This window comes from Camelus ferus, chromosome 1, assembly GCF_009834535.1.
Source record: "Camelus ferus isolate YT-003-E chromosome 1, BCGSAC_Cfer_1.0, whole genome shotgun sequence".
NCBI lineage: Eukaryota > Metazoa > Chordata > Mammalia > Artiodactyla > Camelidae > Camelus > Camelus ferus.
This window is the reverse complement of record NC_045696.1, coordinates 1,248,385-1,387,843: the sequence shown is the minus strand read 5'-3', so window position 1 is coordinate 1,387,843 and position 139,459 is coordinate 1,248,385. Positions and strand designations below refer to the sequence as shown.

At 56.5% G+C, this 139,459-nt stretch overlaps 1 protein-coding gene and 1 long non-coding RNA gene across 10 annotated transcripts; one reads left to right on the top strand and one right to left on the bottom strand.

Annotated features, from left to right (window-relative positions):
* Window positions 1–22,188: 22,188 nt before the first annotated feature.
* Window positions 22,189–135,940, top strand: ADARB1 (adenosine deaminase RNA specific B1). Of its 9 annotated transcripts, none has more exons than XR_004323788.1 (10): window positions 22,189–22,321; window positions 95,756–95,875; window positions 99,155–100,095; window positions 103,448–103,562; window positions 105,404–105,572; window positions 106,274–106,422; window positions 107,453–107,621; window positions 113,939–114,120; window positions 114,587–114,679; window positions 130,608–130,744. XR_004323788.1 is itself a non-coding variant. In XM_032490640.1 (10 exons), the coding sequence occupies exons 2-10, from the start codon at window positions 95,803–95,805 to the stop codon at window positions 131,811–131,813; spliced, it is 2,112 nt and encodes a 703-aa protein (XP_032346531.1). In that variant the 5' UTR covers window positions 22,189–22,321; window positions 95,756–95,802; the 3' UTR covers window positions 131,814–135,940. The 9 variants fall into 9 exon arrangements, 7 of the variants coding, with proteins under 7 accessions (XP_032346531.1, XP_032346421.1, XP_032346649.1 ...); XR_004323798.1 differs by lacking the exon at window positions 130,608–130,744 and adding an exon at window positions 115,215–116,201; XM_032490640.1 differs by lacking the exon at window positions 114,587–114,679 and adding an exon at window positions 131,634–135,940 and having other exon boundaries at window positions 95,756–95,830; window positions 130,608–130,786.
* On the bottom strand, window positions 52,930–74,628 carry LOC116667031. The gene is made up of 3 exons (XR_004323813.1): window positions 74,619–74,628; window positions 61,091–61,097; window positions 52,930–53,014 (listed from the first exon to the last, which is right to left on the bottom strand). It is a non-coding gene; the product is annotated as an uncharacterized LOC116667031 (long non-coding RNA).
* Window positions 135,941–139,459: the final 3,519 nt, after the last annotated feature.

Here is a 139,459-nt window from a genome sequence, read left to right as displayed (position 1 = left end):
TTCTCTTTAAAAACCAAATCTTCAGTTCAACGTTTTTATGGTATTTACATTAATTTTGGTTGAAAAGAACCACATAAAATGCTGTCAGTAAGCTGAGCCTAAATCATTATGTTTCTCCGTATGCTCAGAAAATAACCAGACCACCTATATTTGCTGGGCTATCCGTACTATTTATGTTTAAAGAAAAAAATTGTTCATAAACGCCAGATTTGAGTCCAGAAGTTCGCTTGTTTCCTGCTTGCAGTGGCAGAGTTAAAGTGACCCACTCTGAACGAATTTGCACCTATGTCAAAGGCTGCCGCGTTCAAATTTGTCTTCATCACTCTTATTCTAGAAAGCACTGCAACTTCTCAAGTGTCAAAGTAGTCAGCTACTAATGATCACTGCACGCGATGTGGCCTGCTGCTCTGCAGACCATCTGGTCCTCCTCCCGGCCCGCGGTCTGAGGATGTCTGCCAGCCTCCTGTGGCCAGGGGGCTGCGACCAAGTTCCAGCCACCAGCCCCGAGCGGAAGTGATGCCCCCTTGCAGGAGGCTCACACCTGCCCCCCTCTTCCTCTCAGCAGGTGGGAATGGGAGCCAGCCCTGTGGCCTGGAAAGACAGGGTCTCCAGTCGCCTGGGGCCTGCTCGGTGAGCGGAGGCGGGACCTTCTCCTGCTCAGACCTCCACCCCCACCCTGCCTGCCCTGTTAACTAGGGCCTCGTCCCACTGGTTACTGGAGCAGTAAACACACGTCTACTGTGTTTGTGCCACTGAACATCCTGGGGGCCGCCTGTTTCAGCAGCCAGCCCGCCCCAGCACACCCAGTGAGCAGCAAGGTGTCCTTGCCTTCTCCGGAGACATCGCTCAGCATCTCTGTTTTCCATCCACCTCCTGATATTTGCTTCTGTTTCGTAACTGGAACTGCTTTAGAGACATTCTTCCTGGACGTCGAGTTTTTGTTCCGAAAACCCTGTCATTACGGTCACTTCCCGGCAGCCACGGATCAACCCTGCCTCGCAGGGGCTCAGTCACACTTGCCATGTTCTGCCTCTGTCCTGGGATCTGGACAGTGGGTGTCTGCCAGAGCTCCCGGTCTGACCTGCTGCTGCAGTTCCAGAACATTCCGTCCCCGGGGGCGTCTGAGCACACAACAGGCGCTCACTGGGGCCAATGACCAGCCCAGGCTGCGGTCGGATGTGCTCGGAGGAGAGCCTTTAACCCACCGCAGGCTCTTCCAGGGCAGGGAGCTTGCCAGGCCTGTCTTTCCAGAAGGCTCTGCTTTGAGCCGGTGACGGGCCAGGATTGGGGCTGCAGAAGGCTGGCTGCTCCAGACCACAGTTTCCAGAGAACCAAGGCCGCAGGAAAGAACACGGGGACGCTTTCTATCACTTTCGCTCAATAAGCTACACACAGTCATTGCATAAAAATATACAAGTAGTAAGCAACGAGAAGGAAAAGGCGCGGCCGCTGCGCACAGAAAAGCAGCTGACTGAGCTGGGCCTGCACGACACGCAGGAGCACGCGGCAGTCACGTGTGGCGGCTCCTGCTCGGGTTTTCGGGAGCAATGACACCACCAGCGGTCGTCAAGGCCGACAGTGCAGACCTGCCGGTCGCTGAGATGCTGGTAAGCTGCCATGGCTCTGAGCAAGTAAACCGTGCAGACGGGTCCGTCATCGTCGAGCACTTGTCTGCTGCGACTTCGGCCATCGTGAGAACAGCGTGGAGACACTGCTGGGCCTGCACTGGGGGGCCCGTCTCCTGTCACAGCCTCGGGGTAGATTCTAAGAGTTGCGCACATTGAAGGGCTCGGGCAGGTGTTTGGCGCAGAAGCAAGCAATGCAGCTCCAAGCCCCCAGTCCCCCTCGGCGGCAGATGTGGTGCCCTTGTTACCTGCCAATCGGGTCATCGACACGTAGTAAACTGCTCTTCATTTAACTCGCAGCTCAATCCACGTGTTGCCCTGTTTTCACGTTAACTGACCCCTTGTTGTTCCTCGAGTTAATCGCCTGTTGCACTGCCATCAGTTTTTTCTGTCCGTTTAAGTTGATAATAGCAGGACCCTAAACCCAATGTTTGCTGTTACTTGCTGCAAACACGTCTCCTGGTTTGCCATAAGCCTTTGAACCTTGTTGCCTGGGTTTCTGCTGCTGCTTTGTTTCGGCCACCAGCTTGTCTCCCATCATGATCTGTGCCTTTGCCCTCGCTGGTGCCGTAGGCGCCTGAGTTACTCTGTGCGTGTGGATCCGTGTTTGCCTTCTACGCCCAGCTCTTCCCATCTTGGGCACTTTTCTGGTGTGAGGGGAACTCCCCGCTCACAGGTAATGGGTGGGCGACCCCCGGAAGCTGGTGGACTTCAGGGAGGCCCCACCCCTCCAGCCCCCGCTTGGGGGGCGTGCGGCTGGTGCTGCGGGGATGGGACCGGAGCCTGCTCCCCCGGCTGCAAGACCCCAGGAAAGCCCCCTCCACCTGTAGGTGGGGATTGTGGTAGAAACGCTGCTGTGGAATTTAACCTCAACCTTATGTAGATACATGCTTATTCCATCACATCCAGTCACAAATTAATTCCATTCCTCCGGGCGGGACCCAGCCCAGGCTGCGGGTCGCGTAGTGGGGCAGCTCTGGGCTGCAGGTGCCTGCAGGCCCCAGGGACCTCAGCGTAGGGCAGTGATTGGCAGGGGCAGCGCTCCAGGGAGGGGAACCTAGAAGGAACACTGGAGCCCTCCAGACTGTCTATTAAATACAGAAACGTCCTTCAGACGCCAACTTGGCTCGGCAGCCTGGATAGTAACAGACGACAGCCTCGCGCATCCAACACGCAATCAAACAGGCGGGCGTCCAGGGACTTTCATGCAGCCACAGCTCATCGACCGAGGTGGACCCGGCGGTGCTAGGAGTTATTGGGTCGTAAGGCTTCGCTCCATTTATCATCTTAAAATGATGAGCTCTACTCTCACGCGGAGCTGGCAGGAGCAAGTTCGCGTACCGCCAGATTAAGAATAGACATGTCCTTCCATCCTGCAAACTCGCTTTGGGCAGAGACAGAAGAAGTGGAGTGAGGTCAGCCGTCTGCAGAAGAAGGAGCGGAAACCACGCAGGAACAGTGACCAGGGTCAGGGGTGGGGGGACAGTACCGCCGTGTGCCCACTACGGGGGCCACCGGGTCCCAGCACAGCTCGCCTGCTGGCCACCCTCCTGCCCCTCGGTCTGCCCGACCTCGACAGAGCTCCCCTTCCTCACTTCTGCAGCCTCTTCCCTGGGGAGCCACCTGGGCTGTGGTGATTAACCGACTCTAGATTCACTGCCCACTCGTCTCCCTGGAGCTCCCGGCCAGTGCACCTGTATTCGCCAGGGCTCTCCAGGGAAACAGAAGCAGCAGGATGTGTGTAGAGAGGAAGGGCGCTATTACAGGACTGGCTCACGTGAACACAGAGGCTGACGAGCCCCAAGACCTGTAGTGTGAGTGGAGGGTGAGGATTCAGAAGAGCTGATGGCTTAGTTCAGTTAAGGGCAGAAAAGGGCCAATATCCTGGTTCAAAGGCCATCAGGCAGAGAACTCTTTCTACCTTGGGGGAAGTCAGTCTTGTGGTTTTATTCAGGCCTTCAACTGATGGGTCGATGCCCACCCATGCTGAGGAGGCCAGTCTTTTACTCAGTCCCCAGATTTAAATGTTAATCTCATCCAGAAAGACCCAGAATGTTGGACTGAATACCTGGGCCCCTGGGCAGTCCAGTCAAGTTGACACACAGAATTCACCACTGCAGCCCTTGACTGCCTGTAAGCCTTCTCCATCTGGATGTAACAGGCACCTCAGAGCGAACAAATCCAAAATAAACTCCTGCACCTCCTCCCCAGGCCCACTGCAGGAAGCGGCAAGCCCACTGCCTTTCCCTCAGCAGGAGCCTGGGGCCCACTCTCCACGCCTTTCTTTTTTTTTACCCCCTACTATTTTTTTGTGTGTGTGATGGAGGTGCTGGAGGTTGCACCCAGGACCTCGTGCATGCTAAGCCCGTGCTGCACCACTGAGCTCGACCCTCGCCCTCCATGCCTCTTTCTTGCTCGCCCAGCATCCAAGCCGTCCTTCTTCTTCCCGTTGCTTCTTCCCTGGAAATACACCCAGAATCTGGTCCCTTCTTGGCATCTTCCCCGTCCCACCCCCTCGCCTCATCTCAGCTGCCTCGGGGCACAGATGGTGGGCCCTGTGTTGGAAGCCCGGCTCCCACCACGGCGCCCAGTGGGCTGCAGACGCCCCAGCCAGAGGCCCCGCCTCCCAGGCCCCTGCCCAGGACGGCCCCAAGGGAAGTGGGCAGCAGCGGGATGCCCCTCCAGGCCTGGCTGAGGAGCCCCCCTCCCCCATCTGCCAGTGGAGGCGCCCGGGAGGCCTGGAACTGCAGACCCCCAGCCTGGGACCCGGACTGACTGCATGGAGTGGTGGCCATCCCTCCCCGAGTGGGCCCGCGCAGCCCACAGAGCCAGCCGAATGGGCACACGTACCGCAGAGTAAGCCGGTCCTCTCCCAAACCCCCACCACCCCCAGCATCACAGTTTTGACCTTGACGCCGACCGCCCTCAGGGTCCACTGCCGTCACCGACTCGGCCCGGCCCACTGGGGTTCCTGGCTCCCCTTCCCTGCTCGGGGTGCCCAGGCCCCCACCTGCCTGCCCCGCCGCGGCTCAGATGCTGCCTCCTCCCGGAAGCCTCCATCCGGCCGCCGCTCGTCAACCCAGAAACCTTCCTCAGCTGCTGCTCTTGCTTCCTGCCTCAGGCGTCTGCCCAGGGCCCCTCACCAGTGGCACCCTGCGCATCGCACGCTAGACAGCTTCTCTGTGTCTGGCTCTCCTTGAGGAAAGGACAGACCCTCCTGCTCCCTGCCACCCGCTCTGCGAGCTCAAGAATGTTCTACTGGGTGAAAAACGCAGGGAGGAGCTGTGTGTATAAACCGCAACTACCTCGCACAGGAGAAGGACAGAAGTCCAAACTGCAGTTTTGCGCGTAACGTGAACTCTTGGGGAGGATGAAAAAGCAAAGTGATGCTGGAGGGTCCTGGGGGAGGAGGGGCGGGGCGTGCGAGGGACTTTTGTCCCTTGGTAATATAAGCGGTATATTTGAACCACTTATTCAGAAAATCAAATTCATCTTTTTAATTAAAAAAAATTAGGTGACCCCCCCATTCCAGATGTTTGGAGGAGGCATTTCTCAGAAACGACTCCAAACCCCCGATTCCCTGAGGAGTTTCAGCACAATAAACTGACCAGGACTGCCCCAGAGGCTGACGGGGGTGGGTGGAGGGCACAGCTCCTGGGCGGGGTGGTAATGCATCCTCGCAGGTCACTGGGGAGTGTGGGGCGGTGGTGGGTACGGCCTGGACGGAAGCCATTAGTGACCAAACCGAACGGCAGCCTCTGAACCTGCAGAGCACGGAGCTTCCTCACAGAGGCCAGAGGCAGGGAGTGGAGCCAGGTGCGTGCTGGTCCCGGAGATGCTGGGCTCCGTGCTGAGCACCCGAGGCCACGCCCTGCTTAAGTCAGAGGACACCCCACGGGTACTCACGTGGACACAGGGGAGCCAGGACACCCCTAGACTCAGCTCTTGGAAACTTCCAGTTTGAGAAGATTAAGTCATAATAAGGAATGAGGAGATAGGACAATTCAAACGAGAGAACTCAGTTCTAGCCAAGAAGGAGTGACAGGGACCGAAGTTACCCTCTTGCTTGGAACAACCAAAAACTCCAAGAGAGACGAAATATGTGAAGCAACGGTTGTCAAGGCTGGGCTCAGACCAGGGAGGACAGCAGTCCCCGAGAGCTGGAGATGATGCGGCGGCCCCGTGATGCCCTGGCTGCAGGTGGGGAGGGGTGCTGTGGAGACCTGGGCGCGGGCTGACCTGAGCTGTCTCTGTAAAGCTCTGTGATGAAAACATAGGGTCTCCTCGGAACCAGAGCTGCTCAGGGCTCTGCTGTTTGCCTCCTGGAAACACTTGCTGGTGCGGATCCTGCAGGGAGGGAGGGGTGGGCTCTGGGCAGCACCTTAGAATTCGGTCCCGGAGTGTCCAGGCTCAGGGTGGTCCTCAGGGAAGTTCCTGGCCAAGGGGAGTGGCTGGAAGCCACCTCCTAACTCCTGCCCACTGCTCCTGCCTGTCCGCTGGACAGGGTCCTCCAGGGAGCAGACTGCCACGAGCGGGTGAGCCTGGCTTGTGTGGCGGAACATCTCCCTAGGTGCGTGAACCGTCAGACCTGTGATACAGGGGAAGCCAGAAAAAGGCCCAAGGGCATCAGGAAGTCAGCACTCGACAAAGGAGGCCCCTCAAAGCCCTGGGGCAAAAGTGGGCTTTTATTTACTTATTTACTGAAGTAGAGTCAGCTACAGCGAGTCAGTTTCTGGTGTGCAGTGGAATGTTTCAGTCCCACATACATGCACTTACATTCGTTTTCACAGTCTTTTTCTTTATCGGTTACTACAGGATATTGAATATAGTTCCCTGTGCTCTGCAGTATGAACTTGTTGTTTATCTTTTATATACATTAGTATCTGCAAATCTCAAACTCCCAATTTATCCCTTCCCACCCCCTTTCCCCTCAGTAACCATAAGCTTGTTTTCTTTGTCTGTGAGTCTATTTCTGTTTTGTCAATAAATTCATTTGTGTCTTTTCCTTTTTAGATTCCACGTATCAGCGATCTCACATGCTATTTTCCTTTCTCTTTCTGTCTTACTTCACTTAGAATGATGATCTCCAGGTTCATCCATGTTGCTGCAATTGGCATTATTTCTTTCATTTTTATGGCTGAGTAGTATTCCATTGTATAAATATACCGCATCTTCTTTATCCAGTCATCTGTTGATAGACATTTAGGTTGTTTCCATGTCTTGGCTGTTGTAAATAATGCTGCTATGAACACTGGGGTGCAGGTGTCTTTTTGAATTAGATATATGCCCAGAAGTGGGATTGCTGGATCATAGGGTGAATCTATTTTTAGTTTTTTGAGAAATCTCCATACTATTTTCCATAATGACTGCAGCAAACGACATTCCCACTGACAGTGCAGGAGGGCAAAAGTGCACTTTTAATAAACAGTGGGGCCCATGGGACAATGACTCGCAAAGTGCTGTGTACAGTCTGCTCGGCTTGGCGGGTGTGTGAACCAGGAGGATGCACAGCACCGGCTCGGGGGGCCTTTGTTTTGGGGGTCCCTGTTTGGAGGTCCGTGCTAGGGGCTCCTACCAGCCAGGAAGACCTTGCTTGTGGTTCTAATGCTTTGTGGTGGCCACCTTGAACTTTCATAATTTTATTGTTGAACTTGTGTTGTGAAAATGAAGCTGTGCAGGGCTTGGAGCCTGGACTCGCAGGTGGCCACACCTCATGCCACCCCAGCCCCCTCCCAGTGACCCCGCACCTCCGCTATGTCGGAGGCCCAGGCACAGGTGTGGGAAGGGGTGGAGACAGGCACACGTGCCCCAAATACGAAGCTGCTGGGGGAGGCCCCCGGTGCCTGTGAGGGCCGTGTTTGTCCTGCAGTTTTCCCGTGCCTTGCAGGGCATGGCATTCAACAGCAAATAAAAAGCACAGTGACTAGGAGAGAGACAGTGAGGAGGGGAGAAGGAGGTGAGGGGATACAGACAGAGAGACACAGACTCCGAAAGAAAAGAAAGCCTTTTCCCTGTGTTTTGAACAAGGGCCCCACATTTTCGTTGTTCTCTGGGCCCTGCAAATTACACAGCCCGCCGGGCTCTCAAGCATCACACAGATGTGAGGTGTCCTGCCAGCGTTTCCTCCTGGTGGCTTCCTGGGACCCAAGCCACCTGTGTGTCCCTTTAGATCAGTCACGGGCACGGTGAGCACTGCCTGCCACACGGCATCTCAGCTCCGGCCTGCACAATAAGGCAAGAAAAGGAATGAGAATCAATCTGTGTCGGGAGCTGTATTTGGTGCCTTGCAGTGGCCTGTAATGAAAAAGAGTATGAAAGCAAATATGTGTAAGGATACGTACGACGGAAACCCTGTGCTGCACCAGGAACTGACACACTGCGGCTGACTGTACTTCAGCCAAAAAAATAAAGACTTCATCTGTGTCTCCTTCTAGGAATATGACTTAGAATATGTGCAGGAAATCCTAAAGAACCTTGAAACTACCGGAATCAGCTACTGAGCCCAGCAAGGCCAGAGGACATCAGGGAACACAGTAAATCAGGTGCATTTCTGTACGACAAGAACGAACAGGAAAATCAGAATTAAATGGCATTTACAGCAGCAACAAACCACAAAATACTCAGGAATGAACTTAAGAGAAAGATGTGTGGGGCCTCTATGCTGAAAACCCTCAGACACTGCCAGAGAAAGGGAAGCAGCTGGATGAGCAGAGCCCGAGTCGTGAGGGCGGCTCAAAGACGCGGCACCCACGTGCCCGCTACCCTGGAAGGACCTAAGGAGCCGCACCAGCCGCACCAAATCCCTGCCGGCTTCTTGGTAGAAATGGATGAGCTAGTTAGTCCTCTAGGTGCAACGGACTTTGAGCAGCCCCAGCAGTCCCGACGGGGCCTGAGGGGTGGACAACGGCGGCATCTACGGCGAAGCTGCAGGAATCCAGGCAACTGGTGGCGGTGACACCACACAGATCAATGGACCAGAATCGAGTCTAGAAACAGACCTGCTAAGGTCACCAATGGAGAAATGGCTTGATTTGAAAGGGACTTTCTCGGAGGAGAGTTGCTCTAACGCGATCGCTGAGGCCCTTAACCGCCTGCGAACTCTCAGGGCAGTGGGTTAACCACTGGGGCTCGGCGGGACCCCCGCCAGCCATGCCCGAGAGGCAGAGGGGCTAGCTGTTCTGGTGCACTTGCTGCAGGCTCTTCTGTTGGGGAGTGGGAGGAACCTAGAATCCCTGCTGCTTAAGCAAATGTGTTAACAAGTTTCTGTTACTTTCTGGAGGTGGCGAACAATTAAGCTGAAATCCTCCTGCCAGTTCACCGGCTGTGATGGATGCTGACAGGCTGGTGGGAGTGAGGCAAGCTGGGAACCGTCTCTTCACGCTTACCCATGACGGGGGCTGGGGGCTTCCTGGAAATAGACAGTGAAATGCTCCGGTTCCTTTCACAACAGGAGCTCCTCGGCCCACCACACACGGCATTAGGGCAGGGCAGTGAGAGGCCAGACTGCCCCTCTCCCTCCTCTCCTTCCCTGCCCCCTCTCCCGGTCTCCTACCGCTCCCCTCTCCCGCTCCTAGGGAGCAGGCCTGGGACCCGAGGCCTGGAATCCCCATGGAGAGGCTTCCCTGAGTCCACAGTTGCAGAATGGTGGGCACGGCTGATGCCCCCTCCAAATCCACCTACTGGAATATGTGTTGAAAACCAAAGCATTAATGAGGGGAGGCAGCTCAGAGATAGAGCACACGCTTAGCATGCACGAGGTCCTGGGTTCAATCCCCAGTATATCCATTAAAAAAATAAAATAAGTAAACAAACCTAATTACCACCCCCACCCACAAAACAATGAAAAACCCAAATAAACCCAAAAGCATCAGAAACTGAACTACAGCAGAGTCAGGGCTCAGGAAATCCTCTCCCCTCACTGTGCACACAGCCAGCTCCAGCCCCGGGAGCCGGGCAGGGCGGCGGAGAGCCCATCCAGACTGAAAGCATTTATTTAAGAGCAACGGCCATCGGCAAGACAGTTAAGGAAAAAAAAATGTGTTTTTCCACTTTAGGAAATAGTCAAAGCTTTTTTCTATTCCACCAAAAATAGAAGTGGAATTCTAGAAAGTAAAAATAGGTGGGCTTCTCCATGTATGCAATTCAGACGGATCTGCACGGACTCCGATGTGCTCATCTTTCTGGAATGTGTGCCTGCGTCTCCCCAAGGCTGGGGACCGGCAGGAGCAGCCTGGGACCTGCCCTGGGGCTGCAGCAGCTGGGCCACCCTGGGCCCTCTCCAGGCCCTCGTTTCTCCCCTACCCGGACCCCTGCTCTGACGGCCTGGTCGGGGCCACGTGGGGCCACAGGGGCCCTCACCACTGTCGGGCCTGCATTACTGACCCGGAACAGAGTCACAGGTCCCCTTGGTGGCTGGCAGTGGACAGGTAGCGACATCTTCCCCCCTTGGGACCCTAGTGGATTTAAGATGCTTAGCACCGCATCCCTGTGGGGGGGTCCCTGTGCGGGGAATCCCTGTGGGGGGAGGCGGGTGTTTGCACACACCCCCCAACCCCGCACGCAGAAGCAACGACTTATGTCCGAGCGTGTGCTTTACTGAATGTTTTGTATGTTTGGATTACATTTTGTTTCTACATACTTGGTTATAACATACCATCTCCTACCTGCTTTGATGACGTGTGATTTAGGAGATCCTCTCTGAGGAGGACGGTGAGGCCCAGAGAGGCCAGCAGCTTGCCCATGGAGTGACCATCCTCCACTGGGCTTGGCTGTCTCAGGCTCTTGATAAGGAGAGGCCAGAGAGCACCCTCCACCTCCAGGCCCAGTCCAGGCCTAGGGTACAGCTCCCGGCCAGGCAGGGCAGGCAGGGCGGGCAGGGCCGGCTGGAGGCTGGGAGGCCCGAGCTTCCCCACGCACTCCACTTCTGCTTCGGCGCCTGCAGCGAGACTGGGGGTGAGGGGCAGAGCACAGGGGCTCCTGGAAGGATGCTGGGCATTGCGGGAAGCCTGGGAAGTTCTGGGCACACCTGCTGCAGATGCATAGGGAGCAGGAGGTGCCAGGCCCTCAGGCAGTGGTCAGGCGACATCTCTCTGGGGGCTCTGCCCTCGGAAGTCATGCTTCCATCTGGGCAGGGTCCTTGACAGGTCCAGCCCGAGCCAGCAAACAACACATCCTCAGTGACACTTGGCCCTCCAATGGTTCCCGCTGAAATGGGGCTCTGGGCCTGGCTGTGGGGTCTGGCCTGGGGGCCCAGGGTGTGCACCTGTGAGGTGCAGCCCAGGTGACTGTGAGATGGCCAGTCGGGAGGCCATACCTGAAGGAAAGCTTACCTAACTCACCCAATCATAACCTTCACATTGAAACGTGCAGAGCTGCCCCCTTCCACCTATCCGGCCCACAGGCTGAATGCCACCAAGTCGTAGGAACAATCGGGGACAAGACGCACCCAGCTCATCACAACAAAAGGGCAAGACAGAGACTCCCCAAAGAGAAAACACAGATGCCCAGGGCAGCTGGGAGGAGCGGGTTCTGGAGCTTAGGAGAGAGCGGGGCTTCCCCGGGGAGCCAGAGGGGAGGAAGCGCGCTGTGTGTGGGAACGTCCCCCCACCCCCCAGCTCTGGCATTCTCGGATCCACGGGCTTACAGATTTAAGTTGCTTTTTGATTATGTTTGTGTGTGAGACCAGCATTTTTTCCAAAGGCAACATCATGCCAAGGCAAGCAACCCGCTCAAGGGCCGCCTCCACCTCAGCCGTCCCCTGCAGGGCTGTGGAGATCAGGTCTGGCAAGACCGGAGCCTGACTCTTGCCCAAAGGAGAAGAAATAGAAAAATCTGAACAGTCCTATGTCCAGTAAAGAAAAGGCACCCGTAACTATAAACCATCTCGCAAAACTGCCACCGGGCTTGGAGGGCTTCTGAAGTCAACGACGGTTAAGGAAGAGTGAGCACCGGCCTTATGTCAGACTCCTCCAGCGAGGGGCCAAACAGGACACACGTCTTAGCTCATGGCATGGAGTCCAGCGTACACTTTAATGTCCTGATAAGGACATTTCAAGAAAGAAAAATTGTAGCCTATCTCACTCATAAACATAGACACAAATGTCCTAACTGGCATATTATTAGTGAACAAAATCTAGAAATACATGAAAAGGACAAACACACTGTGACCAATGGGGCTGATTCCAGAAACACAAGATTAGTTGAACATCTGAACTTCAATCAACTTAGTTCATCATGTCAACCAAACAAATCAGGAAAGTCACGCTGTCATCTCAACAGGCCCAGAGAAAGCATCAGATAGAACTCAACATGCACTCACAAAAATCAGCTCTTAGCAGAGCAGGGACAGAGGGAATTTCCTTAATCAGACAGACAGCATCTGTATAAACAACGTCCCTACGACAAATGTCGCACTCACTGGTGCAAAGCAGAGTGTTTTCCCTCTGAGGTCAGGAATAAGATAAGGATGTTCATTACTGGCACTTCTAAGCAGCACCAGAAGTGAAGCAAGCCAAGAAACAGAAGCAATGAAGGAAAAATGTCTGGAAAGGAAGAAATTAAAAAGTCAGTGGGGGAGGATATAGCTCAGCGGCAGAGCGCATGCCCAGCATGCACAGAGTCCTGGGTTCAGTCCCCATGCCTCCATTACATACATAAATAGACAAACCTAACTACTACCCCCTCCAAAGAGAAAAACAACAAAAATTTGCCTTAAAAAATAAAATAAAAATAAGAATAAAAAGTCAGCATTCATTCATGGACAAAATTATTGTACGTGTAGGAAACCCAACAGAACCTACAGATAACTTTTTTTTTTTTGAGATATAGTCAGTTTAAAATGTTGTGTCAGGTAACTCTTAAAACTAAGTGACTTCTGGAAAGATGGCTGAATACAAGGTCTATATACAAGGATCACCTGTATTCTATACAAACCAGAAACCAGTGGTTACACAATAAAAATAAAGAGCACTTAGAGATGTCACCCAAAGCAGTAACCCTAACAAAGTGTGTGGAGACAGCTGCACAGAAGACCCTCTGATGATAAGGGCCACTGAGGATCCTTAAACAAATGGGAGGACAGGACAGTATGGAGGTTCCTTAAAAACTAAAACTAGACTCACCGTATGACCCAGCCATCCCACCCACTGCTGGCATATGTCCAGAGAAAACTATAGTTTGAAAAGACACCTGCACCCCGGTGCTCACAGTAGCACTGCATACAACAGCCAGACATGGAAGCACCCACATGTCCATCGACAGATGGCGGGGTAAAGAAGGTGTGATACATATATATAGGAATACATATATAATTATAATATATGTAGGAATACTACTCAGCCATAAAAAAGAATAAAATAATGCCGTTTGCAGCAACATGGAGATCGTCATTCCAAGCGAAGTAAGCCAGAAAGAGAAAGAAAAATACCGTATGATATCACTTACATGTGGAATCTTAAAAAAAAAAAGAGGCACAAATGAGCTTATTTACAAAATAGAAACAGACTCACAGACATAGAGACAAACTTATGGTTACCAGGGGGTGAAGGGGGTGGGAAGGGATAAATCAGGAGCCTGAGATTTGCGCCTCTTGGGGAGGGATGAAAATGTTAGCTGTCTTGATTGTGGTACTGGTTTCATGGGTGTGGACATCTATCAAAATTCATCAATTTGTTACATCTGAAATATGTGTAGTTTACTGTGCAGGAGCTATAGCACAATAAAGTTGTTTTAAAAATGTAGGAATAAACATTAGTGGAGCTCTCAATGCTTAAGAGTATTCAGTCTCATCAAACTGATCTATAGCTTCAGTGCAATTCTAATAATTCTGGCAGGATTTTTGGGGAAATCGAAAAGTCAACTTAGAAAGTTAAACGGAAGTATAAAATAACAAGTATAGCCAGGAAATTCTGAAGAAGGACACAGCTGGAAGATGACTCTACCAGGTCACAAGACTGATAAAGCTTCAGTGTGAAGACGGCGAGTGTTGGTGTGAGGACAGGAGCAGCACCTGACGAGAGTGAGTCCCATTAAAAGCAGCAGCTCAGGCCCACCTGGGCACTGGCCATGTGACAGCGTTGTGCTGAAGAGCAGGAGGGAGAATGGCAATCTTTTCCCTGAATAGCGCTGGGGCAACTGGATACAAAGAACAACGGAATGAGGGCGGACCCCTGCCTCACACCATACAGAAGAGACAGTCCCAGCCAGAACGTTGCTCTAAGGATGAGCATCAGAACGACGAGCCTTGCAGAGGATCACAGAAGCAATCTGCATGACCGGGGAAGTCAGGGTTTCCTAAACAGGGCACAGAAAGCGCCATCCACAGGAAAAAGCTCGATTAATTAAGTCACATTGAAATGAAGAACTCCTGTTTGTTAAAGGACACTGTGAAGTTTCTGGAAAGGCCAGTCGCTGAGTGTGAGAAATGAGGGAGGACACATGAGCAACAGAAGAGTCTGTGTCCAGAAGACATGAACATAAGAAAACATCTGAGCGGCTTCTTCAGCAAAAGGACAGGCACCGGGAATTATCACAGAGCTGCTCAGCCTCATCAGCCACTGGTCAGACCCGCACACCCTCCAGAACGGCCCAGACCGTAAGGACCGCCACCCTGAGCGCCCAGGAGGATGAGGAGCAGTCGGAGCCGTCACAGGTTCTGGCGGGAGTGGAAGAGGGTTCGGCACTTTGGAAAACTGGCATTCCCTACTGAAGTGGGACATGCACGTCACCTGTGATGTGGCCCACGCCCAGCAGAGACATGTACACGCGTGTGCAGAAAGGCATGTTTGAGAATGTTCATTGAAGCATTATTCATACAGCAAAATGTGGGCACAACCCAGATCTCCATCGACAGCAGAATGAATAAATCTGTTGTGGAATGCTAACACTTTGGACTACGATACAGTGATGAAAATGCATTCATGAGAGCTGCTCAGACCCAGCAGGGAGGCTCTCAAGCAAAAGCAGCAGGACCCCAGAGGGCATGTGCTGCAGGATTCCACCTGAGCAGAGTGAAAGGCAGGCGCAACAATTCCATGCTGCTCCAAGTCGGAGCAGAGGTCCCCTGTGGGAGCTGGGAGGGAGTACAGGCAAGAGGCAGGAAAGGGACTCTGGGGGGGGGGGCAGGTTCTGTTTCTTACCCCGGGGGGGGGGGGGTTCACGGTGCGCTCACTTTGAGTTAATTCATCAAGCTGCACACTTACACTGTGGGTACTTTCTGTTCGTATGTCCTCCCTCAACAGAAACGTTTAGAAATACACCTGAGGTGATCCTTCCATGGCCCGGTTCACAGGGACCGGACTCCCAAGTTACCCATATACAGTCAGCTAGAGCCCCTAGAATTCAAGTTTCAAACTGTAAACTGCAAGCTCTGACCACAGTGGTCGTTAAGTCCCCCAGAGAGAAGGCGTTCAAGAACCACAAGAGCCACCTCATTTTTCATTATCCAAACTTTCATCAGGCACACGTTCAGCCTCCAGCGCTTTCTAGAAAAGCCCCTGGAGGGGAGGGAGGGAGCAGGGGTCCCTCCCCCGGCCCCCTTCCGCCTCCCCACCCCTGCCCAGCTTCAGTTCCTAATTGCCTTTCAGCTTCTCAAGAAAGACTGCTAACACAGTAATTAAGAGATAATGCAGCAAGAAAGCCAAGAAAAGAAAAGCTCCTTTTCCTGGTTCCAGTCCATGATCTTAGAATAGTATGTACCAGGAGCCATACTGTTTTTGCATCTGATTTACACAAAAATCATTCAAAAGAAGTGGGTGCAGGTGCTAATTTTGTTTGATTTATGTATTTATTTGCACCATCTTATCCCACAAAGAATTCGAGGCGTTTGACAATACTAATCCCCAACATTTACAGTCCTTTAGCGTTTACTAAGTAGTTTGTGTAGCTAATCCTCACAACCACGTGTTATTACCTCCGTCTCACACTGAGAACCTGCGCTCTCACTAACCGCTCCCACACGCCGTCCTGTAGATCCTAGCGTGACCCCCAGCTTTCGTGGAGAGCATCTCACCTTTGCCACCATTTTGATGCCACAAATCCTGCTGCAGCACGGCTCCTGGGAAACGGGTGCACGCTTCCTCAGGGTGTGTGCTTAGGAGAGGGGCTGCAGGTTCTCAGGGGATGCACGTCTCTTTGTATGAAAATTCCAAATTGTTTTCCAGACAACAGAGTGGCTCATCATGCTGTTCCTGTGCACTGCTGAGTTCTTGCGCCAACTACAGCTTTATCCATCTTGATACCTGGTGGGGGACTTCTCCCTGCCTGATTCTTCTGTCCTCCCCACCCCTCTTCTTCTCTTAAAATGTACACTTTAAAATATTCTTCATATGCTATTTGATTTACCAAAAGATTGTGTGTAGCACATACGAAGTTACAAAGTATGATATATGACCTTCCACTCACCATGCTGCCCAAAACTGCACCATTTCCAGCAACCTGGATCTGGGCGAGAGACCAAGCAGCACTCAGAGTTGGAGAAAACTCAGGTTTTATTACTGCCAGCAGGCCCAGAGGAGTTAACACTCCAAGCTATGGACCCTGTCTGTAGGTTTACACAGGCCTTTATAGGCTGCCAGTTTTACGCTTTGTAACAGCACATGCAAATAAAGTATAACAGAAGTTGACCAACTAGGAACAAGCTTTGTAGAAATGGACCAATCAGGAGTGAGAAAAAATAACCAATCAAGAGTGAGGGGACTGAGCCAATCAGGAGTGAGCTCCATGCAAATGAAGTACTACAAATGGACCAATCAGAAGTTAGGGAAGTGGACCAATCAGAAGTGAGAGTAATAACCAATCAGGAGAGAAGGAAGGAACCAATTAGAAGTGAGCTCAGGGAACCAATAGAATTTTAGGGGTAAGTAAGCCGTTTCAGAAGCAAAAAGTGAGATAGAGCCTCTGGGCCAGGGAACGAGATGGTGCCGGCAGGAGAGTAGTGGCCCTGCCTGCAGGGTCCTGCTAGTCTTTTTATGGGGCTTCCCGCCTCACCAGTAGCCTCCAGCCACACGCCCTTCCCCTAACCTGCTCCCTGTCGTCTCCCTGCTGGAGGTGACCTCCGCCCAAACTCTGTGTACCACTCCCGAGCTGGTCAGTGTATCACGTGTACCTGGTGTGTGCACACGTTACTTACACACAGAGCTATATGCACACGTACACACATACAGTGTGCATGTGCGCACCTGCCCAAGCCCGTTTTCAGGCTTTATAGAATGGCGTGCTTTTCAGTCAACATTTAATCTCCGAGATGCCCCAGGTTGGGTGTTGTGTAGTTGGCTCCCTGGAAAGCTGTCTGGCCACTTCACCACATGTGTACAGTGTGTGGATGAACCCAGTGCATCTCGTCTCGTCCTGCGAAATGGGTAGTTGGATACTGTGAGCACGTCCTGGTGCCGGTGCCCTGACCACATGTGGAAGGATTCTACCCCGGGAGCACTGAGGAGTGAGAACGCTGGCCGGTGGCTTTACTTGGACTCTTTATCATTCCAACGATGTATCTTTTCTTCTTGAAACGCGGTCCTCTGCTGGGTCCTCCTGCCCCTCTGGGTTCTCAGCCCCCTCTGCCCTCCCCCACACCCCACGATGATGGTCGGAGCCCCTCAGGTCCGGCCCAGGCTCTCTCGTCTCTCTTTGGGCGATTGCTTCCACTTCCAAGGCTCTCAGAGGCATGTCCCCAGCTCCGTTCTCGTCCCTGGACGCCAATCTTTCGCTTTCCCTGCCTTCCACACACAGCCGCCGGAGCATCCGGCAGGTGCAGCAAACTCAGCGCAGCCCAGAGGACCTCCTGGCTCTCCCCGCGGCGCTTCCCTTGGTCTTTCCCACCTCATTATAAAGCGCCATCACCCTCCAAACACACAAGCCAGGAACCCCAGCTGTGAGCTGTAATCCTCCCCTACTCACACCCCTCACCCAACCTCCCACCGAGTCTGCCCTCACCAAGAACACCAAGTGTACTTCCCAACACACCCCAACTCTCTCCACTGCCACCGCTACCAGCTGACCCAAGCCATCAGCACGTCCCCCGGGTCCGCGCATTAGCTGCAGCACAGACACCCCGGGTGCCCCACATCATGAGTGGCACCCCGATGGACAGTGGCATCTCTTCCCTTCCCCAGGCAGTCTGTGTACTTTGACCGAGCGGGTCTCGCTCCCAGCTCGAAGAGGAGGCCCTATTTGGCCTAAACCTGGGGGTAGCAAGCTTTTACTTTAAAGGGCCAGATGGTTACTATTTCAGGCTCTCAGGCCGCGTGTATCTCTGACATGCACTCTTCTCCCTCGGGCATTGTGAGTGTGCAACTCATTCTGGGCCCGTGGACGGTACAGAGCAGGCCTCAGGCCTCGTCTGCCCAGCTCTGGTCTGAGCGCCCGGCACGTTCCGTGTTACCGGTGGTTGAGGGAGGTAGAGACCCCATGGGGCCAGATCAGCACCCCCCCCCCGCCCCCGCCCATGGCGTGCTGACCCAGCATCCTCCCTTCTCCAAGTTCATGAGAAGCAGAAATGCTCCGTCGGCCTGGGCACCCTCACCACCAAGGCCTTGTCATCCTCAACGGTCCACTCAAAGCCACGGCTCCAGGGGAAGCTGGTCAGCCCTGAGCATGAGAGCCGCGGCTCCTGTCACCCCCACCCCTGCACTGCAGCCCGGTGCTCTCCACCCTGGGCATCGCCTGCCTGGGAGGAGGGCCCAGAAGGATGGAGACCAGGCTCAGGGTGGGGGACCACGGACAGGCACGTGCTCAGGCTGGGGCGAGCAGGCCTGCCCCTACCCAACCCCGGCGCCTGGCTCCTCACACCAGGCTGCCTCCAGTTAGCGGGAGCGCCACTGCCCCCCGCCCTATCTAACCTGCAGACTATGAACAACTCGAGAGCGAGTTCATTGTGGTAAGCGTGTGCCGCCCTTGCACGTGACGCACTGCCCAAGGCGCTGAAAGGCCAGCAGAATGTTCTCAGTTCCCAGCTCTGCTTGATGCCCTAGATTTCCACTTCAGCCTGGCTTCCCCGGCTGGTGTGCGTGGCCAGCGATGCAGACCTCCCTGGCTGCCTCTGGGTTTAAACTGTTCGAGTCCAGGACCAGGAGAGGCTTAGGACTGAGTCAGTGCCAACCCCAGATCCCCAGTGAAACACACTGAGTCAGAACTCCTCCCCTGGTCCTGGAGTGGGGGTGGGAAGTGTGTACGTGTCCCGAGCACAGACATGGCCACTCCTGGCCCCTCTCGTGACTGAGGGGATTCACTCTGGGGCTGGGGACCCAGAGGAGGAAGTCTGTCATGAGCTGAGCAGACTCCAAGCAAGGTGTCCACTCCCAGGAAGACCTGCCTCAAGGTTTAGTAGCATTTGATCTTTGTCACTCCAGTCTCATGTTTTTTGGTTTTTGTTTTTTTAATTTAGGGCAAAAAAAAATCTGTCTCAGATAAATGTATCACAGTATATTGGTTACCACTCATTAGTAGTTCTAGCTACCTGACTTTTTTAAAAGCCAAGAAATCAATAACCTACTTTCAGACTATGATCTAAAGTCCCAGTGAGTGTCCCTTCTCCAAGACTGGGCAGAATTCAGTAAAACAAGGCGAAGCACATTTTTTCAGATACGTTCCTGGTTGTTCACAGGGACTAAAGTGAAAGGGGCTTCAAAAGAACATGAAAAAGTTTATCCCTGACATTGAACAACTGAAATGCACAGTCAAGGTGCATCCGTCTCAGGCCAGTTAAACCATGACTGTGGCCTGGGCGTGGTCTCTGCAGGACTGGCCACCAAGGTGCTTGCCCTGCAGAGGTGGGGACAGGATCACTCAAGTCACCCTGTGTGGGCACAAGGGTACCGGCCCGGGTCTGGAGTGGAGGTCGGACAGCCAGGCCACGATGGCTGCCCCAGCTCAGGGCTGCATGCCCACCTGGGGGGTCGCTGCACCAGAGTGGCTTCTATACCTGTGAGCCTTGAACCCCCCTTCCATGGAAAGCCTGACAGCCAGGGTGTGAATGCATGCCCAGCAGCTCTGCGGCCAGCGGGCTGGCCCGGTCCCCTCCTTCCAGTAGTCCCCCAGCCGCAGACTGAAATCCTGTTCACGCTGCCTCTCACTAGCCTGCATCTTTGCCCTCAGACCATTACCCATCTTTCTGCACCACTCTGACCCGCAGGCATCTGTGCCTGGAGTAATTTCTAATTCCGCCTCCGGGCTACCCGGTCACGCTGACTGATTCAGCTGGAGGAGAAAAGGGGTGAGGTGGACCGGGTGTTGTGTAACCAGTGTTCCCAGCAGGTGAAGTTCCACACCCTTCTGTCCCTCCAAGACCACGTCCTGGGAGAGATGACCGGCTAGACCCCTAGAGGCGAGCATTTGAGCAACAGCTTTATTTTCCAGGACACCAAAGTGTGATTTCATTTTCACACTTTGCACAAGTGAGGCAAGCAGTGGGCCGGAGGCCTGGGGGCGGGGCGGGGCTCAGGCTGGGGCAATGCTATTTGCACTGAGGGCCTTGCAGGCACAGCTGCCAGCACCCCTGAGGAGACCTAGGGCCCATCCCAGGCACCCACGTGTCTGATGTTGACCGTAATCAGGGGGAAGGACGGGCTTTCCTGAGGAGGTCGTAAGACCCTCATCCTGGACCTTGACCTCTCAGGTGCCCGGCGAGCCCTGGTACTGTGCCGGGTGACTGGAAACTGCTTTCACCCCACATCAGCATAAAGAGACACATCCTGTGGGTGTCACTACAGGTCGGGGAGAACACCACATACACCCATCTCTGGAGAGGATGGTGGCTGAGGAGAGCAGTATGGCAGGCAGGGGCGACCCCAGGCTCCCAGCCGCCTCCGAAGTGGCCAAGAGGCGGGCCAGCCAGCTGGAGCCCCGTGCAGGCCTGGGGCTCTCTGCCTCAGCTGACAGGCTGCATTCACTCCACCAGCTCCGCCTGGAGGGCAGGCACCGCTTCCCCTGTGTACACAGTACTGAGCGCGGGCCTCTCAGACTGGCTCCGGGCTGGGCCTCTGTCTTGCTTTGGCCAACAGGACATTAGGAAACGTGCGGAGGCTGGAAAAGCCCTGGGCACCGAACTCTGCCTCCCCTCTTGCTGCTGATGGGGCCACACCAGCATGAGCAGCAGCGGCGGCCAGCTTTCGGATGGCAGTCCCTGCCCGAGACCCGAGGGAGTGGCCCGTGTGAGTCCCAGCTCATACGAGCCACACCCCACGAAGCAGAGATGAACAGTGCCAGTCGCTCGCCCTCAGGATCGCGAACAAATAAATGATTGCTTCAAGCCACTTAGTTGGGGTGGTTGGTTGCATAGAAATAAAAGTCCTCATGTACATTTTCCTTCTTAAGAATGAATCCCTAGACGTCATCCCAGGAACCCTGGTGTTTCCGTGTTGTCCAGCGCCCCTCTGGACGCTGCACCTGGCAGCGGCCCTCAGGGCAGGTGCTGGGCCTCCTGCTAGCTGGCGGGCCTTCCCGTGAGAGAACAACCTGAAGCAGACAGCTGGCCGCCGCAGCACTCAGGTCACTGCACTCAGGGATACCCCGTTCTGTCCCATGACTTGGGGGTGACCGCAGCTAACCTCTAGAGTGTGGAGGCTGGGCTCTTCCCGGACATGTGTCTTCTTCCCCCTCTTACACCGGAGCAAACCGGCAGAGGTCCGGAGAGATGCCTTAGGCCCCGCAGCTGAGAAGGGGGCAGCAGAACTGGGCCCTGGAGCGCAGCCTCCGCTGGCACCGGCGCTGCCCAGGCTGAGAGGCCCAGGCTGAGAGCCCCAGGCTGGCCCGCCGCCGCCCTCTGCGCCCTGGAGTCCTCCTAGTAGGTGACCAGCCCCCAGAGCGCTCTGGGCACTCGCGTCTAAGGACTGGATTTTTCTTGTCAAACTGTTTTCTGAGTAGAAGTGCAGCCTTGAGTTGGTTATTCTGGTCTTCCAAACGTGGCACTTCCACAAATGCTTACCACTCTGCGTGTAAACACTTCTCGGTATCGCCGTAGAAAATGCAATTATGGTGCCCGGGGGCGTACGCTTACCGCGTGCTCGTGAAACAGCTGTGACAAGCCTTCACCCGCTAACCGACCAAGCCAGCGCCCTGCAGCTGGTCATCTGGCCTTGCTTCTAATCTCGCCGAGGGTCCCACGCAGAAACCGGGGGGCGCCGTCGGCGTCTGGGGGCCGTGACCCCACCTCCTCCAGCACGCCCCTGACTTCGCACCGCGCAGGCCGGGTGCACCTTAACGTCCGGTTCCCGGCGCGCCCTCCAGCGCGCGGACGCTGCGGACCCCGCCCGCCTCGCCGGGGACCCCGCGCCGCCGGCCGCGGGAGGGGCCTCGCGGGGCCGCGCCCCTCCCGCCGCCCTGGGCCCTCTCTCCCGGATCCCTCCGTCCCCTCGCCCCCTCTCGCGCTCCCGGGCCCCGCCGACCGCGGGTAAAACTCGGCGCGGCCTGCGTGCGCGCGCACGTGCGGCGTCGTGGCGTCGCCGCCCCCCCCTCCGCGTGCGCGCGGCCGGCCGCGGGGGCCCCGGGGAGGGCGGAGCCAACGCCGAGGGCGGAGGGCGGAGGCTGAGGCGGCGGCTGAGGCGGCGGCCGGTCGGGCCGCTCTCGGGGCCGCGCTCGGGGGCGCGCTCGGGGCCGCGCCAGGCCACGGCCAGCGCGCCGCAGCCCCCGGCGGCCGATCGGAGCCCCGCGGACTTGCGATCGGAGCCCTTGAGCCGCGCGGAGCGGAGCGGCCCGCGGCTGAGGTGAGGCCGGCGGGGCGGCGGCGCTGCGGGGGCGGCGGGGCTCGGACACCGCGGCCGGACAGCACGGCCGGACCACGCTGCCGGGCCACGCCGCCGGGCAGCGCGGGGCAGCGCCGCGGCTGCGTTTATGTAAGCGCCGCGGGGCAGGTGGTGAGGCCGCGCCGGGCGTGCGGCTGGAGCGGGACCCGAGCGGCCCGGGGCGCTGTCCGGAGACGCTGTCCGGAGCGGCCGCGGGCCGCCCAGGGAGGGGAACTGCGCCCAGAGCGGCCCCACGTCTCCTGCCCCCGGCGCCGCATCTGCGCGGGATGCTCTGCGCCGCGGAAGAGGGAGGCTGCGCCCCGGGATGCAGGAGAGCCTGCGCCCCCGGGACGGAGGGGAGGCTGCGTCCCCGGGATGAAGCTGCGCCCCGGGGCGGGTACACCGAGCCCGCGGGTGAAGGGGAGGCTGCGCCCCCGGGGAGGGACACTGCCCCCAGGGATGAGGCTGCGTCCTGGGGAGTGGAGCCCGCGCCCCCAGGACGGAGGGGAGGCTGCGTCCCCGGGATGAAGCTGCGCCCCTAGGCGGGTACACCGAGCCCAAGGATAAATGGGAGGCTGCACTCCCGGGATGAACCTGGACGGAGGGGAGGCTGCGTCCTAGGGATGTGGATGCGCCCCGGGGCGGGTACGCTGAGCCCGAGGATGAAGGAGAGGCTGCGCCCCCGGGGAGGGACACTCTCCCCAGGGATGAGGCTGCGCCCTGGAGAGTAGAGCCTGGGCCCTCAGGAGGGGAGCCTGCACCGGGGACAGCCCCGTCCCCTCCCCGGGAGTGCCGCTTCTGCTCCGGCTGCGGTGCGCCCTAGGAGGGAGGGCTGCGCCCGGGACAGGGCTGCACCTGGGACGGCCCCGCGTCCCCTTCGGGAGGGCACCGGGTCCGCGCAAGATGCTCTGCGCTGTGTGGAGGGCACAGTGCACCCTCCGGGTGAGGCTGCGCCCCCGGGGAATGGAGGCTGCACCCCCACAGTGAGGCTGCGCCGGGGACGGCCCCGCGTGTCCTCCCGAGGGCGCAGTGTCCGCGTGGGTTGCTCTGCGCCGCGGGCGTCCCGGGGCGGGGAAGTTCCCGCGGATTCCGGGCATCTTGAGCAATCGGAACGATCTGGGGCGACTAGGGGCTCGAGGTGAATTCTGACATGTTCAGATCTGCAGTAGGAAAATTACCGGGACGCGAATGGGTCTGAAGGAAGGGGTCAACGTGGGCTGTGGACGCTGAGACGTGTCGGAGTCTCGTTAACGTACTGGAGAACCTAAAACGTGTCCTAGTCCCGATTTGTACGTGGAGACCCGCAGCGCTGTGTGTGGCTCCCGTTAGTATTTTCAGCCGGCGTGTCTGGGTCGTTGCTTCTGATGAGGGCGTTTTGTTTCCTTGCGCGAGCTGTAATGGTTAGCGTTCAGTTCTGGAAGTACAAGGAAAAGTGGCTTGATGTCAGACTTGCTTCTTTATTCTTAGTGTCGTAATTAAGATGATCGACCAGTTAAGTTTCGAGAACAGAAATATTTATCTACTTCTCTTTGTTCCCTCTTAAATTTACCATGTGTTGTATTCCTTTAAAAGGTGCCGCCTACAAGCTGCATTTCCCCAAACACCGGGTTGTGCTCTGGGCAGTTCCCCGTGCAGTGTCTTTTGATTACCGTCTTTTTTTGAGGCTGAGATTCCTTTACCTTCTGCCTGCTGAGGGTTTCCCTGAAGGGAAAGGAAGAAGAAGAAGAAGGCAAAGATTGGCTGGTACCCCTCCTCCTTGATGTGAGAATCAGCTGCAAGGTCCCTCCAGGGACAGGGTCCCCTCCGCAGGGACACCCACAGCAGCGCTCATGAATACTGGATGAGACTCAGTGAGTTGGGTGTCGCTCCTGCCCTGCCCAGGTGGAGGTGGGGACTCACACTGGCTTTGCAGGGCAGCCGCTGTCTGTGAGTCGTGCCTGTTTGATGTCTGAAGGTTCCTGAGACTGAATTTATTCAGCTACATCTCCAACAAAATTTGAGGCTATAGTTGGAAGGGAAAAAAAGGCCTTTCTGCAGGGGGCAGTGGTGAAGAGAAAATTGGTCCAGCTCTGAGAAATTGATGACACATGCATCCGAGATGCACTGTGCTCATGGTCAGCGCCGGGAGGTGAAGAGAGGACCGTGAGCTAATAACGTCTCCCACAAAAAACTTCTCGGCTCAGAGGCTAATTCAGGACTTTGTGAATTTACATGTTGTAAAGGCATTTCAACTGCTTTTAGACGGGGATAAGAAAATTCCTTAAACTTAAATTTGTCTGATGAATGAATAAAGTAAATGAATTCATTTGGCAAGTACTTACCATGTTGGGCTACGCGGGGCCCTCCCTGTTTTAGGCTCCCCACACACAGTGCCGAGCAAAATACGCAGAGTTCAAAGCAGTGCAAAAGCTGGCGGTTGACTTTATTAAACACTGTTATAGCATTACCTTTTTAAAAATAAAATTCATAATTTTAGTTATGAAAGTTTAAAATGTATACCATTGAAGTTTTTATTTACAGCTTTGAAAGTATAAGCTCTCACACTGCACATTCAAGGGGTGCAGACAGACACACAGCCTCATTCCACTCCATCCCTAGCCACTCGGGCCCCTAACTGCTCTGACCGGGTGACTGTGTGCTGCCTCAGCAGTGGTTGAAATATACATGTGGTTACAGATGTGTTTTAATATAGTTTTTAATATCGAATGTGAGAAACAGTGCTGCAGTGAATTTTTTTGTGCATGGGTTCAAGCAAAACCTACTAATCATTTCTTTAAATCATCAAAATTCCTTGGCTGTAAGGTTTATTTAAGAGCTGGGTTTTATTCCCTTGAATACTGTGATGTGCGATGTATTTATGACCGAGGAAATTATTTAAATAGGTAGGAGATAGAAAGTATACTTTGGAGATTAATAGGTGAAGTTATACATTTACCAGCCTATAAAAAAGTTGTTTAAGAAAAATTGTCAATCTTAGTATGAAACTGAAAAACTTAGGTCCAGTTTTATTGGAAAACTTGATTTTTTTTGTCAGTGTTCTAAAACATGGATTTCCAAATCTACAATTGGTGTGATAGAAATACTACTATTAAAAAAAACTTAGACATATTTTTATAACATGTGACGTAGGAAAGACAGTGAGAACCTCATTCAAAAATTGTATGTTGAGGTCGTTGAGGTTTCCTCGTTCCTTCTCTTCCTGACGTCATGTGTTGTTCGGAACGTGCACAGGAAGCTAGCAGCCGGCAGCGGTGCTCACCTGGCCTTGCGGCGCAGCCTGACGGCCGCGGGGCCCAGGCCCTCAGTACCAGCTCGTCACGTTCTATTGTGGTCTGGGTGACACTGCTGTGTGCCAGGTGTCTAGGGTGTACCAGAGAACGGCTTTCTCTTCGTGGTGGATTTAAACAGAAGACAAGGCTGGGAGGGGATGGAAGCAGCTCGGAGGGGCCTGGTATTTCCATGGGAAGCGCGGTGAAACTCTGCGAGCGTCTAGGGCGGGTTTCTTTCACTCACGTGGTCACCCCCCTCCCCGGACTTAGACCAGATGTCAGTACGGTTCTAGGCCCTGGAGACAGAGGAGTGAACGGCAAGGGTGGTTCCTGCCCCCATGGGGGAGATGAGGATGGTGAACCCCAGCTGAAGTCCTAAGTGCAGGGAGGAGCATGTAAAACTAGCAGAGGGGTCGAGGGGGCTCTCAGAGGCTGGAGGCTGGTGGCTTTGGCAGGCAGAGGGAGCTCTGAAGTCCTGGCCTTGGGCCACAGGGGTCTGAGCTTCCTGTGTGGTGCTGATGCGGTGCTGGTACGGGAGCCCAGGGGGCTGAGAGGAAGGGAGGGCTGCAGCTCATGGGGGTGTGGAATTGAGGTGGTGATCTCAGCCTCGCAGGGTGCCGCCTGCCCGCCTACCTTCCTAGTAGAGAGTTTTGAACAACAGAAGGGCAGGATCTGATTTACCTTTGAAAGGAATCACGCTGGCTGTTCTGCAGCTAATCTTTTTTGGAAGCTTGTGATGTGCCAAGCCATTTAAGTGCTTTACATTTATTCATTAAATTCTTAGGCAGTCTATAGGCAGGCATTATTATAGGTCTTCCATGTTACAGGTGGGTAAAGCTGGGTTCAGAGAGGCCACGGGTAAGTGGCAAAGGGAGGACTTCCCTGAGAGCCCGGGCCGCGGGCAGGAGGGGGCAGCGGGCCTGCCCAGGCAGAGGTGGTGGGAGCAGATCTGGCGTGCTGTCCTCCAGCACGTGTGAAATGTCCTCTGTAAGTAAGTTGCAGTGTTATTTTCTGGTGCTGTTACCAGGGAAATGTTGCCACTTTGACTGTGACACAGACGGCCCCGTCAGTTGGGGGTCACTCGCACTCGGTGGAAGAGCCCTTAGACTTCCCGCATGGGCTTTTCAGACCATGCCGCTCTTGTGCCTTCATGACAAAAGAAAAGGTAAGTGAAATAAAGTAAGGATAACATTTCTTCCCCTTTAGAGTTTGGTCCCTCCAAGTCGGCGCCACGGCAGAGTCCACTGTGCTGTCACCGACGTCACTGCGTGGCCTTCCTGGCTGCCGTCTCTGGGGCGCGTCCACGCCGCGGCTGCAGTCTGCGAGCTTGGACGCTCTCTTGGTCTCACCGGCAGGTGTCGCGGAGGGGCTTCCGGCCCTAAGATGATTTGCTAACGGCCTGACGATGGGTTAGTTGCCCCGTCAGTCATGCCGCCAAGAGGCTCAGCTGAGGCTGAGCGACCCCTCTCACCTCCGGCCTGATTTCACAGTCGTGAAGGTGCAGGAAAGCGCGGGCCTTAGAACTGAGGAACTTGGCGTGTTCCGCAGGCGGACCTGTCGGGATTGCCGGTAGGCTCTGCGGTGGAGCAGCCCCGACGACCCCAGGGCTGCCGGCCGGAGCCATCGACGGGCGCTGCTGTGACGCGGGCCGTCCGGCAGAGCAGCTGTCTGGCCAGAGGTCCGGGGTCCGGGGCTGGAGGCGGCCCTGTGCTGCAGGCTGACCCGCGGGTCGGACCTCCGTTCCGCGGCTACCAGGCGTGTGGTCTTGAGCTCGCCGCTTACTCTTCGCACCCCGGGGTCCTCCTCCATGACGAGGGAGAGGAGCCGCGCCCCGTCTGCTGGGCTGGTGGGTGGGGGAGCTGAGCTGACGTGCAGTGCCTGCAGTTGGACGCCACCAGCAGGACTGCAGAGGGTTTCTTCCGTGTTATTTTGTGATTAGTCATCCCAGTGGAGGTGTTATGATCTGCGTGGAAGTTCAAGGTTGGGTTCAAGAAGAGGTTGGGGCCAATCATGTCCATTTGGCATCATTTGCACATTGCTGATGTCTGAAACCATAGGGGTGGCGGTGAGCAGACACGGAAAGGCTGAAGGGTGAGGATTGAGCCTGGGGGCTTTTGGCGAGGGGCCCACAGGAGGAGGGGTCTGGTGGTGGGGAGGCCTGGGTGAGAGAGAGGAGGTGCCGAGCGTCAGGTACGGGGGGCCCTCTGGAGGGGACTGGGCAGCCAGACAGCAGCTGGACAGCTGCAGGCTTGCAGGGTTTTTATTTGTAAGTGAGAGCGATTATAGTGTGTTTGGGGCCGTCAGGGAGGATCCCGTAGAGGAGGACGGATGTCTGACGCATCGGGAGGCGGGTAGTTGCCGGAGCACCGTCTCTGAGGTGTGGGAGGGGACGGCCGGAGGCGCAGGGCCAGCTCAGCCCCGGGAGCGAGGCGGGACTCCTGCCCACGGGAGCTGCGGTGCACTTCAGACATCCCTAAGCAGCTTGCTGCCCCTTTGAAAGGAGGGCGTAAAATAAAACATTCTGTGCTCAATGTGGGAACCTTGGGAACTGTGCAGCAGACTTCGGATCTACTTTCTTATTAGCTTGTGGTGCTAAACGCGCTTTGGGGCGTCCTCACAGAAAGATACATGTGGAAATGGTGGGTTTTTTAACTTAAAAAAATTCATGTCTCTAAAGGTATCATTAACTTAACTAGAGGTTGGCACCTTTATTCACCAAATTTAGTGCCATTCAGAGGGCTAACCAGACTGGGCCCCTGACCTGGGCTCCAGCGCCGCGTCCGGGCGGCTGCCCCCACCTCCGGCTGGTGGGGCAGGTGGCCATGCTTTGGGCCTCCAGAAGCTGGGGCGCCGCTGGGGCAGCAGCATTTGCTGAAGGTGGCTGTTCAAGTGGTGAAATAGCTTCCACGCATGTCAGCTGGTACTGTTTGTGGTTATTTGATTTTTCTTTGGTTTGGAAGTTTCGAAATACCCATCTTCTCAGTGGTTCAATCAATAGGATGAAACGTAGGGAGGCCAGCCGACCCCTTGCGCTCCGTCTGTCGTGTGTGCAGCGGGATGGCTGGTTTCCGTGGCTCTGGGCCCTGTTCCTGTCCCTCCTGCCCTCAGTGGACGGGTTTTACCCAGGCCTTCTCTGTGTGCGCCCTCGCAGAAGGACGCACAGAGGACGAGGAGGATGAGGAGGAAGACGAGGAGGCCTCTCTGAGCCGACCTCCAGGGGGCAGACGAAGCCAGGCAGGAGGCAGACGGAGGCACAGGCGAGGCTGGGGCATCGAGGTGGCTCCTGGGTGAGGTGTGGTGTTCAGGAAGGCTCTCCGGACCGGATGCTATGCTGAGGCCCAAAGCAGAGAGTGCACCCTTCGTGTCAGGAGAGGGACAGTCACGTTCCAGGGGGAGGGACAGCCTGCCGGAGCCCTGCTCGCTGCAGTAGCCGGGGCAGCAGCCCTGGTCGGGGCGGTGTGTGGGGCAGGGTGCCAGCTGTGCGGCTCTCCGGGCCAGGTCATGGGCCAGGGCTGCAGCAGGGCCGGGGGGCCGGGACCAGGCGGGGGCTGAGAGAGCGGAGAGAGCTCAGGGGTGTCGGCGGAGTCAGCAGGCTTTGGGGACGGATGGGGTTGAGAAGGGCCCTTATAGCTGTGGATCGTCACGGCCTGAGCCCGAGGGTCTGAGGGGACCTTGTTCCATTGTGGACGGCAACTGGCTGTTGGATTCGGCTTAAATCTACAGGTCACTTGTGCCCGGGTGTGTGACGTGCAGGGCATTTACTCTTATGTGCTTACGTGGGATCCGCAAGCCACAGAACGTGTTGTTTCAGGAACCTAGGCACTCCTGTGTTGAAACTCCCTTTAGGTGGAGCTGGCGCTCCCATCAGTTACTGCTCACTGGTCTCACGTAGGGGTGACAGCACCCCTGGTTTTCAGATTGGGAACTGACAGGGTCAGTCGCTTCTTGGGAAGCTGGGTACCATTTAGCTAATACTTACTGAGCTTTTGCTGTGTGTCAGGCATGGAGGAACCAGTTTAATCTAGTTTACTCCTGATAACAAGTTTTGGCGGTCCCCATTATGCAGAACCGTCATCGTCCCCTCTTCCCTGGCTCACCTGAGTAGCCCCCTCCCCTCCCCTCCATCCCCTCCTGTCTGTTCTTGACAGGCTGCCAGAGCCAAGCCTTAAATGGAGGACGGACCAGGCACCTTCCTGCTCTCAGCCCTGTAACTGCCGCATCCCAGAGGCCTCCCGCCTGCCGACCCCTCACTCACCCCTCCAGCTGTCTGGTGGGCTTCACTCCTCCACACACACCCTCCCTTCTGCACCCCTGCGGCCCTGCCGTGTGCGCCGTGGTCTCCCCTGTGCATGGCCCCCGCCCCTCGTCAGCCCGCCAGGCAGACTGGCGCCTCAGGAAGGCAGGGCTCCCGTGCTGTCTCTGTCCTAAGGGCCCAGAGCCATGCCTGGTGGATAGTAGGCACTCACCCATGTTTGTCGTTTGAATGGATAACCTTTCTTACTTTCAATGTAGGTAGTAGAACCCAATTCCACGCTGTTTGCCTGTGAAAATGTGTCTTTTCTGCCTGAGTAGGCTGCACCCCCTACTCCTATTGTGCTTGGTGAATCAGTCATATATTTATGCCCCATATGTCTGTGTTATCTCCAGATTTCTGTGCTTTTCTTTGTAGAACAGAAACATTTACAAAACATTCAGAATTACTCGAAAACCATGGAGTGCAGAGTAGTCAATTAATCTGTTGAAAGTGGGGAGTCCTCGGCTCGCCTGTTAGGTGACACGTGATGAAGTGCATTGTCGTGAGTGGTGGAGCACCCATGACAGGGAAGGCACAGCTGTAAGTGCATCGTGACGACAGTGAGACTGTTTTGAATAACTCTGGGAGGTTTCAGAAAAGCAGCCAAAAAGAAAAAAAATACTTAATTCATTGTGGAGGCTCAGAGGATTTAAAAATTAGAAAGAACGTGGCTTAAAAGCTGTTTGGTGGGGAGCAAGTGGCAGAATTTACCGGAATTTGGGAAACTGGGAACTTAATCCCAGCCCTGCCTCTGACCTGGCGGGCTGCTCACTGCGTCGCCCGGGCAGGTTCCCTCAGGGTGTGTGTGTGTGTAGGGTGGGGGGTGGCGCTGTCCCAGGGTCTCGCTGTTGCTGGAAGACTGCAGGAGGAAGGTAACAGGCCTGAGGGCCTCGAGGGTCTGCAGGCGGCGCTCCGCGCGTGCTGGTCGGGGAAGCCCCTCGTGGGCCCGGTGCCCCTGCGGCTGCAGGGGATCCACACGCAGCCGGCACTCGGCGCGGTGTCCCGTCGTCCCCTCCCTCTGGTCCTGAGAGAGGTGGGTAGGGACGGGACCTGGGGGTGGGGCCTTGGGCTCTGGCTCAGCAAGGAAGCACGAGGGCCCTGTCCCCGCTTGCCTAGGCCTTGGGGACGGGCTTGCTGGCCGCCCTGAACTTCGCGGGCCAGGGCGGCCTTCGCACGTCTGCAGGTCTAGGGCGTGTTGCAGCCGACCAGACAATTCGGCGGGGGCAGGGGTGGGGCTCAGTGGCAGAGCGCGTGCTCAGCATGCACGAGGTCCTCGGTTCTGTCCCCGGTACCTCCGTTAAAGAAAAAAAACCTGTAAGAAAAGGGTAATTCAGTAGTAGGTAATGATTAGTTGGCCCCTCTTCTAACGTTGTGCCCTTAGAAACCGAGTTGTTAACACGTGTATCCGCCGGGGTGGAGAATGAGTTTGAAAGTTGCTTTGCATTCGCGCCTTTACTCATGGGCAGTGAGCCCAAGTCCAGCTTCTTTCCTTGTCCTGGTTGCTAACAGCCCAGGTCCTCTGGCTCCCCGGGTGGTACCTCTCCTTGGCTGAGTGATGTCCTTGAGGAAAGAACTTACTCCCGCAGGCGAGGCAGCATCTCACCACTTGCGTGAGGCCGAGGGATGGCCACCATCCCTAGTTTCTGGGCGGACACTGTCGCCTCCTAACACCCAGCCCTCCTTCCCAGCCTCTTCCCTTTCCAGGGGTTGATTCTGCCAGACACCTGCTCTCAGGCAAGAGGTCTTGTCTGTGTCAGGTCAGGGCGCCCGCGTCTTCCGTGTGCTGTGCTGGGACAGGGCAGGGAATTGGACTCATCCAGGGGCTGTCCCCAGGGAGAGAGGGGAGAGGGTGCTGGGCGGCCGCAGGGCAGCCCCTGACCCCTGCATGGAGGAGGAGGGAAGGTGCAGGTCGTGCAGACGCTTCACGTGGCTTAGGCCTGAGCACAGTTTGAGGTCAGCCCGGTGGAGGGACAGTTCTGGGGACTTCTGTGCCTGGGCCACTGCTTGAATAGCACTGATTTGACGGTTTGTGTCTGTTCTACTCTAGGTATGAATGAAATTAATTCTATCAAATGCGTATTTATTAGCCTCGATCACTCTGAGTTTGATTCCTTTTCTGAGCAGGAATCTCCCCAAAATAATCGTCAGAAGGAACCACCATTCCTGGGCTGGGCGTCTGTGTCTGGTCTCACAATGTGCCTCTTAGGACACAGCGCTCTTGGCGGGTGCTTCAGAGAATTAGCTTTTCTTTCTTAGTGTATTAAAACTTTGTTTTCATTAAAAAGCTGTCAAAACATTTAACGATCCTCATGTGACGAGTTTTTTGAATTAACAGCCCGGGCAAGCGACACAGTAAATGGTGACAAGTCAGGCTGTGGGTAGAAGCGAGGTTAGGAGGTGGGCTTGCGAGTGCTTAATTCAGGGAGAGTGGGGTTCATGGGAGTGAGTCATCGGCTTTCAGAGCTGTGATGGTTTGGGGTCACAGTGCAACTTAGGTTTGACCATCAGTGGGACCCTGTGGAAAAACCCCACTTGTGCCAAGTTCGGCGGCTTTGGAAGTGGTGCGGTGCAGACCTGTGTGTCAGGACTGCTGGCTCGTCCTTTGGAATAGGGGGCGTGTGCCGTGTCAGCCACGTGCGGACCAGGGTCAGTTGCGTCTTCTGACCCCCACCCTGGGGGTTTCCTCTCCGGGTTCTTGGTGTCGTGTGTGGTAGGTCGTTTTCACCCACGTGCACATGAGTGAGTGAGACGCGTTCGATCATTCCACAGTGAAGCTTTCTGTTCTCTAGCTTTGTTCTCTAATAAAACCGAGGATCTTGACGACATCCCCGTTGGAGGAGCAGCCCCGCCCGCTCCCGCCCCGCTCCCCTGGTTCTGCGGGGTGGGTCGGCGCAGGGGCACGGAGGCGCGCTTGCTGAAGGCCAGCCTCTCTCACCGAAAGCCCTTGCTGTGGGGAAGGGAGGGCTTTCCTTTTAGTTAACCAAGACTTTCTGCCTCGATGGAGCATGGGAAGGGGCGTCGGATCCTCGGGACAGAACTCTGCTGTGAGTGGTGCTGGGGGAGGGCCGTGCCGTGTGATGGTGCGGTCAGCGTGGCGCCTGTCGCGGGGAAGAATCACCTGCGTGTCCCCGGGCTTGCTGTGGCTGAAGAAGCTGCAGGTGGCACGTGTGGTCAGCTCGTGGTCTGGGTGTTCATCCTCGAGCGCTCGGGAAGGTGCGGGCGGGTGTGGAAGGCGGGGAGGTACCATGAGGAGGCTCTGTCTTCTCTTGTTTTAAAAGCTGCCGTGAGAGTCACCCTCAGTACGTGGATAGGTCAACGATTTTCATGAATTTCTAAGCTGTGCAGCTATCACCACAGTCCAGTTGTAAAACGTCTCCATTACCCCAAAGCGCTCCTTGTGTTTGCTTGTGGTTAGTCCTCATTCCCACCTGCCGCCGTTGGCGACCGCCGGCTGCTTGCTGTCCTATAGATGTGCCTTTGACAGCACTCTGCTGCGCGGGGTAGCGCATCCTTTTTGTCCCTCCAGTGGGGTGGGCGTCTGGACTGTGTCCCCTTTTTGACTGTGAATAATGCAGCTCTGAACATGAACACACACGTCCTTGTGGCCCAGGCTTGGCCTGGCGCCAGGGTGGCAGCATGTCTGGGTGGTGGCGCCGGACAGCCGCCGTGAGACCCCGGGCTCCTCCTCGGGCCTGTCTCCACGTGTGCATGGGGCTTCTGGGATCACCCGGCCCTGTTACTTCCGGGACGAAGTACCGTGGGCGGAGCGTCCAGCACAGGCTGCTCGGGTGTCTTACCTCACCGCCCTGCGTGCGCTGGACACTGAGCCCCCAGCGGGTGCGCTCTTCCCCGTGTTCCACCTGCAGTCTCCCTCCGCAGAGGAGGTCCGCAAAGGACTGGCAGGCATGTTAAACGCCACAGCCAGCCTGCAGAACCTCGTCCTCTCCATGCCTAGATGCAGCAGTCGCACTTCTAGGAATTGAGCCCCAGGACACGCCTCCAACAAGATGAAAACACACGTGGAAATACCCTAGCCGTCCATTCCGGCACGGGCGAGGCAGCTCTGGCTGGCCACACCACGAAGAGCCATGGGGGGCGGGCGGGGCGCGCTCTGTGAACTGACCTGTGGTGATTCTGAGAACCTGCAGGAAGTGAGCAGGGCAGAGAGCCCGACGGCGCCTGGTGTGCCTCCCTCCACGCGAGAAAACCTGCGTACCTGCGCCTCCGGCCGAAATGGATGCGGGCAGGGTGCACAGAACCAGAGGGCCGGGCCCCGCAGGTCAGGGGCGGCTGGGGGGCCGGGCGCGCCGGGCTTCTCTGGGTGGACCGCTCAGTACAGCCCGGCTCTTGGAACCACAGACCCCAAGACAAAATAAATGAACATTAGCCAGGATGTGGGGGAGCCGGGGTGGAATGCAGACTGACCGAAGCTCAGTGTAGGACAGAGCAGCAGCAGAGCCGCAGCGGGGGTGGGGGCGCAGGAGGAAGGAGTAGCCCGGTTTGGGGATACCATATTTTGACTAGATTCTGTGAGGCTGCAGATGAAAAGGGCTGTACACAGTCCTGTCTGGCTGTTTCTCTCGGGCAAGGTTGGTTGGCCGTGTGAGCATGTTACACGAGGACTGAACAGCAAACGTGTGGTGGGGAGGAGAGCCCGGAGGGAGCTGCAGACCAGGGGAGGGGACCGTAGACCCGCGTGGACAGATGGGTCCAGGGCTGCGGAGGGTGTCAGCGTGCGTGCACAGCTCACTCTGTCCCGAGGACACCCAAATACCCTCTCCGAGCCGACAAGCAGGGCTCGGAACGCCTCGTGGTGCAGAAAGACGTGCTCAGAGAGCATCGGGCGTGTGGGGGGGGGGCGTGGGGACTGCCGGAGTGGGAGAGGCGCCCAGGCTGGCCACCCTGAGCAAAGACCTGGATAAACGGTATTGGTTTGTAATCTGCAGAAAACAGTAAGTACCCGTCAGTCCACGCTGACGTAAATAAGCAACTGAGTAAGTAAGTGGGGGGGGGGCACTGGAGCATTCCAGTTCGTCAACAGACAAGGAGCAAGGAGCAAGACACCGTGGTAGCGAGTGCTTCAGGCAAGACCCAGGACTGAGGCAGAAATTAGCGAGCGAAAGTCTGAGGAGAAACAGGATATGTGCCTGGTGTCAAAGTAGCTCTTCCTCAAGTTATTTACTTATTGAAAAGGGAAAAGTAGTAACTTTAGAGCGGAGAAGGCCAGCAGATACCACCTCAGCCGAGCGATCAAGGCCACATCGCCTGTGGTAAGACAGGGGGCCGTCGCGTCCTCCCTGACACCACGCGGGCACCGCCTCTCGCCGGGGTCCTTGCCACAGGTGTGCAGTCACGGTGTGACCGCCAGGAGACAGCAGGAGGACTCCAGCAGAGGATGTCCCGAGACGCAAGAGGGAGTGAGGGGCCTCAGGGGACACGGCGGGGAGAGGCTGCCTGGGTCTGGAGAGGGCCGAGTAGAGAGGACACAGGGGAAAACCGGCAGAACCTGAGTCCGCTCGGTGGTGGAGCTGATGCCGGTGTTCTGTGTTGAGTTCCTAATTTTGGTGGCTGTCCAGCGATTCTGTCAGATGTGGCCGTCGGGGGAAGCCGGGCGGAGGGCTCGGGCGGGCTGTGTCCGCCTTCCGGCTGCCCCGCGCCCCGCTGACGCTCCTGCGACCTGCCGCTCGGGAGGAGGCGGAGTCCTCGCGCTGAGCGGTCTGGGCGCCTCGAGCCCCGGTGTGCGGCGGTCTGAGGTGTGGTTCCCACGCCGGGGGGGGGGGGACGGGCACAGTTCTGTGAAAGGGGGCCGTCAGCGCTGCCTGGTGCCAGTGGGAAGAGGCGCTGTGCCCCGGGCAGTGACTGCCGGAGGCGCCTCTCACGTGGCTGTGGATGCTCTGCTAGGCTGCCCTTGGCCTTCACGTTGTATTATTTTTGTCCAAAGAGAAACGTTCAGTTTTTATATATTCAGAGGTATCAGGCTTTCCCTTTATGACTTTTGGACTGAGGCCCATCTGAGAACGTTTTCCTACATCAGGAGGCATTCTTCTTTAATCTCTTCCAGCAGGTCTGTGTTCTGTTTTCCACATTTAGCCTATTGATTTATGTGAAATCTGTTTTTACACGATTTGAGGTCAGCACCTGATATTTTTTTCCTGTTGGCTAGCCAGTGGCCTCAGTCATTGCGTGGTCTGCCCTTTGCCCAGCGATGAGAAGTGCCACTCGCATCCTATATTGCGTTCCTTCTTCGGAAGGGTGCGTTCCCAGTTGCCTGTCACTGCTGTATAGGAGGCTGTTGAGTTTTGAATGTGGACTTTGTCCCCACCCATCATTTGTGTCCCATGTTTTCTAGGGAGGATCAGGTTGTGCAGGCGGTGCCTCTTCCTCTCTGATTTTTGCGCTGCCCCCGGCTCCCTGGCCAGGACATGAGGCACCAGGCCGAGCGGGCTGGAGCAGTGGGGGCGGCCGGCAGGCAGGCACTGCTCCGGCTCTGGCGTTCGCGGGGACGCCTCTGATGCTCCCTCTGCAGGAGTGATGCTCACTGCAGTCGTCTTGTTCATGCCCTTCATCTAATTAAGCAAGTAAATGCCCTGCTTTGCTGAGAGTTTTTAAAAAATAAACTTTATCATGTACAGCAGTAGAATTTTGTTTGGTTTTTCTGCATCTGTTGAAATGATCGTGTGGTTTCCCTCCAATCTGTTAATATAGTAAATTTCATTCATAGATTTCCTGATGATAAACTTTTCATTCTCAGGGTAAAACTTACTTTACTTTTAACACACTGAGAATTAAATTTGCTATTTATTTAAATATTTTCTTTTTTTTTTTCCAGAATTTTTCTTCTTTTTTTCTTTTTCTGAGATAGAGTTTACATATCTTAAGGTACCTGCAGTGGTGTGCTGATAAATGTTTAACGAATGGCTTTCTTGAGAGGGGGTTGTAAAAAGCCCTGATTTGTAGCATTTTCCAACTTCTGTGGCATAAATATTCTTGCCGTTACCTATTTCAGGCTCCCAGTGAGCTGTGGCAGGCTGGCCCACAGCATTCCTGAAACCCAGCACCCTCTCTTGAGCTGGTAGGAGCCGGCAGGGCAGCTGTGAGCCTGGTGACTTCGGGCTGTGTGCGACCACATGACCGTCTCCACCATCCTCCCATCCCTCCTCTGCCTGTCTGCATCAGCACCCACCTCCCGGGGTAGCCACCGGTCTGACCTCGGTCGCCTCGTGTTCTCGCCTCCGTCTGGGAGACCTAGCGTTCTGTTCGGTGCATTCACAGCTCCTTATTTTCCCCCGAGGACTGCCTCGGCCACCTAACTTACAGACAGTCAAGTGCTGGGCTCACAGTGAGTTTATTGAAAGGTTGAGCCTGTGACTCATGGTTACTACTGTGGCACTGAACTTTATTTAGAAAACTGTAGCTTCTGTGATAGTCACTTTCCTTAAATCTAAAGGGTTGCTAGCATCTTATATTTGTGTAGCTTTTCATCTTCATTAGTATAAATTTAACGTTTTTTATTCATCTGTTTTTGCAATCATTTGACAGGTGTTTTTTGAGTACCTACTCTGTGTCATTTTAGATGGCAAAGGTGTAGCAGTGAAAAAATAACTCAGCCTCTTTCCTTGTGGCACGTAGGCTCTGATATATCTTCAAGTTGTGAGTTTTTCTCATCTGTCTGTCCTCCCCACTTTTCTCCTTACTCAGACATCTCCTTGTCTTTGCCCCTGGTACTAACTTAAGTCAACCCTGAATTAATTCGATTTCTTCTGCTGCTTTAGCTTTGAAATTCCCTGCTTTGATGCCAGTTGGCGTTTAGCTTAACTACTATATAGTTATTTCTGCTTTTCCCACATCCTCACAATGAAAAGGCAAAGGAATTGCATCTGGTGGTTTTTTTTATTAGGAAAGGCCAATGTTTTAAAAGTGTCGTGACAGTAGACTTAACAGGGCAAGTTTAGTGCAGTGACACCGTTTACAGTGTGGGGACAAGCGTGTGGCCTTCCCCTGCGGCTCTGGGGCTGGCAGACTCGCTCCCCACCAGTGTGGCCTCTGTCTAGCTCCTGAGGGCGCTGGGGTGTGTCGGGCTGCGCCTTCTGGCGGCCGGGTGGCTCCGAAGGCTGGGCGTCTGGTCACCGGTGTCTGCGCGTTTGCTGCACTCTTTGGCATCGGCAGAGTGGGGCGGCTGGGACTCAGGTCCCCATCCCCCTGAGGGCTGCAATCCAGGGAGAGCAGTGGGGGGTCTCCCTGGGGGAGGAGGAGCTGGAGGACCTCCATCCAGGGTAGCCAGCATGGTGGGTGGGCCGGGAAATCCGGATGCAGGCCAGTGGACCTCAGAAACTCACCTGCTCATCCTGTTAAGCTGGTTTGAATTTCTGCCTCTTTAATCCTTTGCAAAGTTAATTTGTCTTTAATTTGAAAGTATTTTATTTTAACAGGAGGAAATGGTTCTAATTCATTTATTCAGACAACTTACAAGGCCTTAGAGATGAACTTCCCTCACTCCCCCAGGAGGGCGCTGAGGAACGGCTGTGTGTGAGAGCGCGGTGTGTGTGGGTCTTGGCTCCCAGCCTGTGAGCGTGTGTCTGCGGACAAGAACCTTTGGAGGAAGGACTGGTCACTCTGCTGCTGGGGCCGTCGGTCCAGAAGGTGTGGCCCGGCCTCAGCCGAGATCCAAAGCCAACACACATTTTCTTCCCGCACCCGCCCTGCGTGGCCCCCTGCTGAGGATGGAGAGAAAGCGCCGGGCTCCCGTCTGTCCGGTGGCTGTGACCTCCCACGCGTGCTGACTGAGCTGGCCTCCTTACTCTTTTGGCCATATTGCAACTGCCTGATGAGGCGGTTTAAAAACGGGTATCGAAGAAACAATTTTTCATGGTAAAAATGTCTTTTTTTTTGTATAGTTAAGCTTTGGAATTTAGTCTTTGAAGGTAGCAAATGCGGATGGAGCATTAATCTGAAGGGCGAGCCCTCTTAGATCACCTTCACATCTTACAAAGTGTCAAAATCACTTCTGACAACAGTGTGGCGCTCCTACTGGGTTTCAAAAAGTGGATTACATCTTAGTTGTATCTGTACTTAAATTTATAAGTCAGCCTGACACTAACAGTGTCCCAGAATAGGAAAGACAAACATCCTTCTGTAAACGTTACCGTGATGAGCAGATTAGGGCTCGCGCCGCAACACAGCAGACGAGGCAGAGGAAGTCGTGGTGATCTTGATCGCTCAAACCTGACTCTTTGCTTGAGTAATTATTTAAAAGACGTTTTAGTAGATTAAGCCTCTCCATCCTATAGAATAGGAGTAATTCATCATCACACAGTTTTGTACTTTTTAGCTTTTTCTTCAGGGTTGGTTCTAGGTCCTAACGATGTCAAAACTAGCATCATGTCTAGTTTTCTAAGAACAGGGAACTCTGTACCCTGCTTCCCAGCGCCAACAGGGCAGTCTGTTAGGAGGCCACTGAAACCCCTTTGGTGAGTCTCAGCCCCCCCCCCCCTTTACACAATAGCGCAGTGAAAACCAGGAAACCGAGGCTCTGAGATAAGCTGGTCTCGGGAGGAAGGAAGCAGCGCGGCTCCTGACAGAGTGCGGGGGCCGCACCCGCCCTCCGTGATCCCGGCCATGGGGGACCCCTCCCCCCGCACGAGGGACAGACTGCGTGTGCACCCAGCGGGGTGGATGCGGGCTCTGCGCGCTTCCCAGGGCCGCGGGGGTCCCTGCAGCTCGCCACGCCACGCCGGCCTGGCTGTCCGCTCCCATCGGCCTGGCTGTCGCTCCCATCGGCCTGGCTGTCGCTCCCATCGGCCTGGTTTCCCGAAGCGCCCACTGGCACCCCCAGCAGCGGAAGAGGGCGGTGGCATCCTGCGGGGCCGAGCCCTCCGAGCGCCACCCTCTTCCTCCGCCGCCCTCACCCTTCGTCTGTGCTTCTGGAAGGAGGTCTCATCCTGGGTGGTAAGGCTGGGGGTGCGCGACCCGGGACCCAGGCAGGAGTCTGTCCCTGGTGTCTCTAGGAGGACTGCCGTCTGCCCCTGGCTCCTGGCCTCCCCGTCCTGAAGAGAAGAGCTCTGTGCTCTTCTCCCGGGAAGGGGCCTTGGACACGGGGCCTGGAGGAGCACGGGTGGCGGCCGGGGGCTGGGGGGTGGGGGCTGGGACTGGTCCACGCCGGGGGACCCCAGGCTGGGTGACGGCCGGCGGCGGGGCTGCCAGCAGGGCCTCCTGGATTTTGCAGTCACGGTCCAGACCCGAACTTCTCGGTGCCCTCCTGGCTCTCCCTTTGGGCGCTGGCTCTTTGCTGCCCCGTTAAGAACCCTAGGGCTAGGCCACCGCACAGCAAGTGCTCAAAGGCTCGGCGAAATCAAGTTAAATAACTTGCCTTTATGGAGTTTAGTTTTTGTGGTGATTTTCTTAGTTGTCTTCTCAGCCTGTGACTCGTCTGGGGATTTGCGTGGCTCTAGGTGATTGTAATCCTTTTATTCACAGGGTTTTAAGAGGTGGCTTCTTGCTTTTAATGTCCTCTATTGTGAGTTTCTGGTGATTTTGTGTATAAAAGTGAGGCTCTTTTCAGAAAGAATAAATCAAGTTATCTGTTGAGAAACAGCAGAAGTAGTCTTCGTAGCCCTGTGAGCAGCTGGGCCCGCAGCACAGCGTTTCATGTGCACTTGGAGCCTCGTCGCAGCTCCGGACGCCAGCTGGTGCCAGGCCGCTCCCTGTCCTTGTGTTAAGGGCTGGGCTTCCCCTGGGCCCCAGGCACCCTCTGAACCCAATGCTAGTTTGTTGTCTAAAATTACCTTTACATCGGGAAATCTTTAAGTAAAATTTGGGAAGTTTTTGATTAATTCCCTGGGGTGCTTTTGAATGACGGATTTGGTGGAGTATGTGTTTTGGACATTTGGGCACCACCCCGAGGCCACTGGCTGCGGTCTGGTGCTGGTGCGGCCTCCTGTTGGAGAAATGGCCCCTGCGCCGTGTCCAGGGCCGTCCACCCCGAGCACGTGTCAGCTCACAGGTCCCTGGGCACCGTCCTCGTGGGCCCTCTGTTCACCCAGCACCTCCACCGCCTGTCCCCACTGTCACGATCTCGTCTGTTCTTGTCAGGTGGCCTCACATCCTTCGGAAATGTCTCTTCCAGTCCCCAGTGACCTGTCTTTGTCAAGGGCAGTGGCCAGTGTCCTGTCCCTGTCTCACTCAGGCCCTCAGCAGGGTCTGACCGAACTAACTGCGCCGGCCTGGTCCCCGCCGCCCGCCCTCAGCCCCAGGGCCCCGCTCCCTCCTGCTCTGGGGGCCGGTGCCTCTCCCTCCGCCTGTCACTCCCGCCCTGTCCCTGGTCCCCAGGGGCATGCAGCCACCCTCAGCCCCCTTTCTCTCACCCTCACTCCGGGTCTTGGCCAGGCTTGCTGGCGTCCTCCCCACTCGAACCCGCTCTGAGCCGCGGGAGCACCTCATTGGCTTTCCCGGCCTGTACTTGCTCTGGTGCATGCACCTTCGTGTGGTCACTGAGGCAGGGAGCCCCTGTGCGACCCCTTTGGTGACTTCCCATCACGGTGGGTGAAGTATGGCCCCTTAAGAAGAAGCTCCCAGTTCCCCTCTGTTTTCCCCATTTGCTGCTCTGTGCAGACCCCGCCCCACCGCAGGGCCCGAGTGTCTGCTCTTCCTCTTGTGGGCGACAGTCGTCCCCCACGTGTTCGCGAGGCTGCCGCTGCTCACTGATCAGCCACCAGCTCGGCTGTTGTCCCACTGGCCCCCTCCATGCCGCTCTTGTCTGTGCCCCTGTTGTGAGGGCCCCGGAGATGCCCTGTTTGTTTGCTGGCACGTGTGCTGTCTGTCCCCTTGCCCTGGTCCGGTAGCTTTTGGAAGCCGGAGGCAGCCCTGGCCACTGGTGGCTTCAGGTCTGCAGCAGGCGTGTCCACAGGCCTGCACCAGGCACTCTCTTTGGCCTGGGTTTGGGTCGGGGAGGCGTTGGCAGCATGTGGCAGACAGCCTGGTGGCTGTGGCTTTCAACTCCTGGGCCTCTCATCTGAGCCTGGGACGTGGCTTCTGGACCTGCCGTCTCTCCTCTCTGCTGTTTGTCCTTGTGATGGGCTCCTTGGTCTCTTGGTGGCTGTTCTGAGGGGAGCAGGTGGGCGAGGTCTCTTTCTGGAAAGCATTTCGGGAGCCCCCGGCTTCCATCTGGTTGGCGGGTAGCGTGTTAACGGGGCAGAGTCTGTGCTGCAGGAAGTCAGGCTCCTGAGGAAGGGGGGCCCAGTACCTGCCCAGCACAGGCTTCGTGTGGGCCTCTGTGCTCAGCACCTACTTCTGACCTTCTTGAGTTCCAGACCAGTGGAGAGAACCCCACACCCCAAAGGCCAGCGGAGGTCAGAGTGGCCCTGTTCACACAGAAATAACTCGAGAGCAGCTCTCTGTGGCCCAGTGGGCTGGCCAGTCTCGTATCTCAAACTAGACAGACTTATCCACCTGGTGCCAAGCATGTCTGGGGACAAGCGCAGCCGCCCTCGGAGGGACCAGCCTCACCTGTAAGGCGACCTGAGTGCACGGCCACTGTGGGTGGCCCTGTGAGGACACGACCGGCCAGGCGGGCCCGGGCCTCCCTCTAGGCGCATCAGTTAGCCCACACTGCCTTCCCTCCTGGGGAGAGTGAGTGTGAGCGGGCAGGGGACCCACGGGGGCACGAGAGGAGTGAGGAATACGGCTCCCTCATCCCCCAGAGGGCTTTGCTCCTCTTATGGGAGAAGTCTGCCCCCGCTGTCTGCCTGAGGGACGGCGGCCCGGCTGGTATTAACCCTGACCTGGCGCTGACCCCAGCCCCCAGAGCCGCTCCTCCCCAGGCCCCGGGTCTGGGGTCCTTGTGGGCCGTCCCCGAAGTAACTGCTGGCCACTCCCCCCCTCCCCAGCTTCTGAGGCTGTTTGTACTCTGCAGAGAAACCCCACCCAGGGTGGCATCCAGAACAGCTTATGAGAGCGGAGGGGGCCTCTGGGAAGCCGTCCGGGACTGGAGTGGATCTTCCCTCCTCTTCGAGCTCGGTTTCTCGCCCCAGGTTGGGAAATCTGGATGCAGGCCAGTGGACCTGTCTGCACAGCGCCCAGGGCCCGGCTAGCACAGGCCCAAGAGAGCCTTTCTCACCACAAGTGAGAGGGAGGTGGTCACAGTGCCTTCTCTTTGTTGACTGATAAAGAGGAGCAGAGTGTTGCTGGGAAAGCTGAGGCGAGCCTTGGAGTTTTGTTCGAGGTCCGCTGTGCGGAAGAGGAGACCAGAGCAGGGTCTGGGGACCGCCGCAAGCACTTGTGTCTGTATTCTGAGCCCTGGCCGAGGCACTGTGGGGGTTTCTGAACTCAGAGCTGTGGTGTGGGGGGCTCTGCGGTGCAGGCGGGAGGCGGGGAGTGGAGACACTCAGGTTGTGCGAATGTCTGGGATGAGAGGCGGTGCCTTTGCCCGGACAGAGCCCGCGGGGGGCCGGCCTTTGGTCTGCTGTGGACACGCGGCGGCTCGGCTCTTGCTTTCCCATCTCCAGCTCCCGCGGGTGCCTGGCCCCCGGGCCCGCAGGCAGCGCCGCCCTCTAGGCTGACATCTCACAGGCTCCCAGCTGAACATTTGGAACCAATCACTTCATTTTCCTAAGTTTTCTCCCCTTTTTCCTCGCGGTGAATGCCATAACACCCCACAGTCGCTAGAAGCCTGGCAGCCATCCTCGACTCCTCGCTTTTCCCTGCTGTCACCTCCAGTCCCCAGCACACTGTGTTCCCACTGTCCCTGCACTAACCCTTCTCCCGAGGTGCCTGTTCTCCACATCTCCCCCGCTGCCCAGTGGCCTACAGGCCACCGCCATCTCTTGTTTGGCCTTGACAGAAGCCTCCTGCCGGGGCCTGAGTCTTCCCTGTGCTCAGGGCCCTCCACCGGCAGCCCGAGGGCGTCATCTTAGCCCTGCGCTTACAGGCCCTTGTGACCTGCCTTTGTATCTGCAATAAAACTGTAACTTACTTAGTTACAAACGCCCGGCTTGACCCGGCTCCCACCTGTCTTCTGCCCCCCTCCGTCTGCCCCCTTTCCCCTCGTCGCGCCGGGCCCACGGCCTCCTGTCTCTGACCTGCGTGGCTCCAGCTCCCAGACTCCTCAGCTTCCCACACGTGCTTCACTTGTTCCCACATGGTGGCCTTCCCCGTGTTCTCCCTACGTCACTGCTGCCGTCTCTGAGGTGGTCCTGACTATCTCCTGGTTTATGGAGGCATTTTCTAGTTTTTATTGAGGGGCAGGTTAGGGAAGTGGTTACCTGCCTGGTCTCTGGAACCAGACTGTTGGGTTGGAGTCACGCTGACCCTGCCTGTCACTCGCTGTGTGACCTTGACATGTTATTTAACCCTCTGGGCCTTAGCTTCCCCGTCTGCAAACTGGGGAGACTGATACCTGCCTCTTTACCACGAGGACTGAATGATTGCGTGAAGCTTCTGTCAGTGTGTGTGGGTAGCAGGTGCTGGGTGAGAACTGGACTGGGCACCGGGCAGAGTGCCCCGTCGAGGGTGCTGGCTCAGGGAGTCAGGAAGGAGGTGTTCACCTTGTGCTTGGGCCGCCCTGCCTCTGCCTGAGAAACGGAGGTGCGGCCAAGTTATTCTTAGTATTTCAGTCTGATGGGCCAGACCGAGCGCCTTCCCTGTGGAGCAGAAATGCAGAGCCTTGGTAAAGGAACCCAGTCCCCCAACAAAATAAATCCCCGAGTTGTGTACTGGCAGGCAGGTGGGGCTGGAAACGGCTTCTCCAAGCTTTGGAGGGGAAATCTAGTAGGTGCTTGGGACTGAAATTAAGCCTTGGATCATCTGAAAGGAACTTCCATGTCTTCTCTTAAGGATTGTTAACTCAGAATTAACTCCTTGAGAAATGGGTGGTAGGACTGGTGACCAAGAAAATGTGATTTCCTGTGGGAGAGCTGTGTGTTCATTGTCATTTTATACCAAATAAAGCCGTAATTGGTCATTCTTTAATGCAGAGTAAAGCCCAGCTGCTAAATTAGGGTCTTTTTCTCTAGATTGCTCTATGAGCTTTAAAAATTGCCATTTGTGTTCAGTGCAGATCAATACTGTATCATTTTATGGAACCCAAAGCATAATTACGATGCGCAGTGTGCAATCCACAACACACACGGTGCTGGTTCTTACGCTGCCCTTGTTCTCAGGATTGCCGAGCCCGGGGTTTCTGGAGTGCTCTCTGAGGCCGGCACGTGCTTGGTGCTGAAGGCCCCGTAGCCTCCGGGTGCTGGACTGTGCCTGTGTGACCGCGGCCCAGCGACTTCAGAGCAGGCGCCTGGGCACTGTTGGCTGTGTGAGGTTTCCCTTCCAGAACCTGAGGCTCCGTCCCAAGTGTGCCTGAAAACACTGGTGGGACGTAGTCCCAATGTGGGTTTACAGAAACACGTGTAAAATAGCATAAAGGTTGTGTGAACTTAGCTCAGGCAAGCTTCTAATCTCCCCTTTCCAGTCCATTTACCTTTTTTTCTCCAAACCTTATGTTCACGATTTAAAAATATATGTTAAAAAAACTCACCTTTAAATTGTAAAAATTATTCAACACATGCAGAAACAAAGTCGCAGCATTTGAGGTCCCCTGGGATCAGCTGAGGGGGGCGTGCGGGAAAGCAGAGGGCACAGGTGGACTTACTGGTGAGGCCTGGGCTTGGAGGTGATCTGCCGTCACCGCGCTGGCCCCTGTCACTTACTGTCCCCGAGTCAAATGCAGCCGCCAGCCCCTAGGAGAACTTCCAGCTCGCAAGGACGGCTCTGGCGGGGCGCGGCCACTGCCCGTCACCTACAGCACAGAGGACAGCTTTGCACTCCCGTCATTTTTTGACTTTATAAATTTAATGAATCAAAGTAAAGGTAAGGTATCTTTTGATTCCCAAGGTAGGGGTGCAGGTACCGAAAGTTCCTAAACCCCGTCTTCAACGTGCTGGGGTGTGGCGTCTCCTTTCAGTCTGTTCCCGGAGGCGCAGGTGGTGTGGCCGTCGCGTCCACGTGCTGCAGAGCCTGGCGGCGGGACTGTTTTCTGGCCCCACTTCTGCCAGTGAAGTCAAGGCTGGAGGCCGCGGGCCGCAGGGGCGCAGCGTCCACGCCGGGCAGGCCCGGAGCGCGGCGCCCCTGCCCGAGGGCCAGCCGCCCGGCCAGCGGGGCCCGGGCCGCGCGCGCTTTGAGCTCGACGCCAGGCAGGGGCCTGCTCTCCGACGCGCCGCCCTCCGGGGCCGGGGGCGGGGGGCGGAGCCGGGGCGGAGGCGGGGGCGGGGCGGGGGCCCGGGGCGGGCCTGAGCGGGCAGCAGCGCGGGCAGCAGCGCTGGCAGCATCGGCGCGGGCGCCGTCTGGGCCGTCGTGGCCGGGCGCTCGGGCGCGTCCCCTGGTCGGTGCTGGCGGGCGCGGCCGGTGCCCGGCGAGTCTGCTTTGCAGGAGCTCTTCGGGGCCCTGTCCAGCGAGGTCTGGGCGGCTGCCCCCCAGCTAACTCCCGCCCGCGGCGGTTACCGGTCGGCTGGGCTCGCGGCCGTCCGTGCGCCCTCGACCCTGCGGCCCCTTGCGGGTGGTGTCGCAGACCTGCTGAGCCGGGTCGGGGGCTTAGCGGGATGTCCGCCGCAAGTCCCTCCCCATTTCCACAGATCTCCAGGTTCCGATATTTTAGGGGACGTCGGAAAACCTTACCTCCTAAAGTGCACACAGTTTTTGTTTTAAAACCCTTGAAATTGACTTCTTTCTTAAGTGTACCCGTGTCCTAATTAAAACATTCTTCAGCTAATGCTTCTCGAGGTTTGCTAACGTGTAACACTTACTTGCTGCGCTGGCGTTGAGGGGGTAACTTATGTCCCGAGTGCATCAGGGACCCTTTTGCTTTGGGGGCTGTGAGGAGCGCTGCCATTTGAGGGCTGTGAAACTTCTCTCCCTCAGCAAAACTCGTGGGAAAATGCCCAAGCGCTGCATACTTGACAGAAACGTTTGAATACTGTAAGTGCTCATTACCTTAGCAAATCAGCCTTTCCTGACTGTCACGTGGGAAAAGGGCTCAACGTGAAGCTGTGTAAAGGAAGGGGCCACGGCGACATGCACTCGGGGTGCACACTCGGCAGACACGCTTCATTCCAAAGTGGGCGCGCGTCGTGCTCGTTTCTATTCTAGATCAGAGTCGTCAGTGTTGTTCTCATTTAGATTTGGTCTCTGCTTGTTAACAACAAAAGGTTTAAAATCTTTTACAGTTTTTAAAACTATGGATGTAATTATGCAAGCAGTTAAAAATGGAGAATTTAGGCTTCTCCGTCTCACTCCTTGCGGGCAGCCCTTTCCACAGGCCCACCCAGTCAGTATCCAGTGGGAGAAACCCATTTCCTTGGAACAAATCTGGGGTGCTGTTGTCAGAAGGAGAAGATGGATTCAAGGTAGACAAAACTCGCCGCTGCAAGTGTATTTTCTGGAGTGTAACCGCGGGCTCCTTCAGCAGTATCTAAGAAATAGGGTCAGGGTTCCTCTCTGAGACTGACAGAAACACCCACGGTGGTCCCGGAGCACCTGGCAGTGCCCGGAAGTAGGGAAGTGCTGGAAAAACAGCCCCACAGGGGAGTCAGAGGGACCGGGGCGACCAAGGGAGCTCCCAGCAGCCAGAGCTGGAGCGGGTGCAGCGACAAAACTCAGTCGGATTGGATCACGGCCCAGAGTATAAAGTAAAAACCCCCAAGTCCACCTGCTGTAAACGAGCGACTGGCGAGCACACCGGGAGACGAGGGAATCTGCTCCCAGGAGAATCCACGCCGGTCCGGCCGCTGCTCCGTCCTCAGGGAGGGGGTGGACCCCCTCCTTCCGGGGGACAGTGGAGGGGCAGCCGTGTGGCAGAGAGACCCCACAGACACCCCTGTGCCGGGTGACCAAGGTCAGCGGCCGTGGTGAAGGTCGTGGGGAAGGTCGTGCTGACGGCTGCCCTGGACGGGCCGTGATGAGAAGGGCCCTCTCCTCTGCGGTCCTCATGGAGGGGCGTCCTGGAAAACGCCTAACTGACCCCTCACAACTGTCAAGGTCGTTGAAAACAAGAAAGTCGGAGGAACCATCACAGCCCAGAGAAGACCCAAGGGAACATGATGACCTGGTGTCACGTGGGATCCTGGGTGAGGTCCCAGAACAGGAAAGGACACCAAGTAAAAACGGAGGAGATCTGAATAAACTATGACTTATTAGTTTCATTAATAAAAATATGTTAATGTTAGCTCGTTAATTGTAACACACATAGCATGCTAACATAAGCTGCTAAGAATGGGGATGTGAAGGGGTGGGTATGTGGGAAATCTCTGTACCGTCGTCTCTGTGTTTCTTTAAAAGTGTTCTCAAAAATAAAGTCTTTTTTAAAAAGTTTTTTAGGCAGCTAATAATTCCACAGAAGCTCCCTTTGTGTTCCCACCCTCTGCCCTAAGTATGGAACATCCTGACTTTTGTGTTATTTGTCCCCTGGGCTTTCTTTGTAGATGTGTCCCCTCTGTCACCCTGAGTGGTGTACCTTGGGGTTTTGCCAGCATGAATGTGGCTCAGCAGGAAGAGGGTCAGATTGCCAGCGAGGGCTCCTAGGCGAGGCCGGGTCCTAGTGACTGTGGATTTCCAGGGACTTCGCCTACAGGGGTCCCTCCCAGCAGTGTCTTCACCAAATCACACAGGTTTACACATTTTTCCAAAGTGAGATCTTTAATTCCATTAGTTGGGACTGCCAGCTCTTTCCACACGCTTCCCCCGCAGCCCTGTCTCCTTCTCCGGAGCTGGGAAGCCTTGGATGGTCTTGGGCATCTTTGCCAACCCGCCCAGAGGAAGCGGCACTGGGGACGCGTTAGTGCGGGTTTGACGGGTAAGTGTAGTAGGAATGGTCGCTTCTGTGAGGAGTGAGGTGCCTCCAGTGTTGGAAGCCCAGATTCTGGAGTTGTGCTGTGCAGCTGGGGCGGAAAGGAGCAGGGCCAGAGGAGGGGGCGGTTGTCCCCTTGCCCTTTGACCTCGGGACCCTAGCGAGAAGAGAGAGGGTGCAGTGGAGGCACAGCTGGGCCGGGGCGGGGACCACCTGACTGCGGCTTGGAGACCAAGGGAGTGTGGGGGTCAGGCTGGGAGTGGAGGTGTCGCAGGAGAGGGTTCTCGAAGGGCTGTGGCAGGAGACTCCGACCTGCTTGCCAGCAGTGAGGTCCAGGGGGCCGTGTCGCCAAGTCGGACAGAGGGCAGGGGGTGCTGTGAGGAGCTGGAGGCGGAGAAAGTGTCTGAAGTGACGGGCGGGGGCTTCGGAGAGCGGGGACCCTGCCTGGCAGCTGTGGGTGCAGATGCCTGGCCCCGCACACGCTCCCGCGGCCTTTCTGGGGTGGCTGCCGGCCGCACGAGGGGTCTCGGCTCCTGTGGCCTTGCTGCGGTCTGCACTTTTCCCCAGCAGGAGCTAGGCCCAGCCCAGGAGCGCAGGTCCCGTGTCGGTCGGGCGAGCTGAGGGCTGAGTGGGAGAAGGCCACCACCTGGCTCAGCGTGGAGGGGCGGTGGCGCTGCCAGCTTGTCGGGCGGCCTCCTCGGCAGTTTTCCTGCTGCGCTCTAGATGCATCAGCGAGCCTTTGTGTTTTCAGTTTCTGTGTCATTGGTGATGTTTTAGGGGAACATTCGGTTGCAGGTGGCCTTTTAAGTGTGACGACAGAGGTAGAAGGCCTGGCTTCTCTGTTTTCTCCAGACGCCCTGGCTGCTCGCCCGTCTGCTCCCTCGAAGCCTCAAGCTGCTCAGATCACACTTAGCTGAATGTATTCTAAGTGAGCTCACTCGCGAGGGCTCACCCTCAGGAAATACTGGATTATTCTGAACACTGTGCAGGGAGGAGCATCCTAACATTGTGCTGTTTCTAGGCTCCCTATTAGGCTTCAAGAAACCGTGTGTCAGTGGGCGTGTCTGCAGAGCGGGGCTGCTCCCGAGAGCGTGTCGGGCGTGTGGGAAGGCGTGAGGCTGATTCGAGAACGGGAGCCGAGTCTCGGGGCTGAGGCGCGCCGCCGCCCGGATCCCCGGGCCTGCCGCACGTGCTCTCGTAGCTCGCCTGCGTCTAGGAGTTCAGTCTTAGTGTTAGTCTGGCAGGTGGCACTGCTGCCTCTGGTCTGTGGAGCAGGTGCGGAGGCCTAGGAACAATCTGGAGCTTCCTCTGGGGAAGCAGCTTCCTTGATGCCATTTGGTGTTTTAAGACTTTTTGCAAAGGAAACCAGAAATAAAACAAGAAGAAAACCTACGGAATGGGAGAAAATTTTTGCAAGTGAAACCGACAAAGGCTTGATCTCCAGAATATATAAGCAGCTCATACGACTCAATAAGAAAAAAATAAACAACCCAATCCAAAAATGGGCAGAAGATCTAAACAAGCAATTCTCCAAGGAAGACATACAAATGATCAAAAAGCACATGAAAAAATGCTCAGTATCACTAATTATCAGAGAAATGCAAATCAGAACTACAATGAGGTATCACCTCACACCAGTCAGAATGGCCGTCATTCAAAAATCCACAAATGACAAATGCTGCAGAGGCTGTGGAGAAAAGAGAACCCTCCTACACTGCTGGTGGGAATGCAGTTTGGTGCAGCCACTATGGAAAACAGTGTGGAGATTCCTCAAAAGACTAGGAATAGACTTACCATATGACCCAGGAATCCCACTCCTGGGCTTGTATCCAGAAGGAAATCTACTTCAGGATGACACCTGCACCCCAATGCTCATAGCAGCACTATTTACAATAGCCAAGACATGGAAACAGCCTAAATGTCCATCAACAGGTGACTGGATAAAGCATTTGTGGTATATATATATACAATGGAATACTATTCAGCCATAAAAACCGACAACATAATGCCATTTGCAGCAACATGGATGCTCCTAGAGACTGTCATTCTAAGTGAAGTAAGCCAGAAAGAGAAAGAAAAGTACCATATGAGATCGCTCATATGTGGAATCTAAAAAACAAAAACAAAAACAAACAAACAAACAAAAACAAAGCGTAAATAAAGGACAGAAATAGACTCACAGACAGAGAATACAGACTTGTGGTTACCAGGGGGGTGGAGGGTGGGAAGGGATAGACTGGGATTTCAAAATTGTAGAATAGACTACACTGTATAGCACAGGGAAATATACACAAAATGTTATGGTAACTCACAGAGAAAAAAATGTGACAATGAGTGTGTATATGTCCATGAATAACTGAAAAATTGTGCTGAACACTGGAATTTGACACAACATTGTAAAATGATTATAAATCAATAAAAAATGTTAAAAAAAAAAAAGACTTTTTGCTTCTCAGCTGGTGGACAGAGTTGTTCTTAGAGTCTCAAGTGTTATCAGTAGGATTTCAAGCTTTCAAAACCGGCTGCTTTTTTTCTGTTTAGCAGCAGTGTTAATTCCTTTCTTTGTCTGTCTTGCAGTTGAAACCTGTGAAAACTGGCCTATTGAATTCCTTGGGAGGTTTTGCAGGCCTCCTCCTCCTCTTGGCCGTGACGCCTGCTGAGGCGGAAGCCCTTCTGTGGCAGGTGACAAAGCGCGCCGTGTCCAGGTGGGGCGTCCGGATTCAGGCGCAGCCTGGACGCGTGTGTGAGCTCCACGTGCAGCCTGCCAGTTAGCTCGTCCCTGCCAGTCTTGTCGTGATCATTTCTCTGCAGCCACCTGACGGCGTGAACTGGAGGCAGAGGGGTGCGCGGACCTGACCGCTGTGTCCCCTGGACGGGTCTCCCCGGTGTGGTCCCGCGCAGACCCACGGCAGCGCTGGCGAGGCCACAGGCCTGTGGTGTGCTTGCTGCCCCTTGGGAACTGGTCAGAACAACATGTTAGTACAGAATGAATTTTCCCAGCAACATACGAAGTTTGGCCTGCTGCGCGTTTGCAGACCACGTTCGCGCTGCCTGCAGTGGACGCGGGTCCTCCCAGCAGGGTGAAGGGGGTCACGTGCTCAGGGAGGCCATGCGTGCGGCTGAACGTGCCATCGGTAAGAACCATGACTGTCGGAGTACTCTAGTAATGAAATGTGTTTCCTGTTTATTTCAGATGCTAATAAAAAGTAACATTTAGAAATCAAAATATCTCCCTTTTAGGGTCCACAAATGTCCTAGATGGAAGTTTTTCATAGAGGAAAACAAACGTCTTATCAAAGGCTTATGCAGGAGCCAGAAAAGTAAAGGCGGCTTTATTGAAAATGAACTGTTGGTGCTAATTTGTCCTTCCCCTGCCACCTGTCCTCCCACAGAGGAGTAGGTGCTGGCCGGCGGGCAGAGGGAGGGCAGGAGCCAGAAGCTGCACAAAACCCATGTGCAGTTTAATTTAAAATTGCAAAGTTATGATCAGCTAGGCTAAGAAAAGAGCAAGAAAACACAGAAACACGGAGTTTGGGATAGAGAAAGTAACCCCCTCCTCACCATTTGCAGCTCCCCCAGAAAACCCCGGGCAGCCTGGCCAGCCGAGCTCTCTGTGGGGGTGGGAGCTGGCCCTGTGCTGTCCGTGCAGAGGCCGCCGTGCGGGAGCGTGCAGCCCAGAGAGCCAGTGGCGAAAACAGCGCAGCTCACAGAAGCATTTGCCACGGTAGTGGAAGTGCAAAGTTAACGTGCAAACATCAGTGGTAACTTTCATGTGCACAAAGTTAACCAATTAGAGAAGACAGCCCTTTACAATAGCAAAATAAAGTACTTAGGAATAAATGTAATAAGAATTGTCCCAAACCTGAGTGCGGAAAATCCCAGAAATTCTTGAGAAAGACGCAGCAGTGCCTTGAGCAGACGAAAGACGTGCCTTATCCTTGGTTTGGCTGTCGCAGCGTCACTGAGATGGATGTTCTAACTAAATCTGCAAACAATGTGATTTCAATAAAAATACAAACTTGAGTCATTTTTCCCTTTGGACTGGACATGTTGATTGTACAATTGGCAGAAAATCAAGCATGCGTGAACACCTAGAAAACGGGAGAAGGGCTAGGGAAAGCAGACAGCCCCCTGGACGTTCACACACCGCAACGCCCTCTGAGCCAGACAAGGTGGTGACGGCGCTCACAGACCAGACAGAAGGTGCCCGGGACCCGGACGCCGGTCCAAGTGCAGACAGAGGTCGGTGTGTGATGATGGCAGTCTCTCAAGCGCTGAGTCAAGACGGACTTTTTAATAAGTGGTCTGGGGACAACTGGACACCTTTTTGTGAAAGACAACATTAGAGTTATGCCTTAGACCACGTACCAGAGGACCACGTAAGCTCCAAATGGATCAGAGCTAAATGTGAAGATAAAACCGTTCGAGCGTCAGAAACATACGTCCACATAACCTGCGTGCTGGGAAAGGCTCTTAAAAGTGTAACTCGGGATTCAGTGTCAACAGAAGGAAAGGTGCAGAGTGTGATTACGCTAGATACTGCGATACTGGACAATGGCCTGGCCCAAACCAACCAATGACAACAAAAACACAACAAGAAAGTTAGAAGACAGAAGAATCAAGTGTGATTCACAACATGTAAATGTTTAAAAATCGTGGGAAGAAAAAGATCAGCACCCTGCAGAACAGGCAGAGCGCAGGAACAGACGGGGCGCGTGCACACACGTTACGGCGGGCCCTCAGCTTCGCCCAGGTGCCATTTCTCACACGGCCGGTTGACAAAACTCCCAGAGCCCTTGGGAAAGCGGTCACTGACGCACACACTCAGTCGGAAGTGACTCCGTGTGCGGCCGTGGTGGCCGGGCCTCTCCAGCCCGGGGAGAGCGCTGTGTGGCGGCGGCTGGTCCCCGAGTGGACCGCGCGGGCTCCCATGTGGGCTCTGTGCTGGAAGCCACGGCAGCGCTGCCCCAGGTTCTTGGTTCGTAGGTGCTGACCACGCGGAGTCTGCGGGCGCTGGGCCCCTGGGTCACGAAGTGCTGAGGCCCTCGGGGCCCCTCGGTGGCCCTGTGGACGGCCCCAGGCTGTTTCTCCGCCCGCCACGCCCGCCTCCTCGTCCCCACACCTGGGCTCGTGAAGGCTACGGGTTTCTGCCCTGCTGCGGATTTCATCCTCTCTCTGGCTGGAAGGTGTCTCAGGTCAGAACCTCGGCTGGGGCTATGCTGGAACCTTCTGCCCTGAACCACAGGCCTGGGCCTCCAGCCGCCATCTCATGACAGACACCCTCTGCTGACAGAGGACTTCGTTCTCTGCTCCCTGGTTCTTGTTAAAGGCCGAACTGTTTTGACTGAAAAACTAATTTCATGTTCCAAACGTGGACCTAAAAGCACATGGCCTTCTCACACGGAGTAGACGGTCCTGCGGCATCTGGTGAAACACAAGGAGCCTTGGTGCTGCTCCGGGTCCTCCTGTGCTCAGGGAGCGGGGAGGGGGTCCCGGGCCAGCCCCTTTCAAGCCAGGAGCTGCACGCTTGCTCCATGCTGGGTGGCAGGCGGGCCCGTGTCAGTCCTGCCAGTGGCCTGTGGACCCGAGGCCTGCTTCTCACTGTGGGTACAGCTCAGCCTCGGGCAGGTTTCAGCTGCGGGCCAGCAGCCGCCCTGCCCTGTGCAGTGGACACGGCCGGATGGTCAGCGATTGGGAGAGAGTGACTGTGCCCGTACGTGCAGGGACCTCGTGCTCCGCTGGCTCTCAGGTGGCCAGAGGCTTGCTCACTTTGACTTCTAGGCTCCCATCCCCCCCCACCCAGTACGGAGCACTCAGCCCCCTCTCCTGACCGCGTGAGCCCCTCCCCTGCTGGTCACCGCCCACCCTGCAGGATGTGCCTGCCTGAGAGGGAACCTGTGATTTGGGCAGATGAGGGGCCTGGCAGGCACCCCCACCCTCCTCCCTCTCCTCCTCGCCCCCTGAGGGGAGCCCCCATCCTTTAGAGACTCGAAGGCGGGTTAGAAGTACCCAGGCCATCGTCTGGCATCTTCCTGCTCTGTGCAGGACCTTCAGGCTTCCTTTGGGCGCCCCGCTGCCGGAGAGTGAACCGGTGGCCGCAGTGGTTCGGCCGGCGGCGCACTTTCTGGTTGTCCCCAGGCTTCCACGCAGACCGGTGTGTCACTCGTCTTAGCGTGCTGTGGGCTGTGCGTGTAGAAGAGCCAACTCAAGCTGATGTTAAGCAAAACCAGTTCATTGACTCCTGAGGCCTCCCGTGCAGCCCTGCGGCAGGCCGCTGCACGCGTGCGGCTGCTTGTCGGGATGCGGTTCGCGCCGCACGGCAGGGACAGTCGTGAGTGTGCCGGCTGAGTGGAGGTCGGGGGGTGGCTGTGCCGGGCGCTCAGCAGTCACGATGCAGCTGGAGTCAGATGTGAGCGAGTATTTATACCCTCAGCCCTTTCTCCAAAAAGCTCAGACCTCCTATTTCTAACTCTAGCTTTCTGCTCTATTAGCGAGCTCAGGGAGAAGGGAAGCTCAGATTAGTCAGTTTGCTTTGCATTTATTTTTATTTGGCCTTTTCACTTCCAGATTTTGAGAAGAAAATGTGAGATCCTTTTCTCTGCATAATTTTCTGCTGTGATGAGAAGCTACTTTCGGCTGCAGACTCTGAAAGCGGTGGAAGTAACCTCGGGGTGGCATGCTCACATTTTCCATTCATGAAACAAACTTTAACATGTTAATCTGTTTGCTCTGTGCGATGATTATTCATTCCTTTTCCAGTAACTTGGAAAACCGTACGGATGTACCCCAAGCAGTGGGGTGTCTTCCAGGCAGCCCCGCAGGAGTCCAGGACTCAGGGACGCGGGATGGCCGCCCCGGGGACCCTCCTGGTGGAGGATGACGCGCGAGGGCAGAGAATTTGTTCACTACTTGGTTTTATTTTTTTCTTCAGGAATCAAATTAAGTATTTGTCCCTGACAGGAGTCTATTTTGGTCCCTAAAGACCGAACTGCTCACCTTCAGCAGTCTGAGGAGTGGCCCTAACGTGTGTCGGTGTGTGCCCTGCCCTCCGAGGCGCTCCTCGCCAGGCAGCTGCTGCGTTTATCTCGCCTGGAATAGGGAATGAATTTTTGGCCATTATTAAAAAGGTAATAAACAAACACATCAAACCGCATCTCACGGCAGGTGTCAGGGAAACAGATTCCTGTTCTGCACCGAAAAAGTGAGCCTTGCGCCCCTTCCAGCTGGTGTCCTCCTGGGAGACACTTGCAGCGCTGGCCGCGCTCTGCGCGCCCCCCCAGCGTTTCCGCCTCCCGCAGCTTGTTGTGCAGCCATGGTCGGACGTCTCCTCGGGAGCCCCGTGCTCTTCCAGCCCATCGGCAGGAACCTTTAGGACAATTAGTGTTTTCCTGTTGTTCAGCAGCGCCGCACACACAGGAAGGTGCAGAGAACGTGAGCAAGCAGCTCGTCGCCGTCCCAGGACCTGTCCCCTGAGCGTGGGACCTGCAGCTCCGGGCCGTGAGCTGCTTGCTGGCCGGCTGCTTCGTTGCATGTAGATGTAGTCAAGGCACGCATCTGTGTCTCTTTTCTTCTGTTGGATGCCGTCTCTGCGAGGCCCCCGGGGTGCAGGAGTTTATTTCATTGCTGTGTGTGAGTCCCACAGTTAGACCGCCTGTCACTCTGCTGACGGTGGATGCGCAGCATTTAGGGCAGTTGTGAGCAGAACTGCTGTCTGTTTTGTGGGAGCCACGCAGGCTTCCCGGCCCGGACATGCCGGCCCCCGGGCGCCTCTCTCGCCGCCTGGCCTCTGCTGCCTTCGTGTTCTGTGAGTCCGAGTCATGGTGGGGGCGCGGGGGTGTTTCTCCTCAGTCCTGACCCTCACCCTCCGACGCCAGGGTGGGGGGGCGGGGCTGGAGCTCTTGTTTCCTTGGAGACTGGCGTCCTCTCCCACATGCCCGGGAAGCGTGGGCTGGGGGACAGTGCTCAGACACAGATCATGTCACACCTTCCTCTTTTCCTTAAAAAAATACATAGAAAACTTTTTTCCCGTGTAATTTGTAGAAATTGGTTCATCATTTTTGAGTTCTGCCTTGGATGTTCTCTCTGAAGTTGCCCGTTTTATGGAGTTTTTACAGTCTCTGTGCAGTCCCCCGCCCCGTCCCCCCAGGACCTGGGACTGTGGGCCGAGGGCCCCCCCGGTCCTCCCTGTGCAGAGCTGCTGGGGCAATGCGGGGCGAGGGGCACAGGGCACCCGCCTTCCTCGTGGCCCATCTGCCTGGTGGGAGGTGGGCAGGTGGGCGGCTGGCCTGCAGCCTCTGCAGACGCCCTCTCTCACCTCCGGTTTGGGGACGTGGCCCTGTGTTAAAGCAGGGGCTGTGTAGTTTCCTGCTTGAATGGGGACACTGGAGGGTGAGAGGCCTGCAGTGAGTCATCCCCCAGAGATGGCACGTGAGCTGGATGTCCCCGGCAGATCGGGCCACGATCTCAGAGGCCGAGGGGGTCACGTGGAGGATGAAGGATGAACTATGAGGGGCCCCGATGTCCCCGGGGCCACGGCTCAGACGGGGTCCTCCCGGGCCGTGGGAGGACCGCTGGGGTCGGAGGCAGGGCGCCTAGTACGCACGCGTCACCTTCCTCTGTTGGCGTCGCTCGTCTGTGGCAGGGGGTCTGCTTGCTTTGCTGCCTCCCCGGGGCTGTTTCGGGGAATAAAATGCGATAATAAAATTTTAGAATATTTTGTAAAATATTGATTAGTTACCTTGCCCTCAACTCTCCTCGTCTATTTTTTAGCGGGTACTGAAAGGAACCGGGGCGGGGCTGGGGGGACAACTGCCCGCCCCGCTCTGCTGGGGCGGGGGTGGGGGCCCACCGGAGAGGCTCTGAGACAGGCAGAGGGTCCTGCTGGAGGCACATCTGAATAGCTCCTTGCGGCTGACCCGCTCGCGTCCCGGGGACCCCTTCCCTGACAAGTGTCGGTTTAGCTGGGCTACTTTATAAACTTTTCATACATTTGGATTGGAAGTCGCAGTTGGCTTTTACTTTCGTACGCAGTCTAATGATTAATCATACATACATGTCATACATATGAAGATTAATATTTAGTTAAAAGTACCTTTAAACACCTGCTGAAGCACCAGAATTCTTTTGTACATTGAGGAAGACCATGTAATCTGCCAGGGCTGGTGGTGCCGAGCCTTCTTTTAGGGAGCACGAGGGCTGGTGGGCGTGTCCTGCGTGTCAACTGGCGGGTCCCGAGCCCAATACAAAACAATTACCGAGCGCGTTCTTGTCAGGCAGTGGCTTGGGCCTGGGAGTGCTTGGAGGTTTTCTTGGTTCCCACGCTTGAAAGGCATCCAGCCTTGAGAGGGCGCCCAGCTAGAACACGAGCAGGCACGCCCGGTGGTACACGGCCACCCCTTGCATGGCCGTCCCCACGGCAGACGTGGGGACCCACGTGATGCTCTCTTCCTCTAGACCCCAGGCGACCCCAGGCTGCGTCTCAGGGCGGGCTCCGGGATGAGGCCTTCTGCCTTCATGGGGGTGCAGGGGTCTGGGAGGTGGGAGGGCTTTGCAATTGCAGGGCCTTCACGGAGGAGGTGGGACTTGAGCCAAACACTCTTTTAAAGTTGGTACCGAATCACACGTTACAAATCTTCAACATCACTTAATTTTTCTTGATTAAAAGTGTATCTGGTTCTCGCCGGCCCAGTAGCCTGCTTATTGACATGGTGGCTGCCCCCCTCCCTGTCTGCAGCCAGCGTTCCGGGAGCACTTCTCCACGCCGGATTGTTTGCCTGTGGGTTCTTTGCCTGGGTTGTTTTATCCCGTCCTTGCTGCAGCCCTGACCCAGGCGTCTAGGAGGAAAGCTAGGGCCCCGAGGCCAGGGAGCCGGATGCTCAAGCAGGCACGCCTCCACCTCCATCCTGAGTCCGAGCAGGCGGGTCCTCCTGGCCTGGACGGAGGCTCCAGGCTGGCTCGCTGGGGAGGGTCCGCGAGCTTGCCCTCAGAGCGGCCGCAGCAGCAGAGCAGGACGGCCTCTGGGGAGTTCACTTCTTCGGCTGTGAGGGCCCAGGCAGGAGCGAGGCGACCTGCCAACAAGCAGCGCTCTGAGCTGAGTTCTGTGCCTGCGTCCCAGACACGCAGAGCTGCGTGGTTTGGTTATTTGGTCTCATCTGTTGGTGGTCAGGGAAGCGGTCCACTCGAGTCCTCTGGCCGGCTGTTGGCCCGGCGTGAGTGACGGGGGGCCGTGAGCAGGTGACGGCTGTGCCGCACTGGTGTCCTCGCTGGAGGTCATGGAGGTCACAGTGGGCGGCTGGCGCTCTCTGCGCGCCGCCCCAGCCCCGTTGGCATTTGGGTGCTGACTTCCTGTGCGTGGACACCAGCCCCCGTCCTGGGTCCTTGGGTTTTGAACTTCACGTGTTCACTCTGAGGTGTAATAGCTGAGACATCTTTTTTAATTTGTGTCAGTTAGCCCGAGGTTTTCTGCAGAAGTCGTGGCCTTGTCTGCTTTGCTCCGTGAAGCAGGCGCGGCATGTTTGCGCCAGAAGTCCCGCATGTGTCCTGCTACCTAACACTCAGCGTCGCGGGACTGAGCCCGGGGGCCGCGACCTCGTCCGGGGCGGCCCGTGCCTCACCTGGAGTCCAGGGCGCGGACGCCCGTCAGCTTGAGCACTCGGGGCGTGACTTGTCCTTTAAGGGAATTTGTTGTTTCCTGCGAGGCTGAAAGCTGCAGAGATGGGCATCTGTTACCGGGATGACTTCGCCTTTGTCGCCTCCCTGCGTGAGGACGGCGTGCCGTGCTTTCACCCTCCGCAAGGGGCGGGCGCCGGGCGCCGGGAGGGCGGCCAGGGATGTCCGCCCACGTCCCTCGGTGTCCCCAGGACAGAGTTCGCGGGTTGAGCACGGGAACAGCTGCCTGTTTGAGCCCATTCTGTCTCACAAACAGGATCGGTCTGGGAGCTGGCTTCGTCCAGGGAGCGGGGCGGGCCGGACCTTTGCCTCCACTGCCGTCTGTGAAGAACATTTCTTGCATTTCTGAGTGTCTTTCAAATAAGATTTTATGTTTTCTTCAAAACCACAGTGTGCTCATCGTGGGCCGTGTGTGCTTTGCAGAGACGCAGCGCCGGGAGAAAGGAGGCCGGCGGCCCCGCGGCCGGGTGGCGGCTGTTGGAGACGCTCTGTATGTTTCCTCTGAGTCTTCTCACACGTGTATGTGTTTTATTTTTTCCCTTAACGTAGCTGATAGGCTGCTGTTTGTGTGTGTCTGCAGGCCTCTGAGGTCTTTGGAACAAGATGTGGTACAAATTAACAACAGCAACTGGGGAAGTGGTTTACATTTTGGTTTTCACCGTGTAATGACATTTAGCAAAGACTTCAGTGACGCTGTTTTCTGTCCACACTCTGATGACGCCATGACGGCAGGCAGCACGGCTGCGCTTCTTGGACTTCTCCCTCCAGGACGGAGGACGCAGGAGAAGGAGGTGGCTCCCGTGCGGCCCTGGTCCCAGCCGCAGTCTCCAGGGGGCGGGAGGCCCGCCGCCCTTTTGCCTTCCCAGGGAGGCTGTCCCCGGACGCCGGGCGCCCGTTCCAGGCGGGCGACACTGCTGTGTGTGGTGCGCGCAGGAGAGCCCCGGAGGGGCTGCTGCCCTGTGGGCGTCTGTCCTGCGCGCGGGCCGCCGGGACAGGCGCGGGATTTCTGGCGTGCGTGTGTCACACACGGGCTCCTGTCACGCGCCTTTTCCACTGCACTGCGGACCGTTGGTGCAGGCACCTCCCTCCTCACGGGACTGACACATTTTATCTTTTCTCCGTCACAGTTAAAAGCAGTTTTAAACCCCTGGTTTTCTGTAAATCATGTAACGTTCTCACCCACTTCACTTGTCATGAGGAGAGCGTGCTGTTCTGTCCTGCGGACACACTGCGGGGGTGTAGTAAGTCCCCACTGACAAGGGTGCCTCTCGAAAGGGCATTAAAAACTTGGCGTGATATCAGCACGTGGTATAAAGCATATTCGGGCCCCTCGATGCGCGAGAATGAAGTTCCAGGTCCCTTCTCTCTCCCCGCTCTCCCCGGAGGCGAGCGCCTAACAGTCTGCGTCTCTCCGTCTGGTGTCGCGCCCTCCTTGGCGGTCCCGTGGTCACGTGGGGGAGTCAGCACGTAGCATCTCTCCTGCCCTTGGCTTTTACGAGTCACGGTTTTAGATTCATATGGACAAGGTTGAAAACACCTGTGGTCTGTTTCTCATCTGTCATTAGGCTTTTTCATGCTCCTCTCTGAAGCTTTAGTCTGAAAGTGTTAACGTGAGGAAAGCGACGTTACGAGAACAGGAGCGCATCTCACTGCGGGACCACGCAGTGCCGCTGGAGAAGGCAGAGCTGCGACTGCACCCGGAAGCTCATGCCAGGAAAGGGAGCGTTCAGACGGAGCCTCCCGAGTTGCCTCCTGGTGTCTGTGCTGCTTCAGCCGCCTGGTTGCTCACCCCCCGCGATGTTCGTTTCTTAAATTCCGCTTTTGTGTTGCGGGAGCACCTCCTAATCCACTTCCTTACGGAGCACGAGGCTGGGAGGCTTCCAGGGCTCCCGCTGCCGTGTTCAAACGTGCTGTCGTCCTGTTGCCCTGCTTGACTGGCGATTGGCTGCGTCTCGAATTCCAGGTTCGTGCAATTTCCCCTAGTATCTAGGTTCACACAACTCGGAAAGTATTTCTGCCCTTTTCCAGAGTCTAGTGCTGCTGACGGGGAGTCGGATGTCAGCCCTCCCTTGTTCTTTGCAAGTGACTCCCCTCCCCCTCCTCCCACCGTGGCCTCCAGCGCTGCCGGCCTGCTCTGGGTCCTCTCGCCCTGGGGCGCGGCTCCAGCCCACATGGCCCTGTTGGAAAAGCTCAGACTGTCTTCCAGAGTGGCTCTCAAGTCACAGTCCCCCCGGCCCCGTCGTCTGTGCCGGGTTCCTCTGCTCCCTCGGTCTGCCCCCTCGCCCCCTGCCCTGACTCCTGGCCTCCCCGTGCTGCCGAGCCCGGGTGACTCTGGTGCTGTTGCAACTCATCCTCTGCCAGAAGGTTCTTCTTCTGACCCGGAACAGGGGCCTCGGGGAGGGAGCAGAGCAGGCGGGCGCTTTACCACCACGCTCGCTTAAGAGCCTTTTCAGGTCACTGTTGGGGTCAGGATTCTGTACCTTGAGCGTTTTTAACGGTGGTTCTTTCTTTCCACTGGAAAAGTTGCTCGACGTTATCAAAGAGTTGGCAAGAAATTAGTGAACCAGCTCCAGTCAGTCTGTCGGCAGCATAAATAAATCCTTTGTCATGTAAGAGCGCCCCCGAGCTTACAGATAGCTGGGTATTTTGTTACACTTACGTTGACAGCCTGCTGCGAGTTAGTTAAATTCCACGTGCTGTGAGTCAGTGCATCGCTAGTTCATGAGCTGTCTCTACCTCATCAAAATTCAGGGTGGTTCTAGTGTCTGTTTTGCAGTAAAGTTGGAGATGACTTATGCTACTGGATAAGTTTAGTTATTGAAAAGTTATGTTTCAAAAAACTGACAAAATTTTCATCCCTGTGTACACAAACAGGCCATAGTTAAACTAATGAGAAATGATAAAACAAAGCTGACATAGAATGATTAAAAGCAGGAACCTGAAATCCACGACACTTGAAAGCCGTCGTTGGTAGCGAGCCCTTCCTTCCTGAGCCGCGGGCACGTGCGCCCTGCGGCTGTGCGCGGGAGCCCTGCTGCTGGGGGAGGGGGGGGATTGGCCTCTGCAGGCTCGGTCACGCCCACAAACTTTAGTGTGCCGTCAGAACTCGCTTTCTCAGTTACCACTGACTAAAAGTTGCATTGGAAAAAGAAAAACGCTGCCGTTTGTTGGTTCATTGCCACGAGGGCCTGAGTGTGGGGTCGGCCCCTCGCTCAAACCTGTGTGCTCTTTTGAGCATCTGAGAACAGCTCTGTCCACTGTGCTAGAAAGATGCGCCTGGACACACAGACACACCCTTTGCTGTGCCCTTCACCGTTTGCATGGGCCTGGGGCCCGCAGGGAGCCCTGCTCTGGCACGAGTGTGGGCGGCCGTTTCCCGGCGTGGCGCCCGGGCAGGGGTCCTCCCGGCGTCGGGGCGGAGAGCGGGGCCTGCACAGCCGGGCACCCACCTCCTGCCCTTTCCTGTGCCTCCTCCCACGACCTCCCGGTGGGCGTACGGGTCTCCTGAGACACCGTCCCTGTGGCTCGGGTGCGCCGTCTGAGCCCTGTCGCCCCCCCGGGGAGGGAGGTGGAGGGACCCTGGGGCACTTGGGCTCTACTTTCCTGAGCGGCCAAAGCATCGCTTTTCCTTCTGTCAGCTTCTCTCCTTCTTGCCCTCGGTTTTCAGTTATTTTCCACCAGTAAGTGTGGTTTTTAGAAAAGTGCACATTAGGAAAGTGCCGATTCGAATGGCCGAGGAGGCTGACTTGAGCCCTGGTGGGCAGTGTCCCCGTGGGGGTGGCCCTGGGTCCCCCGCAGAGCTCCGCCCGCCGCGCCTGCCGACCCGGGCCGAGGGGCGCTGCCCTCTCCGCATGCTGGGTTTGCACTTGCCCGCGTTTCGGCCGTGACGTTTTTGTCTCTGTGTGCGGGAGAGGTTGGCCCCGGGTTTTGACCCCTGTGATGTCCTTGACAGGCTTACTTCCAGGGTCACCAGGGTCACCAGGGTCCTACGCAGCGGGGAGGGCTCCCTGCTGCTCCTGCCTGACCAGCCTGTGGGACCCGCGTCTGTCCCCACGGTCAGCCATCCTCAGGCCGCCCGCTTGTGTCTCCACTGTTTGCTGGTCCTCTGCTCTCTCCCAGGTCCCCGTCCTTCCTCTGAGGGGGATCCCAGCAAGGGTCTGCTGGTGGCAAGCCACGTGAGGCGTCATTTGGAACGTCTGCCTTCTCTGCCTGTGGAAGGGCCTCCGCCCGCCGAGGTCTGGGTCCCCTGCCCCTCCTCACCCCCGCGGGGGTGGGGGTCTCCCCGCGGCCTCCGGCCCGGGCTGCCTGTGCTCTGGGTGTCTGAGTTTACAGCGGCTCTTGTGTCTTCACCTGGGGGTGGGGGGCCGGCCTCCCCGCCCCCCGCCGAGCTGGCCAGGCTCCCCTCCAGGACCCCCTTCCCTCTCTCTGCTCCCCTGACCGCGGGAGCGGAAGAGCACTCTTACCTGAGAGAGCTCGGAGACAGAGTCGAGAAGCTTCTGTCAGAAAGCTGGAAGGTTCTTCCTGTCTAGACCGCTGACCTCCCTGCAGCGGGGATTCTGCTGGAGCGTTTGGTAAATAGCCTTACTGGACGCTTTTTAGATCACGACGTTAACCAAGGAATACAGAGCTCACATTTGCTTAGATTTGGGTGAAGAGCTGCTGGAAGTGTGTCAGTTTGACACGCGTGTGGTCAAAGCAGCTGGCGACGCCACAGGTTTCTGGGACGTGGGGATGTGGCGGTAGAGGCCGGCGGCCGCGTCCGTCCAGGACACGGGTCCTCAGGGAAGTTCGCGCATCAGCGCTGTTCTCAGCCTTTCAGCCCGTCAGCCCCAGGGCCGCGCGGGGGCCCCCGGCCCCACCCCCGCTCCCTTACAGACGCCCCGGCTCGTCCTCTCACCGCTGCCCTTCTTCCTCTCACTCCCCGTCCTCGTTGCCTTTTGCGTGTGGAAGATGCCGGGTTTTGCCTGGCTGTCCTGTTGGGGGGCCGTGGCCGGGGCCCTCACGTCTGCGGGGTTGGGTCCTGTTCGTGGGCAGCGGTGATGGGGGAACCAGGCCTCACTTAGCCGGCTGCACGGCCTCGTGCTCCCCGTGGCAGAGGCACCGCTTCTGCTCCCCTGCTGGCCTCCTGGGTGGTCGGACGTATCTGGCCGGAGGGCACACAGGTGTCCCCAGGGGAACAGCAGCCGAGATCAGGGAGCGCCCCCACGCGCTCTTATCCGCCCCTCCCCACCTGCCGTCCTGAGGCTGGGGCTGTCTCCCTGTGCCCGGGGCTGACACGCTGTTTCTGGGATGGGGTAATGCGGACACTGCCTTCAGTGCCGCGGACCCTTCCAGACCTAAGCGCCAGGCGGGCAGGAGCGGAGCCCTGCTCCTCAGTGCTGGCGGTGACAGCGCCCTGTTTGCTCTGTGCCCTCTCTGTCTCTGCTCCTCTTGTCTCTGTCCCCCCTCTGTCTCTCTGTCTCTGTCTCTGTCCCCCCTGCCTGTTTCACAAGTTGCTGCAATGTTTGCAACAAAACTTTAATTTCCCATGAAGCATTGGACTGTTGAAAGTTTGAAGAAATAACATTTCCTTCAGGTCATAAAAATATTTCTAGTAATATTCACTAATTGACTTCAAAAAATAAGGAGAGGGGTTTTAAAATATGAGATGAAGGAGTGGTTTTAAAAGCAGCTTTCTGAGGTGCGGTAGGCACGTGCCCGGCGCCCGCCCGTGGTGGGGGGCGCCGCCGGGAAGGGGCCCCCGCCCTGCCGTCCTCACGCTCCTGACAGGCGTGTTCATGTCGAATGTCAGGTGGAGCTTCTGGAGGAGCCATCCAGGCGTGGGGCGCTCTTTGTGCCTTGGTTTTGTCTCCTGATTCCGGTTCTTCAGTGTTTGAAGCGCAGCCGGAGTCTCTATTTCTTCCCGCGTCGGCTTGACGAGCTGTATTTTTCTTGGAATTTGCTCATTTTTCCTAAGTTTACAACGTTTTTGGAATAAAATTCCTAGTACCCTCTTACTACATTTTCGGTGCTGTCGGAGTTAGAAGTGGTGACTCTCTCTGTTGGAGCGTCGTTCAGGCCCACGGCTGGGCTCTGCGGTTCTGTCCCCGTCCGCCTGAGGAGGCTTCTTGCGTGGCACGGCAGGCACCCGCCCGGGCCAGCCCAGCATCCTCTCTGCAGAGCTGCTCGGCCTCCCGCACAGCGGGGTCAGGGTCCCGGGGTGGCTGACTGTGTCGGCCGCCCCCCGGGACAGCCTCCCGGGCCGACAGCCTCCGCAGGTGCAGGCCCTCCGGGGACCCATCGCGGGTTCCCAGAGCCCGCCGGGTCTCCCAGGGGTGCCGGGGGCCCGCCGCACCCGATGGCGGGTCACGTCACGGCGACAGCCCAGTCCTCCGCTGACCTTTTCCAGTCCCACGGCTAACTTGGGCCTTCTCCGTGTGTCGGGGGTTGGCCCGCCGTGCTGTGCTTGCTTGCTTGCGCCCTCGTGTGCCTGCTGTTGTGTGTGAGTAATGCAAGGGTAGCTTCTTGTTTTCTTTCTTCCGTTTCCTTTGGGCTTGTCCTCCCCTTTCGCCGACTTACCGCAGGGGCTCGTGGACGTTCTTCTGGTGCGAGCATCAAGGCTGCGCATTTCCCTCTGCGGTGCTGCTTTATCTGCAGGCCACACATTTCAGCACGCAGTCTTTCAGTTTTTAAGGTTTAAATGTTTTTCTCACAGCCCTGCTGACATGCGTCCCAGGGGTGTCTGAGCAAGTCTTAGCCTTGGGGTACAAGAGGGCTCAGCGCCGGGGCTCTCACCCCGAGGACCTGCCACTGTGACGGGGACAGCAGGGAGGTCCCCGGGGACCCGGGGTCTGCGCTCCAGCCTCAGCGTTCTGGGCACCCCGGACCCACTGCTTCCTCCTGCAGACGAGCCAGCGCTCTGCCCCGAGAAACCCAATGCAGACTTTGTGTATCGGTTCATAAAGAAAACACAGCATTTTGTTTCTAGGTTTTGTAGGCGTATTAGTGTGTTGAGGTCGTCCTGCCAGCGGGAGGAAATGACATGAGCGCGTTGTCTCCGTCCCGGCCTCCGGACCCCCAGGGGCCTCTGCCCTCCGCCCTCTGCCCGGTTGGGAAGGGGCAGGGAAGGGGCCGAGGCTGCGCCCTGGATCTGTCCCCACTTGTACACATGCGTGTGCGCAGGCCTGTGCGTGTGCCCTTTTGTTTCTCGGAAGATCGGTACGTTCAGGGTTTTGCCGGAGGTCTCGTCCCCCCGTGAGCGGGCCGGCGCTGGTTTGCGCTCAGGAGTTGGCGAGCAAAGACCTGGTCGTGGTGACACGCCTGCGCCTGCTGTCGCGGTGTGTGAAGGCGTGACTGATTGTCGAGGGTCTGCCTTAAAAATCAGGAGGCTACGCTAAAGGATCGGAACTCACTTAGGAGAGGACTTTTAATTAAGATTATTTATTGTCGGAACTAACTTCTGGAATGGTGAAAGGGCTTTGCTCTTGAGTTGAATTAACGTGAAGTCATTGAGTCTCCCTGTTACAGAGCGAGCCCCTCGCGGGGCGTGGAGGCCGAGCCGGGGCTGGAGGGCCCCGCTGACATCACCGCGGCCCCCGGCGCACGCGAGGCCCGCTTCCAGGTGAGCGTGGAACCCGTGAAGGCGCGCTGGCGCCGGGCTGATGGACACCCTTCCGTCTGGTGTAAGCCGCTAGGTGAGCCTCTCGCTGGCCGAGCCGACTGCCGGCGGAGGCGCTTTGTTACCGTGAGCCGCTCGGCTCGTGGTCTCCGTGGCCTGGGCCCCGCCCGTCCCTGCGGTCCCCCCCACCCTCGGCTGCTGCCCGGGGTCGGTGGGGGGGGGGGGGCGCTGCTCGGGGCGGCGCCGCAGGCCGGGCGCTGTGCTCCACTCGCTGTGAAGCCTCTACCGTTAGTTACTTCCTGGGATGGTTCAAAGGAAGTTTCTTGAGTCTCTTCCTTGGTGACCGTTTCCTGACTGAGCGTCTGCTTTTGGGAGAAGTCGAGGCGAACGTCCCAGTCCCGGTGGTTGGTGTGATGCAGGGCCAGTGTACGGCCCGAGAGTGACTAACTCAGAGACCCGAGCTCTGAGCAGCCTGGGGAGGTTGCCTCGTGGGGAAGCGTGTGAGGAAGTGGCCGCCGGGGCTGCTGCGTGCGGAGGGCGCGGGGGTGTCCCTGTCCGCTCCCCGCGTGGGGCTGACGCGAGCCTGGCCTCCCCGGCCCCTCGGGTGCCGTGCCACCGTGCGTCCTCGGCTTTGAGTTGTGCCCGGAAAGCCCCCTCCTGTCAGTCATTTCTGTGTCTGTAAACATCAGGGATGTCAGGCACCTACCTGGTCCCCGGGAGACCTTTAGAAGAGGTTTTGCTTGATCTTCATCTTTCTTTTCGTTTTTGCACGCAGGCAGCAGGTGTGCGGGAAGGGCTGGGGATCGTCCAGTGTTACAACGTCCAGAATCAGGTCTCCTGCTGCTCGCTGATAGGTGTTAGCTGCAGAATAGAAATTTTGTGTTGATTTCATGAAATGAGAGCGATTTTGGCATCCAGAGTCTGATGCATCAGTCTTTTTTTCAGGGTGATTTGAAAAAAGGAAACTTGAAAGTTTAGGGCTAAAAAAGCCTTTCCTGGTGGAAGCATTCATGGCAGCCGTTTGCCCCCCGGCCCGCAGGCCGCAGGCGCGCTGCAGGGCGGCCCTGTCCTCCCGCATGGCTGCGGCCTTTGCCTCGCTCACCGCTTGCAGAGGTGGAAGCTGTTTGCTGAGTCTTCCACGGGAGCGTGTCTTCTGAGACCGGGCATCTCGGGCTGTGCAGTGGGGTTCCTGCAGCGCCTCCTCAGCTGCTCAGATTTTGAGAGGGACCCAGGGGAGCTCCGCCTGCTGCTCAGGCTCTGAGGCTTTTCCTTAGCGACCCTCGTTGTTGCCCCCTCCCCACCTTCTCTTTATACAAATGTTTGTTAATTCCCTTTTATTCTGAAGCAAAATCGTGGCAGAGACCACCTCATGTAACTGTAACCGTATCGGCAGGCGATAAAGAGAACGTAAGACTGCGGAGGAAGCAGCTCCCTTGTTGGCACGTGGACACTCGGGTCGGTACTCTCAGTGGGCCCTGTGGTGCAGTGGACACGGGGCGCCGAGCGGGTGGCACGAACCACGTGTGTAGGCTGGGTGGGACGTGTTCTGCTCCTGGGTTCGCCCCCAGAGACGCAGGGCCCAGCCCTCTCCCTCAACATGGTCGTCGCATTTCTGAGCGGTGGGTGTGGGGAAGGTTGTGATCATACATGAAACAGGGGGTCTGGGCTTCTGTGAGTGACCGTGAACCTCTCTGTCGGAGTCCTTCAGCAAGACAGATCTTTGTGGGACGGTCCTGCCTGTCCCATGCCCTGCCTTCTCCCCACACGGTGCCGGAGAGCCCTAGCCCTGCAGTGACCAGACCATTTACTTCCCTGTGTGGCCACCCCGGCTGCCCCCTGCGGCCACTGCCTGGGCTGGTCTGGGATGGGCTCCCTGGAAGCCTGAGGGCTTGGCTGACTGGACCCAGTGGCAGGGCGGGGCTGTCGGGGATGGGGTGGTGCGAGGTCCACACGGGGGCCTGCTGGGTGTCCCACGCTGTCCTCCAGCTGAAGGACACCACTCGGGGCCCCGCGGGTGGAGGGCTCCCGGGTGCGCGGACGGCTGCGAGGGGGGGCGTCGCTGCAGGGGCACCAATGGCCTGCGCGGTGGGGCGGCCCTGTGATCGCCGGCCAAAGCGAGCTCTGGGCACAGATGACACTTCAGCTTATGAGCATCCCTGAGGGTCGTAAAACTAAGGCTGAGAAGTGATCCTCAGTGTGTTTTTCTGGCACGAGTCATTGCCCCGAGGAGGTGTCCCTGTGTCACCTGGCCTGGCTCCTCGGCGTCAGTTCGACAAGAGGCGTCCCCTCCCACTTGCTCCCCAGCCAGGCTGCCAGGTGGGCAGTGCCGTGACGACCCTCTGGGGGTCTGACCCCAGGCTGTGGTCTGGCCCTGGCCTCCTCCTCTGCGCCCCTGGTTGGGGACAGCTGAGGATTCTGGCCTCCTGGAATGTTCTGCGTAAACGGGGGCACCTCCCCTTCAACAGTCGGCCCGAACAGCCTTCCTCAGCCCCTAGGCCTAGACTGAGACAGCAGGGAACTCCCCAGGTGAGGCTACAGACGCCTGGTTGGAGGAGGGTGGCGTGGAGCTGGTGAGCAGGGTATGCGGCCATGCGGGCCCCTGAGCTTGGGGCTCATCCCATAGGAATTCTGCTTCTTAGATCCTGCAGCAACTTTCAGGAAAGGTCTGGGTGGCATTCTGGACCCACTCTTTCATTCATGCAACAGACATGTGCTGAGCACTGTGGGGCCTCAGGGACAAGGGTGGGACTGGACAGACGGCGCTGGTGCATTGCAGAGGACCCGGGGGGGGGGGTCCCGCTACAGCAGCCCCTGGGCCTCACTTGCCTCCCCTCCACACCCCTGCTGGGGGCGCTGGCCACGGGGGCCCAGGAAACCAGCAGAAGTGGAACCACAGGAAGCTGGTGATTTCGGATTGTCTGCCGTTCAAAAAATTGAAAAATTATTGGGAGTAAAACTTGGTTTAACAGCATCAAATTTGAAAAGTTTCTAAAAAGTGGTTGTATTCCCAGTTCTCATGTGTTGTGGCTTTAAGTGTCCAAAGGGACAAAATGGTGCACAGTTAACCTCAAAAGTATGACCTGAGTAAATAAAAATTCCATTGCCTGTGCGATGCTCGATGCAAAATTGTGTCTGCTGTTCTTAGAAGTCGGCTGGGAACTTGCTTCCAGCTGCTTTGTGTTCCGGTCGTGACTAAGTACAAGGCAAGGGGGCAGCCGCTGTGAGGCTGGCAGGTGGTTCCTCTGTGGACGCAGGACAAGCCAGTGCCCGCCCCGTTCCCCGTGTGCAGTGTCCCCCGGAGGGGACTGGCCGGGTCGGACAGCAGCGCCCTCTTGTGGGGAGTAGACTGCTTCGTGTCCTGCGGGACAGTGCAGAGCACTGAGTGCTGAGTTTCCCGGAGACCCCTGCCCCTCACTGCAGATGGAGAATTCTGGAACACTGATGACCTCTGACCGCCTATTAACCCACCCTTGCCTGTGCCCAGGGCGCTGTGGACGGGTGCTGGCTATTGGGTGCCTTCCTGATTTTATGGCCCACGATGGCCTTTTGGATGTGGATGGGCATTCGATGGGCCTCTCCGTCACTCCCTGGCACATGTGGGCAATGGCTGGCAGCAGTGATGGGGAGAGCTCTGTGGGTCCTGCTCTGGAAGAATAAAGCCCAGAGCTGCTTGGAGGAAGGGGCCCATCTCTTGGCTCACGGAGGGCTTTGGCCCCTGCAGCACTGCCCAGGCAGGCCTTGGGGAAAAGATGTGGCCTCACTGTGGGAACAGTCTCATGGGCAGGGGAGGGGATGTAAGCAACTGACCACAGCGGTGTCTGCTGGTGCTGTGGTGGACGTGGGGGCGGGGGGCTTGTTCTCCAGGCAGGAGGCCTGGGAAGGTGGGCACGGGGCGGGGGGTCAGGGGCAGGAGATGACCCAGCAGCCTGGTGGGCCCAAGAGGGGCTGCGACCGCGGGAGGGGTGTGGGGGCGGGCCCGAGGCAGGCTGAGGGGTGCGCATGGGGGTGGGGGAGAGAAGACCAGACCTGTTTGGTTTTCATGTGTTTATTTTTTTCCCCGTTTTCATCAGTGATGCCTTCAAGTCAGACAAATCACATACTTTAGAAGGGCTTGGGGACAAGCAGTGGTCCACGGCCCCCACCCTCCTCGGAGGCAGCATTGTTTTTAAAGAGTCATAGGTATTTGTGCTTCTGCCTTGGCCAGTGTGAGGACTGGCTGCAGGTGACAGAGACACAGCGTGGGGGGCTTCACCCAGAGGAAGGGCCCCCCTGCCCTGGCAGCGTCTGCCCGGCAGACAGGGCCTTACTGGCATTCAGCGGTCAAGGCTCAGGCCCTGTCCTGGTGTTGGGCCTGCCGTGGGTGAACTTGCCCGCTGCCGGGCGGGTGCCCGGCATGTGCATGAAGGGCGCCTGTGTGCTGGCTCTTGAGAAGTTTCCCAGAAGCTGCCACGTGGCGCCTCTGTTTCCGTCCCAGTGTCACGTGACCAGGACTGGCGGCAGGGGGCCGGGGTGTCACTCTCCGTGGCTGGCCGCACGGTGCTCTGCTGTTGGCACGGGTAGGCAGTCACTGCTGTGCTTCCTGTTTCTACGTAGCAGACTTGCAGTTTTCTGATTTATACATTTTAGATGTTATCTTTTGGCCTTCAGTTTAGATACAGGAGGATTTAACTCACCCTTCTGCCTTCCCTTCTTTTCCTGTGTCATTTAGGGGTGCTTTTGGCTGAAAGTAGTAGAAAACATGCCCTGTAGTATCTTAAACAACTGAGGATTTATTGATGTATTTATTTCATAATAAGTAATGCAAAGGTAGGTTTCTGCTAGAGTTGGTTCAGAGCACAACCACATCAGGAGTCCAGTTCAGTGTCTCTGCAGTTCTCATCGTTCCTTCATGTTTGCAGTGAGGCTGCTGCAGCTCCAGCCATCACATCTATGTTCAAGGCAGCAATAACCAGGAAGGAAGGGGCAAGCAGTGCAGCCCACTTCTGTTGTTTTCATCCGGGGCATTTCAGAAGCCTCCAGCTGGGGGAGGGTATAGCTTAGTGATAGAGTGAGTGCTTAGCATGCCTGAGTCCTGGGTTCAATCCCCAGTACCTGCATTATAAACAAATAAGCAAACAAACAAACAAACAACTTAAGTATCCCCCCAAAAACCCCCAAAAAAACAAAACCAAACAAAACAATCAAAACAGAAGCCTCCAGCATGCTTTCGTGTGTACCTCACTGGCCAGCTGCAGCCACGAGGAAGACTGAGGAAACTAGTAAATGCAGCAGCGTCCCTGGACAGGGGCAGGGGCGGTCATGGGGAGCGGTGGGCGGCTGGCCGCCTGCATCGGCAGCTGCGCGTCACCAGTTGCTTGGACCCTGGCCCGTTTCCCAGCTCCTCGCCGCGTCGGGTGCACGCGGGCGCCTTCCCTACCCTGCTGTCGCCCCTTCCTCCTCTCTCTTCTGGCAGGTTTGGTTTTCTGTTTGTTTTTCACACGTAGGAAAACTTATTTCTATCTTATGACCATGGTTAATCAGTTTCAAATCCATCCATGGCGTTTATATTACCACGGTTAGCGGGTGGTGCTCATGCCCGAGCCAGGTAAGGTGCACACGGGGCTCCTCCTCCAGTCTGCACGCCATCGCGTTTGTGCGTGAAAAGGGAAACAGGCAGAATGCTTCCTCTTTGAGCGCATCCCACTAGTTGCCGAAAGTCGTGCCGCACTTCAATGTGCTTTATAACTGGGTCACACTTTGTTCAGTTTATCTTCCTGCATTGTTGCGTGGCCTGGGGTGGTAGAGCAGAGGGTGAGGGGCGGCTGCGGCCGCGGGCAGGGCTCAGACCCGCCTTCCCCCGGGCAGCTCTGTCTCTGGGCAGTCTGCTTTCCGTCCCTGCGTGGTCCCCTCAGGCGTCAGCCCCTGTCCCTGAGTGCGGGCCGGAAAAGCCTCTCTGTCCTGTCACGTGTTCTCAGTCTTCCCGCCCGGCTTATTCACTGGTTTTTGAAATCCAGTCATTCGTTCCTCTTGAAATCTGCGTATTTCCTATTCTATATCAAATGGAGGCTATGACTTTCTCATACACTTTGGTTTTTCTCCTGGGATTTTTTTTTAAAGCTGAGTGTATTGAGGTGTAATTTACATGCATTGAAAATCACCCTTTTCAAGTGCTGAGTTTGATGTGTTCTGACAGTGTGTACGGTCGGCATGCCGCCGCCATCGCCACCTCCCGCGTCCCAAAGGCTCCCTCTTGCCCACTCAGGTGTCCTGACCCATCTTGGCCACACACTGGCCTTGTCTGCTGCTGGCACTGTCACCCCGGACAAGGGATGAGGGCTGGCCGGAGCCGCGAGGGGACGACTGCGGACGGTAGGTGGTGCTGTGGGGCCGCCCTGGGCCCGTGTGAAGGCAGCTCCTGGGGAGGAGGCTCCTCTCATCTCCAGTTCAGTGCACGCGCGTCCCCCCGCCAGCCCAGGTGCAGCTCCTCACTGACTTCACTTTAAACGGCTCACGAGGTAATTGTGGGAATACTTAGAGCTGGTTTAGTTCAGTGAGTGACCTGACTTGTAAGCTAAATTTTATCAGATAATTTAAAATTCAACTATAATGAACTGAGTCCGTGGAAGGGCTGCCGGGCTGTGGGATTGGAGGTCACAGGCTCGCACACCTGCCCCAGGCTTCAAACAGTCACTGCTTCGCTGACGTGCGACGTCGTTTTATGGCTCTTCTGTCTTAGCTTGACACTTCAGATAGGTAACAGTTAAAATAAAATGCAAAAAACCCACTCAAATAGCCTGTACCGTCAAGTTCTAAATGTGTGGTGACAGATCGCCAATTTTAATAAGACTAAATTAACCAAAATGTGCATGTGTGTGTTTGATCTTGAGTGAAAAGTTGCCAACATCAAGGGAAGAAATGGTGTAAATATTTAAGGTTTAAAATTTCTCCTCCATAAACCCTCACCTTGCATCTGCTCATCCCCCACGGCACAGGGACAGGGTCCTGGGGGTCTGGGCTGGCCAGAGCTGCCGGGGTCAGTGATGTGATCTAGGGGCTAAAAGCCTCAGCTCAGGCTCTGCCCACAAGGCCCCAGAATGCTGGACTTCTAGACTGAAGGAGGCAGACTTCAGCGAGCAGAGTTCTCTCCTGCTGGGACAGTGCCACCTCTCCTGGGGGCTCAGAGAGGTTACTCCGCCCCCGGGGGTCTCCAGCAGCTTGGGGGTGCAGATCTGGGGTGGGGTGGCCCCTCCAGCACCTGCAGCCCTGGGTCCGTGGAGGTGGGACGTGAGGCCTGCGGGCTGCCCCGCACCGGGTCTCTGGGTTTGGAGGTGCCCACAACACACCAGGATCTATAGCTACCTCCCCGCCCTCTGCAGCTGAGCGACAGGCTGCTGGAACGCAAGGTGAGGGGCACGTGTCCCCTTCGGACGTGGTGATCCAGCCTGGCTGGCTCTCCTCGGCAGTTGGATTGCTTTGGCCCAGACTCCCTTCCAGTTCTTTATCCAAGTGGGTTTTCCTTACATTTTATCACCTTCTCCACGAATACAGTGTCTGTTTAGTGGCAGATTCGGGTCTTTATTCCTGGGAAGTGTTCTTCTACCATAGCTTTGGGCATTTCCCCCCAGATTGTGTCTGGTCCTCAGACCCACTGCGTCGTGTGCCTTTGGGCCCCGACCCTGTGGGTCTGGGCTGTCTTGTCTCTAGTCTGTTCTTAAGTTTTTCCTTTTCCATTTAGTCTTGTTTGAGGTTTTTGTCAGATCTGATCATTTTTGTCCCTTTCGTACATTCCTCGTACATACATACATTCATGTCATTTCTTTCATCAACCCCCAGTTCAAAACCAAACCAAACCAAACAACCCTGGGAGCACTTACAAGCAGAGCAGCTCGGCCAAGGTCTTCCACCCTGGAGTGAGCAGACTTGCTCCGTCTTCTTTCAAGGACCAGCCGGATTTACTTTGTATTCTACTTTGTTTCTAATGACCAGTAAGAAGGCATTTTTTAAAGGATGCTTCAGAAGTATTCTTTCAGGAGGCACCCGTTTAAACCAGGGCTACCATTGTCCACCTAGTTCCGTCCCACGTTTGTGATCCAGCTTGGTAACAGCATCTGCTTCATGCTTCCCTTCATCTGCGACCAGGAGTCAGAACCCTCCCCGCGCAGCCCCAGGCCTCTCGGATTGGGCGTGGCCTCTGTGGCCAGCATTTATCCGTGGGCCGCCGTCAGTGGCTGCCTCTGGCTTTAAGTGGCTTTAGACCATTGGAGCTAATTTTAGGGGCCTTCACTTCCTTCCCCCCCACTTCTTCTTCTTTTTTCTTTTTTCAAATCTAACACCTGCTGTACTGACTTGAACAATGTAGTTTTCATTTTAATCTAAATTCCTTGGTAACGTCGCCTTGGAAGACAATGGAGAAAGCTTAGCTGAGTTCATGATTCTAACTGAGTGGAGGAATGTTGCAAGCAGACCGAAAGCTATACCTGTCCTAACCTGCCTGAAACCGTTTCAACGTAGAATATCGAAGTGCGTTCCTTTAGAGAAGTGTGTGTGTGTTTCTTTGACTTATTACTGGGGGAACTTTAGCTAATTAAACCAACAGACCGAGCAGCCGTGCTCTCGCTGTAGCGGGTGGGCTGCAGGAATGCAGAGAGCTGAGGGCGAGCTTGGAGGGTCCTGGACTCGGAGCCCAGCTGTGACCTTGGACAGGTCACTTTGCCTCCCCACTGGCAGGCCCCTGTCACAGAGCAGCTGAAGCAGAGGTGGCCCCTCCTGTGTCCTGCCCTGTCCCTCACTGGGTCTCCCCATAAGCCTGGGACACTGTCACTGTCACCTGGGAACCGAGAGGGTAGAACTTGCCCTGACTCCCAAGCTAGAGGAGATAGAGCAGGCCTTCCATCAGGGAGACCTGCTCTGGCCTTCGAGCTGATGACCAGTAATCATGGCCACCCTGAACAGTTGTGCAGGTTGTACACTGCACAACTCCACTCAACACTTGAATGGCATCCCTAATGGTTGTAACACAAACGGTGGCTGTGTCCAGGCCACCCCTCGTGCAGTCCTTTCAGTCTCCTTTACTCAGATTTGGTGACATGTAAGTGAGCTAATGCACATGTAGCGACTGCAGGTGGTGGTCAGTTAATGACCTTGTCCTGCGCTGTGCCTCAGGGGCTGCTCCCTCTTCTAAGCTCCCAGGGTGGTGCTTTCCGGCTCAGTCGCGGCCCTCCTCTGGGCCTGTCTCCACCCATTACTTGGGATTCTCCCCAACGCTGGGCAGATGAGTCCTGCAGCTGGACCTCCAGCTCAGACCCGGGTCTGCCCGCTGGGGAGGGATCCCCCCATCTCCAACTTGAGATGGCAGATTATAAACTCCCAACAGCCCTCCCTGCCCCTAGTCCTCCGACCGTGGCGGCCCCGTCTTCCCAACTCTCGGGCCAAAAGCTGGGGCCACCCTCTCTTCCCACTGCACACCCAGCCCTCGAGACCGCCTGCCAGCCGAGCCACAGGACACGCCCTGTGGTCCCCCGACCTGTCTCCCTGGGGCAGCCCCTCCCACGCCCGCTCCTGCCCCCAGGCCGGGACTTCTGGCCACAGCGCCCACCAGTGACCCTCCAGGACCCCAGCCTCTGGCTGTTCCTGGGTCTGCAGCTGTGGCCGCGGCCTCAGGGTCTCCACCCGCCCTTTGCTCAGAACTCGCTTCCCCACGGCCTCCTCGGAGCCTCAGTCTCTGGCTCTTTAGGGGCCTGGTCTTCTCAGGACGGCAGGCGCCCGCTGTGCTCCCACCTGCTCGTCCTCCGCTGACGCAGGGGTCCTTTAGCTGCTGGTGACGCTCCCATGGGTTGGAGTCCTCGTCCTGCTGGGACACGAGGCCCTGCAAGCATGTTGGTGTCCTCCGTTCACCGCCAGAGCCCAGGCCCTGAGGACAGTGCTGGCAGAGGGGGAGCTCGCTGTCCAGCAGCCGAGTGAGGGGACGTTTGCTGGTTTCCCTAGTAACGGACACGTCTGAGGCACTTCAACGCCACAGCAAGGACTCTACCGCTTCCCGGCTGTTGCTCACACGTAAGCAAGCAATGGCTAGCTGGCTCGTTTCGAGAGTTTAGAATTCTGTCTAATGAAATAAACACCTTTTTCTCCTTCCTGTGAGAGTAGAAAGATAGTTTTCAAGAGTTTTACCCCAAGCTGATGTTCTGGGAACGCTAAATGTTGGAGGCTTGACTCTAGGACATAGATAAAAATAAAGTTAATGAGATAGCAGTCATGTCAGATGCTAAATGGCGTGTGGCTATTTAGGACAGTCTTCTCGAGTTCAGTAGTCATTAGCTTGCAAAGATGTGACAGCTGAAGTCCGAGATTGATGTACTTTTAAAATTGGAGAAAGGGCTTTAAAGTATTTTTTCAGATTATGAGCCGTCGATTTAATGGTTATGGAAACCATATCTGATGCAGCAAAATCACTGCCACTCTGCTGTGGATTTCCTGATTCTCATGAGCGCAGATGCTCTGTTTTTATGTTTCTCTTAAATAATTCTAAAAGCAGAAGAAAGAAAGGGGGAGAAAAAGGAGACGGACGCAAAGTGAGGACGTCCCTTGGACGCTGGTCGCGTCAGGTGGGCTGGCCCTAAGACGGGGCGAGAGTGGCGTCTCCCGTCCCCGCACGGACTCGCCTCACTGAGGGCCCGTGTGCCTCGTCGTGCCGGTGGGCTCTCCGCTGCTCTGCCTTTCCAGAAGGCAGAAAACACGGCGTTTGTTGTGTGAGGTGGACTGTGCACGGTCACTTCGTGAGGTGAAGGCAGTGTGTGAACATAGCCGCCGTTTCTACCTGGGTTTTTATAGGAACGCAGAGCAGACGTGACGTAGGGTTGTGCGAGGTGACAGGCAGGGGACCAGCTCGTCCCTGCATTTCATAGACTGTCTTGTGCCCTTTAGGTAAGAGGGGCCCAGGCGGACTTGTCAAACCAGGCGGGTCTCGAGGACGGCACTGTCTCCTGTGCACCACGCGGTGCTCGTGCGCGGGGCTGCCCACCGATTGGGTCAGGAGGCAGAAAGGAGGGGAAGGCCTGTACTGGGAGCCTCTCCAGGTGGGCGGAGTACCAGCTTAGCACTGACCGGTGTGAGTGGTTGCGGCGGGCGCTGGGCTGTGGCAGAGGTGCCGGTGGCCCGGCACCTGGCCCGAGGGATGGAGGGCAGAGGTGACTTTGGCTTGGTGTGGGGGGGACGGAGGCCCAGGGCAGTGTCCGCACTACGCCCGGCCTTTGCTGTCTCTCAGAATCGGCTATCCTGGGGGGGGGGGGGGAAGAGCAGGCCCTCCCTGGGTCTGTAGGTCCCCAAACGCCAGGGCATCGCAGAAAGGAAATGCAGTTAAATGAGTTTGCTGTGTGACGAACGGTACCAAGGAGACAAATACTGCCGAGAGCCCAGGACAGCGCGGCTGGAACGCCCGCCTCCAGCGGCTGCGTGGCCCGCAGACCCCCAGGCGGACACGCAGAGGCCTCCTGAGAGACTCAGCTGTGTCCTTCACAGCCAGACGTGACCCCGAGTTACCTGACAGTGCAGTTCCCGGGTTTGGGGCGAAGGTGCTTCTGCTTCCAGTGGTGTCTTACTTGGCAGCCTCCGGGAAGGCTGTGCCGTTAGGTTCCGCTGCTCCTGACGGGGCCCGCGTGCCCGGGCCGGGCCTCGCCTCATGGGAGCCTTTGAACCTGCCCGCATGGCTCTGCCACCCAGGGTCACCAGGCTTACCGTGTCGGACTGATTCCTGCTACAGGAGTTTAGTTTGGGAGTGTGTGCCCACTTGGCAAGTTGTTCTCTCTATGAATATGCTTCTTATAAATTGTGGTCTGTCTTGGTGTCAACTTTCGCCTCTTCCAGACCAGGGCTGTGAAGGAGACAGAGGACCTGGGGTTTCCTCGCTGTAAGGGAGCGGACAGGCAGCCTGGGGCGGGAAGCCACAGGGCAGCTTGGTCCCTGCCGGTGTGGCCTCGCCCAGGGTTGTGTCTGAGGGGCTGGCGGGCACACAGGGAGCGGCCGGGCCTCTCCCCACCCCCTCCCCCGCTTCTCAGATGGGGTTGGGGTTGGGGTCGGGGAGGGGGGCAGACTGGAGACTGGGCCCCCCACCGCGCCCAGCTTCCTCCCAAACCCCTATGAGAACTGATCAGGGAGAGAAGGCAGAGCAATCTGCTTCTCAAACACGAGTCTGCAGGGGCTGGGGGGTGGTCCTCAGTCCTGGGCGACCTCTTCCAGTGCCATTGCATCGTGAGGAACCCAGAATCCAGACGGCCTGTCCACCCACCTTTTTTAAGCTGTGTTTGCTTTGATCTGGGCTGCTCGGGACTCTGGCCGTCGGAGCTCTCCCTCTTGGATGAGTGAGTGCTGCAAGTTCCAGCTCCACTTCCCAAATTGTCTCTTCTCGTTTCAGGCCCGTTAGGAGGCCCTGGGGCCAGTCCCATTGGCCGCAGCTGCAGCCTGCGTGGGTGCCACCTCGGAGTGGCTGGGGACAGAGTCGCAGGGCTCAGCCCGGCCCAGCAGCCGCGCTCCGGTGTGCCCTTCCAGCCTGGTGACCGCGGTGTGCGGCCGTTTCATGGTTAGGTGCCTAACTTGCTCTGATGTGTGGCAAGGCTATAATTAATAACCCCATGGAAAGCCCCCATTTTCAAATGTAGTAGTGACTTCGTATTATGAAAGAGCTCCAAAGAGATTTTCTTACCTCTTATTTAAAGAGACTGAGGACGATCGTGGCCTCCTTTCCGGTGGTCGCTTCGGGCTCTCTTGGCTCTGAGTCCTGTGGGCTGCTTTCGAGTTCCTCGGTCGGGTTTGTGCTATGCGCCCGAACCTGAGAGAAATCCCCAACTCCCACGGCCCCCTGGACGGCGGCCGGCAGGAATGCTGGCCCAGAGGCGTGCTGTCGGGAAGGACCTGTCATCGGAGCTGCGGAGCGGCTGCGTCAGACTGGAGGGAGAGGGGCTGCGTGACGTTCAGCTGCTTCTTTTGCTAAACAAGGCATCTTGTAGGTCTCAGGCCTGGCCCGGGGGGCACAGCCAGAGCGCAGAACCGTGGGAGAAGGTCATCTCCAGCCCAGCGGCCACAGAGCTGCAGCAGCTCCACCCCACCCAGGGCTTTGGGACCCTCCAGCCAGCCCACCTCCAGGCGAGCAGTGAGCCTGGCAGCGCCGCCCTGAGGGACTTGCCACCAGCCTGTCCCGAGTCCTGGAGAGTCACGTCGAATGTAACCCCCCCACCCCCCCACCCCCCGAATGTAAGTCCCAAGCTTAGACGGCTGGAAGAGGGAGTTCACTGTTTCCTAAAGGAATCTGCCCCAGACGTGGGACAGCTTTTGCCAGAAGCTTCTCTCCCCACCGAACCACAGGGCCACGTCAGCCTAGCTGAGTTTGTCAGCAAGAGACACATGGCCACAAAGTCTGAAACACTTCTTATCTGGCCCTTGATCCAAAAGATTACAAATGAAATATATAATTGAATTAAAGTTACAAAATTTGAATCTATTTCTGTAAAAAACGTGAATTTAAGTAAACAAAGCAAAACAGTATCATGTTTTAACATTTTCAGAAAATATTTTTCCAAAATTATTAAAAATCAGTTTTTAAAAAGTTTAAAAATATAAATTACAGTTAATATCAAATGTTGAAGTTGAAATTATTTTTAAAAGGCTGTTACCTTTAACACTTTGCATGTTAATCACTTTACAAAACTAGGCCTTTTTAGATCCTGGGGTCTGTGGTGCGCCTGGTTGCCTGCGGAGAGCGTGTCCACGCGCCCGCGATCCGGGTGGGGCGGGCGAGGGCGCCGGTGTGCCGGGGCAGCCTGGGCTCCGGGTGCAGCCAGGAGGTCCGCGTCCTGCGCGCCCTTGGAAAGTTAATTGGAAAGGGGATGCCAGGCGTCGCTGGGAAGGGAGCTTTGTGCAAAATACAGTTGGTCGAGTTGAGAGAAAGTTCCAGGATTGACTGGTTTGTCGTTTCTCTCACGGAGGAGCTCGTCCTCCCCGTCACTGCCCCCAGGGCAGCCCACGGTTTCTGGGGCAGTGGGCAGCGCTGTGCTGGCCCTGGTGCCGACCAGCGCCCTGATATGTGCACGCGGGCGCGTATGCGTGAGACGTGGGCCTGCTCAGTGCCCAGCAGCGCCCCAGCTGGGGCGGGAAGGGAAGGGAAGGGAGCCGGGCTGCAGGGCGGGCGGCGGGCATCGAGGAGAGGCGCCCTGGCCCCGCACCCGGCCGCTTGCTCGGCTCCCAGAGCCTCTGCGCTGGGCTGCAGGCCTGTGACTCTGTGCAGCCCCTTTGGCCGACGGGCTGCTCGGTGGTCCTCCTTCACCGTTCTGGGAGCTCCGGGGTTTAGAGGCGACGGGCTTGGGCTGCAGGGCTTCGTGTTTGCTGTGAAGGTTGTGTCTTTCTTCCCTCCTGGTGGAATGTGTCTCTGCCGGAGCTGAAGGGTTACCTGTCCGTGCCCCGGAGTGGGGGCGCCCAGAATCGCCGCTGCTGGCCGCCCAGCACCAGCATCTGTTTGGTGAGCCAGCCGGGCTGGGGGGAGCCGGCTCCCACGTGTTGTGTCACCAGCAGGCCAGTGTGTCGCAGCCCCGGCCGAGGGCATGGGATGGGGCCGGGGCTGGCAGCGCCCGTCCCTGGGGCTCTGGCCACGGGGACCGTCCTCAGCGTCGGGGGCGGCGATGTAAACGGAGGCGCAGGAGCCGCTCTGAGAGGAAAGGTAATTGTCTTCTGTTCTGAGACGGAGATGCTGGGCCCCCCATGCGGTGCAGCGCGTTTGCGGGGGGGGGGGGGCTGCTTTGTGAGGCATCTTGTCCATGCCGGTTACTTTGTGCCTTTCCTTTGAAAGTACCTCTCTTTCCGCTGGCATTTCATAGAGTTGTAGCTTGGCGCTGGCTTAGAAAGGCAGACTTTAAAAACATCTGTGAACATGCGTAGAAGTCATCTTAGCCTCAGAGAGACGTGTAGGACCCTCGGAGCCCGCAGCCCTGAGCCCCAGAGGGCTCTCCCTGGAGGCTTGGTGACGATTTAGCTGCTGCTCCTTTGCTGCTGCTCCGCGTTCCCGCTTCCCTCGCGGTAACACCACTCTTCGTGCTGTAGTAAGACTGTGGCACCGCTGTTGGGTGTTTTCCTTTTAAAAACACTGAGAGCAAATTCCTTATATTCAAAATCCAGGTGATTTCAGTCTTTAATTCAACTGGAGGTTTTAGGGCATGTTTTTTTCTTAATACCAGATTCAGAAGTTGTCCATGAATATAAAACCACAGACTGCTGGCTTTGCGGTGAACTGCTGCTCTGAAGGTGTTGAGCGTTTGTGCGCTGAGAGAGGGCGTCGTGGGAGCAGGGGTGCTTCTGGGAGGGGCATCACTTACTGCTCACCGGCTGACGGGACTGGGACTCTGGCTGCCACCAGCTCGGCACCTTGGGGGTCTTCTGTGCCAGGAGAGCGTTCGTCTCTGCAGGAAGTGAAACGAGCCACGGGTTCCGAGTGTGGCTTCCTGAGAGAGGGCAGGAGCAGTCGGGGCTGGAGTCAGCGACCTCCCGTGGCAGCTCCTGCCAGGTGCCAGGCGCCGTGCTCAGGGAGCTCTGCGTCTCGCACAGGAGGGGCCACCTGACGCGAGGCCTTCCCGGCGCCGAGCCCACTGGTGTGTCCAGGACAGAGGCACGTCCCCAGGGCCCGTTCCCTGCTCTCGACCCACACGCGCATCAGGTGTCGCCGTTGGCCCTCAGCCAGGCATGAACAGCACGGCAGGGTTAAGGTGCGTGACAGAAGAGCAAGCAAGGTGGGAGCCAAGGCCGCAGGAAGCTCCGTCCAGACGCCCCGAGGCTACAGCTGCCCTGCTTTTCCGCGGCCCTTCATCACCCAGCACGAAGGCGGGGAACATCTGAGGGTCTGAGAGGAGTCCTGCCAGCTCCCTGTCGGGACTTGCTGCAGGTCAGGCGGTCTGTCCTGGCCCTGCGGTGTGCAGGCTCAGACGCCTCCGCCACCCGCACTGGAGGCTTCTTCTTCAGTAGGAAAACCATCCCCAGACACGCTGCACTTCTGGAGCAGCGTCTGGAGAACTGGGAGCCACAAGACGCGGCGGTAAAGCTGTGCGCTGAGGGTGTGTGCTGGGCGCCCCGTGTGTGTGGGCTCGCGGTGGGCTCTGCCAGACAGCAGAAGGTGGACATTAGTGCCCGTTTCTGTTTATAATATGCTGTATATTTGAAGCTAACAAAAATGCCTTTAAAAAGTTATGATTCCTATTTATAATATGCCCTATATTTGGAGCTTATAAAAATGCCTTTATGAGTGCTATTAGGACTGGCCATCCCATTTAGGAAACTGGGAGAGTTTTACAGGGTGTGAAGTGAAGCGTTCAGTGCTGTGTAATTGTGAGGTGCTCCGAATCACGTGTGTTAAAACCTCTCCCAAGGCTGGTGTGACACGTGCCTTTGGGAGCTCAGTTACTTGTCGGCACGGGCCAGCCTGCTGCGCTCGGGGGCAGTACACTTCCAGCGGTCTTTCCCTGCTCCTGAGCCACCCACGCGGTCACTGCCTCCCACGGCGCAGGCTGTCGGCTGTTGACGCTGTGTGAGACTCAGGTGCGTTAGCTCAGTCGTCAGAAAACTATGATTGGAAGAGAATAATGTGCAATTTAAACACTGCCCAGGAGCCTCCAGAGCCGAGGCGGCTGCCTTGGCAGGTGCTGCCAGCCCAGGACCCGAGGCGGGCCTGGAGCCCAGGTCACACCACGGGGACAGTTGGACCCGTGCACAAGCCCTCCCCGGGCCCCGCCAGCCCATGGAGGCAGGCTGCTGGGGGATGGGCCCTGAAGACTCTGTGACGTCCTTTCTTCATAAATTGAGCTGATCGTGGACACAGACCGTCCCTGAGGAGCAGGCAGCTGTCATGCCAGGCTTCCTCCCTGGTTCCTCCTTGCTGAGAGAGCGCCTTTTAGTGAAGTGCAGAGCATGTGACAGCGGGGGTATGGGGTGAAGGGCACTTATCCATCCATCCACCCATCCACCCACCCAGCATCCATTCATCCACCCATCTCCCCATCCATCCACCAGTCCATCCATTCATCTGTCTGTCCATCCACCCATCCACCCACCTACCTATCTACCTACCCACTCTGTCCATCCACCCACTCATCTATCCACCCACCCATACACCTATCTATTCATCCATCCACCGACCCATCCCCTCACCTACTCATCCATCCACCAATCCATCCATTCATCTGTCCCTCCACCTACCCACTCTGTCTGTCCATTCCCACCCACCTACTCATGCATCATCCATTCATCCACCCACCCATCTACCATCCATCCGTCCATCTATCCAGCAGGTGGCCATTAAGCCTTCTGTGTGCCAGCACCAGGCATCTGGGTGTGCATGAGACAGGTGTGGGTGACAGGGTGGCAGGGGCAGAGGGACGGCTTCAGCTTTCAGGCTTGGGGTTTGCTCTAGAGTGGGCTATGAAGCGCCGTTTGGCGAGGAGGGTGGATCCGTGTGATGCGCTGCTGCTGTGCTGTGTAGGTCAGGAGCCAGTCTCTGGCCGGAGTGGGAGAGGCGCTCAGGTCCTGAGAGTGGCTGACCCCTGGTGACCAGCAGCGGTCATGGATGGCAGGCCCAGGTGTCCCGGGCACCACTGTGACAGACGCATGGGTGCGTTTCATTTCATTTGTGCGGACAGCGTCCTGTCAGCTCCCCGGTGAGGGCTCCTTCCACAGGGGTGCCTTCCAGGGGAGGGCAGGGCCACCCGAGTCTGACGGCTGAAATTCTAAAGCAAACGTGTGGGGTTAGATTTGTGAAACTGTGCTTGAAATGCTATGGAAACTGGATCACATCTTAGCAGTGCCTATTCTTAGTGCATTATTATTGGTCATATTGAAAATACAGTTCACATTATTGTCTTTTTTCCCTTTGATTCCAGAAAATAAAGTATAATTTTCGAGTAAATGGGATTTTAATTAAGCCATGTTAAACAGAGCAAATGTGGGCTGTATTTCAAATGCATTGGTGCTGTTTATCCATTTCAAAGGACAGAGTATGGTTATAAAAAATAATACTTTATGAAGCTTTTTTCAATTTACTGTAGTCAGCCAAGCTGGTGTGTTATTTTGTTGTTCTGGCGTCTGCAGTTTGTGTTCATTTCTAAGGCTGTTACTGCTCAGAGATGAGCAGGCGATGTGGCGAAGAAGAGAGAGGAGGGGGCGTGTGCGCACACGTGGGTGCGTGTGAGCACGTGGGGCAGGCGGGGTGGTCGAGGGGGCCGTGACTGTGTAAGAAGCAAGCCCAGCGCTCTGGGACACAGCTGGCCCTTGCGGTCCCTGAGGGACCCAGGCTTCTTTTGTTCCACGGCTTCGCTTCTTTAACAGAAGCCTCTGGAGTCACCCTGGGGGTGGCCCCACCCCAGTCCAGCAAGAGGAAGGCGGGAGAGTACAGAGGAGCCTGTTTCCCTTAGGACACGAGCCTGCATCTTCGCCAGTCACCCCACCCAGGCCTCTGTCCAGGGCTCTGGGGTCCTTGCTGTGTGGGTGTGGCGCTGCTCCGGGGGCAGGACCCCTGCGGTAGAGACGCTCGTTCAGCAGGTGGGGTGGCAGGCAGGGTCTCAGCGGTGGGGGCGCCCTGCCCGTTCCCCGGCATCTTGAGCTCTGCCCGGCGCGTGCGTGTTTACAGCCCGGGCTTCCCGGGGGGGGCTCCTGTTCCCCCAACCGTGGGCTCCGTCCCGGGGGTTCTGTCTTGTCCTCCAGAGCCTCGTCCGAGGTGGGTGTCGGGCAGAACGTAGGAAGGGGCATGGGACCGTCAGAAAATTTTCCTGTAGGCTTCATAAATTACAGTTTAACCTCAGGCAAGACTTGTTTCCGCATATTTGCTCGGTGTAAATACACACGTTTAGAAGAGTGTGTGTAATGGTGATGACTGAGGGCAATAAATGACTCAAGTTTGCAGAGCTGTGTCAGAGAGCTTGATGTCTTTGGTGCCCTTTGGTGCCCTTGTGCCAGTGACGCTGGTTTATGGAGACTCGTGGGGAGTCGGGGCCCCCCGGCAGGACTAGCCCAGGGCCGCCTGGCTCTCCCCGTCGGGCCCCCAGGTGCCCTGAGCTCCCAGACCTTCTCAGCGGTCCCGCGTCCCTCAGTGTGTCCTCTACCTGTGAGCATTTAATTCTGTCCCTATTTTGCTTCGTTGCTCTGTCTCTGAGGTCTGACGTTCTGCTAAAACCTACCAGCTCCAGCATTCGCTGACGTCCGTGAGAAGTGTGCGGCCCTTGTGCTCGGCGGTAACTGCGGCGGGGACTGGGCGGGGGCAGGGCCTGCCGGATCACCGTGGCCAGTTTCAGGGAACGGTCTGCCCCTTCTCAGGCTGCTGCGGGGTCCGCACAGCAAGGTGTTTGCGTGTAGAAGGAGGGCTTGGAATAAAGTTTTTTCTCAGTATGGAAGCAGTATTTATTGTAAGAATTAGGAGATGCAGAATAAACTATGGAAAAGCTAAGGTGATAATCCTTGTAGCAAAATCATTGAATGTGAGCAAGTCTGCATAATTTTCTTCCAATTCCTGGAACTGAATTTAGATTTAGGAGTTTAGTGACTGTTTACAGCCTCGGATTTTGGTATTATGGCCAGAAATCCAGTGGTGCCTGACTCCTGCCTGGGGCCACTTGCGGGTCCCCCGGGAGGAGAGCGCCCACGAGGAGAGGAGTGACTGGCCCTGCCCCTCCGCCTTCCGGTGCCCAGTGGGACAAGGGGGACCCAGGGCCCCCAGACGTGCCGGGGTGGCTGGCGGTTTGTCCAGCAGGCTGGCTAAGAGTCACCCAAAGAACGCAGTTTCAGTGCAGCCCTCTGTCGTCCGTCACCTCCAGCCTCACGCGGAGTAGAGCGCAGACGGGGGGCTGAGGACCGGGGCTCCGGCACAGAGTCCAGGGCAGCGTGGCTGTGTTAGCCCCAGAGAAGTTGCTTTTTGTGTTTTCATCACTCACGCTTTGCTGCATCGCTCTGTTCACTTGCTTCTCCCAAATCTTAGTGCTCCCAGCCCCATCACTCCTTCACGGCCGCCCGCACGCCGGGCTGTCCCCGCAGTGCTTGGTCAGCGTTCCCCGCAGCTCAGCTCCGTAGTTCTCTCGGTGCTCAGCACAACTGATCATCGCGTCTGTGCAGAGGCTCTAGCTTTCATGTATCTAGAGCTCTCGTCTGCTGGAAGCTGCCCTGGCTGTGACTTCAACTCGTAGTCTGTGGGCTTTGATCATAAGTGAGGTGGAATTGTGTTTGCTGCCTCACTATTTGGCTGCAGTAGGCGTCCCCCTAGAGAGGAGCTCAGTCTGGGCAGCTTTGCCCCTTTGGTGTTCATCCCCACGCCTTGAGCTCCGTGGTTCATTATCCCATCTGCTGTCGTGGCCCCTGGGTGGTCGAGCAGAAGACCCGGGACGTGTGGCCTGCGAGGCCGTCGGCTGGCGAGCACGTTCTCCCGGCCGTGTTAGCGCTCCCGGGAGCCGAGCGGCCGGTCTCTGGCAGCACCACGGGGCTGAGGCTGCAGGCGGCGCAGCGGTCAGCCAGGCCTCGCTGGCCCCTGAGGGGGCCCGTCCAGTGTTTCCATCAAGGCCCGTTTTCTCTTGTGGCACGTGAGCCTGGAGATCTGATTTACCAAAACAGCCACCCGTGACAAGGGACGTGGACACTGTGAACGCGTGGCCCGCTCCGTGCTGGAGCAGGGGCCATAGGTGACGCCCCGAGACCTTGCGGTGTGCAGGCCCAGCACAGCGCCCCCAGCGCGCGGACCTGCCGGCGCGGCGCTGTGGTGCCGGAGCCCTGAGAGCCGCGCCCCGCCCCGCCGACGCTACAGCCATCCTCGTCCTCCAGGCGGCTCCGGGGGCAGAGGGACCTCCGACAGCGCGGGCGTAACCCCCGAGTGAGCAGGGAGCCGCCTTCATCGCCAGCCGAGCCCAGCAGACCCCTTCACGTCAGTGACCGGGTTACCGCGGCTGCGTTTGCGAGCGCCTCCCACTCAGGCTCGGCAGGTGAGGGTGTGACTTGTCACGCGTAGGCGTGTCTCAGAGGAGCCCACATCGGGACCGGGGTGTTAGTCGAGACGTGATGAGGTAGCCCCGACGTTCCGGGGGGACCGCCCACCACTGTCCTACCAGCGGGTGCCCCACGTGGGAGAGGAGCTCAGGGCCGGGGAGGGAAGGGCGGCGGCGTGGGGAGCATGCAGGGGGGCGGGGAGCACGCAGGAGGGGGCGGGGAGCACGCAGGAGGGGGCGGGGAGCACGCAGGAGGGCGGGGAGCACGCAGGAGGGCGGGGAGCACGCAGGAGGGGGCGGGGAGCACACAGGGGGGCGGGGAGCACGCAGGAGGGCGGGGAGCACGCAGGAGGGGGCGGGGAGCACGCAGGAGGGGGCGGGGAGCACGCAGGGGGGCGGGGAGCACGCAGGAGGGAGGGGAGCACACAGGAGGGGCTGGGAGCACGCAGGAGGGCGGGGAGCACGCAGGAGGGCGGGGAGCACGCAGGAGGGGGCGGGGAGCACACAGGGGGGCGGGGAGCACGCAGGAGGGAGGGGAGCACACAGGAGGGGCTGGGAGCACGCAGGAGGGCGGGGAGCACGCAGGAGGGCGGGGAGCACGCAGGAGGGCGGGGAGCACGCAGGAGGGAGGGGAGCACGCAGGAGGGGCTGGGAGCACGCAGGAGGGCGGGGAGCACGCAGGAGGGCGGGGAGCACGCAGGAGGGCGGGGAGCACGCAGGAGGGGGCGGGGAGCACGCAGGAGGGAGGGGAGCACACAGGAGGGGCTGGGAGCACGCAGGAGGGCGGGGAGCACGCAGGAGGGCGGGGAGCACGCAGGAGGGCTGGGAGCACGCAGGAGGGCGGGGAGCACGCAGGAGGGCGGGGAGCACGCAGGAGGGGCTGGGAGCACGCAGGAGGGCGGGGAGCACGCAGGAGGGCGGGGAGCACGCAGGAGGGGGCGGGGAGCACACAGGGGGGGGGGAGCACGCAGGAGGACCCGCCGTCCCTGGGGAGGAGAAGGCTCTCCCGGCCGTCCCAGGGAAGCCTGCTGCCAGGCGCTGGGGGGCGGCAGTATGAGGGACGCGGGACTCGGGCTCTGGCGTCCGCTGCGGGCTGCCGCCGCTTCTTCCCCAGGGTGCCCGGCGTGCGCGGGGCCGGCTCTTGGCTGCGGCCCCTCCACACTGTGGTGCTGGATCCGCGCCCGCCCGGTTCCCTCGGGACCTTGTGCCGTCTGTCCCCTGAGGTCTGGACGGTAACAGGAGCTCCTCTGCATTCGGACAAGCACGGCGCAGTTGGCATGTTTCAGTAAGAATTACAAGTTAGGAGGCGTTGATGAGGGCCAGCGCCTCTCCTTCCGGCAAAGAGGAGCCCACGGCGCCGCCCGACAGCCAGCGAGGGTTTCGGGGCGCAGGGTGCTTTATTTCTGGGGAAGCAGCTGTAACACCGAGTGAAGACTCTAGGGGGGGTGGGGTGCTGCGGACCAGGATACCTGTTAACCAGCAGCACCTCGTCTAGGAAAGTGAGGGGGACCCTGCGTGTGTGGCTCTGGCTTTGGCTGCAGTGGCCGAGCCTGGGGTCACCTGTTCGCCTGTCCTCACAGGCGTGTGGCAGGAGCGGGGGTTGCAGAGCAAAGGAGCCCGCGCCCCCCGCCCTCACGGCCCGGGGCAGGAGGCTGGCCGCCAGGAAACCCAGACTGCCGGTCACAGACAGCGCCCCCCAGGTCAGGACAGACCCTCCCTGAGCAGGTCCCTGTGCGGAGGCACCGCCCTGGGGGGGCCGTGACGGCCACGGCGGGAAAGAGAGGTCTGTGTCAGGGCACTGACGCCCACAGAATGCCTCGCTGGGGTTTTGACTGGGATGGAGCCTAGTCTGTAGGTCAAGCTGGGAAGAGCCGGTATCGCCAGTAACGTGCAGGGATTGTCTCTCCATTTATTTAGTTCTTGGATTTTGTTATCAGAGTTTTGCACTTTAACTCATATAGAGTCTGTTGTTAAGTTTATACCCAAGAACTTCATTTTGGGAGGGCGGTGTTTATGTAAATGCTGTTGTGTTGTTTATGGCAGATTCCAGCTCGTTGCTCGTAGAGAGGAGAGCAGTTGACTTTGGTGCATTAATCTTGTAGTCTGCGACCTTGCGGTCGTTGCTCACTGGGTCCAGGAGGGTTTTTGTCACTTGCTACACTTATTTTAATTACTCCAAGTTGCATTTCACTAGAAAAAAACATGTTTGCTAAAAGCAGCGCACGGACCTTACTGCCGTACCGCCTGCCGTGTCTTGTCCTGTGTGTGCGGAGTCTCTGGAGGGGGACCAAGTCACATGCTTGGACGGGTTCCTAGAAAGGAAAGTAATTCATTGCAAAGTATTATAAATTGAATGCCTTGAATATTTTAGTGATATTATGTTGTTTAGATAATTTTGGAAGGAAAATGCAACTATGAGTGCATTCCCTAAACATGCATGGTTAAGTTGTTGAATTTCAGATTATTTTCCCTCAAATTATATTAGAATTTTACACTTCATTTACCTTTGTTAAATAATCAAATCGTTATTCGTTTTTTTGCTATAGCTGCAAAAGTCATCTAGCCTTTCGCAAGTTGCTTGATTTACATGAAGAATCAACACAAATAATCTTCATTTCAACACTTCTCTCTTTAAAAATTTGCAGTGTGTCGCTATTAAAACTGAAACACGTAACAGTCATGAAGAACATGTAAAACTTCTCTAAAAACCGTCTTTTTTGGAAAGTAGAATAGATTAAAACCAGTAATAATTGCTAGTAACTTTGTCAGGTTCGCTGTTTATCTGAACATTTTTAATCTATAAACTTCAGTGAATTTTTACAGACAGTGTTTTCCACCAGCACAATAGAGAATTCACGACCTGATGCATCTTTAATACGAATCAGTTGTGTTCTTCCTGTTTTATTCCAGAATCCTTTGTTCTCACCGAGGGGAGGGGAGGAAGCGATGAGGCAAGGACACTGTCGGAAGCTGACAGGAACACTGTCCACAGAACGTGTGTACCTGTTTATACCCCGTCTTACAGCACGGGCGTCTACAAACGTGTGGGGAGTCGCACAGCAGGTGGCTCACCGCCCGCCTAGGGAGTGGCCCGTTGCCAGTCGGGGTGCCCCTGGAAGTCAGAGCTGACCCGCGGGGGACTGGCGCTGACGCCAGCTGAGCGGCACTGGGGGCCCTGCCTCCTCCTCTTGCGTGTGGCCATGCACTGTCCAGTCCCACTTGTTAGAAAGTGGGTTTGCACGCACTGGTCTGGGGCGCCACCTCCCCCCAGCTGTGTGCTTCTGCCTGCACCTGTCCTGCTCCGTCCACTGCTCCTCGTGTCAGCGGAGGCGCCGTCGTTTCCAGGCTGGGGGCCAGTCCCACCTAAATGCTCCTTCAGTTCAGAGTCTTCAAACCTGATGGTTTTCCCACATCACCTTTACTATCAGCTGTCTGGTTCTATTTTAGAAAGAAAAGCTGGAATTACGACTGGAAGCAAAGCAAACCTAAACCCCAAGCCGTTTGGTGCCGAGTTTAAAGGTCTTTTCACGCCTCCCTGCCTCAGGTTCAGCTCCCTTGTTATAAGCCTTAGAGGAGTCCTGGAAAATGAAGAAGTTATTTGAATGTTGCTGTCAAATAAAGCTTTCCTTTCATTGACCATCCCTGGAATTTTGTGAGGGGTTTTGGAAGGAGTTTTAATTCTTCAGTGTTTGTGGTTCAGGCCGTTATGAGGCGCTTTTCAGAGAGAGAGAAAACCGGTCCCGTCGAATGCTCCGAAGGGCTCGCGGCGGCTGCGCGCTCCGCTTGGAGCCCTGGTGCCCAGGCGGCAACTGCCGGCGCCGCGGGCGCCCCGCCTCGCGTTCGCCCCGCGCCCGCCGTGCTCTGCGCGGCCGGCCGGCCGGCTCGTTTTCCGCTGGGAGGCGTGTCCGCGTCCTCTCCCGGAACGTCACTGTGCTAGGGCCGGGGCGCAAGGCGTGCCCTGCGGCGGCGGGCGCTGCAGAGCTGGGCCCCTGCGGCGCTCAGGCCCACCGCCTCGGTCCCGGCAGGGCCCGGACCCGCAGGCTGCCGGCGTCTCGGCACCGTCCCCGATCAGGCACGCGTCGCGGGCGCCTCCCGCCCCGCAGAGACGGGCCTTTTTACTGTGAGAGAGGACAAGTGCCCGTAGCCGTAGGGGTAACACGGGGAGGCCGCGTTCCCTGTCACGCCGGGCGTGGCTGTCGGCACAGCCGGGACCGAGGACGCCCGCCGCCCCCGGGGCCCCGCCCCGCGTTGGGCTTCGTGGCCACGCCCCAGGCCCCGGCCGCCACTCACCTGTTCTCACTTAGTTTTCTCGTTTCAGGAACATCACACAGTTGACCCTTGAACAGTGCAGGGCTCAGGGTGCCGACCTCGGTGCCGTCTGCACCCCGGGGAGCCCACAGTGGGCCCCCGTGTCTGCACCCGTGGGCGCGGCCGGCCTGGGCGCGGGGGGCGGGCTCGGACGTGCCAGTGCTAGAGCCTTCCTCTAGGGGGAGCCTCGCCTTCAGACCCACGTTCACTTGTGAACGGGCTGTGGCGCGTATACGTGGGCGGTTGGCCTTTCCCACTCGGCCTCCTCCCCTGGAGATCCGTCCGGGTCATTGTCAGCAGTTTGTTCCTTTCTCTTGCGTCCAGTCGGTCAGCCACCTGCTGAAGGGCGTGTGGGTGCCCAGTTTGGAGCTGTTATGGATAAAGTGGCTGTAACGTTCCTGCGCACGTTCTTTATATGAATGTGCGTCTTCATTCCTTGGGGACGAGTGCCCATTTTAGTTCTGAGAAGCCACCAGACTGTTCCCTGCCCCACCAGCAGTGTGAGTGACCCAGTGTGCGTCCTCGCCGGCGCTCGGTGTCGCCACCCTGGCCCGGCGGCGTTCTCCCAGGTGTGCGGTGGGGCCTCACGTGGTCGTGGGTCGCAGCCCCCTGCGGGCCGTGGCCCTGGCATCGTGTCACGTGCTGGTTTCCGTCTGTGTGTTCTTTGGGGAAGCGTCTCTCAGTGTCCTTCCCCTACTTTCTGAGGGATGTGTGTTTCCTGTTGAGCTGGAGAATGTCCTGTGTACTCTGTCCGGCTTGTGGCTGTCAGATGTTTGCTCCCGGTCTCTAGCTTCTTAGCAGGGTCACTAGCAGAGCAAAGGTTTCAATTTTCATGAGGTCCAGTTTATCGTTTCTCCTCTTATGGGCTGATCTTTTGGTGTCTAGTCTGCAAACTGCCTAGTCCTGGATTCCCCAGGGTTTTCTCCCGTGATCTTTGTTAAAGTCTCATGGTTCTGTGCCTAACGTGTGAGGCCACGGGCCCCTCCGAGTGGATCTCTGCGCGGGCTGTGAGATCTGATGCCCGGCTGCTCCAGCGGCTTGTGGACAAGAGCGCCCTTCCCTAGTCCGTTGCTCCCGCGCCTCTGTCGCCGTCGGCCGTCTCCGGTCCTCCGCGCTGCTCCGTTGTGGCCTGCTCGTCTGCCCTCCCCGGGCCGCCCGCCTTGGCGACCGAGGCTGTAGAGTGAGTGTTGCCATCAGGGCCCGGCTTCGCCCCTTCTTTCTGTGACACCTGCTCTGGAACCTTACTCAGGCGAAGCTGCCATCTCCAGGTGGGCATCTGTCTTCCTGTTTCATTCGGTTTAAGATCTTCCTGACTCTCAGGATGATGGATGATTTTTGGTGGAAACCTGGACATGTTATTAGAGTCTGAATCTTACTTAAGCCCACTGTTTCGGCTGACTTTCTCAGCAGGCGGAGGCGGGGAGTCTGGGCTCCCCACGTGACTGTGCTTTGTGAGTGGGAGGGAAGAGGTCCTCACAGCCCCGTGGGAGTGAGAGCCAGGGCCCCCACGTCCGTGCTGGGTGGGAGATGGGGTCTGCCGATTCCCTAGCCTGCTGGGAGGTCCCTTCTGACTCCCTGGGACAGAGAGAGCACTTCTGTCAGGGTTTTCTGGTCCATCCGTTGGTGTTTCCGGGTAGCCGGCTTCTTCAGCTCCGAGTCTGGGATGGCGATGCAGAGGGAGGCTGCAGGGGACTCTCCGCCACGCGGCCTCGGTCCCTTCACCGCTCAGCGCCTCCCCGTGTGCGCTGTGCCTGCCACATCGGGGTTCTCAGCTGCACCCAGCAGGCAGGGAAAGGATGCGCTCCGTGCCCCGCCCCCAGCCCCGCCACGAGCCCCTCTCGCCGCCTGTAAGCCCGGCTTCCAGCCGGTACGAGCGGAGGGCTTCGGACCGTTTCGTGTGGCTGCTTCCAGAACCAGTACTTTGTGTTTCCCGGAGCTGCGTCGTGAGTGCCCGTCTCACACAGCCTCTGCGCTTGCCCCACGCCACCCGCTTCTGGTCTTCGCCTCCCACCCGACCTCTCCTCCAGGCTCAGGCTGACCACCACATGCCACGTTCCCCCCCCGACCCTCCAGCCGAGAGGCCCCTCAAGCACCTGCGTCTTCCCGAGGGCGTGCGGTGGCCTGGCACTGTGCCCACGTCCTACCTCCGTTCAGACCTGGAGGAAGCGAGCTTCATGACACCTTCCATAATGGAGACGCCAAAGCACACCAGTACGGGTGGCTCCGTGAGCCCCGCGCACCGTCAGCCGGCGTCAGCAGGTGCCAGCCGGGGCACCTTGGCCGCTCCTCCGCCCTGCAGTCTGTGATGACGAGACCCAAGGACCGTCCCGTCCGCGAGCGTCTCTGTGTGTGTCCCTGCCAGTGTGTGTCCCTGGAAGAGACGTGCTGTCTCCACGCCGGCAAGGACTGAAAACAACCCCTTAGTACAGCCAGTTCCCCGCACAACACTTGAATCTCCCCGAGCCTGTCTGATTCCCTTCAGGTCCCTTGGTAAGCAGTTCTGTGCTTTGTGTAATAGATTTTCAGAAACTACACCTTGGAGTAACTCACAAGTACAAAATGTTAATGCTTTTAAAACGTCTGGAACACTTCCCTGAATAAAGGATTCTAAATAGAAACTCATTAAGCTTTTAGCAACGAGTCTGCCAACTATACAGTGAGAATTAGTGTTACTAACACACGGTTGTCATGAAAACTGTGTCTTAGATGTCCGTTATGTGAGAAAGCTGTTTCAGATACATGCACGTTTTAACACATTCTCGTCACCGTTTATTATAAATCACTGGTTTTTAGTGATTTACAATATAAACCTAGCTTGCGTGCAGAGCAGCATGTGCCTGCAGAACTCGGCAGTCTGATGGGGTCCTGCACCGCAGGTCGCGTGCTAGTGCGGTCCTGCAAAGAACGGCCGGAGTATTTAGAAAGAGGAAACTCTTTAATTTGTTAATAATGAAATAACTGGAATAATTGTTCTCTGAGGGTTTCCTGTGGTTCTCCTGCCAACAAAATAGGTTGTATGTGGCTAAGAAGTTGGATCAGATTTTAAAAATTCTATGCGTTTTAGTTTTGTCCATGAGACGCCGCTGAGGCTGAGAGGCAGAGTGACCACGGTACCTGTTTCTTCCTGCTCAGTAGCTTTACTTTATAACCCACCCCAGTCTCCCCAGCACCCAGGTCGGCAAGTGGCTGGCGGTCTGGGCTCCGTCCTGGGGCGTCTTTCTGAGATGCACAGGGCATCGCCTTCCCCTGGCTCGGAGCTCTGCACGGCCGCCACCCCTGGGGAGCAGGCCGCTCTCTGCAGCGCCCTGAAGTCCTCCCTGCTGCAGCAGGGGCCTGGCCAGGACCCCGGGTCCTGACCACGCACAAGGGGGAGGAGCTACCAGTCGCCCAGTCCGGAGGCCGGACCCACCCGCCCTTGTCTGAGCAGCTTTCCACGGAAGGGGACCTACCTCGTGTCACTCAGGGCTCAGTGCTGTGTTCTTGCTGTCTTTCAGACAGAAACAGCCTCCGCCAGTCAAGAAGCCCTCAGAAGCTCCTTGCCATGGACCTGGAAGATGGAGAGAACATGAGTAAGACCTCGGCCCGCCACGTGGTCCCGAGCGCTGGTCTCCTGGGCAAGTCTCAGTGTGTGAGCGTGTTTAGCAGGGCCAGTGTGACACAGGCTGCTTACAGTGGTGTGTGTCCGCTTCGGGCTGGTGTCTGCTGTGGGCGTTCCCTCACGGCCGCTTGTCGGGGGTACTCGCCCTTGTCATCGGCCGGGGCCACGATGCGCGTGCCTCCCGCTAAGTCACGCGCGGTCCCCACAGTAGCAGCCGGCTTTCTCCCATGTGTGTCTACCATGGCCGTGAGGTTGGGCATGTGGGATAACAGTACGTAAGCATTTCCCTTCAAATACGCTGGGTTGTCCCTGCGTTTTGAGGGAAAGGGCCCACGTGAGTCTGCAGATCTTAAGTTTCTGAAGACTTAATGAGCCTTAGGGCTGGTGTGGCCTGAAACTCCCTGTCCCCCCTGGGGCAGAGCGGACAGAGGGCCTCAGCTTCCCCTCGACATAGCTCTCTGTGGAAAGTTCCGTGGACGGGCTCCCCTGCTCCGCCTCTAGGCCTGGATGGCAGAGCAGTCAGGGAAGGAGTCGGTGCTGCCTCAGGGGCGGGGGCGTTTGGTGGGGGCAGCACGGCAGGGGCACCAGGGCTCTGATTGTGCACGTGCGTGCTGGGCTGTCCCCGGGAAGAGCGTGCGGGTGTGAAGGACAGGTGACATTTTACTGAGCGTGTCCTCGGGGACCAGGACGCAGCTCAGTCCCTTTCCCTGTGGCCTCACCCCAAACACAGCAGCGGAGGCCCTGCAGGCGCTGATCTGCACACATAGCCCACTTCCCCGGGAGAGCGTGCCGCCTGGCGGGCCGCCGCGAGCCATGTGCTGCAGCTGCTGGGCCTTTGTCAGGGGCCCGCACCGTACTGCGCCCTCCGGCCGGAGCCCATCCCTGGGACACGGCGCTGGGAGCCTTGAGCAGGTGCAGCTTCGGGCCTGAGGCCGCGCCCCTGCCAGCATGTGCTGGGCGCCCCCCCAGGGGCAGAGCTCCTCTTGGGCTCTTCAGGACCAGCCCCCCCACCAGTCCCAGTTCACCCAGCACTGCTCCTCCTTTCTGTCAGGCCTGTGGGCTGCTGTCCGTGGTGGGGGTCATGGTCTGGGTGGAAGCTTCACGGTGTGCAGATGGTGTAACCATCTCCAGGGCGACCTGCTGGTAAGTGACCTCGGTAGAGAATCCTTCCGCATGAGGTTTCTGGAAAGGTAAGCTGCTGGTTCCAGGGCTGCAGCTGAAATGCCTGGCCTGTATCTTCTCATTTTGAAAGCAATGAAATATTTTGTCGTGGTTAATATCCGCATCTGTGAAGTAAATTAGCGTGGTCTGTGAGGAGAAGGCTCCTGCTTAAGAAGAGCTGTGATGGTGGGGTGTCTTTGTCCAGTTCTGTATTTTATCTTCCTTGGCATAGAAGCATTTAAATAAGGTAGAATGTGAGCTTCTGGAGCAAATAAGAACTTGGAATTCATGTGAACTGTGCATAATAGAAAGTGTATTTCTCTATAATCTCAAGATCCTTTGTCAGTCAGTGCTGATTATTTTTACTTAAAGGAAAGCATGTGTTTCAGGGATTACAAACATTTGATTAAATGCACGTCAGAACATACTTACAGCGATGCGCTTTCCGCTGCCGATGTTTCAGCGACATCGGGACATGAGCTCTCGTCTAGTGCGTGGTGTTCCTGCTTGTTTGCTAATCTAAATTCTGTCTTGCTCTGCCCTTTTTAACTTTTTGTTTCCTTTGAGCACCGAAAGGAGTAACCTATTGAGCTTTTGCTGGAGGATGTTATAAATGAAAATTTAGTGTCCATTCCATCAGCTTTGTCAACTGGGAGAAGTGGTGTGTGTGTCAGGAGGGCTGGGGAGGAACGAAGTCCGCAGAGAAAGCTTGTCAGTCTCCTAGTCTCTGATGCAGCGTGGACTCAGCTTTCCCATGGTGGGTGCTTGGCCCAGGGTTTTTCTGTGCCTCTCAGCTGAGCAGCGACAGCCCTGGAAGCCAGGGCACTTTAACCAGCCCTGGGCCTGGGCAGCTGATGGCCCTGACAGGCTTCCTGTCGCGTTAAGCCCGCCCTCCCCTGGGTACAGCTGACGAGCATTTTCACCAAAGTGTTCCAGTTTCCTTCACTTGATGAGAGAGAATCTTCTTTTATTTCTGCAGTAGAAGTAGACCCTAGAGCCACCACATGGTGGTGGTAACTTGTAAATTAGTCTACAATTGTAAAAAATATTTTGGTTGATTAAAGATTTACTGCGGATTTTTGAAAGCCAGGTCTTTAAATACTTTCACATCAGCAACATTGTGAGGTCCGGGATCCGTGCCCCCGCGCTCACGGGCAGACGGCCCCCCACGCGGACTAACCAGAGGCAAGGAATTCGTTCCTTTTTTTAAAAGTTTGATAAACTTAAAGGAGTTAAGTTTTTGAAATTAAAATCATACTTATTTTGCCATGAACTTTCAGAGTTCTGAAATTATCTTTATTGATTGTAAAAAACAAATACCCTTCAAAAGACAAAATTGCCAGCTGTAGTCAGAAAGTTAGGAAGTCCTAAACACTCCAGTTTTCGTGTCTTCTGTATTTTTTCTATCGTGGAGTGTATTAACTATTCGGAGGTGAGTCAACCCCCATACATAATGAAAAAATCCTAAGTGAGAAAGTTCACTTCACTAGAAGTGAAGCTAGATCCTTCAAAAGTAGCTTCTAAAAGGCCAGAACACTTTACATAATCACATAAGCAGTTTTCTAAGATTGATCCATGAACTAAATCAAATAACTGCACATGCTGATTGAATATTTTAAACCAGAGAAAGACATTAGCTTGTGAATGCATGTTTTAGATGTTGTTTCTTTTCTGGGGCGTGCTGTAGTGGAAAGCCCCGTGTGAGTACAGTCTGAGAGAAAAGGGCTTCGCAAAGGAGGGAAATGCGAAAGGAAAGCGCACGTGTATCAGCACTGATGCTAGACTTACTAATGCAGGGTTTCGGGATCAATTTATTATCCCACATTTTGATAAACTGGCATAAAGTCTCTAGATGCTTCTGAATATTCTCATAGAAAAAGATCATTTAAAAATCCATCTTTTAATGCAAAAGCAGTTGGCGACACTCAACAGAGCCAGCGTTAGGCACTGTTTAGCAAGACATCAGCTTCCTCCTTTCAGCTTAGCTGGCTTCTGGGGGGAGTGGCCGCCGGGGGGAGTGCATGAGCACACATCACTTGACCAGTTACAAAGACAGATGAAGGAATCTATAAATTTTGCATTTACAAGATCCTGCAACGAAGGCGTTGTAAGTTACTCTTTCTGGGCACCGCAGGTTCGAGCACAGATGTTAAGGAAAACTGCGGTCTGGACGGCGCGCCCCCCGCGGACGGCAGCGCCCCGGGGCCGGGCGAGGGTGCCCCTCTCTCCAACGGGGGCGGCGGGGGCGGCGGGGGCGGCGGCAGGAAGCGGCCCCTGGAGGAGGGCAGCAACGGCCACGCCAAGTTCCGCCTGAAGAAGCGGAGGAGGGCGCCAGGGCCGGCGCTGCCCAAGAACGCGCTGATGCAGCTCAACGAGATCAAGCCCGGCCTGCAGTACACGCTGCTGTCGCAGACGGGGCCCGTGCACGCGCCCCTGTTCGTCATGTCCGTCGAGGTCAACGGACAGGTGTTCGAGGGCTCCGGCCCCACCAAGAAGAAGGCCAAGCTGCACGCGGCCGAGAAGGCGCTGCGGTCCTTTGTGCAGTTCCCCAACGCCTCCGAGGCCCACCTGGCCATGGGCCGGACCCTGTCTGCCAACACGGACTTCACGTCCGACCAGGCCGACTTCCCCGACGCCCTCTTCAACGGCTTCGAGACCCCGGACAGGTCGGACGCGCCCTTCTACCTGGGCTCCAACGGCGACGACTCCTTCAGCTCCAGCGGGGACCTCAGCCTGTCCGCGTCCCCCGTGCCCGCCGGCCTGGCCCAGCCCCCGCTGCCCATACCCCCGCCCTTCCCACCCCCGAGCGGGAAGAACCCCGTGATGATCTTGAACGAGCTGCGCCCGGGACTGAAGTACGACTTCCTGTCGGAGAGCGGGGAGAGCCACGCCAAGAACTTTGTCATGTCCGTGGTGGTGGACGGTCAGTTCTTCGAGGGCTCGGGGAGGAACAAAAAGCTGGCCAAGGCCCGGGCCGCGCAGTCTGCCCTGGCGACTGTCTTTAACTTGCACTTGGACCAGACCCCGTCTCGCCAGCCCATCCCCAGCGAAGGCCTTCAGTTACATTTACCACAGGTGAGGAAAGCCGCTCGCAAACCTGGCGTGTCTCAATAATGCTTTTAGACAGGATCTGACCTCCTTCCTCCTGTGTCCTCAGCACAGGTGCTTCCTGGTAAGTCCAGCTGCCCGGTGGCCTCTCCTTGAGCGCGCCGCTCCTGTGGTCGCTGGGAAGCCCGCCCAAGGCTGCAGGGTACAGCCCGGCCCGGAGGGGCGGTCAGGGCCCTGGCACCTTGCCCAGCTCAGCGGTGCCCTCCCTTGGGGCCTCGTGTGAAGTCCCAGGTGCAGGCTGGGTGAGGCTGGCCAGGCAGCGGCTGAAACCCAACTCTGGGTCAGGGACTGAGCCCAGCAGGACTGAGGCTCCGGAGGCTGTCCAGGCAGAGGCTGGGCCACAGCAGTGGGGAGCACGTGTCAGAAAGGCTAGGGGCACCAGGGCCCTCCACGAGCACCCCGGCGCCCACACCTGGAGCCCCCACGGCAGGTCCCAGCGGGTCCCTGGAGCGGGTGTGGCTGTCCAGGGTGGGCTCGGAGGGAGAGGGAAGGAGAGAGCTTTTCAGCACCCCAGAACTCTCCCACGGCTTGTTGCTTCTCTTCCCCTGAAATCCAGAATTATTCTGGTCTATTGAAGGACTCTGCCTTCAGGGAGACAGTCTGACCCTCCATTCCTTCCTGAGTAATAGCTCAGTCTGAAGATGAGATACACACTGGCCTGGTCGGAAAGTACATGGGACGCCCGGCCGGCAGGAGGGCCGCCTCCCTCAGGAGGGCCCAGAACCTCTCGGGCCTTTGTGTGCAGGGGTCACCTCAGATGGCCCACAGTTCTCAGTTTGAACAGAAGGAAATTGATTTTATTTTGCCTAAAGCAGCCAAATGCAGCATCAGTATAAAGTAACATACTCAAAGTATATTACTGATTTTTTATGAACCAAATAACCGCTTCCCCCGTTAACCTCTTGTTGACATTACCCCCAGAAACTCTTAGTCCGTTTGTAATTTTACAAACGGGTGGCGCTCGTTCCCAAGTGATTTGTTATTCTCGGGTTTACCATTTGCCACATATTTCAACCTGAGTTCAGAATAACGTCCGATGTGACGAGTCTTCCCTCACATCAGCAGTTGTCTGCAAGACAATTGGAGTCACACCAAGTGTCACGAACCCCACGTCTTGGGTGGGGACCGCCGCGCTGGTCTGTGTGTGTGCGTGCATGTGTGCGTGCGCTCACACGTGTGCACGCATGTGTGCTGGCGGCCACTCCCAGGCCTGGCTGTGACTTCCCTGTGGAGCAGCGCCTGGGCTCCTTCCCTGGGGCCGAGTGGAGCTGGCTGGGGAGGGCTCTTCTGAAATCCAGCTGACCGGGAGGGTGTGGGCCAGCAAGGGCTGCCTCCTCCCTGCCCAGCGCCACGTGCCCCTGCTCCACAGGCTGCACTGCAGTTTCTGGAGCTCAGCAGTCCAGGGAACCCCACCCCCCTCTGCTCACAGTGGCCCCCAGGTCCCCCAGGGTCCCCGTGGTAGCTCGGGGTGAGGTTACGTTTTCCCTGGAGGACTCATGGGCGGCCTTCAAAGGATCCGGCCTTGCAGCTTTATTTCTGGGCTCCACTGCCTCCCCACTGGGGATTTCCAAAGGTGCAACCTAGAGTGAGTGAAAGGTCCTCCTGTCTTCCTGGGGGGCCCTTGGAGGACGTGGTTTGCCTGTCCCTGGTCTTAGGATGTTTGCCTTTCTAGTGTTCACTGCGGCTTTAGCAGGTTTAAAAATCAGACGATGTTGCCCGCATGGTGAGCGCAGAGCACTGGGTCAGTGAATTTGATTTGATTGACGTGGCCCGGTGCTCCGTCATGCAGGGTGCAGCCTCGAGCCAGGGCCCCCGCCACCCGTGTCGGGCCGGGAGGGGCTGTGGGTGGCGCGGGTTTGACTTGTGCTGCTCCCTGCGCCCCAAAGTCCGCAGGGAGAGCCTGCCCGGCCCCCTCGGGGTGGGAGGGTGGTCCGACGCCGTGGGTGCCCATCAGCGCAGGCTCCACCCCAGCGGAGGGTCCGACTCGGGCTGAGCTCGGCTGCTCTTCCCTGGGAATTCGGAGCCACGTCTAAGCTTGTGTGGAGCAGACACCTGTTTCCTCTGCTTTCCCTTCACCTCTTGCTGTTTCTACTTCTCTGTCGACTGGAAGGCTGCGTCCCCTCTCCGGTACCCTCACCATCGTGCTGCCACATGCCCGTCCTCTGCCTGCGCGCTCACCGCCTTCCCGGCTCACACTGGGTGCAGAGTGAGGTCCCCGGGCCCCGTCCCCGGGTCTCTGTCCACATCCCGACTGCTGGGGCTCGCTGGTACCTGCTGGTGCGGTGATGGGGAAGGACACCCTGACAGCTGTGTTCTTCCCAAAAAGGCACCATTTAGGACGAGTGACTTTTCTCTTGGTTTTATTAAAGGCCCCACAGGGGGCCCTTGGTTTGGCCGTTAAATTCTCCAGACCAGTGTGGGAGGGCGGGCGCGGGTCCTCACACACCTCCCCTCGGACATCACCTCCCCGCGCGCCCTGGGCCCTCATACCCAAGGTGAGTCGGAGGCCGTGCAGTGGGCGCGTCCGAGGCTGACAGACACGTGTGCTTCTGAGCAGCTCTGCCCATACCGCAGGGCGCCAGCTGAGCTGCTCCAGACGCCCCGTTACACTCTCCCTTTACATGTGTGGCCTCTGCGCACACGTCCCACGTCACTGGATCTAAGTGACAGGTGCCCTGCAGGCTCTGACAGTGCTGGTTCCGAGGACCGAGCCAGGTAACTAGTTTTAGATGTTGAAATAACTGGGACACATGGAAAGGGCCCCTTTGGGAGGCAGGTGCTGTGAGCCTGGTGACTAATGTGATCACTCTTCTGGCCGCCCCTTTCTCTGCCTGTGGTGTCACTGGGAAGACAAGCTCCCCGTCGGGCCAGCCCTGAGCTGGCCGGGCAGCACCTCCTGTGGTGTCACGTCCTCCTGAAGCCCCGTTGCTCAGGGAGTGTGGCCCCAGGGCTCTCGCCCCGACTCAGAGCAGCAGGGGGCTGGAGGCAGGTGACCAGGAAGGCGCTGTCGCCAAGGGCCGGGCTGGTGTGAGGGCGCTTCCCCTGCACGGGGCCTGGCTCCCATGGCCCGGGCTCTGGACTGGCCCCTCTGCAGGGACCCTCGCCCACCCCTCAGGTGTCTGTTTGCAAGGAGTGTTTGGGAGGAGAAACACGGGCACAACCCCACACCCCCTCACACCCACCCACACCCTCATACACATCCTCACCCCCCCACACACACACACACATGCTTGTTTGCCCGACGCTCCTGCGTGGTTTCCGGTGTCAGGCCAGGGAACGTGGCCCTGAAGGGAGCGCTAACCCCCTGCTTGGTCCTCAGGTGTTAGCCGACGCCGTGGCCCGCCTGGTTCTGGATAAGTTTGGGGACCTGACGGACAACTTCTCCTCCCCTCACGCACGCAGGAAAGTCCTTGCTGGAATCGTCATGACGACAGGTAACTGTGCTGGTGGTGCGTCTGCGCGCCTGCCCTCACGCTCAGCAGGGGAATCGCCTCAGCCTGGAACAGCCCTGGGACCCGGCGGGCAGCGCATCTGCCCTCCTTCGGAGTGCCCGCCGCGTGCTCTTACGTGTTTTCCTCAAAGTTCGTCTCTCTAACCTAAGCTTTCCCACTTGGAGAAAGCACTGTGTGTTAATATGAGTCCTGCGATCTTCTGGGAGTGGTCTTGATCTGCTCTGGAAAACTGCAGGAGGCCCCTTGGCTCTTGCCTCATTTGAGAGTAGGACATGGCGGGTTTGCCAGTGATGCTGACGCTGCCAGAACGGCTCCCGGGTGGCTTGGGTGGGGAAGGGAGGGCCCTCTAGCAAGAGCAGAAAATCGGGAAAACATGCTTTGGGATGGCAGAAGCCCTGTTAACGCTTGCCCAAAGATCCCAGCAGCAAAGGAACCCTCCTGCGTCCCCGCCCCACTTCCCAGGAGCCAGCTGTCTGAGCAGTGCCCCGTGGGTCGGTCCAACGAACGGGACCCACAGCCATGGCGGGTGCCTGGATCCTGGGGCGGGCAGGCCCCCCATCACCGTGGGGGCTGAGTCTGGGCCGTCACGCGGGGCCTCTCTTCCTGGAGCATCCACTCGGCCCCGCTGGCCGAGCCTGGACGGCCGCGCACAGGAAGCCGCCCAAGAGGCTAGAGGGCGGGCTCCAGGAGTGGCTGCTCTGTCTACACCCGCTGGCCAGGGGCCCAGCTCTCCATGTAGGTGGCTGCCTTGTCCTTTCCCTGAGGTGCGCTCACCTGTCTGACTGTGACGGGAGTGGCTCTGTGACACTCAGTGCATCCCCGAGGCCCTGGGACACGGCCGCCGCGTGCTCGCCCTGCCCATCTGTGCTCCGGCACAGCTAGAGCATGTCACGGGCGGGGTGGGGCGCTCTGAGCCTCAGTGGGGCCCGTTTGTGTTCCGATGTCCACTGCCTGGGTTCCCTTGTGCGCTCTGCCTCCTACGCCGTGACCGCTTGCACAGGCAGGACTGTCGTTCCCGGGCGAGGGCCTGCGCCCCTCCAGCAGACTGTTTTCATTAGGGTTTGACAGCCTCAGAAGGGGCACCTCACGTCGGGGGGCACGATGCACCGCAGGGTGTGTCTCACTTGGGACCATCTGCTCAGAGCCACGATTTACACCTGAAGTACTTGGCGTGGCGTCAGGCGGCCTGGTTCCAGTCCCAGAATGGACTGTGACCGCCCTATGCCACAGTTCCCTCATGCGCAGAGACAGGAGGGGAACGGGCCTCAGAGGGAGGACGCTGGGGCTGAGTGAAATCCTGCCCAGCGGGCTGCGCGGTCACCGCCCTGTAGCCGCAGGGCCTGTGTGTGGCCTGTGGACCCCTGACTGTCAGGGGGGTCGCTCCCCGGAAGCCCCCCAGTGCTGGTGGGCCTCCCAGTGCAGCTAAATGGTGAGAGGCCCCTGAGCAACACCTGAGTTACCCTGGGCCCGTCCTCCGGCCCCCTTGGTGCCTTGGTAGTTTCGAGGTCGGTCACGGCCAGCCTGTCCACCTCTCCACGGAGCTCCCCACCCGTGTCCGGGGGGACTGTGCACAGAAAGGCTTGCGTTTCAGAGGAGGCTCCTTTCTTAAGTTTAGAATCTTTACACTAAAGAGTCAGGAGGGGTAGCTTCCAGAAATGTGGCAGAGCACGTGCTCAGCGGGAGGCCGTCGTGGCGGCCGGGAGGGGTCAGCGGCTGCGCGAGGATGCTGCCGCCTGCCCCTGCGCCGCACCCCCAGTCCGCGAGGGTGCGCATCCTGCCCTGAGGCTCGGGCCCCCGAAGCATGACTTCTCTCCTGTTTCCAGGCACGGACGTCAAGGATGCCAAGGTGATAAGTGTCTCCACAGGGACGAAGTGTGTTAACGGCGAGTACATGAGCGACCGGGGCCTGGCGCTGAATGACTGCCACGCGGAGATCATATCGCGGAGGGCCCTGCTTCGGTTTCTCTACACGCAGCTGGAGCTTTACTTAAAGTAAGTGTAGCAGGTGAATGCGTCCAGGAAGCTGTTTCTCAAGAAATGCATTTTCCTTCTGTCAGAATGTACTGCAAACTTTTCATCGTTTCTGTAATCATGGAAAAAGTCTCAAAATAGTAACGTTTTAGGTAACGATTTCCTCACGATGCTCAAGCTACAGACTAGGGTTGACTAAATTACAGCACACACGTAACACAAGTGTGCACGCGTGTACATGTGCACACACACGTACTCACACGCAGGCAGCACACATGCACACGTGCACTCACACACACACCTGCATGCACATATGCACGTGTGCATGCATGTCACGTAGTCACGGGTGTCGCCTCTGGGTTCGGAGCTCGTGTTCTGTGCGGCGTGAGCATGGCTGGAACTGAGCTGCCAGTGGGGGTGTCAGTTCTGTGCTGGTCACCGTGCCGGAGCCGCTTTTCCCCACGAGCCGTTTCTTTTGTGTCATCTTCGTGGCCGGCAGCCGTGGACGAGCAGAGGGAACGGTCGCTCGCGTGCTGATGGCGCGTCCTGTCAGTGAGCAGACAGGAGCCGTGTTGCTTGTTAACATATAAAATAAAGAGCCCAGTTCAGGCTGAAACCCCCCATTTTAACACTGGCCTCTGAAAGTCACTGTGAGCTGTGCTAGGCTAAACTTTCGTTGTCAACAGCTTTGAGGTTTATTTTTGCAACTTGTTTCCTTTCAGTAACAAAGATGATCAAAAAAGATCCATCTTTCAGAGGTCGGAGCGTGGAGGCTTCAGGCTGAAGGACAGCGTCCAGTTCCACCTGTACATCAGCACCTCCCCCTGCGGCGACGCCCGGATCTTCTCGCCGCACGAGCCGCTTCTCGAAGGTGGGCTCGGCTTCTGGCGGCCGGTGCTCCCCCAGAGGACCATGCGGGCAGAGCGACCACCATCAGTGCCCTTTCTTTGTGGAGATGCCCACCTTGAATGTGGATCTGATCAGAATGTATAAAAACAGGAGGTTTTTCTTGCCAGCAATTCAGTTAGAAACTGTTAATGACTGAGAATGCAGATTCTGATAAATTAGGAAGTTAGGCTAGACTCGAGAATATTGGACCAAAATTGTTTTCACTGTTTAAACGTGGGCGACGCAGGTCTCTGAGCTGGGAGCAAGTGTCCCCCTTCTGTCTCTGATGAGCTGTGAGTGCGTGTGCGGCTGCGGGCCTGGCCTTCCGCAGCAGGCCGACCGGGAGGGGCCAGCACGCTGCCCTCCGCCCTGCTCTGCTCCCATTCCTGTCGGGGCTTTTGTTTGATGGCTGTTTGCACCCACAGCCCTTCCCACAAGCGCAAGCATTATTTATTCCAAAAAGAACGTCTGATTTCATTATTTTTCTTGATTATAAAAGCAATGCATACCCACTTAGCAAATGGCTAGACATTTTTAAAACATAAGAAGGGAAATTTAACTCACCCCGTATTCGCGTAACCCAGAGATAATGGCTCTGGGTGTTTGTGAACGCGTCCCGTGGGTTCACTTCTGCCGCCCCATAGACGTATTGCTGGAAACTTAACTGTACGGGGAAGAAACACGGCAAATCCCCGCACGTCCATCGCGCAGAGCGAGCAACGGCTGGCATTTTGTCCTGTGTGCTCAGCTCACCTTCAGTGATAGACACAAATCGTTCGGGTGAGATGGAAGCCGTCCTTCCCCAGCCCCTGAGGGGCCCCTTTCCCGGCTTGCTGTGTGTTGCATCGTCCTGTTCAGTTTTGTGTTCTCAGATGGCAACGCGTGTCTTCTGTGCACACAGGGTAGGCGTGCACACAGGGGTGTGTGATTGGCGGGCGTTGTTAGACGTGCTTCTCAGTGAGGTGAGCGACGGCGGCTGTGGCGGAGTCTCTCACCCCATGTGTCTCTTGCAGAACCAGCAGACAGACATCCGAATCGGAAAGCCAGAGGGCAGCTACGGACAAAGATAGAGTCCGGCGAGGGGACGATCCCGGTCCGCTCGAACGCGGGCATCCAGACGTGGGACGGGGTGCTGCAGGGGGAGAGGCTGCTCACCATGTCCTGCAGCGACAAGATGGCCCGGTAAGGCCCTGGCCGTGCGCCGCCCCCGCCCCCGTGCTTCCTCGGGTTCTGTGAAGGATCGACCTTCGAGACAGGTGCTTCAGGGCCACCTTGAGGGCATACAGGCGGGCCTCTGTGGGCCTGTGCTTCTGGGTTTCCACGGAAGCCTCATTACAGAGGCCCCGTGGGTGAAAATCATCGGCCGTTGGCGTCAGAGCGCCACCTCCAGCCCCTCCCCTGGTGCCGGTGGGGTGCGGCTGAGAGTGCCAGCCTCTGGTCTCACACGGTGGCTCCACAGACAACCAGACCCTACCCGCAGGCGAGTGATGAAATCCGCCTCGTTCAGGCAGCAAAAGACACCTTCACGGGTCCTTCACTTAGGAAGTTCCAGGAGTTCTAAGAGCTGTGAGGCAAGAACCCCAGCAGAAGACCAAACGTATGCAAGGGGAAGTAGATTTTTGGTTGTCTGGATGATGAAGTGCACCTTCCTGATAAGTCTCAACGTCACAAAGACTGCGGCTTCGTGGTGAGCTGTGAAGCCGGTCGTGCCCATTCTCCAGCTGTTTGTCCCCCTCCGGGGAGCTGGAGGCTCTTCTGGGCCTTCTGCCCCGTCCTCAGGATCAGCTGTCGACATCCGCAAGATACCTTGCTGGGGTTCTGGCGGGTTCTGTGCTGAGCCTATAGATCTGGCTGCGAAGAGCTGACGCCGTGACAGTGTTGAGTCTTCTGTCCGTGAATACGAGGCAGCTCTCGTTTATTTGGTTGCTTGACTCCCTCATCAGCTTTGTAGTTTCCTTCTATAGGTCCTGTGTATGTTTTGTTAGATTCATACCTAAGTATTTAATTTTCGGAGGTATTAATAATGTAAACAGTACTGCTTTGAATTTCACTTGTTCATTGTCACAACTACTTTTTGATCAAGGCTCAACACCAATTCAGTAAAGAAAGAATAGTCTTTTTAACAAATGGTGCTGGGATAATTGGAGACCCCAACGTGAAAACAGCCAAATGAACTTCACGTTTTGCACCATAGGCAAAAATTAACTCAAAACATGTCATAGACCTAAACGTGCAAAAGTTCCAGAAGGAAACAGGAAACAATCCTGGCACCTGGGATGGGCAGTTTCCCAGATACAACACCAGAAGCACTCTCCATAAAGGGAAAAAACGGTAAACTGGACCTCATCGAGTTAAAAATTACTTCGTTGAAAAACACTATTAAAAGAATGAGAAATAAAGTCACTGACTGGAAGAAAATGTTTCCAAATCATGTGTCTGATAAAGGACCTGGACCCAGGACATGTAAAGACCCTCAAAACCCAACGAGGAGGAAGAACTGTTTAAAGGACGGGCGGAATATCTGAACGGCCACTTCACTAAAGCGATGCCCAGCAGACCTGTGGACAGACGCCGGCGTGGCGAGCCAGCAGGCAGGCCGGCCCCAGCCCTGCTGGGGTGTAAGTAGCGTAGTCACCTTGGAAGACAGTCTGATGGTTTCTTGAAGGTTAAAGGTGCCCCTGCCCAACGCCCAGCTGTTCTGCCGCTCTGCTTCCCGAGGGACGTGGAAGCACGTGTCACGCAGACTCACCCAGGGGCACTCCCAGCGGCGTCTCTGAAAGCGGGAAGCAGCCCAGTGTGTAAACGGGGTGTGTCCGTGCGACAGAACACTGCTCCGGCGAGAAACAGAGTGAACAGCGATGTAGCCGAGCCCACACGGACACGTCGCAGAGCAGTGGTGCAGAGTGCGCGGAACCAGAGTGGAAGGAGTGCTTGCTGTGTGACTCCACGTGCGCAGACGTCTAGCAAATGCAGACCACCTTGCAGGGACAGACAGCAGGCCAGGCGCGAGGGCGGGGCAGCGGGCACGGGGCCTGGGGCAGGGCGTGCGGAGGCTTCGGAGAGCTCGCGGGGCTGTGCACCTCTGCCCGCCTGCACCACGGGCAGGGGCCTGCGTGTCCGACGCCCCCCAGCCGCTTGCGGAGAAGAAATCCCAGGCGAGCGAGAGAACGGTCGTGAGTAAACAACAGAGTGCGAGCAATGGAACAAACGCGCATGAGCGCGAAGAAGGGAACAGCGGCGGGGGGTGGGGGGAGACGGCGTTTCGTGTGCAGCGGAGATGAGCGACCACAGCAGCCAGGCCAGCGCAGCCGCTGCAGGAGCGCGATGGGGCCCCGGGCCCGGCCGTCAGGCCCAGCGGGGGCAGGGGAGGCGGCGTGGCCGGGCGCCCCAGCAGCTGTGAGGGGCGCTACGGACAGCTTCCCTCCCCGCGGGTCCTGAAACTGAGCTGAAGTTAAAAGGTTTTAGAAAAGTGTGCTTTCTTAAAATTGACTCAAGCAAAGCAGAAAATTTGAATGGAATTGTAGGCATTAAAGGTATTAAACCAGTCCCCCACTTCCAGGAAAGAAAGAAGTTGAAGAAACTCAGAGAAAGGAGGTGGCTGTGTAGAGAAATGGCTCTCCCCGAGTCCTCTGCACTTTGGGGGCGGGCAGCTGTCCCCGCTTGTCTGTGTCTAGAGATCAGAAGAACAGGGGAAGAGCCCCAGCTCATACTGCGGGGTGCTGCTGCCTGTGTCCCCCAGCCAGACGGGGCGGGGCGAGGCGGCAGGCCAGCCGCAGTGCAGACAGGCACGCGCACACCAGCTCCAGTAGCACTCGGACTCGTCTGGCCAGGTTTTTCCACGTCTGTAAGTAAAGCAATGTAACTGAAGTCTCATCATTTTTCATAGCACTTGAAGATCTATCCCAACACTCAGGTGGAAGAGTAACAGTGTAAGTCCGGGCGGTGGCAGCAGAAGGCTGCTGTCACGGGGGACAGATCTGGAAGAGACGGCCGGGTGCAGGGAGAACCGCTGATGCTGAGTTTGCCGCTACTTAAAAGGAAGCGTGAACCAAATGGAAGCGTGCTCCTCTCTCACGGGAGAGCACACGCAAAGGCAGGTCACCCAGAGCTGCTGCGCTGGGTCTCTGGTTGCCCGGAGGCCGGGTTCCGGCTTCCCACCCTGTCCATCCTGCATCCTGTCCTCAGAGCCTTCCCAGCGCCCAGAGGTGGCCAGATGCCAGCCTGGGGTCTGAGTCCCTGGCAGCAGAGGGCCCGGTGGCAGGCCGCCAGCTGGCTCTGTGCCCCTGAGCAGCTACGTTTCACCATCTAGAGCCCGGGCAGGGGTCAAGTCTCCCTGCGGAGCAGGCTCGGGGAGCCGTCTGGAGGAGGATGGAGGCTCTGTCGCCCGGAAGGGAGGGAACGCGGGGCCGCTGCTGTGGTCTGTGCTGTGTGCGACTCACGGAAGAGGTGGCATGGTCAGCGTGGGGACCGTGTGCACGCAGGGAACTGAGCCCTCCTCCCGCCCGTGCACGGAAGCATCTTCCAGACAGAGGAGGACCCGGGTGTGAAAAGGGGTGCCCGGCAGCATTTGGAGCCTCCACCTCGGCGGTTTCTCAAACAGGGCACAAGAAACCCAAGTTATAAAGCAAAACATGAATAAATTTGGCTGAATTGAGATTTTAAAACTTATGCACTAAAAACCCCACAGATGCACTATGAATAGAAGGCCACGCACTGGGAAGAGGGTTCTGACACACAGAACCAGCAGGGGGTATAAAGACAGTTCCCGCAGCTCAGCCAACGGCCCTTGCTGGCAGGATGTGACCGTTCTGCCTCCTTGAAATGCGGGCCCCCCCCACCACGCTTGAAAGTCAGGCCTCAGTGATGTGAAGCCTTGAGGTCCGTGTGGACGGTGCCTCATCTCAAGGAGAAGGCAGAGGTGAACAGGGCGGGAGCACAGGGCGCAGGGACGGCTCCTGGCAGGGACGGCGTTGGGACAAGCGCCCAGCCGCTCCTCCTCTCACCCCTCGACTCCAGGGGGCCCCCCCTGCACCCCATGCCGGCTGGCGCCCTGCAGGTCAGCTCAGGTCTGACACCTCCCGGGGTTAGTGCAGACCCCCAGTTTCGGGGCTCACCCACGAGGCTGCGCCTCAGCCACCGGGTGCTGGCATTGGGTGCCCAGGGTCTGACTGGGCTGCACCCCGAGGGTCCCTTGACCCTCCCTGGGTTGAGGACCTTGGTGGAATGGCTCCCAGAGCTCAGGGGAAACCTCCGCTTTAGGTTTACTGGCTGGTTATCTATCAGGGAAACCACCCAGGAAGCAGCCAGTTGGTGGGGGTCCTGGGGGTGCGGGGGGAAGGGGGTGTCCCAGCCCCCAGCTCCTAGCCCTGACCCTAGGGGTCTTCGTGCAGATTGATCGGTTCCTTGGCCCTTGGTGATTAACTCAACCCAGCCCCTCCCCTCCAGGGAAGGGTGGGGGCGGGGCTGAGTCCCAGCCTGCGATCTGTGGCTGGTTTCCCTGGAGACCAGCCTCTCCCTCCTCATTTGCGTAAACTTTGAATCGCTGAAAGAAGCCTGTCATTCAACACCACACCGCCCCTGGCTGGAGGGCGCCCCCGCCGCGCCCCGGTCCCTGCCGAGAGGGCGTGTAGAGTCCCCAGGGAAGGTCGATGGGCAGGCGCCAGGCCAGCTGACCTGGGGCCGTGGGCTCAGGTGAGAAGGGAGGTGCCGTCTGTCCATCCAGTGGGCAGTGTGGCTGAGATGTGGCACGGGAGCTGCATGGGGCGCAGCGATGGGAGGGGCCTGCAGGGACCCACCAGCTCTGCTGGGCCATGAGAGGGAGGGTCCCAGCCTCCAGGCTCTGGGTGCACCCCCACCCCCAGGGCTGCAGCTTGGCTGTTCAGAGCTGTAGGGGGAAAGGGGCTTCCGCTGTGCTGGGGGTAGGCTGGGGTCAGTGCAGGGAAGCCGGATGGGGGTGAGGCAGCAGGACCTGCTCTGAACCCCGTGCTCCAGAGGTAACGTGTAAGGAAGGGGGAGAGCAGGAGGCCGCTCGTGGGTCACGGGGTCGTGGGGTCGGCCAGGCAGGGGCGCAGCACCCCCTGTGCCGGCTTCCAGCTTTGCCTGAGCATGCCCTGTCGCCATCACTGCCCAGCCCTGCTGGGTCTTTCTCCCGGGGGAGTCTCGCCCTCACCGTCGCAGGGCTCGCTGGCGGGAGGCGTGCCCCAGCGGTTCCATCCCAGGGCCTCCGCAGAGCGGCCGGGCTCCTGGCTCCTGCGACGAGGCCTGTGTTCGGCATCTATGGCTTGTAACAACACAGGCTTCTGCCAGATCACGGCTCTGAAGGTTCCCCGGGCGGCTGCTCTCAGCTTCTGACTTACTTGAGAAAGCGACCCGTGCACTTTGTAAGCGCTGAGTTGTCTCCTGCTTTCTCACTGGGCAGGAAAACCAGGTTTTAATTTCCTTGTTAGGGAGTGGGAGGCCTGGGCTGTCGGAGTCAGGACTTACTGCCTGTTCAGCACGTATTTGCTGCTCTGCGTGTACCAAGTGTGCAGCTCCGGTGAATTAAACAGAGACCCTCCGGTGTGGAGCTTCTGTACTTGGGCGGGTTTGGGGGGGGTAAGTTTTGCGGGAAGTTAGCCAACCAATGTGGGGACCAGTTTGGCTCAGGTGATGGCTGCAGACAGAGATGGGGGCGCTGAGGCCAGGGACTGTCTGGGGACTGTGTTCCAGGGTGAAGGGATGGTGGTCAAGGTCCTGAGGGAGCAGAAGGAGCCCGGCGGCCGGAGCCTGGGGGAGGGGTGGTGGCAGGAGGCAGGGAGCTGAGGAATGCCAGGTCAGACAGGCTGGAGGGACTGGGATGGTGTCATTTGGGAGGAAGATGGGGAGTATCGGGAGGTTTCGCACTCAGAGCGGCCTGTCCTGCGTGGGCTGGGCCCCTGGGGCCGGGGGCTGTGGTCACTGGATTGCCCTTGGGAGGGGCGGCGAAGTGGGCAGGAGGTGACCTGACCCGGGATCAGCAGAGGCAGTGGCACCAGCAGCCCCTGATCTGTTCAGAGAGAAAGTCCCAAGGTTTGCTGGCCGCTGGCCTGTGACAGGGATGGGGAGGCGGCCGTGGTCCCAGCCATTTGGCTTGAGCCAGAGCGCGGGCTGACCCCCTCTCGGAGCAGGAAGCATCAGTTCCCATGCGCAGGGGCTCCTTTAGGGCTCCCGTCTTTACTAACGTAATAAAACAGAGATTTGCTTTTCTGGTTGATTTTTCTTGCGAGAAGCGTGGCTTACTGACACCTTTCCCTAAGTGATCTTCAGTAAATGTGTCGTCAAGAGAAACACGGACCAAAGGTCGTCCCAGCTCTAGATGACTTTTAAGCAGGTTTTTCTTTATAAAATGTTTAGCTGCTGAGTCACCCGTTTCCTCTTTGAATGGCTGGCACGTGCACAGAACCCCCAGCACGTTGGTGTCAGCGCGGTGGGGTGGTGAGCCCGAGGCCGCCCGCACTGAGCTCCTGTCCCTGTGCCCCCAGGTGGAACGTGGTGGGCGTCCAGGGCTCCTTGCTCAGCGTCTTCGTGGAGCCGATCTACTTGTCCAGCATCATCCTGGGCAGCCTGTACCATGGGGACCACCTCTCCAGGGCCATGTACCAGCGCATCTCCAACATAGAAGACTTGCCCCCCCTCTACACCCTCAACAAGCCTCTGCTCAGCGGCAAGTATCTCCATGGCCTGTGTCCTCTCCCCACGGACCTGGTTTGCAGCGTGGAAGTCTTAGGAGTACAGTTCTGGGCGGGGGCAGCTGCCCTGTGGTGGGGGCTGGCCGTTCTGAAGGGCAGAGGCAATGGGTCATTTAAGGGAGTCCCTCGGGGTTACTGTCTCTTGCCGACTGAAAACCTTGCCGTTTATGGGGAAATTACAGCCCAGGTCCTGCACCCCTGTGCGGCCCGTTCACCCATCCTTACGTCTCAGCCGTAGAGGCTCACAGATGCCAGCCACGAGGGTTATGCAGGCATCAGCCGCCCTAGCTTAAGCTGGGCTGGGCCTCGCGGGACAGGCGCCCACGGCGGTGAGCGGGCCGCCCGGAGGAGGCCGGTGCTGCAGCGCGTGCCGGGACAAGCGGGCGACCACCCCCCTCCCCCGTGCCCTGTGTTACCGGTTGTTTGTTGTTTTTCTTCTAGAGTGTCAGAGGCTAGCAGTAAAGTGAGCGAGCGCTTTTGAATTCAAGGGTCCTAAGCTCTCAGTTCGCCCTTGTTTAAAAGGACACAGTTAAGGTATTTTTATCCTTTTGAAAATATCGCTTTACTTACTTTTTTTAAGCTCAGAACTAAACCCGTAACCCTAAACTAGAATGCCTCTTTCAACGTGTGTGTGTGTGTGTGTGTGTGTGTGTGTGTGTGTGTGTGTGTGTGTGCCGTGTTCTGTGGTGCTCGCTACTGGCACATTTTTAACTGGAGGAAAGCAGTGTGGAATTTTATTTGAAAGCATGTCTCTTAAAGCACATAAATTCTGCCAGAACCAAGAAAAACAAAGGTTGTTATGGGGCAAATCTTACAGCTCTCTAACCTTATCCGTTATCTTTTAAGAAAAAAAATAGACTGATAAAATGCGATGGCGTGTCAGTTGAAGCTGTAGCGCACGTCCGTTGGCGTTCTGCTGGTAGACGTGAAGTAAGTGTATTCTGGTGTGTGCTGGTGTATGAATTTCTCATGAGTCAGAAAGTAATCTTCCCTGTTTAGTCTCTGGCCTGTGTCTGAAGGAAGACTGCCCTGTTTCATTTCAGCTGTCGCTTGTCTTTTATGTTCATAGACACTGGAACGTCGTGTGGAGTCCGTGGCACGTGGGCGGTGCTCAGGAAGAGCTGTTGGCAGGTGCCTGGTTGAACGGTGCCGAGCATTGTTGCCTCTGTCACCGTGATCTGAAAAGACAGGGTCGTTTTGCTGGAAGCGTGTTCTGAGGTGCTGGGAGGAGGGCTCACTGACAGAGGTCAGGTGTGTTCTTCCCACGTCGTGTGCGTGAGGTGCATCCATATCTGTACAAACACGCGGACAATACTGCTTTGGTGCTGCTCCGTGCAGATTTGTTAAAAACATGAAGTTATAAATAGCAAAAGAGTCTGCTCTTCTGTCTTCCTGCCTGACATCACTTCTGATCCCCAGCGGGATGCTCAGCCCTTGCGGTCGCGCCCCCTGCCGCAGGCCTGGCTTGGAGCTCGCCTCTTCGGCAGCCCCGTGCGGCTTCTTCACCTGCCCAGGATGGGCTGGGCCGAGTATCGGCACAGCCCTCCCAGACCAGTGAAACTCGGGGACAGCCTCAGGTCTCAGGGAGCAAGTGTTTCTCGAATGCTGAGCCGGGAGACAAGGTCACTGGCCTCAAAGTCTATTTCAGAATGCAAACTGTTTGAAATGGCTCACTTCGGATAAATGCTTTATTTGGAACCAGTGGTGTTTTGTGTCCCTTTGAGAGAGCTCACATTGGCACTGCAGGGAGCTGGGAGAAGACGCCTTGGGGTAGGGGAGCAAGGCCTGAGAGGGAGGGCAGCAGGATGCCCCGCAGAGCAGCTGCGAGGTCCGGCCTCCCGGGGAATCCAGCTCAGAGGCAGATACCACGACAGGTGCCACCCAGATGAAAGATTTGGTCCAGAGAAATCTGGAGGGGGTGTCGCTGTCATAACGGTTTGGGAGGGCCCACTGCCCTGTGCAGGGCCCCACGGCAAAGCCCTCAGAACTCTCTCTCTCACAGCGAGGTCCCACAGGGAGTGAGTGACTGGTCCAGGGAGGAACCAGCATCCTGGGGCCCCTCTGGTCCTCTTGCAGTGCAGACGTGTGCGTGTAACCAGTCACGCGGGTTGTTGCTCTTTTTCCACCTCTCAGTTTACCGCGGGCCACTCCCATGCTGGGACAGAGTGGTGTGTAACAGCAGCGAGAGAGCTTTGCGTCCTCGGGGAGCGACGAGAATGGGCCACGACGTGCTGCGGAGGATGGCGCGGAGGGTGGCGCGGAGAGCAGCTGGTTTGCCTGGAAACCAGAGCAGACAAGACAGACGTTCATGAACGATGTAGCGATGGGCTGTTCTTGCAAATGCCGACAAGGTTAAAACGAGAAGGATTTCACTTGCATTTCAGCATAGAAAGTAAACGCCCAGGAGGGACCTGCGGGTGGCAGCGGCGCCGCATGAGCCCCGCCTCTGACGCTCAGGTGCGGCTCTTCCCGGGGACTTGGAAGCAGAGCCTCAGCGCCTTCGCACTCCTCCTTTTCCGTTGAGTTTCAGATCCGACACCTGCGAGTCTCAGAACAGTTCTGCGTCTCGTTCACTCCGTTGGCCCTTGAGTCTGAGTTTCTCTACTGGCCGGTGTGCTGTCAGGCACCCTGAGAGATCTCAAGAGGTAGGACCAAGGTGCTTGACTGTCCCGGGGCTGTGGGGACAGCCAGGCTGCCCCGGCTCATGGGGTCAGACTCCTCTCAGTGCTGGCTCTACTGCCGACACCGTCACAAAACAGTAACAGGCAGGGAGAGATCAGGATGCAGGAGGAGATGGTGTGGAGCTCACCTCCCGCCGCGGACACATCAAAAATCCATCCGCCTGTGGGAAGATTCTCACGGAGAGCCAGCCGGACGCTGACACGGGACTCCTGCACAGCCAGGGCAAGGCTGCGAGGAAGGTTCCCACGGAATCGGCAGAATGGGAAGAAAAGCACCGGGGCAGGGCCTGCACTCACGGGAGGGGGCTCCCAGGAAAGGGGAGGTCGCTCCCTGGGAAAGGGGAGGGCGCAGGGGCAGATGCCTGCCCTGGGAGACAGCGGGTGGAGCCGCAGGCTTTGTCCGACGTGCAGGAGGCAAGGCTGGCTGGCCGCTGGGAGAGCCGGGGTACAGACAGAAGGTGGGAGAAGCCTGGACTAAACTCGTGAGGAGGACGCGGTGCTGGCTGAGCCCGCCCAGATGGAGAGAGGTCTGCCCAACGCGCTGGCCCTGCTCGCTCCACGCCACACCTTGGCACTGGACCCAGGGCGGCCAAGACCGGGGAAGAGACTCCATGTAGGGACGCAGAGGCGACTCAGAGGCCCGGGGTGGGGCCCAGGCAGGGTGATGCGGCCGCTGTTGGAGCTCAGCCCAAGCGGTGCCCCAAAGCAGCCCAGACTTCTGACGGCAGCGCGGCCACCTGGACTCCCACGACGGCCTTGCCAGGCGCCTTAGTCCAGCCCCGCCAGCTCCACACACGGCACAGCACTAGGTCTGGGGCGGCCACGCAGTGGAGAGAGGAGGCTGAGGGCTGCACCCGAGCGGAGCCACGGACGCCCACACAGGCGGCGCTCTGGACCACTGTGAGCGCACGAGCCCCGCTGCTTCCGCCATCCCCTCCTTTGGGGCGGAGCCCCCAGTGTGAAGAGCAGAAGAAACACACGTGGAGGGAGCAGCCGGTGTATGCAGACAGGCTCACACTGCACCGCACAGAGAAATATATTCAGTGTCTTACAGCGGCTTACGGTGAAAAAGAGCGTGGAAATGAACATATGTATGTTCACGTATGCCTGAAGCACTGTGCTGTGCACCAGAAATTGACACAACGTTGTAAACTGGCGATAACTCAATAGAAAAATAAATAAGGGAACACAGCCAGCTTGAGCGCATTTTTCAACCACAATGGTGTGAAACTAGAATAAAAACGGGTAAAGAACAAATACATGGAGACTAAACAACAAGCTACTAAAAAGCCAGTGGGTCAGCAATGAACCAAAGAGGAAATCAGAAAATACCTCAAGACAAATGAAAGTGGAAACACAACTTTCCAAAATACGTGGGATGTTGCAAAAGCAGCTCTAAGAGGGACGTTCACAGCAATACAGGCCTTCCTCAAGAAACAAAAAAATCTCAAAGAAACAACCTAACCTACCATTTAAAAAGATTAGGAAAAGAAGAACAAAGCCCAAAGTCAGCAGAAGGAAGTAAATAATAAAGATCGAAGAGGAAGTAAATAAAATAGAGGTTAAAAAAAAAAAAAACAATAGAAAAGACCAGCGAAACCAAGAGCTGGTCTTTTGTACAGATGGAAAAAAAAAAATGATAAACCTTCAGCCAGGCTCACCAAGAAGAAGAGAGAGAGGCCTTAAATAAACAACATAAGAAACGAAAGAGGAGAACTATAACCAATACCACAGAGATACAAACGATCATAAGAGAACGCTGTGAACAGTTACATGCCATCAAATTGGACAACCTAGAAGAAGTGGACAAATTTCTAGAAATGTACAGCCTGCCAAGACTGTCAAGAAGAAACAGACAATTTGAACAAGACCAATCACTAGAAGTGAAATTGATTTGTAATTAAAAACAAAAACAAAAACAAAAACTCCTAGCAAACAGAAGTCCAGGACCAGATGGCTTCACGGGGAATTCTACCAAACGTATAAAGAAGAATTTATACCAATCCTTCTCAAACTATTCAAAAAACCTGAAGAGGGTGGAATACGCCCAAATTTATTCTATGAGGCCACTGTTACCCTGATACCAAAACCAGACAAAGAAACTACAAAAAAGAATATTAAGGACCAATATCTTTGATGAAAATAGATACAAAAATCATTAATGAAATATTAGCAAGCTGGACTCAACAATACATAACAAGGATCATATACTGTGGTCAAGTTAGATTCATCCCAGGGTCACAAGGATGACACAACATATGAAAATCAATCATTGTGATACACCACATTAACAGAAATAAAGATGGAAGCCATATAGTCATTTCAATAAACACAGAAAAAGAATTTGATAAAATTCAATATCCATTTATGATTAAAAAAAATCTCTCATTAAAGTGGGTGTAGAGGGAACATACCTCAACATAATAAAGGCCATTTACAACAAACCCACAACCAGCATAGTACTCACTGGTGAAAAACTGAATGCCTTCCTGCTAAATTCAGGAACAAGACAAGGATGCCCACTCTCACCACTCCTATTTAACATAGTATTGGAAGTCGTAGCCATAGCAATCAGACAAGAAAAAGAAGTAAAAGGCATCCAACTTGGAAGGAATGAGGTAAAACTGCCACTGTCTGTAGATGTCACAACACTCTATACAGGGAGTCCTACAGTCTCCTCCCAAATACTGTCAGATAGTAAGTGAACTCAGCAAGGTTGCAGGACACGTGATCACCACACAGAAACCTGCTGTTTTGTACACTAACAATGAACATCAGAGAGAGAAAGTAAAAAAAAAAAAAAAAAAAAATTCTGTTTAAAATTGCATCAAACAGAATAAAATACTTAGTAATAAACTTAACCAAAGAGGTAAAAGACCTAAACTCTGAAAACTATAAAACACTGATGAAGGAAATTGAAGGCGATACAAAAATATAGAAGGATATCCTGTGTCCTTGGTTTGGAAGAATTAATATTGTTAAAATGGCCATTGCACCCAAAGCAGTCTGCAGATTTAATGCAATCCCTACCACTATTCATGCCGTTTTTCACAGAACTTGAACAAATAATCCTAAAATTCGTATAGAACCACTAAATGCCCCAAAGTGCCAAAGCAATCCTGAGAAAAAAAGAACAAAGCTGAAGATAGAATCCTCCCGGACTTCAGACCGTGCTACAGAGCTGCAGCGGTCAGCGCAGCATGGTGCTGGCGCAGACACCGGCTCATCGCCCAGTGGAACGGAATAGAGAGCCCAGACACGGACTGATGCGCCTGCGGTCAGTTAACCGGTGCCAGGGAGGCGAGAATACACAGTGGAGGTAATACAGTCCCTTCAGCAAGTGGTGCCAGGAAGACTGGGCAGCAGCGTGCACGTCAGCGAGGCACAGCACTCCTTTGCACCGCACACTGAAGTAAGCTCAGAGTGGTTTAACGACCTAGTGTAAGACCTGAAACCATAAAACTCCTAGAAGAAAACATGGGCAGAACACTCTGACAGATTGTAGCAATACGTTCTTGGATGTATCTCCAAGGCAAAAGAAATAAAAGCAAAAATAAACAAATGGGACCTAGTTAAACCTAAAAGCTTTTGCGCAGCACAAAGGAAACCATTGACTTGGCCTGAGGGGACTGGCCGCACACTGGGCAGGTGCTGGTGGTCGGCCAGGTGTGCTGGTGACACCCTGACAAAACTGTGCCGAGGAAAACACCCCAGAGTGAAGGTGAGGGTGTCCTGGCAGCAGAGAATTGGTCACGTGAGGACATGGAGCTTCGAGGGCCGTGTGTTTGTCCCCTACCGAGCGGTGCCCCGGGTCGCACGGGGAGCGGCCAGCCGGGCCCGCAGGAGGGCTGCCGTGGCGCGCTTCCCTCGGACAGCCAGGCGGGGCCGCACTGGGCTTCGGGCTCTTGGTCCAGGAGGGGCGTGGGTCCTGGCTTTTCTTCCAGGCTCCCCAGGAGCTGGAGCCACTTCCCAGAAAGAAACAGAAGCAGCCACGCCAGCCACTTGCATTGATCACAGACATAAGGGAACGAGCATGGTCAAACTTCGGAGGAAAATAAACATAAACGAGCGTGACCTTATATGAGAAGTGGAACAACTGAGAGAAAACGGCTCAGAACAGAGGGGGATGCAAATGCTAGTCCCCCCAAAGTGCGTGGAGCCGCCGGCAAGTGCGGAAGGCAGATGCTCACTCGAAGCTCTAGAAAGTGTTCACTTAGCACATTCCAGTGAGTGGGGGGCGCTGTTCTGGGTGGTGGGGTGCGGGGTGAGCAGAGCAAAACAGCCCCCCACGGAGCTTACATCCTCGTGCGGGGAGAGGGGAGGGTGCGTCAGATACATCTCAGATAACTCCGAGCAGAAAAGTGTGAGGCGTGGGAAGAGCTGGGAGCTGTGGCAGTTGATGCGGAGGCCCGGCTCCCGCCTGGCAGCATCTCAGAAACAGAAAATCGAGAGGAGAAAGTAACAGGAGAAAAACCGCTGATCCTGAAGGAAGGCGTTAGTATTAAAACTGAAGGATGCGCTGAGCACTGAGCAGAACTAATGATGAAAATCCCCATCCCCAGCGCATCCTTCTGGTTTGGGCACCGAGGGCAGAGGAAAGATGCCGAAATCTTCTAAATTAACTCCAGTCAGTACCAGATTCATGTGCCGCTCGTCGGGGACCTTGCAAGCCGGCACAATGACAAAACGGCCTCCCTGTTCTGAGGAGAAAAACACGTTGGTCCCAGCTTTTTTTTATCAAGCAAGGGTGAGTCAAGCGTTACGACGAAGTAGTAGTTTTCAGATGTTCAAAGATTGAGAAGCATTTTCTCCGGCGTATATTTTTGGAGGAAGAAAAAGGTGAGGATGCTCCAGCAAAATGGAATAGACATGTAAGAGAGAAATGCGGGCTCTGAGAAGAATGCTCCGTAAATCCAGGACACGATGGAGAGGAGGTAGCTCAGCAGCAAGCCTGGACAGGGACAGGGACAGGGACAGCGCCGGGTCGCGACCGGGAGCCGCGTCGGAGAGCTCCAAAAGGAACATGTTTTCAGAAGAACGCGAGTGTGTTTCAGCGAAGAGCCTGGGAAGCTGAGTGGTCTTTATGACAAAGCTTTGTGAACAACAGAAAAGTGAAGGGACGTGGAAACTCTGGGAAACTCAAAAGGCTGCTCAGGAAAGAAGGTCCAAATAAAGGCAAACAAAAGTAAGGTGTTGTGAAGGGGAATTTGTGTGTCACCTTGACTGGCCACAGGGTGTCCAGATTGTCATGGCTTCTGGGGTGTCTGGCAGGTGTTTCCAGGTGGGCTAGCTTTGGAGTCGGTGGACTCAGTAAAGCACACTGCCCTCCCCGGCAAGGGTGGCAGCATTTAATCCACGGAGGGCAGAACAGAACAGAACAGGAAGTGAGGAACAAAGAACTTGCCCCTTTTCTTGCTTCGTGGTTGGAGCCAGGGCATCTCAGCTCACCGTCTCCCACGGCGTGCCTGGGACTTGCCCCGCCCACCCCAGCTCTCGGGCCTCTGGTCTCAGACTGACCGTGCCGCCGCTGTCCTGGGCCTCCAGTCTGCGGGCGGCAGGGACTTCTCAACCCCATCATAGCTGGTGTGAGCCAGTCCCTCGTGGCCACTCTCCGAGCTCTGGTTCTGCTTCTCTGGAGGACGTGACTGATACCGGCGTGACCTGAGCAGCTGGTGGGAGGCAGGACAGACTCCATCGGAAGTGGCGCTGGGAGCGGGCTCCCTGGAGGGGCTCAGTGCTCAGTCCAGACTCATCGATGGTGAAGGTGGTTTCTCTGACCACAAGGCGCTGAAACTGAAGGCTGGCTACAAAGGGTTAAAATTTAAAGTCGAATGGCTCAACCACTTAGAGGTTAGGCTCTTAACAATTCTCAGATTAGAGACGAAACTGGAACTTAAACTGCTGGCCATGCAGCGGACACGAGTCAGACGTGGCGAGGGGGAGCCGCTGGTCCGCTCGGCAGGGTCCCGGCCAGTGAGGGAGTGAAGGTGAGCCAGCCTCTGGGCCCGGAGCCCGGGAGAGGAAGGTGCGGCAAAGCGAACAGCGGCCGGGGAAGGAAGGAGACAGAGAGCGAGGGGGAGGCAGGGAAACGGGGGAGCGGGTTAAAATCGATGCTGGCGTGAGAGAACCACGAAGCGACGCGCTGCCGTCGGGCTTGGTCGCGAAGGAGGGCCGGGGCGCCCTGAGGGCGCTGGGACGTCAGGACGACCCCGTGTGTACCTCTAACGCTGACGAGTTGGGAAGCCTCAGCAACAGCGGCAAAGGCTGAGTAAGGAGACGGAAACTGCTGACACCGACCCGAGGGGGTGACAAAGCTCTGGCAGGCGGCGCTCCCAGGGAAGATGCTGGAAACGCTGTCGAGGGACGGACAGCCTTCTGATGAGCCTGCAGACGGCTTGGTCAGCCTGCCAGGGAGCTGCGATCCCAGCTGTGCGTCAGCTTCCCAGGAAAGGGCAGCTGACCTCTCCTTCTTCTAACACTGGACAGAGAAACACAAATAACAACCACAGGACAGCGTCCCCTGTGGCTGTGGGCGCACAACGCCTAAATGAGACGCCAGGAGATGGAACTTGCAGCGCGCCCCGGATCCCAGGTGGAGAGCAGCTTTGCCCCTGGTGCTGAGGTGTGGTCCTCACAGGCGCCCGGTCGGTCTCAGGCCGTTCCAGAGGGCACGCTGGCGCTCCTTCCCATCGGGGGGGACGACGGGAGGAATCTGTCTATGGCGCCTTTAACAGTTACGTATAAGCTTTTTCTCTTTTCTAAAGACAGCAGCCAGGGCCCCACCAACACCTACCCAGTCGGAATGTCTGACGGACAAACACGTGCTCATCGTTGGTGCGTCACACTGATCCCGCCTGCTTGCCAACCACTGAAACTATCGCAGCGCCTGCTGGCCTGCTGGCGCTTTCGTTTTCTTCTCCAGGGTGTGTGTGAGGTTTTGGAATTTTCCGCAATGAACAAGTATTACCTTTTTACTGAGAACAGTGTTCTTCCTTCTTACGTGCCCCTGTAGTGTTTTTCAGAGCTTCACTGAGGCCACACCCGACATACGACAGACTGTACTTACAGGGCCTGTGTTCTGACCCGCGTCTGCATCGGTCCTGCCACCACGCAGGGGAGACGCCGACCCCGCCCTCAGCTCCAGGTGTCCCAGCCCCCCCACCCCCGCAGCCCCTGCTCTCTCCAGCCCTCCCCATGCCTGCCGCTCACATGCGTACTGCCAAAATGGGTTAGTTTGCATTTTCTAGGATTTTACAAAATCTAGGATTCTACAAAAATCATGAGATGTGTGCTTTTTTGTCTAGCTTATTCCATCCAGCATGATGTCATTATTTTGCGACTCCTCCATGTTTGCTGTGTCTGTCGGTGGTTCGTTAGCCCTTGTCATCGCTGCGTCACGTTCAGCTGTGGGATCAGCCAGTCTGTTCATCCAGCAGCTGTTGACGGTATCTGGCAGTTTCCAGTCTTCTACTGCCTCAGGCGAAGCTGCCGAGAACGCCCGTGTGCGAGCACCTCTCCTGTAAACGCGGGGTGGGGGTGGGAAGGCTGGGTCATGGCTTGGGTGTGCGTTGAGCTTTTTAAACACTGTCACACTTTCCCAAGGCGGTTGTACCATTTCCCCTCCCGCCAGCACTGCCGGAGCGAGCCAGGGCCTTCCCACCCCAGCCAGCGCTTGGTGTGGGCAGCGGTTTGGGACATGCTGGTGGCTGTGGTGTCCCACTGGTTCTGGCTTGTACTTCCCGCGTGACTGACGGATGCGAGCTTCTCTTCGTGTGCTGGTGCCATCTGTGTGACTTCTCCGATACATTGTTCAAAACTTTTCTCGTTTCTTACTACTGAGTTTTGAGAGCGACTTACATACTCCGGATACAAGTCCTTTATCAGACATGATTAGAAACGTTCATCTTTCTGCTCTCTCAGCAGGGTCTTTCAGAGACCAGATAATATTTTGATATGGATAAAATTTCTGATAAAATTCTGTTCATCAGTTTCTCTCTGTTGGATCATGCTTTTGATATTGTAGCCAAGAAATGTCTGCCTGAGTCTGTGCCACAAAGATTTCTCCCTATGTTGTGTTCTTAGAAATTTTAGTTTCAGTTTTTACATTTCGGACTAGACGCCACTTGAAGTGAAAGTTTGTATAGATGTGAGGGTGAAGCTCATTTTGTAACATCCAAGATAATTGTTCCAGCACCATTTGTTGAAAAGTGCCTCCTTTACTGAACTGCCTTTGCACCTTTGTCAAAAATGAGGGCTTTTTCAGTTTATATTTTAAAAGACCAGTTTGCATGTATATGTTTAGGTCTGGTGTTGGACGCTGGTGCTTTCCATTCACCTCTTGTCTGTCTTGAAGCCAGTATCACGCCATGGTAACTGCAGTTTCATTGTGCATTTGGAGATCAGGTGGGGCTAATCCTCCAGCTCTGTAGTTCTTCAAAGTTGTCTTGGCCACTGAGGTCCTTTTTGCATCTTCATAACAATTTTATAATCAGCTTACCAGTTTGTTCACAGAAGCCGGCTTGGATTCGATTGAGATGGTGCTGAACATGCAGGTCAGCCGGGGGAGAACCAGCATCTCGGGGTTTTGAGTCTTCAGGTGACGGAGGCCGAGCGTCTCCGCGTTTACTCGGCTCCTGCGCTTCCTCACGGGCCAGTGCTCCCTGGTTGACAGCACCCCCGCCTTACACGTCTTTGGTCAGATGTAGCTCCAGGTGCTTCCTAGTTTTGATGCTCTTTTGAAGGCTGTACTTCAGCTTCCAGTCGTCCGCTGCACGGACACCGAGAGAGCGCTTACAGCAGCTTTTCTGCAGATTGGACTGAAGCTGCTCTCTGTGCGAGCCTGTGGCTCATGTTTTCTCTCTTCCTGCACATCTGGGCGCCTTTGACTTCTCTCTCCTTCCTGCGCCTGGGCCGGCCTGCAGTGCAGGGCCGGGCCAACGCGGTCAGAGCCGCCAGCCTGTCCCACGTGCAGCCTCGGGGCAAGCGCACAGCCTCACCCGGAAGTGTGACGCTGCCTGCGCACTTTTCCTTTTCATGAGTTTAAGGCAATTTCCTTCTAGTCCTAACTTGCTAAGGGGTATAAGTCAGGAATTAATGTTGGGTTTTGCCAGATGCTTTTTTTCTACTTTATTGAAATGATTGTTTGTGGAGTTGTTTTTTTTTTAAGTTAATGTGACGTTGATTTCTTTAAATATTAAACCAACCTTGCCTTCCTAGAGCAACTCTAACAGTCATATGTATTACTCTTTTTATACGTTGTTGGATTCAGTTTGCTAAAATTTTGTTTTTATGGTGTTTTTATGAATTTTTGCTTCTGTAGTACACTGGTCTGTGTGGATGTTGGTCTCTAGTTTTGGGGAGGTTTTCAAAAAATTTCTTTGTCAGGTTTTGGCATCAGGATAATGCTGGCTTCATAAAATGAGCTGAGAATCATTTCTTCCTCTTCTGTTTTCCAGAGAAATTTGTTTAGATTTGATATCAGTTTTTTCCATCTGAGCCTAAAGGATTTTTTGTGAGAAAGTATCTACAAATTCAGTTTCTATAATAGATACAGGGCTATTCATGTGATCTGTTTGTTCTTGAGTGAGCTTTGGTGATTTGTGTCTTTTAGGGAACTTCTCTGTTTCATCTAAGTTGTTGAATTTATTGGCAAAAAAGTGTTCATGACATTCATGTACTGTCCTCTTCATGTCTGTGGGGGCTGCAGTGGTAGCTCCTCTTTAATTTCCTATATCATGATTTGTGTCTTCTCTTTTTCCCCTATCAGTCTAGCTAGAAGTTTATCAATTTTACTGATTTTTTTCTCTTAAGAACCAACTTTTAGTTTCATTGATTTTTTTCTGCTGTTTTCTATTTTTCTCAACGATTTCTGCTCTAATCTTTATTACTCCCTTTTTTCTGCTTTATGTTTTGATTGCTCTTCTTTTTCTAGTCTTTAAGGTGCTAGTTGAGGTCATTGTTTAGAGACCTTTCTTTACTGATTTCACAGCATTTCACAAATGTTGATACGTTGTGCTGTTATTTTCATTCATTTTAAAATACTTTGTCTCATGGGTTATTTAGAAATCTGCTATTTAGTTTCAAAATACTAGGGCATTTTACAGAGATCTTTCTGTGCTAAATTAGTTTCATTTTGTGACTTGAGTCCTTTTAAATTTATTAAGAATTGATTTAAGGACCAGGATGTGATCTTTGTAAGTGTCCCATGAAAACTTGGGAAGGACGTGTGTCTGCTGCTGGGGAGAGTGTCCCGTCAGTTGTCAGTTAGATCAGGTTGATCGACTGTGTCGTGTGCATCTTCTGTGTCCACGGTGATCTTCTGCTCGGCCTGTCAGTTTTTGAGAGAGGGTGCTAGGAATCTCTTGGCTGTAATTCTGCTTTTGTCTATTTCTCTTTCCAGTTTTTTTAATTTTTGCTATTTTGCAGCTCTGTGATTAGGTACAAATTTAGGGTTGTTGGTTCCTCTTAATAAATTGATGTCCTTTTTCATTATAAAATGACTTTCTTTATCTCTGGTAATTTTGAGTTGTGGCAGCACAGTATCTGTGCCCATACTTTTATTTAAAACTATTTTATACTATTTTATGTTGAAATTATGTTTCTTGTAGGCAGCATGCATTCGGATTTTGCTTTTTCCCACCCCAGTTAACATCTCTGCCTTTTCAGTGTGGTACTTAGGCCATTTACATTTGTTGTGGTTATTGATACGGTTAGGTCTGAATTTGTCATCTTGCTACGTATTCTCTATTTGTCCTATATACTCTTTGTTCCCTTTTCCTCTCTTTCGTGCATCTTTTTGCATGAATTGAGTCTGTTTTGCCTCTCTAACTCCTTCTAACAAAAGCTGGGACTTTTTGTTTTGCTACCTTAGCAGGTATGTTAGGGCTCGTGGTCTGCACCTCCCGCTTCTCACAATCTGCCTTCTAGCAACGCTGGACCATTTCGTGTTCAGTGTGAGAACCTCACAAAGCGCATTTCCGTTTCTGTCCTGCCCCTGTCGTGCTGTTGTCATCCGTTTAGCTCTCACGCATGTTAGACATCCCGCACTGCTACTTTTGTTTCAGTCGTCAGCTTTGGGGGAGGTTTACCGCTTCTGGCACTCCTCGCTCCTTTGTGTGGACCCTCATCTCCCTCTGCCTGAAGGACTTCCTCTCCCATTCCGTGCAGTGCGTGGCTTCTAATGATGAATTCTTTCAGCTTTGGCATGTCTGAACACATACTTAGTTTGCTTTCATTTTTGAACCCTATTTCCGGGGCACTGCTGGACTTCCTGGCACTTTAGAGATGCTGTTCCCCAGCCGTCCTGTCGGCACCGCTTCCGGTGAGACATCTTCGGCGGTCCGTGTCTTTGTCCCTCGGGGCTGGTGTGTCTTCTCCCTGGCCATCGTGCTTTCTCTTGATGCTGCTGCGGAGCGATTTGTTACGACGTGCTTTGGCTTTTTGCACATTCCTTGTATTGGGCTTCACAGAGGTTCACAGACCTGTGGACTCACTGATTTCACCAAATTTGGAAATTTTTTTGAGATTTTTTCTGCAGATATTTTTTCTGCCCTCCCTTCTCTCTTCTCTCATTTAGGAACTCCAGTTGCATGTATATTGGGCTGCTGAAATTTGTCCAACAGCTCTCTGATTTTCTGGGGTTTTTTTTTTTCCAATTCCTTTTTTCCTCTCTATTTCATTTTAGACAGTTTTTGTTACTGTATCTTTAAGTTCACTCATTCCACAGTTTTTATTCTGTGGTTAATTCCATCAAGAGCGTTTTCACTCAGCTGTGTGGTGGTTTTCATCTCTGCAAGTGTGTATCTTGTGTCTGTGTGTCCCATGTGGGTGCTGGGCACTCTCCTCTCGCCCTGCAGGTGGTCCTTCCACAGCGCCAAGTAATATATGTGCTCTGACCAGCCCACGCTGGACACCCCAGGGCCCCTGTCCTCCAGACTCTGGGCGCCTTGGTCTCCCTGTGCTCTCAGTCCCAGGAGTCTGTGGGCTCAGTCACGCACCCGGTCATCCAGGCTGGCAGGTTTTATAGGATTATTACTCAGAGGTTTGCTTCATGCCTCCCGGTCCTAGGCTGGGCAGAGACTGAGGCGAGAATTCCAGGTGCTTCACTTGGGATGTGTGAACTTAGGGCAGCAGCCAGACGAATGGGAAGTGAGACAAGGAAGGATCTGAGATGAAAGTTCCTGCTGCTGCTGCTTCAGGACAGGCCCCGGCAGTGCGTCTGCTTAGCAGCAGGGCAGGGACCGGGAGGGCTGTTCCCATAGGAGCTGACCCCGGCCCCTCCCGTCCTGTCACCCCAGGCAGATGCGGGGTGTGCAGTGTGAGAGGCGGTGGAGAGGTGGGTCTGAAGCTTGGGGAGGGTCAGCCATAGGTCAGACCCAGGACCAGCAGGGTGACCTGCACTCTGCTCTGTCTGTGGGCATTTTCCACCCTTGCCCCGTCGAGCAGCCTGGGCCTGGCTCCCTGGGTGGAACCTGACCCCACTCTCAAGTTCGTCATCACGTCGGCAGGAGGACTGTGTGAGCTGCTCAGTGGGCACTGGGCCGCCCCCCAGGGGCTCAGAAAAGACCTTAGAGGTGGCCACCGTGGCCAGTAGAATTCAGGTGCCAAAACAGAAGGTCAGTAGGAACTGGTCAGATTTGTGGTTGGAGGAATCTGTGCCTTCCTGTAGATGGGGTATCACTGGGTGCCCTGTAACCTGGAGTCACTGCGACCCACTGCAAAACCTGGTGCAGAGCCCACGAGCCTGAGGGGAGCCCAGCGCCCCGCCCCTCCTCCCACAGGAGAAGCTGTCCCGCCATGTCCAGGGACTAGTGTTAAACCCCAGGCGCTAAGGAGCCGTCGGGTGCAGTTACAGGCGGCGCCGCCTCTCCGCGTGTCCGTGCAACACGCACCCGGGCGGGAAGGGCACTGGTGAGGCCGGGCGGAGCAGGCGCCCCCTCATCCCCACGGAAAGGGCCCTGATTGCACATTCAACACCTATCGTCCCTTAACTGCGTGTCCCAGCGTTGTGGCCTGTAAATGTGAATTTTCTTGCTGCTTTCAGACGAGCTGCCACCCGGCCCTCAGGAAGAGAGGCCTTTGCACTGGAAGTGGCCCGGGCCCTGGGGACACCCCGCCGGCTGCGCACCGGGCCGGGCGAGCGCAGCCGGTGGAGCTCCGTCAGTGCAAGGGGCTCGGCCCTGGCCCAGGTCTGGGAGCCGCAATTTGCGTGGCCTCGTGTCGTCCCCGAGGTTGAATCACCAGGCTGTGCACACGGTGGTCGTGTGTGCTCAGCCCCGTCCCCCGAGCGCCTCTCCGCTCAGCGCCACACAGCGAGCCTCCGCTGAGTTAGCGGGCGAGCGCGGCGTGGTGAGAGGGCGCCGCCGTGCGCTGGTGGAGGAGCCGGATGCCTGTCTTGAACACAGCACGTGGAGGGGCCGGGCGGGAGCCCCAAACCTGGGTGTGACACGCTAAGGAGCGCAGCTTTATGCGACCCTGGATCAGTCCCAGAGGTGGGGCCCGTCTGCACCTGGGCCACCCACACTTCTAGAGACTTCAGCCCCCAGTAAGCTCAGAAGTGCCGTGAAGTCTCACGGTTTTAGGTTTCGGGCAACCTGGCCGCCTCCCTGCGGACCGGTGTGCACTGGGCGGCTCCGGACAGGTTGCTGCTGGGAGGAGATGCGCCTGGGCAGGGCGCACCTGGGGCTGGGTCTCCGCAGCGCTGAGCGGCTCCCGTGCTGGTGCCACACGTCTCTTGTGTGGCTCCCGTGAGGCTCCGCGTCACCTCCCCTGTCTCGTTCCAGGCATCAGCAACGCGGAGGCGCGGCAGCCTGGGAAGGCGCCCAACTTCAGTGTCAACTGGACGGTGGGCGACGCGGCCATCGAGGTCATCAACGCCACCACGGGGAAGGACGAGCTGGGCCGCGCGTCTCGCCTGTGTAAGCACGCGTTGTACTGTCGCTGGATGCGTGTGCACGGCAAGGTACTGAGCGCCCTCGCGGCCACGCGCCCCGCTCCCCGCCTGCCTGTCTTCACTGCCCCCCTGCTGTCCCCGCCACCACCCAGATGGGGCTGCCCGTCCTCGAGGGCTCTGAGCCGAGAGCGTGGCCGGCTCTGCAGATCAGAGCAGGCTCCGTCCTTCCCGCCTGACTCTGGGACTCACCCCACCCCGGCTCCTCCTCCCAGGAACGTCCTGTCCCACATGCGGGCCCGCAGCCCGGGTGCTGCTCGGGGTTCAGTTAAAGCTCCAGGAAGGTCTTTAAACCCTTCTGTCTTGTTTTGTTTGGAGCAGCAGCCCTTTTCCCCCACGCAAAGCTGTACATGGTGCGTCCGTATGTTACCCATCTCCGTTGGTTTGTAAGTCAGGTCGGGAGCTTTTACTGTACACAGAGGTCGCAGTGTCCCCGTGGCGGGCGCGTCCCCCGCTGGTGGCTGTCCTGTTTATTCTCAAGATCTTCCCAGAAACCATCAGCCAGTGCCGCGGGGGGCCTCGAGTGCTCCCTGTGATGAGGGGACCCCACACGAGGCGCTGTCTGTAAAGCGCTGAGCGTGTTGCCCAGAAGAGCGGGCCGGCGGCGTGGGGCCCCGGGCCCTCTGCGGCGCGCGGCTCCGCACCTGCCTGTTTAACGTGAAGCTGCCACTCGGGTGGCGGACACGGACCCTCCGAGGGCGTCCAGCTGGAGCTCTGCCTGCCGCGGCCCCCAGGGGGCGCCATCGCTGGGGGCCCCCCAGAAGCCAGCCGTTTGAAGCGCCACTTTTTGGACATCTTGCTGAGCTTTGTTTTCTGCTGCTGGGCTTTGACAGCGGCACTTGTCTGTATCTTTTCACAGGTTCCCCCCAGCTTACTGCGCGCCAAGATCTCTAAGCCCAGCGTGTACCACGAGTCCAAGCTGGTCGCCAAGGAGTACCAGGCGGCCAAGGCCTGTCTGTTCAGGGCCTTCCTCAAGGCCGGGCTGGGCGCCTGGGTGGAGAAGCCCACGGAGCAGGACCAGTTCTCACTCACACCCTGACGGTGCAGTGCGGCCGGACCCTCACACCTGGACCGGGGAGGGTGGGGCGTGGGGGGGGGCTGGCGTCGGGGCCCCGCCGGCGTCTCTCCACGGTGGCATCTCCCCTTCTGAATTCTCCAGTGATTGCTTTCAATCTCAGTTTACATTTAGAAATTGAGTTCTACTGAGTAGGGCTTCCTGAAGTTTAGGAAAATAGAAATTACTTTGTGTGAAATTCTTGAATAATTAACTTATTCAGAACTAGGACCATGGTTTATAAAATAAGGAGTAATTGGTCAGGTCACTCTTGCACCACGTTATTTTCATTGCAAAACAGCATTTCAATGTGGAGGAGGCGAGGAAGCAGAGAGGGTAGGAACCTGAGGGAACCGTCCCACAGTGGCGCCAGGCCCCGCCCGCAGGCGCTGGCCGCGGCCCTCTCCCTCCCCCACCCCCGAGTCCCACAGCGCAGCGGCTCCCGGCGGCCCTGCAGCCTTCAGCCTCCTCTAGAAGCTTCTGTGTCCCTCGTAGGGCCACATCGTGGGCAAAACAGGGCCAGTCGCCCTGGCCCTTCCTTCAGGCTTTTTAAACAGCGTTTACCTTTGCGGGACTAGAAGGAACCCCAGGGCGGTGGCACGGGGAGCAGCCCTCTGCATCTCCCTCTGAGTGCAGAGGGAGATGTGACCTTCGCCCCAGGATCGTCATGAGGGGACGAGTGAAGTGAGTGGACACTCATTCCTGGAAAAGCCACTGAAGCTGTGTTTTAGAGTATCCTTTCCAGCTTTGTGGAAGACGCGGGTGACGTGTCGGACGGATTCAGGCTGAGAGCAGGCCAGGCTGCACGCTGTGGTGAGGGTCCCACCAGGGCTGAGGTCGATGTCACGGCAGGGACAGGTGCTGCTGGTGCCTGGGGCACCCAGGGCGCTGCCCAGCACCCCACAGCACCCGGCTGGCCCCAGGGTGGGCGGGGTCAGAGGTCGGGGCAGCGGTGCCCCCCCCCCCCCGCCCCGAGCTGGAAGACTCGCTCCCCTGCCTCGCTGCTTCCTCCCAGGACCTGGGCCTGGGCTCCTGCCCTTTGCCGACTCAGCCCCAATTCCCGGTTCTGGGGGTGGTGTCGTGGGTGCCGCAGGCAAAGAGAGGCAGATCCCTCCACAGCGAAGTCCAGGCACCAAGCTGTGTGCCCGGGTGTCCCATGCCCTCCATGGGCAGGAGGGAAATGACCGCTGTCGTTGTGCCCAGGCCCTGTGCACTCAGAGCGGGTCTGAGCCCAAGCGCTGTGCCTCTGGTGTCCCCGTGTCCCCCGCAGACTTGAGGTGGTGCACCCGTGGGCGGGAGCAGGGCAGGGTTCCCGCTGCCGGGGCGTCCAGGTTACAGGATGAGGGCCGCTCACGCCACCTGCCCCTCCTGCCCCTCACCCGGCAGGGGCTCGGGCCCTCAGCACCCAGGGCGCCCAGTTTGGTTCCACCATGAAGGGAAAGGGGTCTGGCGCCCCCCGACTGCCCCGCCCCGTGGGCTCCCGTGCACTCAGAGAACACCTGTGGCCCCTGCACTTTCACTCTTGTCTCTGTGAATGGTATTTTTCCTGATGGGGAGAGGGATGGACTGACTTTTTAAAACGTAAGGGGATTTTGGTCACAAAGTCCAGTGGACGCTGCTGCGCGCGCGTGAATGCGCGGGGCGCCCGGCTTTTCCCTCTGACCTGAGCGTGGCCCCCCCCTCGCCCCCGGGGGCTGAATGCCTCGCGGTCCTCGCGGTCCCCAGCTGTGTGCGGCTGCCTTCCCCAGGTCAGACTTGTGCCTTGTCCAGGACAGACCTGGCGGGGGCTCATGCCCCGAGAGCACCAGGCCCGGGAGGATGCTGGGGGCCGGGCGGCGCGGGGCGGCTTGGGGTGGGGGATGCCGGCGGGCCCTGGGCTGGGCGGGAGGAAGCGACGCCTCAGACGGGGCAGCTGGAGCAGCGCCCCTGCGGGCAGGGAAGGGAAGGAAATGTCACCCCTCCGTGAGGCAAATCAGGGGACTCCGCCTTGACCCCACCCCCAGTGCTCGCCATGCACCCCGTATAGGACTGCCTGGGTGTTACTTTGTACCCAGGGTCCTTATTCTGGGTTTTAGAGGGAGCTTAGAGAATCTGCCACAACCAAGAACTTGATCTCTTGAGAACAATCGAGTTTTGAGGACATTTTGACCAGCAGGGGTTGGGAGGGTTTCCGTCCTGCCTTGTTGGCTAAACCTGGGCTGTGAATCCTGCGGAGACACTGGCCGTCCTGCAGTGCCCGGGCGCCCTGGGCAGCCGACTGTGGGCAGGACGGCCCACGTTGGAGAGAAGTCTCGTTTTGTGACCCAGGCCAGGGCCCACCTGGGGGCCGAGTGGGGGCCGCTGTGCCCGCTTTCCTCAGCCCTCCCCCCGCCCGCCAGGGCCGGGCCCCCATCCCCCCAGGCAGGGACCCCCCCCCCCACAGGCAGGGACACCGGAGCCCACGGCCACGACTCAGTCCTCGCTGGACCTTTCACCTTTGCCTGTCTCGGAGGCTTTTGTTACATCAGAAGCAATTATGTCTTAAAGAGTACACGCCAGATTCCCGCAAGGCATTAATTTCTGTGGAATTTATTTTATTTAAATAACCTTGTTGCTCTCCAGACTCTACAATCACGGCCTTCCTGGTGGTCTGACACGGGCCTGGCCCGTCCCCTCGGGGCAGGCAGAGCGGGAGGAGCCAGGCAGCGCTGGGAGGGGGGCTGCCCACCTGCCCTTTTCCTCCAAAAACAAACAAAAACAAAAAGAAGCATCTGGGTTTTTTCATTTCTAAAATAGTTTACACCAAAATACAAGGTCTCTCCCAACCATAAGCTTGATTGAGCGTGAGGAGTAAAATTAGCTCTAAATTCTGTGAAATTGGTGAATCTCTCAGAAGGTTTCTTTTTATCAAAAGGATACAGACGGGAAGGGCAGAGTGCTGCGATCACGTGTGTCCCGTTCTGTGTGTCCCTGTCCCCGGCGTGTCCCGTGACGGCCCCCTGGGCTCTGCGCACCCACGGCCTGGAGGGGGAGGGTCTGACTCGGTCCTGACTGAGCGCCTGTTCCCGGCAGCGTCTGCACCGCCCCGTCTGCTGTTTGCAGGAACGAGCCCTCAGCCCCAGGGATTCTCTCAGGGTGGGCTGGTGACTCGTCAGGGACCAGGGCCGTCCTTCCGGACACAGCCACCAACGGCCAGAGGCAGCCTGTGTGGGGGCTATCCATGGAGTCGGCCCCGAAAGCTGTTTGCTTCTCCAGACTTTGAGTCACATGCTTGTAATTCTGTTTCTGAATCCGGACACTGTATGAATGTAATTCAGCCAAGAGCCCTGTCCCCGAGGCGCCTCCCCATGTCCTCTGTGTGCGTGCTGACGTGACCACCTGCATGAGCTTCCTCCGTGCCGCGAGCGGCCAGAGCGAGCATGAGACGCTGTCACGGAGACAGGACCGGAGATGTCCTCAATAAAACCATGTCTCACTGCTGCAGCCTGCCGACGTTCTCTCTCCTCCCCGCTCCTCCCCCCCTTGGTGCAGAGCGTAACCCAGGAAAGTGTGCGGAGGCGCCAGCCTCTTGTCCTGTCTTCGGTGTGTGGCTCCGAGCACCTCCCTTGGGGACGGGCCCCCTACACCCCCAGCCACTCCCACGTGAGAGGTGGGGGCCGCCCCTGCTCCTGTCCTGTCTGCACGGAGGGGTGCTGGCAGCAGCCCCCAGGGCCAGAGGGACAAGAAACCGGGCAGCAGAGCTGGAACCAGACGGTCTGGGTGCCGGGTGGGCGGGGAGGCAGCCCAGCCGCCGGGTTACGAGGGAGAGCAGTTTGTTTGGGACCAGCACTGGAGGAGGATGTCCTCGGTGAAGCTGGCTGCAAGCATGTCCAGGTCCGTGGTAGTGAAGACATGCGGGCGCTCCAGTCAGCAGGTGCACGAGCACGCGGAGCAGTCTGGACGGGACCCCTCTGGTCGCCATGGGTGAAGGATGGGATTTCGGGCCATTTTAATTTTATTTCCCCTTTAAAAAAAAATGTCTTTCCTGAATATTTCTATAATTAAGTGAAAATAGGAAAATCTTTTGAAAAGTCAAAAACTCACTCAAATAAAAAGCAGCACTGCTACAGACAACGCACGTGCTCTCTGCATCAGTTTTGATTCCGTTTTCATTTCTTTTCCCACAAAAAAAAAGCGAGATTTAAGTGACAATATGTTGCATCACAAGACAGATTCGGCTGCAGAGCAGGGCTGGGAGCGGCGCCTCCCTCTCGAGTTCGTCCTCGGTGCCTCCCGCGCGCATCCCCCTGGGGAAAGGCGAGAGGACTCTCGTGGCACGGCCGGGGGCCGCGGAGCCTCTGGCGGGGAGGACAGGGCTGGACGGGGCAGCTGCCTGAGAAACCGTTAAATCAACAAGTGTTAACACCAGTTCCGATGAGCTGATCAGCGTCGTGATTAGCCATGTCTTTATGAAGGCGGCGTGAGCAGCCTGAGTGAGCCCGGCGCGTGGGGCGTGGCCGGCGCCACGGCCCCGGGTTCCAGGACTGAGGAGCCAGCAGGTGGGCCCGGCCGTCCTGCAAAGTCGCCTCTTGTAAGCCCACAATTATGCCAAAAACGAGATCCTGACTCCTGGGGTCCGTCATTGGCCGCGTCCTCCCGGTGCCTGGAAAGCGGCGCAGGACGTGCCGATCACACTGGAGACACACCTGTTCCCTTGTGAGTGGCACAAAGTCGGGGACGTGTTCCTGTGGTTTCTGAAGACTGTCACCCATGTGACAGGAGCCCTCGCCCGAGCCAGACTGTGACAGCAGTCCCATTGCTTCCCCTGTTCTGGTCAGACCCTCAGGCCCGACGCAGTGCTGGCTCCGGAGGTGACGGCGGGCAGGAGCCCCCAGAAGAACTCCTGGGCCTGCAAGACTGCCGCGCGTTGTAGCACGTCGGTGAAGCGGGCGCCGCGGCCCTCGGACCCATCACACTGACCATAAACACGTGCACGCGTGTGCGCGGGGCAGGGCACGCGGCTGAACACTCACTTGGCACCAAGTCCTCAGGAGCAGACCAGGGCCGTGCAAAGGCCCTGTGCTGTGAGCACCCCTTCCCCACCGTAGGCACGGGGCGACCAAGGACTCTGGTGACAGACCTGCTGCCCCACCCCCAGCTCGCCCGCCTGCCTCGCCATCCACACCAGCCACCTGGTGGCCGGACCTCATAAGGAGAAGATGACCTTGTGAGGAGAAAGGACATGTGAGGCGTGCAGCTGTTTGAAAATTAGAACAGTAGTGCGGATGAGAGACTCCCATCGGAGCGCATTCTAACATTTAAGAACAGACAGTCCAAGAGTTTAAAAATGAACTTAGTAAACATCGTAAAAGAGGTGAGACAGGAGAACCAAGCAGAATTTGAAGGCGTGAACACCACAGACGAGCTAAGCAATAGAATGAATGAGCAGCTGGAGGACCGGCGGGCAGGGGGGTGGGGGGGGCGGGAGTGGATAAAGGGAAAGAAAATGAAAGAAAGGCTGAAACACTCGGGTGCTGACATCTGGCTAATGGGGTGTCCATGTAGCCTGTCCCCCACCCAGGGCACCTAAGACGTGCGCGCCAGAGCCACTGCAGATGGTGCTGTAAGTCTGGGACCTCCTCAAGAAACAAAAAACGAAGCTCTGTAAATGGAGGAACGGTCTGGACGAAACAGCAGTGGCCAAGGGTAGCACATCGCTGGAACTGGTACAGAGGGATTTATCGTACTGCTCTCTCTGCAATGACCTGTTCAAACTTTTTCATAAGGAATTTTCAGTGCTTAAGCATAGACTTAAAAATACCATGTACAGTGCTCTAAGTGATCATGGGTTTTTTTTTTTTTTACACAAAACAGGTAATGCACACACAAAAAAAGTTTAATGACGTGAATTTTCCAAGTTTAAAAAAATAAGAGAAATAGAAAGTTTTTAAGTCGCAATCATTGACTTCGAGTCATTTTACACGCATTTTCATGGAAATGAGAACTTGATGCGTCAGCTGCATTCTCTGGCCCCGCTCCCCCTGCCTGGTGTTCGTCCCCGACACGCAGCGCTCTGACGTGACTGGTGTTTACCTGTCCTCCCACGGAACGTAAACGTCGTAGGTCAGAGACATCCGCTTTTCACGGCTTTTCCCCACCCCGGGCGCAGCCCTGCCACGCTGCAGACAGCTAACAAGTACGCGCTGATTTAATAAGAACAAGTTACTATTTAAAATGGGCACACAGTGCCTCAGAGCTTTGCCACAAAGAGACCTACTTTGGAAGTTTTGATGAGATGCTTTTCAAGAACCCTTGCAAGAGGTTTATGACGTAAAAATTATCAGTATGTCAGCAAGTCTGTGGAAGTTCTAAAGAGCTGAACAAAAAGGGAAAGAACGCATGGCGCTGATAATCCAGAGTTTCAGGCCTGGGTTATGTCCACGTGGCAGAGGCTGGAGTGAAGAGAAGGCTACGGGATGCGAGAATATGTTCAGGTTTTTGTCCTACTGGGGTGGAAGTAGAAGCATACATTATTTTTATGATGAACAGGTGTCAAAGATTTTACTTAACCTTAGTTAATGAGGGAACCAATAAGATGTTAAACTGATCCATGAGAATTTGACTTCTTCTACCAGGTTAAATGCATTTGGCCTTTTATCTGCTTGTCTCAGACAGAACAGAGCAGAGCCAAAGTGGAACTCAGCAGCGGGGGGTGGTGTCTGACCCCGTGCGTATGAGCGTCTCGGGGATGTTGAGCACCCCCGCTACGCCCTCCGCCAGCATTTGACTAAGTTACACAGTTTCACAAGTCTCCTTGCTTCTCTATTCATTTCTGATTTTACATCGATGAATGTTGTTAATGCTGCAAACACACGTTGCCGAGTGCCAGCCATCAGAATGGTTAGTTTTCAGCGATATAGAGCTTTCTTTTTCATTGAACACACAGGAAGCTTTGATTATGAGGCTTACCCGAACTAATGAGGAAGGGCTTTTTAAATTTTCTTTAAAATTCTCATTTACTCTTTAGCTTCTGGGAATAAAGTCCAGTACACACATATACACAAATCTCTTTTATCATTCTCCTCACTCAGTATATAACCTGCGCATTTACCTACATATTTCATTCAAATTGTTGCAAATTAAGTTAGAAAAGCAGCATGTAGACTCATTTTCTCTGTAATGGGATATTATAAAGTGTGTCAATTAATTATATTAAGTCTATATGTTTTAAATCATGACTTCATTGCCTTCAGTCATTTATAAGTTGTATCCTATCATTTTATTTCTCAGAATTTTCTTTTTTAAAATCCCTGGGAAAACATGTTAACACTTTTATTTCAATTGGAAAAAGTGAGTCAGACCTTGTCTGACAGAAAATAAATCTAATTTGGTTCACTGGTTTGACAAGGAGGGTTAGGTTACATGGAGGACACTGACCATCAGTAGAGTGAAATAAATCTGCAACTCCGAGGTCTTATGAAAACAGATTTAAAAGTAATGGTACGATAAAAGTGTTTTATTGAAAAATGTCAAATGGGTGAAAAAAATCAATGAAACAAACATTTCAATGCTCCCAACCCTCTCAGAATTTATCAGGCCAAACAAGTTACTGCCAGGTGAGGGAGAATCATGGATACATGACAGTCCCTTGATAAGCTGAGATGAGGCCTCTC

Coding starts and splice junctions, on each gene's coding strand:
- ADARB1 (XM_032490530.1), top strand. CDS start 95,803: ATGGACCTGGAAGATGGAGAGAACATGAGTAAGACCTCGGCCCGCCAC. Junction 103,563..105,403: donor TGGAATCGTCATGACGACAG/GTAACTGTGCTG, acceptor TCCTGTTTCCAG/GCACGGACGTCAAGGATGCC. Junction 105,573..106,273: donor CAGCTGGAGCTTTACTTAAA/GTAAGTGTAGCA, acceptor GTTTCCTTTCAG/TAACAAAGATGATCAAAAAA.